Below are 144,179 nucleotides of genomic sequence, written 5' to 3'. Positions count from 1 at the left end.
TGACTGTTCTTCTCTGGGTCCCTCTGCCCCCCGGGGTCTCTTCCTTCCGGGATTCCTCTGACGCTGACGCTGACCCCCCTGACTCTTCTCCCTCCTTTCGGCGGGCTTTAGGACCTGGCTCCCTTTCCGGGCTGCCTACTGCGCCACCTTCCTGTGCATTTGAACTTGGCACGCGCGCCCAACCTTCCACCTTCCGTCTGACCGTTTCTTCGCTCCCCGATGGAGGTGTGGCCACTCCTGACTCGTGCCCTCCCCCCTGTTGTGAGCTGCCAGCGCTTGATCCCTGGCGCCCTTCCTCTTCCCTGCTCTCTGGCGGCGACGCTGGTCCTGATTTCCAACTGCTCCCCTCTGAGTCCCCTCTGGCTCTATCTTCCTGGGGTGTCCCCCTAGGCTCCCCCCTTGCCCTGGCCACTGGTGCTCCTTTCTGTGAATCTTCTGATTCACTGGAAAGACTCGGAGATCTCGGGTCGTCGTCATCACTCATCTTTTCTTCTGCCTCCTCTCCCTCGCTCTCTGTTTCCTCCCTTGCCCTTGCCTCTGCTCCTGAACCCCTGACATCCATCCCCCCCTCGAAGCCCCCTCTTCCCCCCTCCCCTCCTTCCGGTGCGGGATCTGGGTGCTGCCGTGTCAGGGGGACGAATGTCGGATACAGTTCGCTTCCCGTGGCGGGCCGCCATCCGAAGTCTTCCGGTTCTTCCTCCCTGCTCTCGTTGACGACGGTCACCTCCGCTTCCATCTCTGTGCCGCCGTGCTCGAAACCCGGGTCGTCCCCGAAAACGTCCATGTCCGTCTCTCCCTCGTTGCCTTCTGGAGACGTTGCTCGTCCTGGACCCTCCAGCCACCTTCTGCGGAACTGCTCCTCTGGTCGATCATCCCACCAATACGAGGGTTCTGAAGCAGATCCCGAGGGTGACCCCTCCGGGGAACGGGCGTCTCGTGTCGGTTCCTCGTCCGAGTCGAACCCCCGGAACGTGCTGGCTGAAAGCGTGGGCGTGAAAAGCCAGTCGTCGAAAAAGTCTGCTGGCATTGGCCTATGTGGGAAGAGGGCATGAAACTCTTCTTTGAGCAGAGGTTCGTCTAAAGCGTAGCCCGGCACCCAGCTGTTGGCACTGGCCGGGGTGCCCTCCTTGGCGAGAAGGTATTCTACCCCCTCTTCCCCCCATCTGGAGTCCAAAATCTCCGTGACTTCGTTGATGCGCTCCTCCTGTGCCACTCCCCCTTGCCCGGTTCTCTCTCGGAGCGGACCCGGTGCCGTTCCTGGTTCCTGAAACCTGTGAGGTGCCTTGTAGGGAGTGAGCACCGATCTGTGGAACACCGGATGCATTCTGGAACCCTCCGGAAGAGCCAGCCTGAAAGCCACCGGGTTGACCTGTTCGTCGACTTGGTAGGGCCCCAGTTGTTTATGCCCTAGTTTCTTCTTCGCCAACGACCTGGCCGGCACTGCGTGGGCTGCTAACCAGACCCAGTCTCCCACATGGATCTCTTCGCCAACCCTTCTGTGTTTGTCCGCTTGTACCTTGTATGCGTGTTTAGCCAGCTCCAGGTGCCGCCGCAGCTGATCGTGGACCTCCTGCAACTCCGACGCGAACGCATCTGCTGTCTGCGGCTCCCCCTCCCCCATTCTTTCCAGTCCCGGGAAGGTTCTAGGGTGCCTCCCGTTGTTGGCGAAGAACGGCGTGACCCCCGTGGACACGTGCTTCGTGTTGTTGTAGGCGAACTCGGCGAGAGGCAGGTAATCCACCCACGTCGCAGGCTGTTGATTCGCATAACATCTCAGGTACTGCTGCATGATGGCATTGACCCGCTCCGCTTGCCCGTTGGTCTGCGGGTGTCTAGCCGACGCCAGGTTGATCTTGACGTTCAGGAAGCCCATCAGCCTCTGCCAGAAGTTTGAGATGAACTGTCGCCCTCGGTCGGACAGAATAGACCGCGGCAGACCGTGAACCTTGAACACGTGGTCTATGAACAGTTTGGCGGTTTGTTCCGCCGTGGCCACCTTCGCACACGGAATGAAATGTGCCATCTTGGAGAACAAATCCACCACCACCAGCACAGCCGTCTTGCCCCTCGAGCTGGGCAGATCCGTGACAAAGTCCAGGGCCACTCTCTCCCATGGCTCGAACGGAGTTTGCAGCGGTTCCAGCAGTCCGGCCGGCGGTCTGTGCACTGGTTTGGACCTCTGGCAGGTGTCACACCTCGCCACGTAGTCCGCGACTTCCCCTCTCATTCCGGGCCACCAGAAGTCTCTGGCTACTAATTCCACCGTCTTCTCCTTGCCAAAGTGCCCGGCAGTGGGCGCGTCGTGCAGCTGCTGCAGTACCTTGGCGCGAAGTTCGTCTCCCGGCACGTAGATGGCCCCTTTACGGATGAGCAAACCATCTCGCAGCTGGAACTCGTCGGTCGCTGCCGTGCCCCTGTGCACCTCTGCCATCTTTGCTTGCGCGAAGGAGTCATCCTGCAACGCTCGTCGCACCGCATCCAGGTCAACTGTCGCCGCCGCGCACGCCCACACTGTCGGTGCGAAGATGTGCATGGCGGCCGCTGGCGTTGCCTCCTCCAGATACTGTGGCTTACGGGAGAGAGCATCCGCCATGATGTTGGTGTCCCCCGGGACATACTCTATTCGGAAGTCGAAATTCGCAAAGAACTCAGCCCAACGTATCTGCCTCTGGTTCAGGAACTGTGCCGTGCGCCAGTGCTCTAGATTCTTGTGGTCCGTGCAGACCTGCACCGTGTGCTTGGCGCCGATCAGGAAGTGCCTCCACGCTTTGAACGCTGCATGAATGGCCAGCAACTCCCTGTCCCAGATGGTGTAGTTCTGTTCGGACTTGCTGAGCTTCCTTGAGTAAAACGCTCCCGGCCTCCAAACCCCCTGCGGGTCTTTCTGCAGCAGGACTGCTCCCACGGCTCTGTCCGAAGCGTCTGTCTCCACCCTCATCGGCCTGCTGGGGTTGACATGAAGCAGCTGCTCTTCCGACGCGAAGAGACGCTTGAGTGCCTGAAAGGACTGCTCCGCCTGCTCTGTCCAGATGAACTTCTTTTTCTTGGAGCTGAGCGTGTCCGTGATGGCCGCTGTCTGCATCGCAAAGCCTTTGATAAACTTGCGATAGAAGTTCGCGAAGCCGACAAACCGTTGGACCTCCTTCCGGTTGCGTGGGCTTTTCCAATCCAACACTGCTCGGACCTTGGCGCTGTCCATGGCGAGCCCTTTATCAGACAACTTGTAGCCCAGGAAATCCACCTCGGTCACGTCGAATTGGCACTTCTCCAGCTTGGCGTAAAGCCTATGTTGCTGTAGCCTGCTCAGCACTTCCTTGACGTGTCTGTCATGCTCCTGCTGCGATTCCGAAAAGATCAGGATGTCATCCAAGAAACAGACGCACGTCTTGTAGAGGAGCCCCGCCAACACGTGATGCATGAAAGCTTGAAAAACGTGGGAGCCATTTTGCAATCCAAAAGGCATAACTCTATATTCGTAGGTGCCCAGGGGCGTGAACATGGCTGTCTTCCACTCATCTCCCTCCCGCATGCGAATGAGGTTGTATGCCCCTCGCAGGTCCAACTTGGTGAACACTCTGCCCTTCCGTACCTTTGCGAGGAGGTCGTCGATTCGGGGCATGGGGAAGTCCGATGGCTTGGTCACACTGTTCAAGATGCGAAAGTCCACTACAAGTCTTTTTTGGGGCGTGTCCCGCTTCTTAACAAAGAATACCGGACTGCCCCCCGCTGCCTTGGACTCTCGGATGAAACCGCGCTCCAAATTATGATCTATGAACTCTTTGAGTTCCTGCAGTTCGTCCTCAGACATGGAATACAGCTTCCCTTTGGGCAGCGCCGCCCCCGGCAGCAGGTCAATTTTGCAGTCATATGGTCTGTGGGGGGGTAGCCTGTCTGCCTCCTTCTCGCAGAAAACCTCCAAAAATTCTGCGTACTTGTGGGGAACCGCTTGCAGCGTGCCTAGCTGCAGCTGTGACTCCTCTTCCCCTCCTTCCTGCCTGGGCACGATGCAGTGTTCAGCGCAAAAGGAAGAGCCGAAGGTCAGCTGCCTCTGGTACCAAGCCAGCGTCGGGCTGTGCTTGTCCAGCCAACTCATGCCCAATACAATGGGCGTGTCCGATAGTTGAGTGACATTGAAGCTGATGATTTCCCTGTGATTCCCAAGTCGCATCACCATTGGTGGCGTCTGCTTCACCACTTGCCCCCCTAGCAGCTCCCTGCCATCCACCGTGACAACCTGCAGGGGCAGCGTGGCAGGCAGCAACTGTATAGCGTGCCGGTCGACAAAGTCCTGCCCTATAAAGTCCGCATTGCTTCCGGAGTCAATGGTGATTGGCACGTCCATGGTGATTCCATTGGGCAGCTGGAGCGACGCGGTGAGCCTCACTACCGGTTTGGGCGGGAGGGGGTCCATGGGCTGTAAAATCTCTGGGGACTGCTTCACTGACACGTCTGGCTGGGCCCCAGTGCCTCTTCCTCCAACCAGACTCCGTCGTTTCCCTGCTGTGGTTGTCCTTGCTGCGTTGCTGCAGTTACCATTGCTGAGGCTGCAGTGTGCTTGTGGAGCCTCTGGGGACACTCTTTCGCCATATGCTGTGGATCATCGCAGATGTAACACTTCCTGTTCCCTCTAGGAGGCTTCGCTTTCACTGCTGCCGGTGCTAGGGCTCTGGCTGCTGACTGAGCCCTTGCACCTCCAACCTCCATAGGTTCCGCTCCTCCTCCTGGCGGAGGCGTGGATTGCGCACGCGCTGCTTCTCTGGGAAGGAAGGAGGAGCCCCTGGCTGGTTCGCGCCCTCCACGCCCTTCGTCCCTGCTCCACGGACGTCCTTCCAGCCGCACCCCCACCGCCAGCGCCCTCTGAACGATCTCCTGCGTGGTCCGGGGTCTCTCCCCCCTCGCAATTTCATCTTTAACCGAGCCGTGCAATCCCTCCCAAAACAGGTCTCTTACAGGAGCCGAATCTCTGTCCCATTCCAGGGCACTGACCAAAGCGAAAAAGCGGGCATGGTACTGCCTTACGCTGGCCCTCCCTTGCTTCAGTCCATGTATCTGCTGCCGAGCAAGATCCACGTCAATGCTTGATAAAAAGCACCCATCCATCGCTTTAATAAAGGCATCCGCATTTTGGAGCGCCGGATCCTTATCTCTCCACAAATTGCGCAGCCATGCTTTAGCATCTCCATGCAAATGGGACATGATGAATCCCACCTTCTCTTGCTCATCTCTAAAGTCTTTGTTCAGCAGTTGCAGTGCACACATTACATCTGCTCTAAAGTTGGGGTACTGTTGCAAATTCCCATCGAAGTGAGAGACCAGACCGCCTGTTCGTCTCCCCAACCCAATCCCCTCCGGTTTGGGTGTCAGTTGCCCTTGCTTCGTAAGCACTTCCAACCTGACCTGGAGATCCCTGTAGGCGGCAGCTGCGTCCTCCTCTCTCTTCCTGGATGCAAGAGCCTCGGCATTCAGTCGTGTCACTGCTTCTCTGAGTTCCACTATCTGCTGTTCGGCCGTCATGTTGTCTGCCGTTCGTGAGCTCGCTAGTAGGCACCCGCTTTCTCTCCTCTCCGCGAGGACGTAGATGCCCACAATCTAGGGATGGAGCTTACTGTCAGAGCTGCTTCCAGATCCTAGCTCACAGAGGATCACGCTAGCCAGCGATCATTAAATAAAAGTCTTTATTGAGTTACAGTTTCCATTCTCAAGCTGCTGCGTGCAACTCTACGTCTCATGGTTAGATCGGCGAAGCTCCATCTGAGTCTCCGCCCCTTGTACACCAACTTAATATCCTAGCCTTGCTCCACCTTTTCCGCCTGACTGTTCTTCTCTGGGTCCCTCTGCCCCCCGGGGTCTCTTCCTTCCGGGATTCCTCTGACGCTGACGCTGACCCCCCTGACTCTTCTCCCTCCTTTCGGCGGGCTTTAGGACCTGGCTCCCTTTCCGGGCTGCCTACTGCGCCACCTTCCTGTGCATTTGAACTTGGCACGCGCGCCCAACCTTCCACCTTCCGTCTGACCGTTTCTTCGCTCCCCGATGGAGGTGTGGCCACTCCTGACTCGTGCCCTCCCCCCTGTTGTGAGCTGCCAGCGCTTGATCCCTGGCGCCCTTCCTCTTCCCTGCTCTCTGGCGGCGACGCTGGTCCTGATTTCCAACTGCTCCCCTCTGAGTCCCCTCTGGCTCTATCTTCCTGGGGTGTCCCCCTAGGCTCCCCCCTTGCCCTGGCCACTGGTGCTCCTTTCTGTGAATCTTCTGATTCACTGGAAAGACTCGGAGATCTCGGGTCGTCGTCATCACTCATCTTTTCTTCTGCCTCCTCTCCCTCGCTCTCTGTTTCCTCCCTTGCCCTTGCCTCTGCTCCTGAACCCCTGACAGTGCCCCAACTGTTCTTTCAGTGACGTCACTACATCTAGCCCTGGAAACGATAAATCAGTGGCTAAGCACAGTGGATAATTTCATTTGCATGGATAGCAGGCAGAAAAAAATTCACGCTGCAGATGTGTATGTTGAGCCTTGACTGTTGAATTCAGACTCCACACAGGTGTTTGCAACTTGATTTATTTACAAGGTTGTATGCAACTCCTTGGCAGGCTCCGAAGTTATCCTTGCACATGTTTTCGTCTAGCGAGAGCCTGGAGGCTGGGGTCTGCTTAAGAGGGCAGAGCACAATTCAATCACTTTGCTGGAACAACATGGCATAGATATTGTTGTTGTTGTTTAGTCATTTAGTCGTGTCTGACACTTCGTGACGCCATGGACCAGAGCACGCCAGGCACTCCTGTCTTCCACTGCCTCCCGCAATTTGGTCAAACTCATGCTGGTAGCTTCGAGAACACTGTCCAACCATCTTGTCCTCTGTCGTCCCCTTCTCCTTGTGCCCTCCATCTTTCCCAACATCAGGGTTTTTTCCAGGGAGTCTTCTCTTCTCATGAGGTGGCCAAAGTATTGGAGTCTCAGCTTCAGGATCTGTCCTTCCAGTGAGCACTCAGGGCTGATTTCCTTAAGAATGGAGAGGTTTGATCTTCTTGCAGTCCATGGGACTCTCAAGAGTCTCCTCCAGCACCATAATTCAAAAGCATCAATTCTTTGGCGATCAGCCTTCTTTATGGTCCAGCTCTCACTTCCATACATCACTACTGGGAAAACCATGGCTTTAACTATACGGACCTTTGTTGGCAAGGCGATGTCTCTGCTTTTTAAGATGCTGTCTAGGTTTGTCATTGCTTTTCTCCCAAGGAGCAAGCGTCTTTTAATTTCGTGGCTGCTGTCACCATCTGCAGTGATCATGGAGCCCAAGAAAGTAAAATCTCTCACTGCCTCCATTTCTTCCCCTTCTATTTGCCAGGAGGTGATGGGACCAGTGGCCATGATCTTCCTTTCTTTGATGTTGAGCTTCAAACCATATTTAGATCTTACAAAGGGCTAAAAAAAGGGAGCGGGGAGTTCAGGAACACAAGCTCTGTAGGTTATTATTTCCATATAGCCCAGCTACAATTTATATTTTACTGTCTTGTTAGCAAGCCCGTGGACTAGAGGAGCACAGAGCTTTCAGAATGGTCTGTCCACCTCCTTAGCTCAGGACCTTCAGGTTTCCTGTGGAACCCTCTTACCACAAACACACACAGCGTTTAGAAACAATTTAGTCACCTGCCTCTTGCTTATTACGCAGTTTGTATCCCTTTTACCCTTGGGGAAGAACGTCAAGCTTCCAAAACGTGGAACGGCTTAGGCAGAGATATGGATTCTACCATACGCAAACAATGCATTTCACGGATAGGCTTATCAGGAAGGCATAAGAGTGTAAAATGGCCTCTCCACCAAAGCCTGCAGGCCAGGCTTTGCGGAATATAAGAGAGAACGTGGGGCAGAAAAGCTCGCTGCCTTCAAGAGCTCTTTGGGATCAGAGATGGGAGAGCCCAAAGGGGCTGCATTCAGCTCTTGGCAGGCTTATAGCTGAGGAGAGTCAGAACTCCAAGCTGAGCTGGAAAGAGAAACGTAAATGAAGAAATATTTGGGAAGGGCACCAGATTTGGAGTCAAAAACTCTGTCAGCACCATAATAAACAAACAAAGATGGTCCACCAGCAGCTGCAAGTGGAACTTCTGCAAAACAAGAATGTGGGGAGCAATATATGTGGGGTACCTGTGGACCTTTAGCTGTTCTAGAAAGCTGTCAGACCCTTGATCCCCACAGCTCAGCATTGTTGTCTGCCCACAACTCCCATCATCCCTGATCATTGGGCATGCTGGCAGGGGGCCAACAGTATCCAGATAGCACCATGTCAGCTATTCTTGTGACCATGTGGCCTAATGGATAAGGAATTAGGATCAGAAGATTGGGGGTTCAAGACCCTTCATGGTCAATATGTTTTGTATAAGTTGGGTAGCTCACTTGGTTAGAGCGTGGTGCTGGTAATGAGAAGGTTGCAGGTTCAATCCCTGTATAGGACAGTTGCATATTCCTGCATTGCAAAGGTTGGACTAGATGATCCTCAGAGTCCCTTCCGACTCTACAATTCCAGGATTCTATGCACTGACTGGCAACAGCTCTCCAGTGTTTCAGACAAGCACTGGCACCTGCAATAGCACTAGGGATCTTTGGCACGCAAAGATACAGTCATGTGGGAAATGTACAGTGGTACCTCAGGTTACAGACGCTTCAGGTTACATACACTTCAGGTTACAGACTCCGCTAACCCAGAAATAGTACCTCGGGTTAATAACTTTGCTTCAGGATGAGAACAGGAATTGTGCTCCGGCGGCGTGGCGGCAGCAGGAGGCCCCATTAGCTAAAGTGGTGCTTCAGGTTAAGAACAGTTTCAGGTTAAGAACGGACCTCCAGAACGAATTAAGTTCTTAACCCAAGGTACCACTGTATGGAGAAGTTTAGTGGCAACAGCCACAATAGGCTTTGCTCTGTGCTGTGCTGACAACCATGCAGTGAGAAAAAGACAGCCTGGGACAGGGCATTTTGGGAAGAACTAACGGCACAGGTTCAAAGTACCTGAAGGAAATAAATGTATGTCCTGCTGCTTCCTTTTTATTGTGTATTGTGTACACCCACAAACTTGCTGCACACGCAAACTTTTATGTGCTGCAGTCAACAAATATCAGAGCTTGCAGGGCAGCAGTTGAAGAAGGAGAAAAAAGGGTTTTCTTGTGTGTGTGTGTGTTTCTTTGTGGCTGATCAGCTGCTCTCTCTGTGCAAAGGTCAGAGGGGGCAGGGTTTCTGTTTGATCCATCTTTTAGATTTAGGGGAGCTAGTCTCAAACGTTTGTTGGGGGAGACCTAGGTTTTTTTGTGGGGGGAGTTATTTGTCCTGTCTTCACACTTTTTATGATGGAGGACCACTTTAGCCACCCCCAACGACACGTTCTCAAGATGGAGGGGGAGGGAACAGCTGCAGTCGCCTGCGGTTCCTGCGCAGTGTTTGCCATCTTGCCAAAGGTTGCAGGCAGCTTTACCTGCAGCAATTGCATGTTGATTGCCCTCTTAAAAGACAAAGTCCAGCAACTGGAGGAACGTGTAGCTACGCTCCAAAGAATTAGAGAGCTGGAGCTCTTCTTGGAAGCAGCAGAGCACACCGTCTCCACCAAGGAGGAGACAGGGGACTCCCCTGAGAAGGAGGCTAGTTCACCAACACAGGAGCCAGATATATGGAGAAACGAGACTCAAAGTAGTAGGAGGCCCAGGGTTCGCTCTGATTGTTTAGAAATACACAATCGCTTTGAGGTCCTCTCCCCTAGCATGGAAGACGAAGAGCAGACTCCATTTGAGGATCTCTCCCTCATTACAGTCGATCAGGTATATGAAGACGAGCAGCAAAGTCAGTCCTCAGGGAATGTGCAGGCGACCTTGGAACGGACAGCTCACGGAAGAACCCCGACCAAACCTAAGAGGAGGCGTGTAGTGGTGATAGGGGATTCCCTACTGAGGGGAACAGAAGCAGTGACCTGTGGGCCTGACAAGATGTCTCAGGAAGTGTGCTGTCTCCCCGGGGCTAAGATCCAAGATGTAACTGAACGACTGCAAGGAATCATAAAACCCACTGACAAATACCCCTTCCTCTTGGTTCATGTGGGAACCAATGACACTGCAAGCAATAGCCTCCAGAAGATCAAAAGAGACTATGAGGCTCTGGGCAGGAAATTGAAGCAATTAAATGCACAAATTGTCATCTCATCTGTCCTCCCAGTTGAACGACGTGGCCCAGGGAGAGAGGGAAAAATAGTGGAAGTGAACAGCTGGCTTCGCAAATGGTGTAAACAGGAACGGTTTGGATTCTTAGATCACGGACTGCAGTTTCTTGAAGATGGACTTCTGGCAAGCGATGGGCTGCACCTCACAATGGTTGGGAGAAATGTTTTTGCCAAAAATCTCAGAAACCTCATCAGGAGGGCTTTAAACTGACTAATGTGGGGGGAGGGAGACAGTGCTCCTGAAGGTAGGAGTCTATCAATTGATGAAGATGATCATCCAAATGTCATAGACCAAATGGAGCAAACAGCACGCAGATCTAGTGGTGGGAGGAAAAAATCCTTAAATAAGAGACACGGGGGAATGATTAATGGACTTCAATGTCTGTACACTAATGCACAAAGCATGGGAAATAAACAAGATGAGCTTGAGCTCTTGGTACAGCAAACTAAATATGACATAATAGGCATCACTGAAACTTGGTGGGATAAGTCCCATGATTGGAATGTAATAATGGGGGGATACAATCTATTTCAGAGAAACAGACCAGACAAGAAAGGAGGAGGAGTGGCGTTATATGTCAGGGATGTGTATACCTGTGAAGAGATCCAAGATTTAGAACCTCAAAGCCAAAGTGAGAGCATTTGGGTCAAAATTAAGGGAGAGAAGAATAACAGTGACCTCATTGTGGGAGTTTACTATAGATCCCCAAGCCAAACGGAGGACATAGATGATGCCTTCCTGGAACAGATGGCCAAGCATGCAAAAGGAAGGAAGATAGTAGTAATGGGGGACTTCAATTACCCGGATATTTGTTGGATGTCAAACTCAGCCAAGAGCATAAGGTCAAGCAGATTCCTCACTGGCCTTGCAGACAACTTCATTGTCCAGAAAGTGGGAGAAGCAACAAGAGGAACAGCCATTTTAGATCTGGTCCTAACCAATGTTGATGACCTGGTTAGTGGGGTAGAAGTGGAAGGATCATTAGGCACGAGTGATCATGCTCTTCTGAAGTTTACTATACAGCGGAAAGGAGCAGCCAAGCATACTAGGACTCAATTTCTTGACTTTAAGAAAGCCGACTTCATAAAACTTAGGGAAGTGCTGGGTGAGATCCCATGGACAGTAATACTAAAAGGAAAGGGAGTTCATGATGGCTGGGAGTTTGTTAAGAGGGAGATAGTAAAAGCACAACGTCAGGCAATACCAATGAGACGGAAACATGGAAGGTGCCTAAAGAAGCCAGGGTGGCTATCTAAAGAACTTTTAACTGAGTTAAGATTAAAAAAGGATGTGTACAAAAAATGGAAAAGGGGGGAAACCACCAAAGAGGAATTCAAACAAATAGCCAGCACGTGTAGACACAAAGTCAGAAAAGCTAAAGCACAGAATGAACTCAGGCTTGCTAGAGAGGTTAAAAGCAAGAAAAAGGCTTTTATGGGTATGTTCGTAGCAAAAGGAAGAACAAAGAAACAGTGGGGTCACTCAGAGGAGAAGATGGTGAAATGCAAACAGGGGACACAGAAAGGGCTGAACTCCTCAATGCCTTCTTTGCCTCAGTCTTCTCCGATAAAGAAAACAATGCCCGACCTGAAGAATTTGAAGCAAATGATTCAGCAAAGGAAACACAGCCCAGAATAACTAAGGAGATAGTACAAGAATACTTGGCTAGTTTAGATGTATTCAAGTCTCCAGGGCCAGATGAACTGCATCCAAGAGTATTAAAAGAACTGGCAGATGTGATCTCAGAACCACTGGCAGTCATCTTTGAGAATTCCTGGAGAACAGGCGAAGTCCCGGCAGACTGGAGGAGGGCAAATGTTGTCCCTATTTTCAAAAAGGGGAAAAGAGAGGACCCAAATAATTACCACCCAGTCAGTCTGACATCAATACCAGGGAAGATTCTGGAGCAGATCATTAAGCAAACAGTCTGTGAGCACCTAGAAAGGAATGCTGTGATCACCAATAGTCAGCATGAATTTCTGAAAAATAAGTCATGTCAGAATAACCTGATCTCGTTTTTTGACAGAATTACAAGCCTGGTAGATGAAGGGAATGCAGTGGATGTAGCCTACCTTGATTTCAGCAAGGCATTTGACAAGGTGCCCCATGATATTCTTGTAAAGAAGCTGGTAAAATGCGGTCTTGACTATGCTACCACTCAGTGGATTTGTAACTGGCTGACTGACCGAACCCAAAGGGTGCTCATCAATGGTTCCTCTTCATCCTGGAGAAGAGTGACTAGTGGGGTGCCACAGGGTTCTGTCTTGGGCCCGGTCTTATTCAACATCTTTATCAACGACTTGGATGATGGACTCAAGGGCATCCTGATCAAATTTGCAGATGACACCAAACTGGGAGGGGTGGCTAACACCCCAGAGGACAGGATCACACTTCAAAATGACCTTGACAGATTAGAGAACTGGGCCAAAACAAACAAGATGAATTTTAACAGGGAGAAATGTAAAGTATTGCACTTGGGCAAAAAAAATGAGAGGCACAAATACAAGATGGGGGACACCTGGCTTGAGAGCAGTACATGTGAAAAGGATCTAGGAGTCTTGGTTGACCACAAACTTGACATGAGCCAACAGTGTGACACGGCAGCTAAAAAAGCCAATGCAATTCTGGGCTGCATCAATAGGAGTATAGCATCTAGATCAAGGGAAGTAATAGTGCCACTGTATTCTGCTCTGGTCAGACCTCACCTGGAGTACTGTGTCCAGTCCTGGGCACCACAGTTCAAGAAGGACACTGACAAACTGGAACGTGTCCAGAGGAGGGCAACCAAAATGGTCAAAGGCCTGGAAACGATGCCTTATGAGGAACGGCTAAGGGAGCTGGGCATGTTTAGCCTGGAGAAGAGGAGGTTAAGGGGTGGTATGATAGCCATGTTCCAATATATAAAAGGATGTCACATAGAGGAGGGAGAAAGGTTGTTTTCTGCTGCTCCAGAGAAGCGGACACGGAGCAATGGATCCAAACTACAAGAAAGAAGATTCCACCTAAACATTAGGAAGAACTTCCTGACAGTAAGAGCTGTTCGACAGTGGAATTTGCTGCCAAGGAGTGTGGTGGAGTCTCCTTCTTTGGAGGTCTTTAAGCAGAGGCTTGACAACCATATGTCAGGAGTGCTCTGATGGTGTTTCCTGCTTGGCAGGGGGTTGGACTCGATGGCCCTTGTGGTCTCTTCCAACTCTATGATTCTATGAAATACTCCCACACCCATTAGAAAATGTGATCATTAGTTGTAGCAGATGGGTAGTTTGGGGGAAGAGGAAGGGCAAGAGGAATATCTGACAAAAAAGAAGCATGTGGTTTCAGGGATGGTGGGAAAAGTGCTGAGCACCATTACACCTACACATGTTGACCCTTAGGGTAGTGCTCTCTTTAGACAGAGTCAGGTGGCCACCTCAGGCAGCTGATTGTGGGTGTTGTCAAAGGGTAGCAGGTGGTTAGATTTTTTTTATTCATTTTTCATTTTTCACTGTTGCATTTTAACTGCCCTGAAAAGACACTTGGGCATTTTCTGCCTCAGATGCCAAATAACTTGGTCTGCTTCGGATAGGATGCACTGTGACTCAGTTGTGGTGGATGGGTATCATTTGCTGTTCTGCCTCAGGCAGCAAAATGCCTTGGCCTGGCCCTGTCTCAGAATTAAGGCAACCCGTTTTATAACTTTCTAATGTATAGTGTAAGATGTACCTTTATTATGTCCCACACTCAGGTTTTCTTTGCCCATTAGTGTTTCCAGCATATTTTTTGGAACACCCATTGTGTGGCCTAGTTTCACAATAACCGCCACTTCTGAGGGTGTGTGGGAAATAATGTACTTCCTGCCCCATCTCTCTTCCACTCCCAGGCCGGACATCAGCTTGCTACACTACTGTACTGGAAAACCTCCTTGAGTTCTGGTGGCTGGGTGGAAACGGCCTAGGGGTGGTTTTTTTTGCTCCCACATGCTGTGGGGCACATCCCTGCCCAGCCAATCAACAGGAAGCAGAGTTTCCAGACATGTTTGGAGAAGTGAGAAGATGGCAGGACCTGTGGAAACAAGATGTTTGGATAACTAATGGGTCAAGGCTAGAAATGTAATCTTTGGTCTCACAGCTCCTGCATCCAGAGGAAGAGCATGTTATAAACAAGGAGGAACGGCTCTGCCGGGGAATTTGGATTTGCTCGGGTGTGCCCGGATAGAAACAGAGGAAAAAGTCTGCAAGCTCATGCACATTACTTCCTCTGGCATTGTGGCCGATAAAGCAGAAAGGTTTATTTACTTACCCATTTACTCAACAGATCTTTATCCTGCTCTTGGATACCAGCATTCCCAAGGCAGCTGAGGGTCACAATTACAGTAATAAAATACAGTACAATAATATAAAATAAACAAGTACAATACATGGTAGTTCACACGGGGAAAAGTAAGGGTATGGTGATATTATTAAGAATATAAGCCCTGCAGGATGAGGCCCATCTCGTTCAGCATCCTGTTTTCACAGTGGCCAACCAGATGCCTGTGGGAAGCTTGCGACTGAATCTGTGTATTGTGGGACTTCACCGTGATTCAGCCGCTCAGCCACACACAAACAAGCACCAGAGAGCACAAACAGCACACACAAATAAGGAAGAAAAGATGGCAGGGCATACGAGACAGGCATGCCTTTAAAATGTTCGTGCCAAGCAATAGGAGTGTTAACAGAAAAATGATGAAAAGACAGACTCGCAGAAGAGACGGCCTTCTGTTTGGTTCAAAAGAAAAAGAGAGAGAGAAGCAGACTTCGAGATGGTGACATTTCACTATATATAAATCGTATGTATTTATTTGAAAGAGGAAGCATGATCTAGTGGCAAGAGAACAGTTTGAGGAGCGAAGGCTGTGTAGTTGAATTAGGAACGAGGAAATGCCTGTTGTTAGCCGTTGTGAGTCATGAGAGCTAAATGGAACCATTCAAGAGGCAGGATATCTCTGGACATCGGATTCTGAGGTCAGAACATGGCTTAGGGAGAGATCCATTCATTTACCAGTCCATGTTGCATGTGCTCATTCATAAATCTGCTCTCTCCAATTTTGGCATTAATCTGAGATTCTTTTTATTTTTATTTTTTTGACCTTTTGGTGCATTTTTAAAGCGAGAAATGTATAACAAAATTCAGAGGACTGTGAAATCCAAAGGGTCCTTATGCTAAATCTGTGTCTTAGTCCAGGAATCAGGTCGGTTCACTAAAAATGTGGAGCAAACAAAATTCTCCCACATGGCCTTCAAGTCCTGCCTGAGAGCATCTAATATTATGGATGCACAGGTGTTCCTGTGCTTGACTGAAAGGGGCTCCTGCTTTCATGTACAGTGGTACCTCAGATTAAGTACTTAATTCATTCCGGAGGTCCGTTCTTAACCTGAAACTGTTCTTAACTTGAAGCACCACTTTAGCTAATGGGGCCTCCTGCTGCTGCCGCGCCGCATGAGCACGATTTCTGTTCTCATCCAGAAGCAAAGTTATTAACTCGAGGTACTATTTCTGGGTTAGCGGAGTCTGTAACCTGTATAAATCAGCTACATTTGCCAACTACATTTTCCTACTTCTCCCATCTGCAACGTTTGAGGTTTGACAGTAACTGAACGTTTTGGATTGACTTGGAAAGAAACAAATAAATACCTGAATAGCTCAGCCGGTAGAGATTGAGAATCTTATTCTCTGGGTTGTGGGTTCAAGCCCCACATTTGATTAAATATTCCACATTTGATTAAAGATTAAAGACTGCAGGGGGCTGGACTAGATGACTCTCACGGTCCCTTTCAACTCTACAATTCTATGAAACAGGCTAAAGCTTCGGAGTAGTGACAATGACACATATGTGACAAAGGAGTCATAGTCTCTGTGAGGCAGACAAATGTCACACCAGAGTAATTCATCTCCAAACCCCCCTCTCCTCTTCTCCCACCAAGTCTAAACTCTTTTTGCTTTTTCAAAATGCAAGCTGTGGTCGTTAAACTTGACTCCAGCGCATTCACTGTTACACAGATTCTTAAACCTTAATTCTATGAAGCAAAACGGCCCGAACTCAAGAAGATATTTCCTGTTTGTGTGCACGACACATTTCCTTGCTCAGAGAGAATGGGGGATCATGACACGTCCTTCGGAACCACTACCACACAGCCTCTGGCACAGATAAGGTGACAAGAACGCTGCACCTCACAACTATTCACACAAATGAAAAACCAGAACAAACCCAGGAATGCAACACCTCGTGGTCCCTCTCTTAACAGAAGCATGTCTTCCAGACAACCAGTCAAGAATGAAAGCTGACTTCTAAACCAAAGTGGAATAACATTACTGTCATCCTTATATTATGAATTCTTCTTCCCAACCTAAGGAAGAGAGCATTTGGACTACGTGGTATACTCAAGTCCCTTCCATGTCCCTAATTCCCAAGAAGCAACAAGCTGAAGTTCTGCAGCAGTGACCCTGAGCACTGGCACTTGGATCAGCATCATTTCCTTTGAGGTCTTGTGGCTGAGGCCCTTTAGCACAAAACCAAGCAGTCTTCCTGCTGCCCCTCTGCTATCTCACCAGCCCCAGAAAGACCCTTATCGCCCTCGCCATTGTTATCAGCCATTCACACCACCCAGGCAGGGGAGGAAGGGGGTGCTCCCTGGCCCCCGACTTCCTCACCGCCCTCACCCAGTTGTTTCCTCCAAGATAAAGAGTTTGCAAGTGTCAGGAGAATGTAATGGAAATTTGCTTTGTGAAGCAAGCAGGCTGGGTTTCTTCTAAGATTTGCGGTTAACCCCGCAGTCCATGGGGAAGTGTCTGGGCTAAGCTGGTCCGCCAAAATTATTCAAGATAGCGCAGAGCTTTCCATCTCTCGGTTTAAAGGAGGAGAAGCACAGAGCAGAGCCTGGTGGTAGGAAGCTCAGCTTTTGGAGCCAAAGGCTAGATTATTACCTCTTCCCAGAGGATCAAGAAAAGCTGTGTTTCATTAGCATATGCTAATCATCACAGCCAATGATTGATGCTTCTGTTTCTATTTTATTATGCATTGGCTTTAATGCTATCAACTGTTGCTTTGAAATAGGGATATGCTGATTTATTGTTGGTTTGGGATATATCAGAGCGTATTTGGTTTTTAGCATACTGCTTTGGATTAGGGCTATGAAAATCCAGGTAAAGAAATCAAAATAATTTCATACGTATGTGAATTTAATTCTTGACGGTGTTACAATGTCAAGCCCAAATCCTCATGCTGCAGAAATTCAGGGGTGTGGGCCTGCCCAGCAGATGGAAATTAATGCAAAGCCACTAAAAGTCTCACCAAAATCAAGAAAGAAAGCAGGCCTTCAGCAACTCCTGATTTCGAAAGGGACTTGGCCGAGCTCAGTTCTCTTTTCTCTGGCTTATTTTCTCCAGAATTGGAGGGAGCTACATTTCCACCTGCACAAGCGGCCCCAGTAGGGCAATACAAAGAAAACAGGTTGTGTGATAATGAAAAGACACGATGTAAGACATTTGGTAGCAATAAGCAGGCCACCTGCATTTAACAGCGTTGGGATTCACATACCCAGACAGAACTTGGAAAACACAAAATAAAAACACACCCACCAAATTAGCAGCCGGCTGGTTTACGAGAACCAAGTGTGGGTGGTCTAATGTCTAGGGAAAAGGTCAGACGAATGCTTGTTCACACTGCATTGCTCATGAGGGTCCCCATGCATTTTTATTTTATTTTTACATATACTCTATATTATTCATTAATATATAAATGCTTCAAGATGTGAACACCACAGTTCTAACTTCAACATTATTTTCCGCAACTGTGCTGTAGGTTGTAGTTAGATTGCAGTGGAGTCCCAAATCCCAAAACAGAGTTCACTTAGTTGGTCTGTTAGGAAGATATAACGTCTAAAGATCTGCATCTCTTCAGTATGACTTTTGCTTTCCTTCTGAAAAGTTTTCATACCACTCGGTGGCTAGGGGTAGTAATGAATGACCGGCTCCTGTTTCCTCTCACAGGAGTCGTTTACCTGAACCATCGGTGTAACGCATGAGAAGGGAGCTTCATTAACACAGAGATTTTAACTGCTAAAAGCACAGAGAGGGGGGTGACACATAGCTCCATGCGCTGTTTGAAGAAGGTCTCAGGTTCAATCCTCAGCATCTATAGTGAAAAGCAGCTCCTGGAGTAAAGCTGAGAAAGACCCTCTCGCTTACATCCTAGGAGTATGACCACCACTCAGAGCAGAAAATACAGTGCTAATAATAATAATAATAATAATAATAATAATTCATTATTTATACCCCGCCCATCTGGCTGGGTTTCCCCAGCCACTCTGTGCGGCTTCCAACAGATCACTAAAATACAATAACCTATTAAACATTAAAAGCTTAGAAGACTTCAGATGTCTTCTAAAAGTTTGGTAGTTATTTTTCTCTTTGACATCTGGTGGGAGGGCGTTCCAAAGGGCAGGTGCCACTACTGAGAAGGCCCTCTGCCTGGTTCCCTGTAACTTGGCTTCTCGTAGCGATGGAACCGCCAGAAGGCCCTCGGTGCTGGACCTCAGAGTCCAGGCAGAATAATGGAGGTGGAGACGCTCCTTCAGATGTATCCATCCCAGACATTCTCTATGTGCTTCTCTTTCTAATCCTGAGCTAGTCAATCTTTTATCAACAAAATGAGCTCCGCTGTGACTATAGGTTGCACAGTAGGCGGGTAGTCAGGTAGGATTGCTTAGTGATAACTGTTGAGCTTCTAATGTATAAACAGCTATGTAAAATATACTGTGCTGGAGATGTTGCAATAAACTGGTTTATCTGAACTCTCTTGACTTCTTATGTAACTGAACTGGCTGTTTGCTTTTTGAGCTTAAAACTTTATTCTAACAAGACTCCCACCCTGGGCCTCAGGCAAGCTCTGCAGGGGCCTGACTACAACTCTAACTAGACCACCCTCCTTCTGTTTTTGTACTTCCTACACGATTCCCTTCTAAACAACCCCATGTTAAAAATATGTTAGTCTGTACAGGATGTTAAGAACTCTGGCCTCTGTTTTCAAGCAACATAGATTACATGTACCGAGACCGCTGGCTTTCCCAGGGGCCAGGGCAGGAAGCACCTCACTCTGCACAAACACCTTTGGCCCATGAAAGAAGAGATGAAAAGCTGGTCCTTGGGACAAGAATAACTATGACTCAATGGGAAGGAAGTGGTGGAAACTGACTTGACTGAATACACACACACACACACACACACACACACACACACAGTGGAAGGAGGGTCTGCCCATTGTCTTCAGATGAGTTCTAAACTATGAAAAGGATTATTAAAAACATGTAAATGATTGCTTGTGGGTTTGGTTTTAACTGCTGACTAAGGTGGACGGTGGAGCTCTTGCCTAAGAGAAGTCCGTGTATGCCTTTTGAACTAGCAACATATTTTGCATTGCTGTTTAGTATGCTTTTAAAAAAGAAGATCTACAGTGGTACCTCAGGTTAAGTACTTAATTCGTTCTGGAGGTCCGTTCTTAACCTGAAACTGGTCTTAACCTGAAGCACCACTTTAGCTAATGGGGCTTCCCACTGCTACCGCGCCGCCAGAGCCTGATTTCTGTTCTCATCCTGAAGCAAAGTTCTTAACCCGAGGTACGATTTCTGGGTTAACAGAGTCTGTAACCTGAAGCATATGTAACCCGAGGTACCACTGTATATCCCACTTTTTTGATCCTCAAAGCTGCTTACAACAGATTTCAATAATGCAATGAAGCAATAATCCCCACCCCGCACAACAGGCCTTGGTCCTCTGGATGACAGTGGGAGATGTTCAAATGCTCTTCCTTCCAGTTCTGGAGTCCAAGGACGTTGGAGCAAAATAGAGCCACTGCTCCAAGTCCAGAAGAGGAACAAGCAGCTCCTCACAGATACTCCTCTGCTTGAGACAGGGGAGTTTCCCTTGCTTGTATCGTCTTGGTGAGAGACAGGGAGTGCAAATACTCAGCAAACCTGAGTTGGGAAACTTTGGCTCTCCAGATGTTACTAAATCACAACCCCAATCAGCTTTGGTCATTGGCCTTGCTGCTGGAGCGGAAGGTTCCCAACACTTGCTCTAGCCAAGGGAAGAGGCCAGAGGATGCTCTCCTTCTGCTTTGCATTCCCAGGGCAACCATAGCATTAAGTATACTTCTTTTGGGTCATTGCTCATTTAGCTTGTTTATTGTGTTTACATTTTATTCCACCTTTGCTCCAAGGAATTCAAGATGGCATATGCTGTTCTCCCCCTGCCCAGTTAACCTTGCAGCCCTGTGAAGTAGATTGGGCTGACAGTGAATGCTTGTCAGGGGGCAGCAAATGAAAATCTGATGAATTTCCACGTGGGTTTCTTCCCCCCTCTCCCCCCCCCCCGTGTGTGTGCAAATTCCTTCAACATTTTGAAGAACTGAATTTCGGATGGAAAGAATGAGAACTTGAGCAAAACTGAAACCTGCTGATTCACTCCTCACTCCTGATCCATTTCTTGGGGAGATACTCTGCAAAAGGTTTTCCTGACTCATCAGCAGCTGTGGGGAGTGGCATGTTGCAGAGGTGGCATGTAGTTTCAGGAGAAAGGGGAAATGTGTCAAAGTTATGAACTCCTTATGGAATCATAGACTGGCAGAGTTGGAAGGGACCACAAGGATCATCTAGTCCAACCCCCTAAAATGTGGGTCTCAGACCATGACCCTGAGATTAAGAGTCTCAGGGCCTCTACCAACTGAGCTTCTCTTATCACACTGGTGTAATATCAAAAGACATTTGCTGCTAAATCTGAGATACTGGGACAATGAGTTTTCATGACCACTAGGTGTCAGCCAAAGCTCACGTTTGAACAGCAACAGAAAAGGAAGATCAGGCTGCACAGAGCACTAAAATGGGATTTTCTTGATAGGCAAACTGGGATTGATTGCAAAGTTAAAGTCTGATAAAGGTTTGCAGATACAAGAACTAAAACACAGGCCAAAATATAATGAGATCATAGTTAAAAGCAATAATAATCACCTAGTCCACCTATTCCTAAAAGCTACTGGGAGGCCTCCTGGGGCAGGTGGTTTTCATCATTTCTGATGGACAAAGAGAGAAGATGCTGATGGACACTCATCTTCCTTAACCAGCCTATCAAGGCTGGAGGAGGAAACAGGAAGTGACCCAAGTAAGAGCAAAAAGACACTGTTGATCCTTGCAGCTTGGACTCAGCATCAGCTGAACGAGAAGTTGGGGCAGAAGGACACCAAATTTTACAGATATGAACAACACCCCGCCCTCACTTTGAATCTTGGGGTTAGGCTCACAGTGAATTCCAACCCTTCCCAAATTTACCAGAATGGGGTCAGTGCAAATAGCACTCGGCAGCCATTAGCCTTAAGACCAAGGCATGGATTACAGCACCCAGGGGCACGGGGAACTTTCCTGCCACCAACAGATGTTGTGGCACATGCTCATAGCAGCACCCAGAGCCTCAGGCTTGAACCTGTGGCTGCCACAAATGCTTCACCCTCCCCTGGAACACTTAACATTACAATGCAGCGAACATCTTATAGAGATTCTGCTTCAACTAGAGGGCCTTGATCTCATACTCTCCAATGCTTTGAAGCCCAAATCCAGGATGCCACCTTCCCAGGTGCCATCTTCCCGTTTTGTTTTGTTTTAATCACGACAGCACGGTGGCCATTTTAGTTGCCCTGAATTTGCGTCGTCCGCCAAAAAAAGCACTGGGGGGTGCATCTCACTGCAATATTGTGCAAGATCACAGCAACCAAAATAGCCACCATTCTCTCACAATAAAAAACGTTTTTTTCCCAGGGCACTTGCGGGATATGTGATTTCAGAGCAGGCCCAAGATCTTTTGCTGCCTGAGGTGGAAGAGAAGAAGGCACCTCTCCATGATCCACATACGGAAGCACTGGCGTTTGAAGCTTAATACAATGCTGGTGATGGGATAGCATCTAAATGTTATGCTACCAGATTACCATAAGGCCCACCTACATTGCATGGCCCTGCCCATACTCTTTAAGATCTGCATCTGAAATCCGGCTTGCATGCCTATCAATGATTTGGTGACTGCACAAGGCAAGGTCTTCTTGGTGGTGATTCACCAGTTTACATGCATTTGACCCTTCAGGTCTGGCATATAAGGTGCCCTTAAACCAGAGCTTTCCAAACTGTGTGTCGTGACACATTAGTGTGTCAGCTGCAGTGTGCAAGTGTGTCGTGCAAATGCGCCCCACGCTCCTCCCGGGGCTGGAACGGGTTAGTTTAACCTTTGGTTTGCTAGTAAGACTGAATTACAGTGTCACGAAATGATGCATGTCCAAAAAGTGTGTCGCCAACTTGAAAAGTCTGGAAAGCTCTGTCTTAAACACATACCTTTTTACTACTGCCATTCCTCAAGATAATTTCGTTGATGTACTTCAGTTACTCTCATTGCATCTACTTCTCTGTCTCTTTTCACTCAGTGCATCACACTCTGAGGTTCTACTGTTTTTATATCTGAACAAAAACGAATTAAGTTATCTAACTCAGACAACGGTAAACAAATCTTTAATTATTAACAGTGGAGGATGGTCTGTTAGGATGAATGGAACATTGCCCCACCATTCTGCTTGCTCCCAGCCAGCCCCTGAATGCCTTCCTTACAACCAATCCAGGGATGGCATCCTGAAAGCTTCCTCTTCCTTTGTCTCAGTGTTGTCCTTGTAGAATTCAACAGGGAAGATGATGGGGACAAACTAGAATTAGCTTACTCTTGTCTGTAATCTATGGCTCCACCTACTGTTAGCCTCCTGCCGTAAGTCCCAATGGACACCACCCACCATTTTTGAGGAATGGAGGAGGAAGCGTTCGCAGCAGGGACATAGGCAGCACCTGAGGGATCTTAACTCTCAACAAGTATCCCTCCCTGTGTGTTTTGGGAAATGTTTTGTCCATTTGTCCTCTCTTATGTTCAGACGACTCTCAAGATAGCATTGCTAAACTTAGCACGAGGGTTCCTTGTGGAGCGTGGCAGTTTTTGTCAATGTTCAAATGCTGGCTGCCATTTTGAATCAAGTTGGTGGACTGAAGTGTGACTTGGGCATGACTTCCCATGATTTTCAGCACAATGGGTCCAAACTTTGCTGAGCTCACCCAGCAACTTCATAACTTGATGGTATCAAAAGCCAATGAGAGATCCAGGAGAACCAATGGACCACACACTTCTGTCTGTCTCCCAGAGAAGGTTATCTATCATTCAGGGCAACAAAGGCCATTTTGGTCCCACACCAGAGTCTCAAACCTCTGTGTAAATATTTGCTACTAAGTTCATTTCTGCAAACAGAAGGAACTGCTGAAATAAGATCACAGCAGAATAGATCAGTCCGCCACTAGGTGGTGTGCCAGACCAACAATTAAGAGTACAGAAGATTAAGAGGAATAAAAATAAGAGTGCCTACCCAGAAGGCTTGTCTGGGAAGATGCTCTTTAGGAGCTGTAACTTCCCAGTGTTTTAAGGTGCATGTAATGCTTATATATGTATATGTGTGCACGCACACACACACACACACACACATCATGGGCCAAGCCTAAAGAAGGGCAACACAATTCCTCAAACATCTTTAGTTTGTCACAATTTCAAAATTTCAAAATGTAGATTTTTATTTCACATAGATTAAGACCTGTTTTTCAGAATATAATGGGCATTATGTTTTATTTTTAAAAATAAAAACGGATTTTACACCCACCCCACAGGGCTCAAACATCCAGCCAGGCACATTTTGTAAATATCTTCCAGGTTTTTTTTATAACTTAAGTGGTGTATAAAGGTAAAGGTAAAGGTACCCTTGACCGTTAGGTCCAGTCACGAATGACTCTGGAGTTGCGGTGCTCATCTTGCTTTATTGGCCGAGGGAGCCGGTGTACGGCTTCTGGGTCATGTGGCCAGCATGACTAAGGCTTCTGGCAATCCAGAGCAGTGCACAGAAAGACCATTTACCTTCCCGATGGAACGGTACCCATTTATCGACTTGCACTTGACAAGCTTTCAAACTGCTAGGTGGGCAGGAGCTGGGACCGAACAACGGGAGCTCACCCCGTTGCGGGGATTAGAACCACCAACCTTCTGATCAGCAAGCCCTAGGCTCTGTGATTTAACCCACAGCGCCACCCGCGTCCCTCTAAGTGGTGTATACATTTTATGAAATAAATGAAATGAGATAGCCTGTGAAACTGGGTCCTATCTGGCTGACCAGGGGTGGTGTGTCCCATTTCGCAGCTTGAGGCAAAGTGGCACCCTGCCCTGCCACTGTTCCCGCCATCATCTGGTTATCCAAGAGGATACAAGAGCAAGAAAATACTTTGAAAATTATGTTTAAGTGGCAGTAGACCCAGCTGCAGTTTCCCCATATGAATCATAAGCTTTTCCCAAGTTGCTGGAGAGGGTGCAATGTTCTGGGATACCTGATCCATATGTGGTGGGGCTGTGTCCTGATGCAATCATTTTGCCAAAACATGCTTTCTCTGCAATTCCTATTATAACCAATCACAATTTGATTTTGAATCCTAAATTAGCACTTCTTGTCACTTGAGAGCAGCTCTTAACTGTGAGGTTCCATCTCACATGTCTCTTTTCTCTTAGCTACAGCCAGGATGGAGAGAAAGGTAAATGGTCTATCTAGGTACCTTGCCAGAGGAAAGAAGACAAATGTGGCAGGTCCTGAAGTATGCCAAATCTAGGATGGAAAAGGCTGTCAGATCAGCCAGTGTTGCACAGATCTTGTGTGATAAACATAGACGGTAGCAGCCACTGTATTGGCAAGTCTTCCCTAGATAAAATCCCCCTGTGACATGTACATCCTTTCCTTCTTCCAAGTAGATTTCAGCCTTAAAATTACCCTGAGAGATAGTGTAGGCTGACATCGGGTTGCCTGAGTTAACCCGCGGTCCTCTTGAAGCTCCTCTGTGGGCAAGGAGACTTGTTGCTGAATCCCTGAGATGCAGCCGATCACCACCATCTTAGGATTCCCCCAACCATCTTAAGGCACAAAGTCTGAGCTGAACGAATGCAGCTTTGAGTTCTTTCCCTCCAAGTCGCGATCATGTGATCGCTTCATTGCCTACCCAGCCCTCCAAGGTCTATTGCAAAGAGTCAGTGTTGGAAAGGGCTGTGTGTAGACAACCACACTGGGAAACTTTGTACCACTTATCCTTTATCAGTCCGGGGGTGGGTGGGTGTGTTTCCCAACTGTGCTCTGGAGCATTTGTGTGGCCACAGGAATTTTGGGTATGCACATAGCACAGCAGATGGCCGCCAACAGGGCTTCATGTGACTGGAGTGTGCAACTTAAAAAAAAAATCACTTGGCAAATGATGTGAAGAAGTTTATTGGAAGACAGATGGATGTGGTTAGGGTTCCTGGAAGGTGGAAAGTTTGAAACCCGCTGCTGGGGCAGCACAGAACACATTGCTTTGTATACAGTAGGTCTCAGCTCGAATTTCCGGTATCTCCATTGACAGGTTTTTTAAGACCACTGCTTAAGACTTTGGAGAGCCTCTGTCAGTCGGAGCAGACAGTACTAAACTAGATGGACCAATTTTGACTTGCTAGACAGCAGCCTCGTATGTGGTCAAAGGACTTGATAACATAAGCACATGGCCAAAGGAAAAGGCCACACAAACTTTGACAAAAATCAACTTTTTGCCATGCTACTTTGGCTGCTCCCTCCCCCATTTCCAGGTTGGATATTCCTTTCCCTCACAGGACCAAAACAGCGGTTGATAGCTTGAATATCGTCACACCATTGCGTTGGTTCCCTGCCCAACCCCTCCCTAGACAACACTGGTCACACAGCACTTAATATCTGAGGTCTTTATTTAATTTTATATACAGTGTAAGCCACAGAGAAGCCTGTGACGATCAGACAAGACAAATGTCAATCCCTCTCAACAATTAGCAGCTTAAAATACCTATAAACTACAGTGTTACGTTCACAAGTGTCATTTCTGTAACTCTTCCTCCTGTGCAAGTGAGTTTTTAGTTTTATACTTCTTAAAAAACCACACTTACAGCTATGTCAGTTGCCTACTGATGCACGGTACCACCTGGCATACACAATACAGACACACAGACCTCTTTTAGCCACATTCAGAATTCTCTTAGAAACTGGCAAGCAATCCAGCGAGGGCAAAACACCCGCCTCCCTCCCTCCGTCAGGAGCTGGCTTCTTGGTTTCTACTGCTTGCAGCTTTCATTTCTTACAAGTCCTACCCCCACCCCATGTAGAAGAAAGATCATGACCCAGCTGGCCAATGCACAAACCTACAGACCTCCTCAACGACATCAGGTTTTTAGGTGTCCACAAAGTTGGAATAAACTAATAAAGTAATCACTGTGAACACAATGTTATCACTTGAGGATACACTCAGAACATATGAGGCATCATATGCAATGGTGGGAGGTATGAAAGAAAATCAAAACATGGTTAACTTTTCACTTTAGTAAAAAAAAAAAAAAAAGGCAAATAGGGTTCTTTCCAACCATGTTGTACTCAGAGCAGAGCCACAGAAATTTACAGGCATGGTTAATTTATGCCCATGAATTTCAGTGGATCTACTCTTGAGTAGGACCGAAAATGTTTCATGAAGCATGGTAAGCATGTTAAAATATCACTTATCTTTCCTTCAAGGCAGTCTGCTACATTTATTCCTTTTTGTGATCAGCTGATATGTGATTAATATATTAAACACTTCACCCTTTCCAAATAAGAAATTATATGGAAAAATAATTCCATAACACAAGGAGGTCCACAGCAGTAAAAAGAGCAATAGTAAGAGTAATGTTACACACACACACACACACACACACACACACTCATTCACTGGCAGACACTGCCTTTAAACAAGTCATCCAGGAATGCTTCACCTTCAAGAAAAAGAACACAGCACTTGCAAATGGGATGGGAGTTTTAAAGCTAGTTCACATTTCTGAAATAACTAACATCTCTTAAACAATTTGATGCAGCCACAGCCCTTCAGACCAACAGTAGGGAGAAAATGTATGATCTGCTAACCAAAAAATAAAAATAAAAAAAATACAAATGGCAAAATGACAAGACAGGAGTCAGGTTAGGAGAGTTGACAGATAGGATTCAACAACACAAAGCACTTTTGGCAATCTTTCAGAAATATGATGGTATTGAGAATCACTTATAACTGTAAGCCAAAAGACCTTCATAGAACAGTCCTGGAGATAAGGGGGTCTCTCAATCATTTTCCTTCTGGTAAACAGGACAGTTTGTTTATGGTACACTCAGAATACAGAAACCGTAAACGCATTTTTACAGGGGATGGAATTAAGCGCCACCCCCTCCTTTTAGACTTTAATGAGTAATGAGTAACAAAGTGCTCATTCATCATCCACTTTGTATTGGTTTGTATCCTGGGCTAAACAAATCTCCAGTGAATTCAGAGTACCATCAAAAATCTGAAGGAGATGCCAGGATACGAGTTCCTGGAAGAGGCTCATTTTAAGCACTTCAGAATGCAGACCAAAGCCTGCCCTTGTTGCTTCCTTTAGTATTTTTTTTTTTATGAAATACGGTGAAAATTGAGAAAGGGTGGAGAGTCGGATGCTATATCAAGTAAAGTGGGCATAAACATATGATTCTTGTCATGGCAGATCAGGATAAACGGGAATGGGAATACTAACATATTCATTCTGTATCTGCAAGTCTAGGGAAACAGGAATGTTTGTTTATTTATTTTTTGGCTTGAGTGTGTTGAAACTGGCAATTCCTTAGAAGAACAAGCAGATATTTGCTCAGTGACAATGAGGCGTAATGTTATTAGATTGAGGAACCTGAGTATATAAAGAGCCGTGAATCTGAAAAGTGATATGCTGAATCTCTTGAACCATGACTAGGGCAGAGGGAAGGTTTCTTGCTGCTGGAAGATAGCAATCAGAAATCAAGTCCCATTCAGGAAAGCAAGGGAAATGGTTACGCAGTTCTAGAGGATAAAGCCCTAACAACAAGAGTTCCTGGACTTCCTATTCCACATTATTTTAGGTCACTTGGGCATTGTTAATTTCTTAAGATGCAATACTGACCAAGGGTACGTTACAATAAATTATTGAATTCCAACGATGTAAAACAGACTTTTAAAAAACAACGAACTTGTTTCACAATGAGTACAGTGAGCCAGAATTAAGAATGAATCTGAATTCCAGAAATATAAACCCTATTGGCCAGTGTAAAAAAGAAAAAGGCTCCTGAAAGAAACATGTCACAGTCTTGTTCCAGTCCCAGGACCAGTTCATATGTTTCCAAAAAGGAAAGCAGAGGAACAAGCGGTCATTTCTTATGACACTTCTCCCCTAACTGCATGTCTTGCCCAGGACAACATTCTCTCTCTCTCTCTCTCTCTCTCTCTCTCTCTCTGTCTGTCTCTCTCTCTCTCCGTTTGGGGCATCATCTTGACAGTCAATATAAATGTGGGTGGAGAATGAACCAGCACAAGCCATTGGCAGTTACACTCCCCCCCCCCCATTTCTTGGTAATGTACAACCATCAGTCAGTAAAACAGTACAAAATGTTATTACTTATAGAGGGAAGGAGACTCTTTCCATCACATATGAGAACAAGATGCACAGAAGGGCTCTAAACACAAAAATCCCCCACCAACAGCGAACACTGCCAGCTTGCTAACAGGATAACTTTGGTTTCCATTATCAGGGGTTTATTTGAACAGTAAATTAAATCTGGGAATATCTAAGGGATTGGCCTTTTGATCCGATGTTTCCTTAAGCGTTCACCCTTCCCTTAAAGATACAGGGCAACTTTCAGAACAGACCTGAAGTTGACTGGATGTAGGCTATTCAGCCACAAGCCTAGCTTTGGTATGCAAGAATCTAAACTGAAAATATAAAACCTATGGACTATCAGTGAGATTACGACTTCCAAGTGCCAATTTTATTTTCAGAGCAGAACTTCAGCTCACTCACTTGGCCGTTTCAAAAGTTAGTTTTCATCTCTCCTTACGTCAGACAAGGATTTCTTTACTCTCTGGAAAGTATTCAGTTCTCTATATGTAACAGACCTGCCCGCCACACCTTTAAAAGAAAAAGACACTATGTGAAGACTAAGAGGAGGAGAAAGAGCTCTCTTTGTGATGCTGCGTCGGCAAGTTAGGGAGAATACAAATCACACCTGAATAGGTCTGCACTCAAGATGCACTCGAAGCTGTTTTCTGCCTTCTCCAAAACTGTTTCAGTATCAGACAGCTCACACTTATTCACACATTTCTTCATTTCAGAACATCACTTCTTTATTTTAAAGGAAAACAAAAAGAGAGAGAGATGATGACCCTGCCCACCACTAAGTTCAAAAACAACCCCCAATAAGAATAATAAAAAATCCTATTAGAAACAATAAGGAAGCACTGAGAGTTTGAGTATTACACTCTTCAAGTATGCCATTCGGATTTTTAAATCTGTGACTATACATATATTAAAAAACCGTAAAAGTGCGACCAAGGGCATTTGCTTAAAGTATTTAAAGGGCTACTTCAAAATACTGTAGTACAACTGTGCAGTAACTATGTCTGGCATAACTTGTCCACTTCATATAGCTAGCCAAAAAGTTTAATAGGCCTTGCAGAAAGAGGGTGGTTAGCGGAAGAGGCCAACCCAGCAACGGATCCAGGGACTTCCATGCATTGCTCTGGTCTTCCATTAGAGAAAGCCACCCTGAAGCTATACATTCGGACATGGAATGTGGTCAGGTTTCACAGTAGCATTATGGGATCGTCACGGTGTCACTGTGCACTAGATTAATCTTTATTACGCTTTATGTAACTGTCTTCTCCTCTCCCCCAGCAGGTTTAGTACAGTAGTTCGCCATAATTTAAATTGCCCATTGGTGTGCTCCAAATTGGTGTTTTATTTTTGTACATTTAAGGAAACTTAAAGATTTGCATCCAAAGAGAACCATGCTACATAAAAAGTATCCAGGATTTTTTTTTGCCAAAAAGAGCTCTTGAATAAAATCTAAAAAATACTATTGCCAATGTGTCTCATAGAGAGAAAATGTTATTTTAACTGTAAACAAATTCACACTCTGACACTTTAAAACTTCAGCAGAGGAAGGAGTGGCTGATTAAGCTTTGCCATGCTCACTTGCCAGAGCAAACCAGAGCGGGTAGGGCAACAGCCAGCTCTTCTCGACATCATCTAGGGGGAGAAAAGAACCGTTCCAAGTAGCCAGTGATGGCGTCCCAGTGCTTCCACAAAAAGGCAATGAAGACCACTATAAATAAAGTGCTGAACGTCCTGCTGCGAGTTTTCATGAGGGGGACAACACAGTTGGCCACAGTGGAGACAAAGACCAACAGAACGGCCATGACAGCCAAGAGGATGTTAATTAGTTTGCCCAGGAGGTTTCTGGCAGTGGCATTTTCAAGACCTTCCAACTGGACAACTTGCTGCTGTTGCTGCTGCAGTTCCATCTTTGAGATTCTGGTTTGACATGCCTCCAGTGCCTCCTGTTGAGAGTAAGAGAATGGATCAGTAACTGCACAACACCTTAACTCATGCATATACATGTTGGTTTCATCCAAAAATGGGGAAGGGAGAGAGGCTGGCCTTGTTCTGTATTGCTTCCTACTCAAATGGGTCAAAAACTGCAGTGGGTTCCTGGATACATTTGGTTGGAATCACGCCAGTCTGCTGACAGTGGGATCAGGTGCCAAGGACACGGACGAAGAACTGGTTTTGCATATCCTGAGTCTAAATAAAGTTTGGGAGTTCAATACCTCAGGCATTCCTGCAGCCTTACTCACACTGCACAGGATATGAGTAACACTTGTTGGATTCATGTCCTGTAGCAAAAATTCCCTTCGTGGTGCAGAGCGCATACAGGCAATTCGCAATGCAAACAAGCAGATCCAATGACAATGCAAGTTGCTTATTGCATTTACAACAGTACTTTCACAAGCCTTGGTGGCATGATAGATTCAGCCTCAGTAATAGTAGAGGACAGTGGATCCTACCTGTTTTCCATTTCATGCTTTCATATCACAGGCCACTGTTATAAACAGTGCAACTTTGGGATTGAATGAAGAGAAACAGCTCTTCAGGAAAGGTAGACTAAGGCTAGTTCCCAGCTCAATTTCAGCTACCTGCCTGAACACCACCCCACACATCCCAGCATGAATACTTGTCTCATACCCCTGACCAACAATGGTGGCAGTTTATAATATAAGTGCTCCAGACACTGATGTTTAATTTATGCTGAAGTAGCAACAGTACAGCTGGTGAAAATTGTTTATGATGATGATTATTATTACTACCATTTTTATTGCTATTATAATTACCATTGAACCAGAAGGGGTTGAATGCTCCTCTCTAATTTAAAATCAACACCCTAAACCTACACAGACAGAGGGCCTTCTCGGTAGTGGCACCTGTCCTATGGAACGCCCTCCCACCAGATGTCAAAGAGAAAAACAACTACCAGACTTTTAGAAGACATCTGAAGGCAGCCCTGTTTAGGGAAGCTTTTAATGTTTAATAGATTATTGTATTTTAATATTCTGTTGGAAGCTGCCCAGAGTGGCTGGGGAAACCCAGCCAGATGGGTGGGGTATAAATTATTATTATTATTATTATTACTACTACTACTACTACTACTACTACTACTACTACACACCTGGACAGTTTATGTGGCAGAATTTTGAACACTGTTTCCCCCAGCTGGAATAATAACAACAACCCTGTAAGGGATTACTTTGGCTTTATAACTTGGGTGAATGTGAAACAAGTAAGAAAGTATTTCACTGTGGTCAGGCACTTGTACTTGGGTACTTGTTCTTGGTGTTTATTTTGCAGCTGCAACTCTCCAAGTTCAACTTTTCAGACTTCTGAATTTCAAATACTTGACATACCCAGACCAAAAACTTCCCCCTCCAAACACATCCTTATTTGGGAAAGAAAAAAATGGAATAGGTTGCTTCCTGAAAGGCCTGAGGGGATATACAAAGCCAGCTACTGTTTTTAATTCAACATTTGTACAGATAGGATTCAAATTAGTGACAGACACATCCTGCCATCAGCTAACTGGGGAAAATACTATAAAAAAACTCTTATGCTTCACAGTACTGCATTTTGGCCCAAACACACATGGAAAAGCTTTATTATAGCTTCCCTCAAATATAGAGGCAAACTCTCATTTGGACTCTTGAGAAGGAGAAAGTCTTATTATATGATGGCTGGGAAACTCATTTTTACCAGAAATTTGTTAAGAGTACTGTAGATGGTTAACTGGCTCCTGTTAACAAAGACTCCTGCAGTAAAAACAATGAGATAAATGTAATTCAGAATACTGGGCACAAAATCTGATTCCACTATTAATGGAAATTAAAGCGGAAACTGATATAATCAGTTGACCACTTCCAATTTGCTTGTCACTTTCACCAACCTGGATGTCTCTGGCTCGTTCATAAGACTGATAAGCTATTTTTTCCTCCATGCTGGCCAATTCCTGCTTTAAATTAAGGATCTCATTCTGGTGGAGCTCCGTCAGGTCATTCAGCTGCTCTTCTAGCCGTTCACATCTAGAACAGAGAAATATGGCCGTCAAACATATTTTAAAAGTATCTACTTTGCATTTCTTTGCAAACTCAGGCTGAAAGAGATGACCAACCATTTTGAAAACCAGAGTTGGTGGCAGTGCTGGATTTAGGGGGGTGTGGGCGGTTAACCCAAACAGGGCACTGAGCTGAGGGGATGCAAAATTTTGGCCTCACTCAGGGGGGCCCCATATTGCCAAAGACTGGTGGATTCAATGTGATGGCAGGAAACTCAATACATATTCCCACACCCGTGTAGGTCTTAAAGTGCTCTAAGACAGTAAAACTGAGATTTTCACTGGTAAGCAGCTAAATCTACCTCATTTGAAAGTCCTGTAGATTCTGCATGTTTTATGGACTTTTTAAAATGCAGCTTTAAATTTACAAAGAAAAGCAGGGTTTAAATTTCAAAACAAATTAAATATAGGAAAGTGTATCCTGGAATTCAAGGGTTTCGATTTTCTTTGTGTAGTTTCACATCAGGCTTTAAATTTACTGCTGTTCACATGCACATGCTGTTCATTATGCACGTGAGCATAATGTCATGTGGGAAAAACATAAGTAGGTAACCTTGCACAACTATAATAATATACGTTCAAAAGGAACCCTGGGTTGCCTCATCAACTGTATTCTTGCTCTGACAGGGCTATTCAACATTCTTAAACTCTAATCAGATTCTAAAGAAGTCTGCCCTTCGTGACTGTTTTGAGGCTGCTGCAGCAGCTGGTACAAAACATTATGGATGGCTTCTGGGCCAGGAATCACTTCACACCAACAGCACATATCATGGGCTTTCTATAGCCTTCTAAGCATAAATTTAAAGGCACCCAGTATAATGAACTCAAATAAGGGCATCTCAATTTGTAGGAAGTGCCAAAGAGGTGTCCAAACATGTTCGCATGACAAGGGCCTTTTCTTATTTCTAGGGCTAGTTTCCTTTTCATGACAGCACACTGTTACTGTTATGCAGCCTCTTTAAGAGACAGCATCACTTGCTGCCTCCCCTCTATGCAAATACAGTGGTACCTTGGGTTAAGTACTTAATTCGTTCTGGAGGTCCGTTCTTAACCTGAAACTGTTCTTAACCTGAAGCACCACTTTAGCTAATGGGGCCTCCTGCTGCCGCCGCTGCACAATTTCTGTTCTCATCTTGAAGCAAAGTTCTTAACCCGAGGTAATATTTCTGGGTTAGCGGAGTCTGTAACCTGAAGCGTATGTAACCCGAGGTACCACTGTATAAGCTGCCTAGGTATGTATACTAAAATGGAGGAAAAAAGACATGTCCTGAATTAGCAACTGGTGTGATATTCTTATATTTGCAATTATAAAGGGGGTTGGGGGAGGGAATAGTACTTAAAAGGTAGCATTAGTTGACAAGTGGATCCCAAAACGTTGAGTAGGTTTATATGCAGTTTTCACTGGAGAACATATGGAAACCACTGGCTTACAAGGGAACACTTTGCCACATTGCCTTGGCAATGGAGAAAGGTTGATTCTGTTCAACATCCTTGAAATATTCAGAGGGTCCAGGGGCAGAATTTGGCTTGGGTGAAGCATACCAAAGAAAACACTCTTTCCAAGCCAAGTATTTCCTCCCACCTATGAGTGATAGCTTCATGACAAAGGAAGGATGATTTTGCTCAACATCTCTGCATCACAGGTGCTTTCACAGAGCGAGTGAGTATAAAGGATAGAAGGAAAAATCTGGCTCAGACAAACTGACACTAAAAAGCAAAATTTGGCACAGAGTCCATCTTCCCACCATAGTGTGTAAGAGAACCTTGTAATCTCTGGATGTGGCAGAGCCTCCTTAGCCTTTTCCTGCCCAGAAATGTATTCTGTTCACTGGACAGAAACTAGCTATGTTTGCCTGCCTTTTGCCAATTAAACCACGTTGTTACCTTCTCCTACCAGTGATATTCTTCAACAGCAGAGGAATGGACACATGTACAATCTTCATTAGGGAGGTTTGGGGAGGGATTTGCAGAAAAGGCAGGGGTTAGTCCAACCTGTCAGTATTTTTCTGTAAAGGCAGCAAGCCTCTACCTTGAGTAGAAACCCTCAATGACCCTACAGCACCCTCAGCGCATGCAGGCACTGAAGCTTACTAACATATAGTGGTATTTTGGGTTTATTGTGTCCTATATTGTGAGATTATTGTGTTTTTGGAAACACTGCAGTCTGAGTACCAAGGGGATCAGCTATAAATACCAATATAACATCTTTTTTAAAAAAAATTCCTGCAATTTTTGGCTCTCTCCAAGGCCTTGTATCAGAGGGCAAAGAATAATACCAAATATGTACCATGTTACCATGTTATCAAAACATTCCTTTATTTATGGTGCCTCACTCAGGGAATTTTCTTCCCAAGAGGCTTGCCTGGGGCCTGCATTAATGTCTTTTTGGTGCCAGGTACAGTCCATTTTATTTTCCCATGCTTTGAATTTGATGAGATACTTTAATCCTTCTCTTGTATTGATTGTTTTATAACGTATTTGTTTTTTCTGCCTTGGATATACCCGTTGAAGGGCAATATCAATTCATTAAATGAACTGAAGGTATATGGGCTGAGCACTGTGATGTTATTCAGAGCTGCAATCCCACACACATTTAAGTTCCTTTGAGCTCAGTGGGGCTTACTGCTGAGTAGGTAATGCATGTGCTGCAACTCCCTTAACATTCTGAATTTTAACTGACATTTTTGCAGTACTCTGGGCGCTTACTGCCTCGGTTCCGCAGCATACGTAGATATTTGCCCATGATCTAATAGTTGGGGGCAATTTTAATTTGCTGCAGTGCAAAGAAGACTTGCTGCCTCTGAAGGGGTGCCCAATTTTCTCTTTAATGATGAAACATTCAATGCTCCCGTTAGATGTCACAGCACTGCACCACCGATTTAACATCTATAGGACACCCAAGACGTAAATTGATTGGAACATGCCATAATGATTTTTTAAAGCTGGTTGTTTTGATCTAGCAGTAAGAGGTATCAAACCCAGCATTTCACCTGAATCGTAGAAGTGGAGTTGGAAGGGACCATGAGGGTCATCTAGTCCAACCCCCTGTAAAACAGGAATCATTTTGCCCAACTTGAGGCTCGAACCCATGACCCGGAGATTAAGAGTCTCATGCTCTTACTGACTGAGCTAGACATCTTCTGTTCTGACGTAGCAAATGCACACCTTTGTATACAAAATAAAAATAAAAATCGTCTGTGTGGTACAGGATGTGCCTGTATATTTTGTGGTTGGCATAAGTACCCACTGTTCTAAAGCGCCACATAATATGCATCACTTTTTACATCATGATTTCAAATTGAGACTATAAGAGAAGTCTCCAAAACAAAGTTCTGCATATCACAAGCCAGCAAAGCACTAAATGACTGGTCTTAAGGCTATCTTGGTAGACTAGAATTAAACAGCAACAGAATGGAGATCAAAGGGATTAAACTTGTAAAAACTGAAATACAAATGCAGCACAACACACTAATTGAGCTTCTAAGATGATCCCATGAAGACTGGCAGTCTGTGAGTGAACCGAGTGCATCTAAGCTATCTATTTTTCGCTCTGTAAAGAAAGCTTCAGGCATAAATTGTAACAAGAGAGACTCAGTAGAAACTGTTGACAGCACATAAAGTCCTGTTTTATCAAGTAAACATCAGCTATATTCTCAAAGCTATTAAGCAACAGGCTATTTTGGAGTTTGGTCTCACTGATAAAGGATCGATTGCAAAAAGAACAACATGCAGATAGAGCTGGATTACCAAAGGGGGATGTAAAAGGAGTGGCTAATCAGTCTGGACTATGAGGCCACATCAACTGCCCAATGGACAGGAGGCACAGCTTCTGCCAAGGCTTCTAATAACTTCTGACACTACAGCACAGGGCAGAAGTGACTTGCGGAAATCATACTGTCATCAAAAAATGCTGGCCGGGTGGAATGGGAGGGGGGAATCAGAAGATGAGACAGCTCTAGCAGCACCAAGTCTCAGCGAACAAAGGCAACTACAATGCCATCAGCAAGAAGGCAGGCTGCAGACAAACAGGGAATGATAAACAAACTACATAGAGCAGGAATCGCTAACACAGTGTCCCCTAACAATCACAGGACTCTAATTCCCATCAGCCCTAGCTAGCATGACCAACGGACAGGAAACTGAGGTTGAACCATCTATGAAGGTTACCACACTGGCTACCACTGCATTGGAGAAATAAAAATTTGAACAGGAAACGGCACCCTTTGGTATAACCCCTTGACTTTCATACTGGGGTCATTTTTAAACACAAGAATGGAGAAATGCCTGCCTTGAACTCCCATACCGGTTCTACCTATGGCCGTCAGCAAACTACCATATGCTTTCTTGGCATCAGTTATCACTTCATCAAGGCCAAGGGAGAGCCCTATCTTTTGGGTGTCTTAAAGTGGATTTTACTAATCCCTCAGCAAGGAACCTTACACAGTAAAAACGGCAATGAGAGTTAACGAAAAAATCTTTTGACGCAATGCTCTTTGTTTTATCTTCAATGCTATAATGGCAGTAACAGCTACAAAAGCTGCCAGAAAGGGAACTTCCACACTACTGAGGGGAAGGAGGGAGAGGGAAGACAGCATGAACCTCCTTTCTGTTAGGAAACATAACTATTTATATAAGCAACTTTTCCTTATAAACAAAGTAGAGGATGGCGGCCAGGTATCTGCCAAAACTGTGTCTAGCTATAGAATCTTCCTGACAGAGGGGCTCTGCAAACACACATAGAACTCAGACGTGTGACTGACATAGGAAGTTGCCTTATACAGATTCAGACTATCTAGCTCAGTATTGATTGGCAGTGGGTCAGACTGGGGTCTCTCCCAGTCATATCCTGAGGTGCTGGGGGCTGAAACTGGGACCTTCTGCATGTAAAAGAGGTGCTCTACCACTAAGCCTAGGCCCTTCTTACCATTTTATGGTGCATAGGAGATAAGATATATTTGACAACAAGTGTACTTTTTCCCCTCCTTGCAGTTTAATGCTACAGATATCAACTATAAACTGAACTAGTTTAACACATAGAAACATAAAGAATAGCAGAGACTGGCATGCAGGAAACTGTGGCTTTAATTACTAGCATTACTAGTTAAAATTACCTTAAGTAGCAGGATTAGGAAAGACTTGAGAGCCTATGAGCCACTTCTGGGAACAGGTAACAATGGCCTAATGAGTGTATACCAAGATGTCTAAAAGCTAGTTTCATGTGATACAGAATGGTGATGAGGAAGAACTCTTGGGATAATGTTGTTATTTTGCAATCAGTTAAATATCTCTATCTTGATTGCTTAAGGGTAATGATATTTTAACACTATCTTTAAACCCAATGAAGCAGATATAACCTCAAAGTTACAAATACAACAAAGGGAATAAAAAAATTACACTCTGTGCTTCAATGTCTGCAAATGGCAAAAAAAGCCGTCAAAACCAATTAGTGCTGCCTAAAGGTATATCGTATCCTAAGACCCATATGCCAAATGATACAGTGAGTTATTTTATTCAATAATAAAACACGGCCCACTCATGCTTGCTCTAAGGCTGAACAAATACTATCAGCATAATGTTGTATAATTAGGGCCCTCCCAATTTCAATATGGAGTCATGGGCCAACAAGTCCAAATATCTGACTTATTGGTTTTTTTAATATGTAACTCAAGGTACAACTTTTTGGAGGCAACAAAAGAACAGCAACTACCAATATCATAATAATAGACAGGGTGAAGCATTCTCCAAGATTTGGTGGCCCTGAAGGTATCACATACCTTTAGAGAAGCATAGCACTGAAGCCTGCAAAGTGCATTTTGTTAAGTGTTGGGTGACTACAAGACCAGTATTACAACTACTGCACTGGCTCACAGCTTCCAGAGTAAAGTCCTAGCTTTGGCCTTTAATTTTTTTTGCAGCCATAGAACATTCTTGCTCCTAGAACCCTCTGCCTTCCACCCTCTCCCTCTATGTAGATCATCGGAAAAGGTTGGGCTCAAAAAATCCCTCATCCAACAGGATGAGGATTTTGGGATGGGCAGGGAACTGTAGCGCAGGGCTACTTTGGTTTCCAAAACTGGGACAGACACCCAGAATGCATGTGCTGTGAAAAGTAGCAAGCTGAAAGAGGTGAAGGTCTGGAAGAAGAAACCTGCACATGTAGAAGGGGACAATTGTGTATGTGTATATATATTACGGATGCTGCCTGATACCTGTGAGATTGTTAGCGCTGAATGAATGCATGCATAAAAGGGACGCGGGTGGCGCTGTGGGTTAAACTACAGAGCCTAGGACCTGCCGATCAGAAGGTCGGCAGTTCGAATCCCCGCGACGGGGTGAGCTCCCATTGCTCGGTCCCTGCTCCTGCCAACCTAGCAGTTCGAAAGCACGTCAAAGTGCAAGTAGATAAATAGGTACTGCTCAGGCGGGAAGGTAAACGGCGTTTCTGTGCGCTGCTCTGGTTCGCCAGAAGCGGCTTTGTCATGCTGGCCACATGACCCGGAAGCTGTACGCCAGCTCCCTCGGCCAATAAAGCGAGATAAGTGCCGCAACTCCAGAGTCGGTCACGACTGGACCTAATGGTCAGGGGTCCCTTTACCTTTATATATATTATGGATGCTGCCTGATACCTGTGAGATTGTTAGTGCTGAATGAATGCATGCATCTAGGTGTGCTTTAACATCAGTAGTATCAGTGAAAAGTTAGACTGAAATTCTCACCGGTATCTTTCTTCCTGCAGAGCCTGCATTATCAAGGAATAATCCCTCTGATAGTGAACCTTAAGGTTCTCAAAAGATTCCTCCAGCCGTCCTTGCATCTCTCTGATCTCTTGAATCTCATGCAGTATTGCATCAAACCCTGAGCTCTGCATATCCAGAGTGTTCGTTTTGGAGCTTGGTGCTCCCACAGGGATCCCTGTGGTGCTGTTGGCCCCCACAGAGCCTGATGTGGCACTGGAGCAATCGTCCTCGCTGCCATATTTGGGGCTTGACTGAAAATTATGAACACCTAGAGTTTTCCCCCCAGTCCCATCTTCTTGACCTTCTTCCAAGGAGTCCTTCAGATTAGCAATATTGTCTGCACTCCCAAACCTGTTCCTAATGAGTGAGGCAATCTCCCGGGGTTTGGAGACGACAGCTCCTGCTGCCGAATGGGTTGCTTGGGAGAAACTAGAAAGTCCACCCTTAACACTGTCTACCACTCCTTCGCTGAAGCCAGTGACCTTTGCTCCCACATCTTTCAGCCCCTGGTGCATATCCCTCAATACATCTTTGGGCTGTCGAGGGATACCATTCTGTTCGATCTCTCGCAGCTTCCGATGGTAGTGCTCTAGCTTCTTCTGCAACTGGAGGATTGTCTGGGCTGACTTCTGGTTCTTCTTCTCAAATACCTGCTTGATGCGGGCACTCTGTTGCTTGTCCGCATTATTGGCTAGTTTTAGGTATTCTGCCACATTGTCATCCCGAGCTGTTTGCTCTATTTTGATCTGCTCAGTCAACTTCAGTATTTTTTGTTGCAGGTGGGTGATGGCCACTTTTGTGCGCTGAGGATCTGGCGTTCCATCAATGGAATCTGCGTTGATGCTGCACTCTGTGCTTGAGGCCACTGCACTGGATGTTTGTGCTAGACTGCTTACATCTAATCGCTCAATCTGGGGAAAGAATAAGAAAGTGAACATTACAAACTGCTTTAATACCATGCAGCCTCCACTCAAAATGCACTTTGCTTCATTTAGGAAGCAAAAATATACTTATTCTTCTTATTATTATTATCTTGTTTCTTTAGGTATTGTTCTTCAATATTCAGGTGAAACCTCTAAATCAGTGAGAAGAATACCAGCAAGCCTCTCCAGTTTTTGGAGAACTTAAAAGGATGAGGGTCAAGAAATTTCATCCAGATGCTAGCTTCGTGAAGAGCAAAGGAGTTAACTGTCCTGGGTCATATGTATTATCCTGTACAACAGAGAGAGTAATGTGATACTTCCAAAAGCTCTATATTTCCAGCACACATAGCAAGCACAGTAATAGTATATATAGCAAATAAACCTTTTAAGTAAATTCAGTCTCTTATTGTGTGACTGTGTGTTCATGCTTCCTTTCCACATACAATCCTGGGCCAGCACGGATCCCAATCTGTTGTAAACCACTTTGTGAAACTTTGTTTGAAAAGCAGCCTATAATGTTTTAAAAAATAAAAAAATATAGTTGGAATGTGGGGGCCACATCCCCCAGAACAGGAGTATGCTTGTACAAATGGCTGAATAGGTGAGCATCCAAAGTAAGGTTCATTCAACACTATGAGGTATCAATATCATGACTGTATCTAAACTTCCAGGATGATTCACCTTCGTTCTCATGTACCCACCCAAGTCTGAAATGTACATCAATTTACTGAGCACAAAAATTCCATAGCAGCCAGAGATGCTGAAACTCTCCCAAACAAAATATACTGGTATGTAGCCAAGCCTTAAAAATGTCTACAATGGGAAAAGTCACATGGAAATGAAATTAGCATTTAACTTTCTCAACATATTGACTACTCTTAATAAGTAAACCCTTAATAAAAACTTAACTACAATTGTTTTTTTCTTTTTAACGGGAAAGAAAGGATCCCCCTTTCTCTCACCTACCTTGGCTTTTCTGAGCCGCAATAGCTGTTCCCAGTGCATGACTTGAACAAAGGAGCAACATGCCTACAATAGCTCTGCTGAAAGCTATTCTACACTCACTCGCTGCATGCAGTAAAATGAAGTCTTAAGGAAGGTGGCTTAATACAGAAACCAATGAATCATTTAATTACTCAGCAGCTCCTCCCCAAACAGGGAAGGCATTAGTTCATGAAAAATAACAGCATGACATCATGTGAGCTGTGGACTCTTAACACACAGGCGCTCTCTCTCTCTCTCTCTCTTTTTCTTTAAAAGCGGTCCAGAGAAAACAAAGGAAGCTGTAAAGACTTGCCAGCAGATGAAACATGATTCCGCCCTACCTATCACACATAGTTGAGAACCCATGCAAAGGGTGAGTTGGAGCCAAAAGGTGTCATCTGAGGTGGAAGGCACCCAAGGAGGAAGGGGCAATCTTTAAACCACACCAACCTTCACAGTGTGTTCTGCCAATGGAGCAAGTTAAGCTATTTAAACAAAATGAAGTATAGAATGGTTTAAGAGTGACTTGACCCAGTATTAAATTCAAGTGGTGTAGACATTAAAAGCACTACAGGATTTTCTTTGGTGGGAGGAGTATTAGTAATCCCCTCCTTTAAAAATGGAAGGAAGTTAAATATGTACACATTTATGTTCCACAACTCTGAGGGGTCACAACCCTTAACTACTGACCGCATGTCCCATTAGCAGCAATCACCAGGGGGTGATGTAGGTAGGAAAAATAAACTGCACTATGCCTACTATAGATAAAGGCTGTCCAAGTGCTATAAAAGGTAAAGGGACCCCTGACCATTAGGTCCAGTTGTGGCCGACTCTGGGGTTGTGGTGCTCATCTCGCTTTATTGGCCAAGGGAGCCGGCGTACAGCTTCCAGGTCATGTGGCTAGCATGACTAAAGCTGCTTCTGGTGAACCAGAGTAGCACATGGAAATGCCATTTACCTTCCCACCAGAGCGGTACCTATTTATCTACTTGCACTTTTGACGTGCTTTCGAACTGCTAGGTCGGCAGGAGCAGGGACCGAGCAACGGGAACTCAACCCATCGCGGGGATTCGAACCGCCGACCTTCTGATCGGCAAGTCCTAGGCTCTGTGGTTTAACCCACAACGCCACCCGCGTCCCCCAAGTGCTGTAGATAAGGTTTAAATTAAGATGTAACAAAATATAGTTTATAATGAAAACTGAAATGGAAGTAGTTAAAGGCACTCTCTTGGGCAAGGCTCATCTACAAACACACACACAAACCTACTGCAGAGAGTACTTGCTCCTGGACCTTGAGTTTTCTTTGCCGTTTGCAGACTTGACATAGCTAGCAAATTTCATTTTACATGTAGCTTCTGTGTGTGCTATCAGACTTTCCTCTTTTTAATGCCCTCTTCTGTTAAATCTTTGGCTGTGAAGCTGAAATCATTTTTTTAAAAACTTTAGACCAGGTGATACTAGGAACCTTAGTTAGCCCTTTAACTGAAACTCTCAGCTAGTGGGTAAATATTAATCCTACTTTTTGACAAAACTGAATTGCTTCCTGAAAGTGGAGCTCTTCAAGTGTAAACAGTTTTATTGCTCAGGATAAGCAATGAATGATCTCAGTTCCTCAACTGAGCGCATGGCACAATAGACACTAGGCACACTTACAAGGGTTACACATACAGTGAGGGGGAAAGTATTTGATCCCCTGCTAAATTTGCCCGTTTGCCCTCTGATGAAGAAATGACCAGTCCATAATTTTAATGGTAGGTTTACAGGAGCTGTGAGAGACAGAATAACAACAGGAAAACCCCCAGAAACCCAGAAGACAAAAGTCAGAGACTGATGTGCATGCAAAGAATAAAGCTGGTTTTAAAAGGGTTTTAGATAGCCATTGATAGTCTTGTCCTCGATAACTATTGTCATGCTACAATGGCCATGTATCAGAGGTGGTACCCCACTCAATTTCAGTTGCCAGGGAGCACGTGGGGAATGTTCCGTTGTGTTCATGTTCCTGCATGCATCTGGTTCCCATAGGCCAAAGGTTTTCAACCTTTTTAGGTTCACGGCTCCCTTGACCAACTACGTTCTTTCTTCGGCACCCCTGTGAGGCTCAGGAGCCTGGTTATGTCACCCCTTGCCTGCAGAGCTGGCAGCCCCTCACCCCTTTTTGACCACCCTCCCTTGTGGAGTGTTCCCTCAGCCTCCTCTCTTCTACCCTCTCCTTGGGAGTCCTTTGGGCAGCAGCAGCTTCCACCACTGGTCTCTGAGCTGCCCCCCCCACCCCAAAGAGAGGTACCTCCTCACACTGCCACACAGAGGCCTGGGAAGCACCCCCCGGCCAGTCCCAGAGGCACCATTTGCCTGGGGAGCTTGTAGCCAGAGCTGCTGCCACAAACATCTGTGCAAGCCTTTGGGAGGCAGAGACGCAATAGGGCATCAGAGGGAGGGAGGGAAGGAAGGAAAGAGGGACAGAGGCCAGTGTTGTCCATGGCACCCCTGACTATGATTCAGGGTACCCCAGAATGCCACAGCACACTGGTTGAAAACCACTGCCACAGGCATCTGGTTGGCCACTATGGCTTCAGGATACGGGAATAATAGAATGGTGGCTTTTTGTCTGAATCACTTATTTCTGAAGGTGTGTTCGAAATTTCTCATGAGAAGTAGCAATCGACACTATAATTAGTCTGACCATGTGATACTCCTTACAGTTTCGTTTTTTTCAGAAACTGTGCACAGAATGGCAAACAAGAAAATGAAGTTTCTCTATGCATGTGCACCTGTTGACCCATCTATACAAATAGCAAGTGCTTTTGGATATAAGAAAACTGGGTCAAGAGCAGTGCTGTGTCTTTATCCAGGGAGTAACTGCCTTGGATTGATGTCATAGTGTATGGCTATATAGTAAGTTGCATTGCCAAATTTGGCTCTTAACCACTAGCTAATAACTATTTACGTTGAACTTACCACTTGTATTTCATTTTACAGCTTTGATAATTGTAAGTTCATTCAAATAACCCTTATTTCAACTATAGGGCAGGTTTCAGAGACAAGTAAGGGAAGGTGATGGAGGTATTCTAACTGTTGAACTCCAAAAAGGTGTTATCTGGCATGTGATAAGCTTTGACTTTTAAAGCAGGGCTCCGAAAAAAGACATGCACATTCCAAATCTAGTTGAATGAGTTTACTAATCATTAAAGGGGAGGCCCTACTTCTTCCAGTCACTGTGATTTTCTCTCTGGAATTTTGAGGACAGCCCTGCTTGAAGATCTTAATAGTAGCCGCATCACACATGGAGGGAGGAGTCGTCTTTGAACCATGCAGGTATGTAGGGCTTTAGTAGTCAATAAGCACCTTGAATTGGGCTTGGACACAAACTGACAGTCAGTGTAAACACTGTAATGTAGGTTGTAGATGGGCGTACACACATAGCCTTATCAGTTACATTCTGCATCACTTGAATTTTCTGGACCATTTTCTAGGGCAGCCCTTGAGGAACACAGCTTTGAACATGTCTTACCATGGAACAGTGGCAAACCAAGTTTAAGAAATCTCTCGCCCACGTGCCTAGTTAGACCCATAAGGCCTCACCATTTTGCCTCACAAGGCATTTTGGCCAAGCCACCTCCACCTGCCCTACACCTGACATCAGAAATAGGCAGGCAAAGACCTGGCTCAAGCCAATAGGGAGTTTGCAGGCACACCTACAAAGCCCCAATGATCATCTGATTAGTGCTGATCACTGATACTTTGCCTGCATAGTTTGATTTCACGTGGGCAAAATAGGGTCACCTCACATCATTGTGACATCAGGTGAATGACAGGCTCTACCAACCTGCCAAACATGGTTCACAGGGCTTGGAGAAAATAATAATCTGGATTACCGACCAGAAACAATACAGACTAAAAGGCATCCCTGATTAACTGAGCAGCACACTTTTAAAAAATGTTTATTATTATAGTAACTGCAGACTGGAGGCACCATTTATTCAAAGCAGGTTTCTTAAATCCTAGCAGATAAGAGAAAGCTGTTAACATTATTGGCTGTGCGTTTCTTGGTGGGTTTAGCTACTAGCTGCACCCAGAGTGTGTGAGGGATGGGGCGCACAGAGGGTGATGTTCACCCTTGCGAGTCCAGCCCGGCTACTGAGCGCTTGCCCAGCAGGGCGGGGGAATGGGGACTGACAGTGGGGTGTGGCAACATCCTCAATATTGGGGGGGCTGAGTCCTTTGCCCCAAAATATTGAAGTTGGCTGAAGCTCCCTCTGCCCCATATACTTGGTGCTGTTGTGTTGGAAGAACAAGAAGCATATGTATTTGGGCCCAGAGAAGAGCAGTGATGAGTTTGCCCTGTACCCAGACAGAGCAGGAGTAAGGTGATGCCTTCATACAGCAGCAAGAGTAACCAACCTTCACCAAGGCCTGAAGATTCCCTTTGAAATCCCATGTAAATACAAGTCCTGCAGATGACCTAGATGTTCTCTGGTCCATATATAATGGGTGCAATTGTTGTACAGCTGGTTTTTAAACACATAAATTATAAAAGAATGTTTCTCATAGGATGTAGTGGTCACTTTAAAAGAGGGACAGTTCTATGGAATCCTTTTGTATAATAAAAGGCGAAGGGCCTTCTTGGTGCTCGCCCCCGCTTTGTGGAACACCCTCCCGTCAGATGAAAAGGAAATAAAGAACTATCTGACTTTTAGAAGACATCTGAAGGCAGCCCTGTTCAGAGAAGTTTTTAATGTTTGATGTCATATTGTGTTTAAATTTGTATGAAGCCACCAAGAGTGGCTGGAGGAACTCAGTGAGATGGGATACATATACATATACATATACATATACATATACGTATACGTATACGTATACGTATACGTATACATATACATATACATATACATATTATTATTATTTCTGCAGACCGGTTTCTGAAGATTATTTCAGTTGTGATGGGAAAAGAGCTCTAATTCCCACAAAGCTTATATTCTGGTGAGGTTAGACTATGGAAAACTTGATAAGCAATCTTAATTACCAAAACTTGCATGACAGATTTAAAGGAAAAAATCCATTTCCCTAATTATGGGTAAATTACATTTCTTCTGGCTCTGTTAAAACAAAAAATATGTAGTGTTGCTGAGTTGTAGTTTAAAATTTTGTTGCTTTTTGTTGATTGCAAGGATGATTACTTGCCCAGAAAAGCACCCTAAACATATTTTTGATAAATAAGTAAATAATAAAACAAACTGGGATATTTTTTCTGCACCAGATAGTTTATAACCCAGTGCTGCTTTGAGGCACATTCCACCTTGAGTTATCATGTTTATAGTCTGCTTGTTAGAAGAAAGCTCCACAGTTATTATCCATTAGTATGTCTGGAAATGAAACAGAAATTGGATGGCTTTCTGTCATGGGTTATTTAGTTGTGTTTCCTACATCGCAGGAGGTTGAACCACATGACCCTTTGGATCCCTTCCAATTCTATGATTCTATGAATTCTGCACTTTCACAACTGTAATTTAACTACATGTTGTCCATCCAGTGTTTAGAGAGACCCAAAATCCAAGCCCTGTATAAGAACTTACATGATTCATGATGAGTACACAGAGTTGAGTGTACTTTGCAAATCTGCATGTCAGTAAAGCAAATGTCCTAACTTGACATGCAGCCGAGAGAAATCACTAAAAACTATGACTGACTGCATCAGGTCCTTAAAAGACACCTGAATGAGCTAGCCAACAGCTATTCTGCACCATGTGGATTATTGTTCAGTATCTCCACCGGAAATTATTGGTGCCCTGCTACGATGCATACATATAATTCCGCTGACAACTCCTCTCATCTGACATCATCCTTAACATAACACTGTTTACTCAGCATGCTGGCAAGTTCATATCACTGTTTTGGTATTGATTACTCTAGATAGCAAGCTGGCATTTCTATTAGCAGAAGTCTTATCTGAACATTTAAAACTGCTGTTAAAGTTATTTTTAAAACAGCACCTGCACATTAATGCTAAGGTTCATAGAAGCACAATACAGTAACCACAACTTAAATGACTGACCTCTTACATCGAACTACAAGTATTGGTCAAGACTGCTTGAATGCAAGGAAGGCTCTATGTGGGGAACCAAGCAGTGTGTGTGTGTGTGTGTGTGTGTGCGCGCGCGCGCGCCAAACTCTCCTGAAAATGCCCCTAACTCTCCCTGTTGGTGGCTTATTTTCAGTATTTTGAGCTCAGCTGGGAGGAAAATGGGTTTATAATGACCTGAGAGGATAATAGCAGGAAGCAACAGATCAGTGGCAGCTCATATGCTTTACATCAGGGGTGAGGAGCCTCTGTCAGCCTGAGGGCCACATTCCCTTCTGGCCAACCTTTCAAGGGCCACAGGCAAGAGTGGGGCAACATTGAATGTTAATTCTAACTCTGTACAGTAGGCTAGTTTCTACACACACACTCATCAGTGTTAGAAACTCAAAATATATAAGGTAATCGCCAAATAGCACCTTAAACCTTGGTTAGAGGTTGGAATGTCTAATCACCATTGTTATTACTATTACCATTATTATTATTCATTTCATTTCTATACCACTTTATATTTTAAAGAAAAAAAATCTCAATGTGGTTTACACTGGGAATGGACAGACAAGTCCCAGGCCCCTGTGGGACGGTGTGAGAAGGCATCTCTCTTTGGGGCAGGGGGGTGCAGCTCAGAGATCAGGAGTGGCAGCAGCGGCTGCCCAGAGGACTCCCAAGCAGATGGGAGAAGAGAGGAGGCTGAGGGAATACTCCACAAAGGAGGGTGTTCAAGAAAAGGTGAGAGGTTGCCAGCTCTGCAGGCAAGGGGTGACATAATTGGAAAGAGTGTAGTTGGCCAAGGGACCTGTGGATTCGAAAAGGTTGAAAGCCTCTGTTCCAGGGCATTCCTTTCTCTCAGGACAGTCATATCTCATTAATGTGAATGGGATCACCGGATTACCTAGCTGCACCACTAACTATAACCTTATAACCCTTGTGACTGGACCAGCCTTTTGCACAGGGCTAAGCCTCTTTTCCTCAGCTGGGATAGTCTGGCCTCAGTTGTCCATGCACCTTGGAACTTGCATGTTGAGGCCTTGTTGGTTGTTCCACTACTGGTGACAGACTCATTAGTGTTGACTCATGACAGGGCCTTCTCAGTGGTGGTTCTCCCTTTGTGGAAAGCCCTCCCTGGTGAGATACATCTTTCATTGGCTTGCAGGAGGAATATCAAAACATTATTGTTTACCCCAGGCACCTGATGCTTGATACTGTCACTGGTAACTCTGAAATCATTGGCTGAGAATGTCACTTATTTTAGAATGCTTTAATGATATGCTGTTGACTGCCCTAGTCACCTTTAGAGGGATATAGATTGAAGAAATAATAATAGCAGCAATAGTAGTAATACCAAAGTTTCTTCATTCCAGCAATTTTCACAGGTGGCTAAACTAAAAGCTGTCTGTGATCCAAACATAACTGATTTTATAAGCCTACGTCATATGACACAAAATGAGAAACACTAGCAAAGCTTAATGTTTTGTTTAAACAATTCTCTTACTAGCTTGCTGTTAAACGCAAGAAGCATTTTAAGATGCAACTGGTGTGCAAGAGGATTCATGCTCTGGTAGAAACATGTAGTTCAAAAATTCTACAATAAAATTCTATAAAAGACACAGATAAATCAAGGCAGATGGGTAACTAGCTGTGTAATAATCCTGTTAAGAATGCTCTAATTAAAGGAACAGTGACATATCATGACTCATCACACAGTCCAACTGCAAGAGCCTAACCCACTGGGAATCCAGAGTTAAAACATGATGCACATGGACAGTGTGGCTTGTATAAGGAACTCCAGTTTTGAATTACTAAATCTGCTGCTTAGAGACTATTAGCACCACTTCTGTCATCTTTTAATGAAGTGGATCTGGGCAGCTTAATGCTGAAAATATTGTTATATGCCACCCTATCTTTGAGCGGTGTGAGATTCCAGAGGTACCAGGCACACTTTAACCCAGGGGGACACAGACTCTGGTGTCTTTATGATGTATGGTTTATTTACACACATATATAATCTGAAGCCTACAGTGGAAGGGCCCCCAGCCTTCCTCCCCCGCAAGTTTCTGTCTCTCTCATAGACACAGCAGCATCCTTGCCTTTTTCAGAGAATGGTCATATCCCACATGTTCTAACCCAAGACCAGGTCTTTTGTAACACAGAGAGAGGCCCCACTATCTGCATTCTCACACTTAGTTCTTTGATGATTTGTTCTACTAATGGCTCACTACTCCCAGGCTATTACCTCAAACAAGCTTTTACAGGGGTTGATTGCCTAGGATTAAAGGGGGTGCCAGAAACACAATTTGGGAAGTTTTCCGAGGTTCATTAACTCTTCACACGCTAATTGCAGGGGCTTTGAAGTGGGTCATACATGCTCATACAGACCTATCTGAAGACAGAAGGATCTGTCATCCTGTTTTAACATACCAGTTCTAAAGTCTAACACTGATTAAACCCAGGCATTAAGCCTCCCACCAAGAGACCTGGTCTAGGGTTAGCAAGGTTATTAATATTAAGATACCGGCAGTTAAATGTTTATTTCTATTGGTAGAGACTGGTAAAAATATGCAAGTATTTAAAAATGCAGCTGATACAATACAGCAATAAATTATTTGATTCATTCCTCCTGCTCCCATCCTTTCACTTCAGTAGACAATGAGTAGACGCTACCTCACCTTTAAAGTTAAGATTATTTCCTGTTATTATTGTAGGCCAGCTCAAACATGTTATGAAATTTGCAAACGAACAGTGACTAAATAAATATTAATAGGATGACAAAGTTTACGACGCCAGACACACATACACTCACATGTGTGGTACAAACTTCCTGCAGATTTAATAGATTCTAACTGACATCTCCACAAACAGCAAAGATTAAAAAAGGAGGGCCTACAGTGATATCCACCTAATTCTCTAGCACTTTATCGCTTCACTTAATCAGTAAATATGGAAGAAGCAGAAGTATATGTGTGTGAGGTGTTAAGGGAGGTGTTAAGAGATTGTTTCCCCTGCAGGTGCAGTGAGGAATGTTACTTCTGCTGCCACAAGGCCTTAACCTCAGAGAACAAAGACTGGCCCCTCAGTCTAACTGCTCCACATTCACTTTGTGGTGACAAGGGGTCCCAACAAAAGCAGGGGCTCTGCATAGGGCAGATCAACCTCTTTTCCAGGATTATAGAGAGCAATAAAGTTCCTGGCAGATCCTCAAGAGTAAAGATCCTCATCTCCCCTTTTTCTAGTTCACAGAAAGGACAATTGATCTTGTTTAATAGAAGATACTCTCTACCCAAAATATAAACAAACTGAGCCAACAGAATGGTGCTTTTTCCTGCTTGAATATTCTGCAGCCATTTCTACCATGTATTTATTGTAACCAAATGCTCTGGCTCATATTACTAGAGTGCCCGTTCCACATATGAATAAGAATGAAGAGGGAATTTCTTGGATCAACTATCTTTTAACATGAAGCTATCAAAATGTAATGTAAACATTTTATCTACTCTCCTCTGCATACCAAACTTGAGGGATAACAGAGGTATTAATAACCTAATAAGCAGGGGCCTCTCATATTTCCACCATTTACTGAAATGCAGATGCATAGAAAACCTGGGATTTTCCACATTTGTTTCTATTCATGTTGGAATATGATGCTTGATGTGGCAGCTTATAAAAACCTAAAAAGATGGCAAGTTTATTTCTGAAGGTCACTGGTTTAATGATAAGGGCATGTGCCCATACAGGCTGCTTTTTCCAACACCAAGGATGATTCTGCAATATGTTCAGGCTTCCCATGAAATGCACATTGTACAACTGAAAACCAAAGCAAGCATTTGCATCAAAATATGTGGCTGACCTAGGCAGCTATGTGACACATCAATTTTACTAATATTACTCCTCATAAAGAATGTGTCATTTATATTCAAGATTAACACTCACTCAGACGGGAGCTCTTACGCTTCCAAGCTTCTTAACTGCAGATGTTAAAAATGACTCAAGGATTATAAAAAGCCAAGCCAGCAAGGGAGGGGGGAGGAGCATATCTAAGAATATTGCTTATTAATGAGCCACTGGAGTTGTAAACAGAGCAGCCAAATCAGACGCAGCAATGCTTTTCTGCAGGATCTCACCTTGCCAGGTTCACTGAAATGATTTTCACAGCATACACAGGTACAGCAACACCACATAAACATTGCTGCATGGCCCATCTGCAACGCCCTGCTCAGTGCTAGGTACTGCTAGGACTGTCGCCCAGACCAACTACTCTGCTCCCTACATCTGTGAGACTGAAAGAGCTCTGGGCACTTGCTGTATAAACAGACCATTTGCCAAAACAAGCAGCCCTGTGTGCTCCACTATCACTGATGCAAATGAATAGTTACACTGAGCTCACGCATGGTATATGCTTTTCCTTCAGCAGAGAACATTTTAAAAAATGCAAGCTCACCGTCACTTAAATTTAAAGCTACAGAGCACACAACTGCTATGCCCATTACAGCTCCAGGTCAATTACAATTCACTTTCCTTATATATGCTTCTCTGCCCCTGGGTGTTGGAAGTAACTTATGCTAGCTACCCAGGCCTTTGGCTCCTCCTCCCACCCCAAGTTTACAAGCTCTGCAATGCCTTGGAGCCAGGGTGAATAGGTGTGTGGACCTGGATGCAAGGACAGTTAGAGGGAAAATCTTTCAAGTGGTTTTGAGTCAGATAACAACTTTGCCGTAGGAAAAGCAAAACAGAAACACCAGAAAAACCAAAGGTTCAGACAACTTTAAGTCACCCACAGCATAACAAACTTTATCAAGGCTGGCATTAATTAGAATGAGGAACTACGTGGGTATATATTTCAACTCATCAATGCAGAACTTTCAAGGGGCATCAAAGATGTTTGTTCCCAACTAATCAGTGAGATCTCAGGAGAAATTCATCCACATGACCCAGTCAACTAATTTAATGTAGCCCTGCTCCCCTGCAGTGGTAAACTGGATCTTTGCACCTGACTAAGGGCAAGAGTGGAATGAAAATAGAGGACACTGTTGTTGGTACAAGTGGTAGAGAAGTTCTAAATGCAGAAACGCAACTCAAGAGTTTTACAACTTGCTCATTGTTCCTTCATTGGAAACATCTCATCATATTGTGACATGTGATTGAGGTTTCCCAATACAGATGCCAGATTAAGACCCTGTCCCAATACAATGCATGATGTTCAGTTGTGAAATCAGTAGATTGTAGTTTTATGATTTTGTGTTATTTTTTTCATGGAATTTATTGTTAGCCACCCTGATATCATTGAGGAAGGACAGAATATGAATTATTTTTAAAAATAAAAAGCTAACTAAGGTAACTTGGGTAGAGACTCCAACTTTCCAGAACATCTGACATTGCCACTGTAGAAAAACCAACTTTCCATTATGAACACTGCTGCCGTTAAACAGTTTGGACATGAGCTGGATCTAGATTTACCAATCTAGAGATGGGAAGGAGATTTCCTATTGTTCTCTCTCCCCCCTACAGACCCCAGTACCACCTTCTACATCATCCAGGACAGTTTCCCCTCCTTCTGAAGCAGATTTTCAGGAGAACAGGCAAAAAACACCTCCTCTCTGCCCCTTCCATCAGGAGATCCAACCTTGCACCTGTGTAGTCATGCTCCTGATATCTTTAACCTGGCAGAGACTTATCTCAAAACATTGGAAATGAACTCAACATGCTCATTTTATAGGATAACTCATATAGTAGGCAACGGCAACCTGGAAGAAGTTCATTCCTGTTCTAATGAGATTCATTGTCTGATACACAGTGACCCACGAAGACTCTCAAAGAGATACTGTAACTGTCTACATTGCACACTGGGACAAATGAGACATCACAATAAAGCATGGTTTATCATTATGGGAGGGAGCCATCAGGAATCTAAGGCTTGCATGTGCTCCCTCACATACACACTCCTGCAAAGCTATAAAGAGGAGACTGGAAGTTTTGGCTTCCAGTTTTGATTAACTGCAGCTTGTTGTTTCATCCAAACCTGACAAACTGGTTACTCTTAGCCATGTTTTGTTGAAACAAACCAGCTCCATAACCCACAGACTACACTACAATAATTAAGGTCAACCAGTTTATCAGGTTTGGATGAAACAACAAGCTGCAGTTAATAATAATAATAATAATAATAATAATAATAATAACTAGAGCAAAAGCTTCCAATCTCCTTCTCTTAGATAAGCTGGAAACCTGTTAAGCTCAAAACTTGTTGGATGCTCATAACACCTGCAGTTAACCAAGGCTCCTTTCCAAGTCTGTTTGGAACCAAGAAGTTTAGACAAATGAGGAAGGAGCAGTGTAATGTCCTTGCCAAAACAATGCTAGCAGAATAAGTACTCTAAGATTTAAAGTTAATAGACGCTCTCAGAGCAGACATGGTGAACATTTCTATGGGTTTCTCTCCAGGGATGCATTGGGATTGGTTTAGCATGACACAAGTATAACATTTGTGTGTGTGTGTGTGTGTGTGTGTGTGTGTGTAGGCCAGCTAAAGAAAATACTGCATTCCAAAGCACTGGCAGAATAATTCAGAGATGGAAGAATAGATTTGTCAATGAATTTGGTGAGCTAAGGATTCTTTCTCATGTACAGGACAGTAAGTCAACTCAGTGCCTGTTAATGTCACATGTAGAGCTTCCTCAAGCTTGATGGGGACAGATTCTGTTGCTTATTCCTCTCAATTGGGTGCAAGGTGGGGGGGGGGAGAAGAGTGTGGAAATTGTTATATTGGAACTCAAAACCTTAATCCAGCAAATTCATATATATGATTATCCATGTACTTATAAACCACATTTATCTATAACAAAGAATAAAAATATTTCAGTGGTACATGAAAGTACACTGGCAGTCTAAAAACTGATCATATTTCTATACATTGAAGACTGCATATTAATCTCAACATAAGTTCTGGGCTAAATTGGTTTCGCCTGTTTTCAACACAGCCCCCGCTGCCAACAAACAAGAACCCCTCTTATAAAACCTATTTCAATTGAGACCATAGCTGGATGGTGGAAGGGGGGAGGAATAGCATGCATACCTATGGCCAACAATGCAGCCTTCAGGTCACTAAAAGAATATTTGTAAAAACAACAACAACAACAACAACAAAACAACCCTCTTAGTTATTATCCTTAAATAGTTCAGTTATTGTAGTTTGGTTTCCAATATATTAGAGAATGTTACTCCAAATGAAAGGATTTCTCTGTATAAGCCAGTTTTCATGCAGTGCACTTGTGTGCATACATAAAAGTGTATAACTATTTGTGGAATGCATGGCCCTTCAAAAGGCAGCTTGTTATGTAACTGGGGAAAAGCACTATGAATGGAAGAAAACAGCAGTACGGGTAGGGGGAACGATATGCATGACTGCTTCTTTATATATTGTTGCAAGGAACAAACACCCAGAAGAGGAGAGAAAAAGGGGATACTAAATTTCAAAATGTGAACAACATGCAGAAGACAGAAAAGTCAGCTAAAATAATTTTATAAGTTCATTTTATGCAAAACATTGATTCCAGGGGTAGCCCTCCAGATGGTGTTGGATTACAATTTTCAAGCTAGTATGGCTGAAAGCCAGGTATGGTACATACTGTAGCGTAATAGTATTTGGAGGGAACCACACTGGCTACCTCTGATTTGTCTATAATAAAGACAAGTTAAGATCAAGGGAATATAACTGAAGGATGAGATTATATGTAATATTCAGAATCAGACAGAAGAATATCCCTATAGAGGGTAACCATATTTTACTGCGCTGGCAGATAAAACAGACCTGTCTCCCAAACGCCTTCCAATGCATGTGCAGATGGGGGTTCACCCATCACCATTTGCCACTGGACCAGGCCCTCCCAGAGGTCCAGAGAGGCCCATGCAACTTCCAGCTTTTGAGGCCCCTAGCCATAATAAAAATAAAAAAGCGACAACACATGAAAACCATATAAGGCACCTAAAAAGCATGGAACATAATTTGATTTAAAAAAATAAAATAAGAAATGTTTTTATAGTCTTTTTCTTTGCAAAAACACTAATCATTGAGAAAAAATTAGCTTACATACACTGTCACAGTCTACATTAAACATTGCAACTTTTCTCTAAACTAAGAGGTCCCAAATGCTGGATTTTTTTCTCATAGGGAAGTTGCTCCATCTCCTTAATTATCTGAGTTGCCTTTTTATTTAAGAGCAATTGTATGTTCCAGCAGCCTTAAGGGTTTTCAACGCAAAATCCATTTCCCAACTCCTTTATGCTGCAAATGTCTGGCACAATGGGGACCTGCCTAAGCTAGACGGCTTTCAGGCAAAAAATTTACGATCTCTGCTACAGGTCCCTAACTGCGTCCCCAACTCCATACATCCTTGTGTTAGAATCTGGTGAATGCCCAATCTCAACTAAAGCATGGTGGGCTGCCCTAAAACATTGGCTCAGGATTTCAGTGTTTGATCTAGGGAAGAGTTTGTATCAACATCTGACCAAAGAGGAGTTTGTCAGCAAATGGCAGAAAACCATGGCTAGAAAAGCCACCTCTAATGGTCTGTCACTTCCACCCCCATCTTTTTTACCTGGGTTATGAAGGCGTCCTAAAAACACTAAAGCAAAGATTATGGGATAATACACATAGTGAGTGACTTGTGATCTTGATCACACGCAGTCTGTAGTCCATTGGCTGTAGGAGTACAATATGGGCACCTTACATTAGAAACTTTACAGTACCAAATTATCGAAGGTTATTCACCAAAGCCAGACTAAACGTCTTTCCTTCTGCAGTGTTGGATGGCAGGTTGAGAGGAGTTCCCTACCAGGACAGACTTTGCTCGTGTGCCCACAACATCAATTCTATAAAACATATTTTGCTGCACTGTGCGAAATACGAGCAAGCCAGGGTTGAACTGATATTGCCCTTGCTGGTACCTTTCCCGGGAAAATCAGAGGCTCACTATGTGAGGTTCCTATTGGAAGACCAGACAAACGCTAGAAAATTAGAAGTGGCGAAGTTTTTATCGGTGGTTGCAAGAACCAATGATACCTATCTCTAACTCTGAACAAAATACTAAATTTTATCACCACAGGTGAGAGCTGAGTGCAGCGTGGGGACCAAAGGTGGACAAAGTACCCCAAAGGAGCACAACATGTCCCCCACCAATGTTAGTACTCCTTCCCTAACACCCTATACACCCCAAACAAGGAGCAGATATCATGATAACAGGAAACTTAGAACCAACCATAGTAATTTCTCAGACAAAAGTAGTCACATCTCTTCTTGAAATTTCATCACCATGACAATTACATTATTTGATTTGCTTGCCACTCTCTATGAGCAGGAGATGAACTCAACCTGCATAATACAAGTTGCTTATTAACCAAATCGGTTTCTTACAGTTCCAGGGAGAATACCAGAATCTTGAGACACCCGAAAGAACAGCAGATTTATTGCAATGAAAGCTTGTATCTAAGTCTGGTATCTTTACAATGTCACTGGTGGTTTTTTGTTTTTTGTTTCCTTTTTACCATAGACTAGCATGTATATAAGGGACACGGGTGGTGCTGTGGGTTAAACCACAGAGCCTAGGGCTTGCCGATCAGAAGGTCAGCGGTTCAAATCCCCGCAACGGGGTGAGCTCCCGTTGTTCGGTCCCTGCTCCTGTCAACCTAGTAGTTCAAAAGCACATAAAAGTGCAAGTAGATAAATAGGTTCCGCTCCAGCAGGAAGGTAAATGGTGTTTCCGTGCACTGCTCTGGTTCGCCAGAAGCAGCTTAGTCATGCTGGCCACATGACCTGGAAGCGGTACGCCGGCTCCCTCGGCCAATAAAGCGAGATGAACACCGCAACCCCAGAGTCGGCCACGACTGGACCTAATGGTCAGGGGTCCCTTTACCTTTAGCATGTAAATACCTTTGGAATCTTTCATTGTGAAAAGTTCCAGGAAATACACCTTGAAGTCTTCAGGCTTTTCTTACCTGGGACCTCTCTTTAGGCGAAACACACATTTGTGGGCATATTTCTTAATATTATACCATATGTTTGAATGGTCATATTGTTCATCCATGACAGATGGCCATCCAACCTCTGCTTAAAAACCACCAATGAAGGAGAGTCCACCACCTTCCAAGGGAGTCCATTCTACAATCAAACTGCTTTTACCGTCAAGCTGGGGCCCAACCCAAAATTTGGATACAGGACCATTGAATGTGTGGACTAGGTGTCATGGTTTACATGAGAAAAGAACCAAGGATATCTGTGGGAGGCAAGGCTCTTCAGCTGAGATACCATGTTATCGAAAATCAAGTATTTTTTATAACCTTAATGTAATTATCTGTTTTAAACACTTATTGCCTTCAGGGGTTCAAAAGTGTAGATAATAGAGATCTGCTTCGCAGCAAGCATGCTAACAACTTTTTTTTCATTTATTAGTCACAGTTCATCACATGAACTCTGAATACAATTAAGACATCTAGCATAATAAAAAATATACACTTGGTTAAGTACTTCTACTTCTGTCACATGTTCTGGAAACAAAGGCAACAGTTTGTATATTTCCTTAGCCAAGAAGATATGTCAGTAGTTTCTACAGCATGTTGAATACACACACACACACACACACACACACACACACGACAAAAGCAATATTTAAACTGAACCTTAATTTCCCACAAGATTACAAGATAAAATGGGATTTATGGAGCCCCAAGTTCACCTCTGAATGGCAAATACATCTATGCCAATTTACAAAACATGCCTGTTTTGCACAACTATACATTCAATATGATCAGTTGTGGATTAATTTTTGCTTATCTTTTACAAACAAAAATTAGCTTACAATATAAAAAGGTAGTAATTAGGATGAATTACTTTCAAGTAAATCATTGGCAGATTTACTATTTCTAGCTATACAGCTAGAGTTGACAGCTATGAAACTACATAGAGAAAGAAAAGACTTCTAACATAGGAGAATTTCATTTCTGGTTCAGGGAACTCTGTCAATGGTTCAGCTGGGTTTCTTCACTCAAGTCCTCACCAGTTTACCTACAAACAGGAAGCTTGCCTCATTATCAAGTACACTGTTATATTGATTTATTCAGAATGTGAAATGCTTACTTACCGTCTATATTTGCTAATCGGCTTGCAACCCAGGCTAGACCACTTACACCTAGAGTCTTAGAATCTTAGAATCTTAGAATCATAGAATCATAGAGTTGGAAGAGACCACAAGGGCCATCGAGTCCAACCCCCTGCCAAGCAGGAAACACCATCAGAGCACTCCTGACATATGGTTGTCAGGAGTGCTTGATGCTTAAACCCTGGTATCACTTAGGCTGAAAGAGAACTTAAGAAAACAGGACTCTTGCCACAACAGACTAGTCTAGCCTACTATACTACAGAGCGTGTAAACCCGTAGCAATGGAGGCAAGGTTAATGGCAGGACCTCTGATGAGCTTCACATGAACTTATTTAAATAAGCTAATAACTGAGAGATAATTTTTTAAAAATTCCAACTGCTCCCCAGCACCTGAAGTCTTTAATGATACCAAACACTGGTTAAGTGCTGTTTAATTGTGGTGTGTGGTTTGCCACCCTCATAGCAGTAGAGATGTCTACTAATCAGAAGGATCTCTATTTGACCACAGAACCACTCAAACAAAGTCTGTTTCAGCACGTATACTAGCAAAAGCTAGAGAACACACTGGGTAACACATATATTTTAATCCATATTTAATTTATTCCAGTTTGGTAACCTAACATTCCTAGCCCAGTCTGCATGCATATCAGGGTTTATTACAGACACTAGACTTTGTCCAATGGATATATATTTGCATTAGTACTGTTCCTGCTAGAGAACTGAAACAAAGGAGATATTTTAGTGTGATGGATTGTAGGACTGGGAGTTCTTGCCCCCCAATTCTATCTACTTTCTTTGCTCCATTTAAAATGGCTTATAATTGTCCCCACATTTGGGGAATGCACTCCTAGCATTCCACCTCCCCCTTGTATAGTATCCAAAATATGCATTTAAGAAGTTCAAATATGCATTAGCTCAAATTACAATGCATATAAACTTGGCCAAACTAGATATTTGGTGAAAAGCAGCCTTGAGAAGTTGCAACTGGAACAATAGCATGGGAAAGAGATGGATCCTTTTGTCCTCATCAGATATTATAATGCTCAAAATAGCCCCCACCCAAGCTTCTTTTCCCCTTTAAGGGTACAAAACACACTTTACCAATCAATACACTGAATAAATCAAGCTTGCTTTACATATCCTGTTTGGCTATAGTTTAGCCTGCAGAGGGCACTCCAGGTGAAGATAAAACATTGCATTTGTGAAATCTGTATTCATAGATGGATTGTGAATTTTTAGATCAATCTCGTATCTTAGATTGCCACAAACACAAATGTTAATACACACTTATTTATATTATGAATATTTACATGATTAGAAATGTGTGGATCAAATAGATTTTACATGAATTAATTTATAGGTAATTTTAAACATATGCTGGAAACATTTTAAAGATGTTCATACTTGCAGTATTAACAAAAATTATGTTTATAGTTGTGAAAACAGTTTTTGCTCTGGAATGAAAAGGGGGGAGGGAAGTGACATGATGCTAGAAAAAGCAAACATCCATTTAAAGAAAGCCCCTAGTGTACACAGCAATTGTTATTTATTTTAAGGATATACACCACATTTCTCCACTTCCAAAATGAAAGCACTCAGATGCTTATGCAACACCAAATTAAAAAAATTCTATAAAATACAAAAAGTAGCACTTAAAAACACTGCCATTCTTTATATGCAATATACATTTTGGGGGGGAAATGCATGTCATTTCAGAACGCTATATGACCCACTCTAATAACAGCAAATATATAAATCCCTCTCCACTAACACCAAATGTAACCTAAATCTTTACATGTGTAGCATTTATGAGCTAAAGCAATAATTCAGCAAGAGAAATATGTCTATTCAGATTCCAGTTCACCCAGGGGTTTAGCTCAATCTTCATGTTGCACTGTGATTTTTGGGTGAAGTGCAGTATACAAACTGAGTAAATAATAAATAATTATAATTATAAAGCCAGGCCCTAAACAAATCCTACTGCTTGTTGCTAACCACCTCATCTGGAGAGAAGAATTGTAGATACTTGCAGCTGTAGAAATGAATAATGAATATGGTGTTGTTAGGATAAGCAACTGTACCACTGATTTCAGGGTCAGCCCTAACATTACGTGGGATGAGGCAGCTACCTCAGGCTGTGTATGCTGGAGGGCAGGAAGCAACAGTGAGGTGCTGGAGGATGGAGCAGTGGCCTGCCTTGAGCCCCTAAGCTAGCCGCCCATCCTCAAGTGCAGTGATGGATGCTGTCCCTTCAGTACGTGAAATCCAACTGCCAGGTTGGGTGGTTTTTATACATGAAGCAGAGCATTCGCAAAAAGCAGCAAAACAATTTGACAGATATGAATATAAGAGATGAAGTATATGCCCTACATAAATTGGGCTGATGGCAAAATCAACTTCTAAAAAAATGCCAGGGTGTGTGGCCAGTATATTGTAGGGACCACAAGGGGAAAAGAGGCGCAACATGCCTGTGTGGTGGGTGCTTTCTTCTCAGGTCCAGAAATTTAGACAACTGCAGTACAGTACTTTGTTTCTACACAACCAGTATTGCCTCACCACTACCTGGCCCTTAAGATTCCTCACAATGGAGGCTACAAGCATTAAGAACAGGCCTTGCTCCCACAACACTGGAGTCCCACTGGATCAGACAAAGGTCCACCATTCTGCTTTACCTAGTGGCCAACCAGGTGCCTCGAGAAACCACAACAATGCACCTAAGCACAATACTTAGGAGAGGAAGTTATAGCCACTTATATGGGTGGAAATGCAACCAATATACTCAAGAACATCACTGAACCAGCTGAACTGCTTCCCGGCAGGACAGGACGAAAGAACAGGTTGTGCCACTTCCAACAAACTTGCCAACTGTAACCTGCTCACTTTATTCTACAGAACTTAGTGGGAACCACTGAGAATCAAATGTATTCCTGTCTGCCAAGTTTTAATTATTATTCTTTATTTACTGCATTTATATCCCACTTTTACCTCCAAGAAGCTCAAAGTGGTATAATTCATTCCCCCCCAATCTCTATCAATCCCCATAAGAACCCTTGTGACTGAGAGGTGGTGACTGGCATCACTTTATGATCATGCTAGAAAGCAAATGTCAGCAAATCAGTGTGGTCTTATGAATAAATAAGAGTGTTGAGCTTTGACAAGGGAGACTTGGGTTAAAATCCCACAGGACCACAAAATTCACTGGTCTTGAGCAAGTCACTAATAATCAGACTAATCTGCTTTGGAGATGTTTGTTGTATTTCAGTTACCTTCTTCCAATTTAATCTCTTACTACCCATCTTTAATTTGCAACGATTATGCATTGTATTTTAACTACGTATCACTCATTCCACAGCAAATGAAAGGAACTTTAAATGCTCTCTATTTTCACTGTTTAAGCCCCAACAAAGCAGCTCTGTTCTGGGAACAAGAGCACAGAGAACAAATACAGTATGTCATTCTCTTATTTTCATTCCTATGTATTTCTTATTTGAAACTACTCCTCTACCCCCCCCCCATTTTTTGCATCTCCTGATACAACTGGTAGCTGACTTTAAAGCTGCACAATGCCACAAGCCACTGAACTTTTATAACCTCTGAGCAAACAAACTGTGATTCAGCCATACTGACAAAAAATAATCAAATAAACCAAAACTTTCTGCAAACTCAAACAACAAGGAAAGAGTAACCATAGGACAAAGGAAATAAATTCTTACTGGAGTCATGGGGGTGAGAGGATTTCTTAAGTTCATTCTAATGGCTGTGTTAAGGAATATTACCAGATCTAACATAAGCTGATTAGGAAACCAACTTTTACTATATTAAGAGCAGTGAGGACCAAACATTCCAATTTCATAATCAAAGTACCTCATTCCATATTTGCCTGTTAATACTGCCAATAAATGCACGATCTAGATAGACAGAAGAGAGGCAAACTCTGTTTTAACTAAAATATAAATGCTACTCAATGACAAACCTATGTTTTACCCTTCTGAAATTCTAACATGTTCATGCAGATTGAATTTCAGTTTGTTGCTAAAGCAAAGACTGACCTCAAAGCCCTAAGGGGGGGAAATCACTTTGCATAACTACAAACAGCTCTAATGAGGATGAAAAGGGACAAGAACCTTTTGTATTATGATTTATTTCATAGAAAAGGGCAGCTTTATGATGCCCAATTATTCTTCCATCATAAAAGCAAGCAAAAAAATGTGCACAAACACACCATTTATTACTGGCACTATTTATATGACACAAATGGTACAAAAACCACCACCATAAAACCATTTCAAGTCCATCTCATTACAGTTCCAAAACAGACCAAGCAGGCATGCACAACAGAAAAGGTATGGCTAAAGTCATTCATCCAAGCCTCCCACTTTCGAATCCTTCTACATGATGAATATGGTTTATGCCTGCTATATATTTCTGACATATTTCATGCTCTCGATCAGCCTGGATAACCAGGACTTTAGTGTAAGTCTACGACAGAATGAAAAGGAAAAAAAAAAAAAGCAGACAGCAGCTATTTCAGAAATGAATGGAGCATCTTTTGAAGGAATGCTTCATTGCATGTATTCAATGCCTATCTGCATGTTGAGCTTTCTCTCACTAGAACTTTAGCAAAAGCACCACTAAAGAAGGGAGGGTAACAAAACATACTGTATCAGAAGAGGATGTCGAGGTTTCCATGCTGGCTCTGAAACAAGCAAAAGAACGTGCAGTAAAGCCGAAGGCTTCTCCCTAGCTTGAACATGCTGTCCTAGAGAGTAAGGTTAAGCAGAATGTTGCTCTAGCCTTGTTAGACTGAATTCTGTCCTGCCAATGCAGTATGAATAGAATATGAAGCAGGGGCACCCTAGGCATGTTGGCAGAGCTCTGAGTGGATGTTCCAGAAAGAGAGGGCGACTCCTAACAAGCAAACTGCTCTGTGTGTCACATGAACAATCTTCAGCTGTGTCACGAAGCCCACTAAAAATATTCCCAGCCTCTGACAGAGAAAAACAAAGCTGGAGTTCCTTTTTTTTTTTTTTTTTTTTGTAACAGAACTGCAAGCAAGGATGATTTCTTCCTTACAGATATAGGAAGAACACCACCACGTTTGTTTTTTACCCAGAGGGAAGGCAAAAAAGCTACACTACAGACTACATTTTAGCTTTAATAGTGATGACTTGGAAACAGCTCCCCCCATCCCATATGAACATACCTGCTTCCATCAACACCCACACTTGGTTTCTGTGTCTCCGTCTTCTAAAGGATGTTAAATGGTAATTTGGGGCAGTGGCATCAAAACTATGCAACTCTCTCCATAGGGAAACTTACTTTACTTGTCCTCTGATGGCCTCATGATAGCAGGCTACCTTATCTTCTTTTTAAGAGAGTCTTTGAACTTGCCTGAGTGATCTTTCATGATAATTTGACTGCTGGATTTATTATTAACCCTCCATGTTGCTGCTACTAACTGCCCCTCAATACACACTGACTGTGTTAGCACATCATGTTAAATGCTGGGTCATAGCCCCTTTTGGCCCATAGGCACACCTGCAAACTGGATAAACTGTCATGGGCACCCCCGCCACGCTGCAACTAATTGCATACTGAAACCCAGTCTATTGGCTAAAACAGACTGCTTCTTTCAAGCCTAATTTCATGGGTGGGAGGGGTGTGGTGGGGAAGTGGCTCTGTGGGCACAATGGAAGGCCTCTCTGGACACACATGCTGGTACCATGCTGGTAACCCCTGCAGTAAACCATAGTTAACATTTGACTATGGTTTAGTGTGAAGGAGTAGTACATTGGGGCATGCTGCTCAAAGGTGTCTGCTTTGGCCTTCCCTGGGCCCCAAGGAACAAACCAGAAAGTTTGGCTTCCATGCAAACAAACCATGAGTGGTAGCCAAAGTTTTTTTAGAGAAAACTACCTGGAGTTTAGATGACACAACATGCCAAGGTTTGCTGCTCCTGAGATGGCAATGGATTTTGTGATGTATCTACCAGCAAGCAGCACATTCACATTAACTATAATAACTCACAGGACCTCGGTTTATGAGAGCTTTTTGCCTCTGCAGCTAGTGACAATGAATCAAGCTTGCTAAATTCGACCACTTCAAGATCAGAGCAGCTTCCATCTCCTTCTAGAACAATATTTTTAACCAGTTTCTATTCTTGTTAGACCAGAAAACCATGGTGAGAATTGATGAACCTGCTTCTCCACCCCATACCCAAATAAGAGTAAGGCTTACTGCCAAGTCTTCAGGGCCAAATTTAAAGGCACAAGTGTTTAGTTTACTTTTATCCCACTTTAAAAAATAATAATAATTAACACAGTTTACAAAATTAAATATGCTGCAACAGAACAGGCACAAGAAAATAAATACCAACAATCCAGAATATAAAATTAGCGCCAACCAAATTCTTGGTACTGTTCTCTATATTCGTAGTGTTCTCTCTTGAAGATTTCTAATTTAAAATTTGTCATGTGTTTTAGCACACATACCTATGTTTTCAACTCAACTGGTCATTCAATTTCATCATGATTTCACAGAATGACAAAGGACTCCTTTGGAGCCCATAAATCAGGACCACCTTATCAATGTTCCAAAAAAGAGCCGCCAACAGGTTTACCACACCTATCAGTCAATCACCTATTCCCACCACCCTTCTGAGTAATACCCCTCCCCACCCTCTCACTATATATAAGGGTCTGGTAACTTCTGTTTCAATGGATCTGAAGAAGTGTGCATGCACACGAAAGCTCATACCAATAACAAACTTAGTTGGTCTCTAAGGTGCTACTGGAAGGAATTTTTTTATTTTCTTTCGACTACGGCAGACCAACATGGCTACCTACCTGTAACTAAAAAACATGACTTTTTAAAAAGACCACTGAATTTAGAAGAGATGTTTTGAATTCAAGTATAGTAACACATATCATGCAAGCACTCATTCAGTTCTGCTGCTAAATTATGAACTCTAAATACTGAAACAATATTAGAAACATCCACACTTGAACAAATCAGGAAAAAACCTTAAAAACAGCCTCCTCAAGTTAAAGAAGGCTTCCTTAAGTTGTCTGAAGCAGAACTAATTCTACATCAGCAGATGGAGCTCTAGTCTAAGGGTGGGATTCAATGCTGCACTAAGGAGCTCATTCAGGCATTGCAAGCATTTCTGCTAGCCAGATGGAACAATCTCCCCCCTCCTCACACTGTGTGCTGTTCTGAGATTTCTCCCAACCCTCCCAAACAGATTTCAGGAGGGGCAGGAGGACTCCTGTTAGAGGACTCACTGTGCTGGCTTCTCCTAGTGCAACAACTTAGTTGCATTCAACCCCCACTATTCACTGCCTCCACCTATGTAATTGTTCCTTTGCGTAATTGTTAAATCTCAGTGTAATTTATTGTCCCTTTTGTTAATGTAATGTGCACATATATGGCTCAATACCCAGTAACAATACTAATGGGAAGAAAAGGCGCACATCATTTCAGAATTTGCATAAGAGGCCTTACTGAAAGGCTCTAAGGCTCCCAAAAGAAATAAGATTATTATTAATCATGCAAGAAGCCTTTAAAATAGGTGTGGCTTAATAAAAATAAAAATAATCTTTTCAACAAGCAAAAAGCAAGGTGTACAAGTTCTATACTATCAAGCTTATTCTTGTTCTGTAGCTAAAAAATACTTTGTCTATTACAGATCAAATACAACCCAGGAACACATGATCCAACCAAAGTAAAACTTGCAGTTCCTTGATCACAGAGTTAAAGAACATACAAGTCTTCCATTAAAATCAATCAAATCTAAAAATGTTCAGCGAACTATAATACATCCAATGCACCTATGACAATGTAAACATAGAAACAAAGAACATAGACTTGTAGAAAAGACTGAGGATCATCTAGTCCAACCCCCTGCAATGCAGGAATATGCAGTCATCCCATACAGCAGGCATGTCCAAAGTCTGTTTTGGGAGCCTAATCTGGCCTGCCAGTCAATTTAATCTGGCCCCTGTGGCAGTATATGTCCTGGGATAAAATCCAAAAAAAAAAAAAAGCTCAACAGCTTTGGTCGCCCCCCCCCCCCCAAGTGTTCACTTTATCAAATCTGGCCCTCTCTGGAAAAAGTTTGGGCACCCCTTGCATACAGGGATCGAACCAGCAACCTTGGGCATTATCAGCATCACACTCTAACCAACTGAGCTATTTAAGCTCTTCATCACAGACTGAGTTTGAGGGGGAAAACCCTTAAAATTAGTTCAAATGACTAGCTAAATACCGGCCACACATTTTAAAAACAATTTATTGGAATTAATCCTGCAATAGGTTAGATACATATTACACACTGGTTTTATTTATGACAACTAGTTTGCCAGAACACACAATTTAAATTTGGCATGAACAGGTAGACAAATTCTAGCCATCTGTATTAACCAAATCATTACTGGAGCCTTTGTTTTTGCAGCAGTGTGGCAAAATACAAAATACACTTTAACATAATACAGTGGTGCCTCGCAAGACGAAATTAATCCGTTCCGCGAGTCTCTTCGTCTTGCGGTTTTTTCGTCTTGCGAAGCACGGCTATTAGCGGCTTAGCGGCTATTAGCGGCTTAGCGGCTATTAACGGCTTAGCGGCTTTAAGAAAAAGGAAACAAACTCGCAAGAACTCGCAAGACGTTTCGTCTTGCAAAGCAAGCCCATAGGGAAATTCGTCTTGCGGAACGACTCAAAAAACGGAAAATTCTTTCGTCTAGCGAGTTTTTCGTCTTGCGAGGTATTCGTCTTGCGGGGCACCACTGTATAGCCTTCTACTTCTGGCTTTGCCTCCATGTTAAGGAAGTAGATATGAAATAATAAAGAAAAGTGTATTTCAACCAATAAGCTACCCTACACTGGATGCCTTCCAGGACTGATCGACACGAGTTCCCACCAAGCATGAACCCAGACACCTATTCCCTTCAAAATTAATCACTGCACCCCGCTTCACAATAATTTTATTTTGAGTCTTTTAAAGTTGATTGCTTATGAAGATCCTATCACAACTTTAACTGATACTCTGTATTTGACTATCACATCATTTTCACTACCAAAAGGTACTGAGGAAGCAGGAACCCTTTCTCAAAAAGCCTTGTCTCCAAACTACGGTATCAGATACAAGCCTCCTCAAGTTACTATACTATTAGTTAAAAAATTCCATCTGGTTAATTAGGGCTGTTAGACTGGAGGGATGGAACAGCTTGCAGCAGAGCTGCACAGAGCTACAGTAAAAGTTTTTGCACCAGATCACATACTAAATAATTTGTGGTGAATTTTGAGCCATTTGTAAAGTCATCATTACAGCTCTTCGATAAAAAAACATATATTCTATAGGGAACCTCCTTTTGGCTGTTCTAGAGAGAGAGTTGGGAACAATGTACGTTAACAGATGCTTACTTATGGACAATAGTTTTTTTTTTCCTGCTGGCACATACACTATTTTCTTGCTTTCACCAACAGTGAATAGCAGTTAGAGGGGAGGGACTAAACATCCCCATTCACCTGTGCTGTCCACAGCCTCTCATATAAATTAAGCAGGCATTTATATAACAGAACTAGTAAGAAATCTTGCATTGACAGTCAGTGATGGCTGGAGTTACAGATAGGTAGCCGTGTTGGTCTGCCATAGTCAAAATAAAAAAAATCCTTCCAGTAGCACCTTTAAGACCAACTAAGTTAGTTCTTGGTATGAGCTTTCGTGTGCAGATCTGCCAATCTCCCATTCCTACCACCCTTCTGAGTAATACCCCTCCCCACCTTCTCACTATATAGAAGGATCTGGCAACTTCTGTTTCAGTGTATCTGAAGAAGTGTGCTTGCACACGAAAGCTCATACCAAGAACTAACTTAGTTGGTCTTAAAGGTGCTACTGGAAGGATTTTTTTTATTAGTGATGGCTGGAGTAGAACTTACATGATTATTCAAATATCAATTAAGAAACATAAGCGGAAACTTATGAAATATATATCAATAAAGATGAATGGTTCACGTAAGGCAGAATTTGGAAAACAAGATGTCATTTGAAACACATTTGCCAAGATATTCATTTGCAGCTAGAGCTTTCTGGCTAAATGTTAAGCTAACTTTATTCCCAAGCGCAGCACAGCCCCCAAGGGAAAGATGAATTGAAACAAACAGCAGAGTATGAAACAGTAAGAGAGAGGTGGAAATAATACACATTAGAAAGGCCAAATTTGACACATTTAAAAAAATGTGTATCTGAAGAAGTGTGCATGCACACGAAAGCTTATACCAAGAACTAACTTAGTTGGTCTTTAAGGTGCTACAGGAAGGAATTTTTTTATTACATTTAAAAAAAGTTATTAGAATCTGTAGTTTCTAGTGACAGCTTTATTAAAATATATACTTATGCAGCTACAGCAGACCCCCTTCCACATTCCATTTATGAGGCATATGACTAATGTTGCCAACTTTTCAGGCAAAGCTCCTGTATCTTTAACAATTGCCTCACATACAAAAATACTGGAAGAGAAATTGTCCCACAGAGAAAAGTGATGCAATCCTTAGTGGGCGAGGCTTGGGACTGCAGTCTGCAGCTGAGCTTTCCTGATACATTCTGCATATTGGATCTCTGTTAAAAAGGCATAGGAGCCATTCCAAAAGTGTAATTTGGGCTAGCATATTGGAGACTCTGCTTGAGTGCCTGAGCTCTGGAATGAGCTCACTTTGCAATTTAGCATTTATTAACTGGACTTTTATTTTCATGGACAACAGAGGCAACAAATGCAAATGAACTGGCTACCCAGTTCTTCAACTGCCCAAATTTTGCTGAGACAATCACAAATTTAAAACTCCTTTCTCAGGGAAACGCCCCCCCCCATCTCCAATAGTCCTCATTTGCCTATGATAGCTACTGCTGACGCCCAGAGTAGAAACACAAAGAGGTTTCCTACTAGAGTTGTATTCTTGATATTATTTATTTACATCAGTTTACTATATAGGATTACAGGTGGAGCTGTAAACTTAGTGACAGGGCACATGCTTTGCATACAGAAAGTTTTGGGTTTAATCCAGAGCAGGTAGGGCTCACATCCTACGCTCTCCCCTTCCAGTGTGGCTGCAGATGAGTTTGGAAGCGTTTACTTCCACTTCAGATGAACCACACAGCTTGCTGCGTCACCTGAACCCGAACTGCAGTTAAGACTAACTGGTAAGTGGAAAACTAATCAACCATAATTTACAAAGCTGATTTCTTTCCACTAATCAGTTTAAAACTAACAACAATTTAGAGTTTGGACAACATACTACATTGTGGTTAATCTAAACTTCCAATCTCTGTTTTGTGGCTGTGCTGGAGGCAGAGAGGGCCATTATGTCTTAAACATACATACATACATACATAATTTTATTTATTTCCCACCTTTCCATAGTTCAAACATGCTCAAGGCAGATTACAACATGGAAAAATATGTAATGATAACATAACAAAAGTAGTCATAAACAATAAATAAAACATGAAAAATACACAACCAAACTGAAAAAAATTCACATAAATCACAATAATATATGTAATAAAGATCCAAAAAAGAGCATTAACAACACCAACACCCCCCACAGCCAAAATCCCTCAAACAACAACCCAGCCCAAGAGTCAATTCAGCAGCCTCAGCTACATATTTGTAGCTGGAGTCAGTTAGGGCCCCATGCCCCCATGCGAGGTGGAAAAGGCCTACAAGGCAGAGAACAAGTTTTCCAGGACTCACAGGCAAGTTATCTTATCCTTGTAACACTAAACCATGACTTAGTGCTACATGCAGGCTTGTGTGCCATCTGGAGCCAACTGCTTGCCTGCACTTTTAGTTTCCATTTTCAGCTTGTGGCCCATTTGAATCTAGACCAGGCTTCCTCAAACTCGGCCCTCCAGATGTTTTTGGCCTACAACTCCCATGATCCCTAGCTAGCAGGACCAGTGGTCAGGGATGATGGGAATTCTAGTCTCAAAAACATCTGGAGGGCCGAGTTTGAGGAAGCCTAATCTAGACTGTGTTGCCCACATCACACCAGAAGGTTGAGCTGCCCCACTCACCCACCAATGCATAGTCCTCGTGTTTAAATATGTTTGTTCATGTTGCTGTCTCATCAGCAAATTGTAGGAGGGTATGTCCATGTAGGGTTTGTGGAGAACATCTATAAATAATATGGTTTCTAGTTTGGAATTCCAATGGATTTTGTTAGTATTATTATCATTTAGATAGTTGTGACTTGACAGAGGGTAAAGGAAGAAGTGGTAGGAAACAGGCAAAGATGGCACAGCAAATAGCACTAGCTCTTAAGTAAGGCATAAAACAAGATGGAAGGGTAAGGGAAAACACCTGGCATTTTTAAATAAGACAGTTCCAACTCACCTCTCTTTTTGAAGGGTTGGTCTGCATGGCTTTTAAATGCAGCCTCCTTCTGTTCCTCCAGTCCTCTTCTTGGCATAATTATGCTTGCATCTACATTGCTGTATTAAAATTCCCAGCCCATGTTTCAAAGCACATCCTTGCTCTGCACTACAGAAGTAGCTGAATTGTTCAAGAAGAACATATAGCTATAGTGATCAGTCTCTAGAGCAAGGTTGCCAGACATCCCTAGTCCTGAAGGGTTTGACTCTCTTGTCACTCTCTCACTGTTACATATATCACCACTCTGAAAATCATAAAAGCTTTAGCCGTTGCTTTTGTTGAAAAAAGACAGAAAGAAAAATGATACAAATATATGTACCAGGGGCTGTGTGCTATCCATTTCAGATTCTGAGCTTAAGAACCTTTAATTCGGAACTCCTCTTTTCAGCAACTGTTTTTGTTTTGTTCCTTTGTTTGGATTGTTTTTAATAAAAATGGATCAAGGATGGTGGAATTAATGGGAAGGTGGTTTTAAGTGGGGCGGAAGATGAACGGAAACTAAGGCAGGGAGTGGAGAGAAACAAACAGCTGAACAGGATATGGAAGACTTGATTTATTGGTTAGTGAAAGTCACGACTTGTCTTCCTTTCCCTCTAACTTCTTACTTGTCAAGATATAACATTAGCAGACCTCCAGTATTTTCTCCATAATCGAAGTCTAAATACATTTTGGAAAAACTCAGGATGCCAAATTATGTGCTGAATATGAGATTCTGAAGAGTGGAGCCACAATCTCACACTTACCAAGTTACATATATGGCCCTCTAAATTTTGACTGTGATTTATAGAATAAAAGTCTTTTTGAGTTTACTTCTCTTTTACAGTATTAGTATTCCACCAAAAGAAACGTCATTAGAAGTTAAGAAATCAACTGCTTCTGAAAGACCTGCCCTTCAAAGACAGAGCTTCACTGGCCAATTCAACTTAACAAATGAAAGCAGGGGCTCTTTACAAGCCACCAAAATATAAATCAACTTGTCTCCTTAGGATATACAAGAGTAAACCTATCACTTACTGAAAAGGAAAAGCAAGGGAGAGAGCTCTTAAGTGTAATTAGGCATAAAACATGTTTAAGAACTCAAGCCAGCAGCCTAAACAGTAGCAACCTAGGTCCATGGAGGCTTTGAAAGAAGCAGAATGGCATCTCCCAAGAGGTGGATTATGCATAAAAGGAGAACAGCAGTTTGAACATACACAAGTTGTTTCAGGCAATTAGACAGCAGATTGGAAAGGAGTGATATGTGATATTGGCAGAGCTGCAGTGAATACGAGTGAATGATGATAAAGTACAGCCTGATACTTCATGTGTGCAAAGGGCACACCTGTGCTGCAATCTCATTAAGAACTATCTTGTCTGTTCTCAAAGCACCCCAAAGCTAACATGGAGCAGGATGAGCTTGTTAGAGGTTTGAGTCAGCTTCTAGCTGTTTGGCATCCATCTGTCTTGGGAGACAATGGAGCAGTGCACCTTTGGGGGTAAAGTGATAAGGGTACCAAGTAGGCAAATGTGGTACAGTTATCAGAGAGCTGGACTAGAATGAGGGAGACTCAGGTTGAAAATCTCACTCCACCATTAAGTTCACTGGGTGACCTTGCACAATTTTCTCTCACAGCCTAACCTGCTCCACAGGGTTGATTTGAGGATAAGATTGGGGGAAACTATATATACTACCTTGAAGGAAAAGTGAGATATAAATGTATATGCCTACTGGATTCCAGCTTCCAAACAGATGGGAAGCTCTCATTTATAGTTCATGTGGTCACTCTATTAGAGGCAGCTGTAATCCTGTTGAGGCTTTCTCTATGAAAATGGCTTGGAGTTACTTTCATTGGTTCTGCTCAAACAGTAGCTTGTGTGTTTGTGTTTGCACACGTTTGCACACGTTTGTATTTGTAGTGGGTGTGAAGACTGGTGCAACAAGAAAGTCATTTTAAATTGTGAGGGCAAAGGGAGAAAACACTTATTTGAAGCTATGCCTTTACATTAATATATCTTTCCGATTTCTGTTATAAAATTTACCTCAGACATATGCCAAAAGACACTAACCCACTTGAAGGATGAACTAATGAAAGCAACAAAAGATGATTGTGCATAGTATATACTTTATGTTGATTATAAGGCAATTTCTTGTTTTTTAAAAAGCCAGTATCAAATTACAATCTATTCAACTTCTGATTTTTTAAAAATAGTCTTTTAAATCTCCCATGTTATAAACAGAAGAAATAATCAGTACAGTGGAACCTTGGGTTGTGAACGTGATCCGTGTGCGATGCACGTTCACAACCTGCAGCATTCGCAACCCGCAGCACCGCGTCTGCGCACATGCGGGTTGCGATTTGGTGTTGCTGACCAAGCGCCGAAACCCAAAAATAACCAGTTCCAGTACTTCCAGGTTTGGCACAGTGCGCAACCAAAATCGTGTAACCTGAAGTGTCTGTAACCCGAGGTACCACTGTATCTTGCTTTAAATAACTTCTCAAAGGCAAGTACAAAGAAAGCCAATCTGAAGCCTTTGCATACAGATTATCTCAGGTGCAGCTTGTAACTGAATTTTCAACTGCAGAAAGACATTCTTTACCAAGCCTTCCAGTCAAAACAAAGTGGGTATTTGGTTTCCACAGTGCTCAACAACCCTGTTCTACACAACAATGCAACTAATAATGTAGTTGACATATACTGGACATTCATATCATGTCACTCAACCAAGGTTTTACATTAAGATTAATGGCAAAAATATTCAACTGAGGCCAATGGATCTGCCTTTTAATAGTGACAATTAGGGCTTTACTAAATTTCCAACATAATTACTACCCATTATATATAAACAACATTTCTTCCAGCTTGCAATTGAATTGCAGGGATCTTGTATTTTCCCAGCCCTGGGGTTTTGTTCCTAGGAAGAAGTGACTTTCTCCAAGCTGCATATCCTTTGCTTCTCCAATTCTGTGCGGGCATGTTACATTGGCACTTGTCATTAATGACATCACAGCAATACCCAGGGAATAACAGCCACCTCTCCCTCCAGCAAGCTTACATCATTTTATGAACTTTTTGAAAAGTTTACATACTTGTTGGCTATGAATTGCTACACTGGGTTAACACAGCACTTCCCAGAGTTAGTTTAAAACAAAGCTTCAACTAGGTCATCATTTCAAAAATACTTAGAGGAGTAAAAGTTTTTGAAATGTTGTTAAGAATGTAGGAGCAGCAGCCCAAAAGCCCAACGTCCTGTTCTCACAGAGTCCAGACAGATGCCTATGGTAAGTCTCAAAGCAGGAACTGAGAGCACCAGCACTCTCCCCATTTGTGATTCTCAGCACATGAGAGGCATACTTCCTCCAACAATGGAGGTAAAACAGGCATTGTGGCTAGTAGCTATTGATAACCTTCTCCTCCCTGGAATAGTTGAATCCTCTTATAAAGCCATCCAAGTGGTGTCTGTGCATTCATTCTATTTCATATAAAAATACTAGTCTTCCCACATTATGAGGGAACGTGGTGCTGTGTTAATCAGAGCTAAAATACACCACAAAGGATATAAGACCAACTTGGGCCCCACATCTATTTATTGTGGAGGAATGCCTTATTATGTAGTGGACAGTTTATCCACCATGTGGTCCTCTGAAGGCCCATGTCCAAAACCGATTCCCATTTTGGAGGGCTGTTCTAGTTTGCAATGAGACTTTTGCCATTTGCCCTTCCAACATTATTAGTGCCCCTCTGTGAACAGCCATGGAATTATCTTAAGTCTGTTGAAGCTCCCTCACACTTTAAACAACAGTTATGTCTGCTGCAGGAAATACCACCTCTGATACAGCAGGACAAACAGAAAGAAGCCAAAATAAAAAAATCCTTCCAGTAGCACCTTTAAGACCAACTAAGTTTAACTTAGTTGGTCTTAAAGGTGCTACTGGAAGGATTTTTTTATTTCGACTATGGCAGACCAACACGGCTACCTATCTGTAGAAAGAAGCCAGACATTCTCTCTCAGCCTAATCTACCTAACAGTTGTTGTGAGGATAAAAGGGTGAGGGTCCATGCACTCGCTTGGAAGTTCTTGGAGAATAGGCAGGAAATAAACATGATAAATGAAATGTACTGGAATGTACCTACCATTAAAAATCTACACGTCTGATGTAGAAAAGGCTGGTGTAGTTCGGACAAATGCTACTGTTCTATGAAATGCCCCTTAGGCTCTCAGTATTGGTAGGCACATTTGCTCATCTATGCCCATCACTATAAGCTCTCACTAAATCTACTTGCAAAAGTTGTACTATTGAACCTGTATTGTGATGTTAGTCTACCACTACAGCACACAAGGAAAACAGTAATTTGAAGAGGCTATGAAAGCAGCTGTGATTGCAGCACCCTATGTTTAATGCATGATTTCTGTCTGTGCATATTTTGTTTTCTTGTGATATAATTTGTTCCTCTCTTCCATTTGGAAGGGCTTTAAGAGATAGCTTGAGGCTACACCACTTCTTAGAGATGTCATAAGCAATTATTTATATCTAATACTCAGCCACAAAAGTGTAATCAAGTCTCAATAAAGATGCATTACTGGCACACTATGTGCGATCCCTGTGCATGAGAATGTTTAGAGTGTATTTTTAGCAGAACTATGGTTAACTCTGCATAATACCACATTTTCTCATTCGATTAAATGGTATTATGAAATGAAGACATGCAATAGAATCCATCAATCCTCTTGGATTTTCAGGGTAAAGAAGACCTGGTGCTCAAATAATTTCCAAGGGGTGGTTGTGTTTGTCTGTTGCAGTAAAACTAAGAGTCCAGCGGCATCGGACGAAGTGGACTATAGTCCATGCAAAGTTACATCATAATAAATCTTAAGCCTTTAAGATGCAACAAGGTTCATTCTGTTCAAATGTATTTCCCAGTTTAAGTCTTCACTTTTGGGGGGGTGGGGTGGGGGGGCTGAACTCCATGATATCTCCTGGAGAGCAACTAAAAAGCACCAGATGTTGTAAACTTTCCCTACAATAGGGCTGCCATACATCCGGATATTCCCAGACATCACCAAGATTTCAAAGGCAGAGTTGACATCCGGGGGGGGGGGGGGATTTCCGAAATGTGGCGCTTTGCCCTGGATCTTAGGCAAGCCAAGAGAAAAATTCTGGTCAACAATTGTTGGGGTGTCCTGGTTTTTACTTTTTCAAATATGGCAACCCTACCTTACAGGGGAGTTTCTCCAGCTTTTTGCTCATTTTGGTTGCCTTCTCTTCCAGCTCTACAATATCCTTTTTAGGTGCAGCAACAAGAACTGTATACAGCATTCCTAGTGTAGTAGCAACCATATTATTTTTTTAAAGGTATTATTATATTCAATGTTTTATTTGCAATCCCTTTCCTAATTACCCCTAACATGGAATTTGCCTTTCTCACAGCTGTTGCACTTGATGGAATATAACTCTCAAGCTGAAAAGGCTTTCCACCTTTTCATACCTGTCCTACTCAATTTATGTGCCATCTGAACGCAAGGATTTTGGCCCCCACCTCATCTAGAGGACTTTTGTTCATAGCTATATGTGACTAGCTATTTAGAACACAACAATTTATTGTTGATTTTTATGTTATTATGTTTCAAGGAGTTTTGAATTTTGGGGAAAACAGTTTTTAAAGGCTATATTTTGTTTCAAAGTACCAGAAATTCATTCCTTTTGAATATAATTCCTTTTGTACCATGGTGGTTAATACGGGTTGCAAAAGTGTTTGTACATAGTTAAGTCTTCAGATATGTTTGAAGGGTGGTGGGAGCTACTGCTACTAAATTATGGAGTGCAAATTAGAACACAGTATCTATTCTGGTTATTTCTTTTACACATTAAGTTGCTTAAAAGGAAACATTCTAAAACTAAAACCAGTCATAGTTTCAAAGAATAAACTGGCTGCATGCTACAAAGTATCTGTGCTGAGTATCAGAAGAAATAGGCTTTGCTTGGAAAGTAAGACAATTTGCAAAAAGCAATCCAGAAAAATAAAATATACCGTATTTTTCGCACCATAGGACGCACTTTTTCCCTCCCAAAAAGCAGGGGGAAATGTGTGTGCGTCCTATGGAGCGAATGCAGGGGGGAGGCAGGCGGGAAAAGCCCTCAAGAGCCGCACACAAGCTTCGTGCGCTCTTTTCTCCAGGAGGGAGAAGGGACTGACTGGCCGCATCAGTCCCTTCTCCCTCCTGGGGGAAAAGCCTCCAAGAGCGGCGCCCTCTTTAAAGGCTGTGCGGCTCCTGCAGGCTTTTCTACGAGGTGGGGGAATCCCAGAAAAGCCAGGAGAAGCCGCGCAGCCCCTTTAAAGAGCGCACGGCTTCTGCGGGAGGTGGGGGAAGCTGCAGCAGATTCCCTCCTCCCGGGCTCCCTTTGAAGTGGCAATGTGGGAGGGGAGCAGCTTACACTCGTGTAAGCAGCTCCTCTCCCACTTTCCTCCTTCAAAGCAACTACGGAGGAGGGAAGGAAGGGGACCATGGATCCTCCGCTGCTAGAGGCTGCAGCGGATTCCCTCCTCCGTGATTGCTTTGAAGCGGCAATGTGGGAGGGGAGCAGCTTACATTCGTGTAAGCAGCTCCTCTCCCACTTTCCTCCTTCAAAGCAACTACGGAGGAGGGAAGGAAGGGGACCATGGATCCTCCGCTGCTAGAGGCTGCAGCGGATTCCCTCCTCCGTGATTGCTTTGAAGCGGCAATGTGGGAGGGGAGCAGCTTACACTCGTGTAAGCAGCTCCTCTCCCACTTTCCTCCTTCAAAGCAACTACGGAGGAGGGAAGGAAGGGGACCATGGATCCTCCACTGCTTGCGGCTGCAGCAGATTCCCTCCTCCTGGGCTCCCTTTGAAGCAGCAAAGCGGGAGGGGAGCAGCTTACACTCATGTAAGCAGCTCCTCTCCCACTTTCCTGCTTCAAAGTGGAGGGAATCCACTGCAGTTGCGAGCAGAGGATCCATGGCTCCGCTTCCTTCCCTCGAAGCAGGGTGCGGGGGTGCAGGGGGGAAAGAGGGCAGGAAATAGATGCCGGGCAGGAAGACATAACCACACTTTGACCACTGAAAGTCCACCCCAGCCTCCCCAGATTTCCACTGAGACGGCCAGGCTCATCTCGATGGCCATAAGTCAGGCTTAGCATTATTAACTGGACTTAGATAAGCCATGGTTCCCCTTCCTACCCTCCTCTGAGGCTCAGTTTAAAGCAGCAAAGCGGACAGGAGCCGCCCGCTTTGCTGCTTTAAATAGTTTAGTGCAACATTTGATTCAGAATATTTTTTTCCGTATTTTCCTCCTCTAAAAACTAGGTGCGCCCTATGGTCAGGTGCGCCCTATGGAGCGAAAAATACGGTAGTAACCTAAAATTGTGCACACTGCAAATTATGCCAAGCAAGCCACATACACCATGGACATCATATGTAATTACATTCTAAACTGCAATCTTTCCAAACACCTAACAAAAGTACTATTCGTGTAATTTCAGAAGAAGAGGTTGTGAAGAAAAAGCCTGGTATCTGGCCACTCCATTTCCATCTACCAGAAGGTATCCACAGTGAGTCACAGATACAACAAAAATGGGCCTTCAGCAAGAGTAAGGATACGTATTTAGCAATCTGGGTTGCAATAGCAACCTGTAATAGCAACCTAATCTCCATGCAGCCTGATCTAAGATTGTGTGATCAACAATATTTGTAATATTATTTGAAAGCACTGGCAGTTAGTAGTGGATATTCTGGGTGAAAAGTTTGCTGATTGCACATAAAAGAACAAGCGATCTTAAAAGATTTGTTGATCCACAAGTGCAAGACTCTGTGGATATCATCTGTCTGGATACCACACTTATTACAAATATCAGTAAATGGTAGATGTTTATGAATAGAGTAGATAGCAAATCTTACATCATTCAACACTTTTGAAACCTTTGCACATGTAGCAGCACACATGAGGTGTATGTTATCAAGATCCCTTGCAAATATTTTTTTACGTAAGTCAAACTCAAAGGATCACTCAAGAAACATATAGGTAAGCATCTGAGTAGCACACATAATTTTTAAAATAGTGAATCATTTTGTGCAATAAGATCACTGTGCTGGAACATTTTCATTGTTTTGTGGGGAGATGGCCAAGGACAGAAAGAAAATTTGATGACAAAAAGTTGCAAGGAACATTATCTGAGCAGCAGGTATTCAATGTCTTCATTTAGACCATTAGCAGAAACTAACTATATGTTTTGCATACAGTTTGTTTCCACTAATGGTCTAAATGAGGACCCTGAGTATCTGTCACTTTTTAAATTTCCTCTATGACAATTTTCATAAAGTGAACTTAGACCATAGCATTTCTGGGCAGCTACAGTCAGACACAGAACTTCAGTTATTAACAGCCTACTATACATCAGTTTCATGATGTGTAGAATAAAATGCAATCAAGCATTTTTTGAAAAAGAGCTTCATCCCATGATCGAATCCATAATTCCCGTGTTTTTCACCAACTTATTTATTTATTATATTTATATCTCACCTTTCCTCCAAGAAGAAAGTGAATCTTAGATAGGTAATCAGACAGGGATGTTTTTAGAAAGCAAAATCACTCCCAGTTGCTACATTGTCACTGGTTATGACACGGTATTTCTTCTTTTAAGTCTTTTGTGCTTAAACGCAAAAGAGATTCAGATTGCTTAACTCAGGGGTAGGCAACCTAAGGCCCGTGGGCCAGATGCAGCCCAATTGCCTTCTCAATCCAGCCCGTGGACGGTCTGGGAATCAGTGTGTTTTTACATGAGTAGAATGTGTGCTTTTATTTAAAATGCATCTCTGGGTTATTTGTGGGGCATAGGAATTCGTTCATTTTTCCCCCTTCAAAATATAGTCCAGCCCACCACATGGTCTGAGGGACGGTGGACTGGCCCACAGCTGAAAAAGGTTGCTGACCCCTGGCTTAACTTCTATTTAGGGTTAATTACAGGAAAACAGAAAACCAGTTTGCGGACAACCCATAAGGCAGGAAATAAGGTGAGAGGTGGATAATGGAAAAGCATGAGCTAGGAAAAAAACCAGCTGTCACAAAAGAGAATTCCAGTCTTGATTGCATTTAGATAAAAAACCTGCAACAGAATTAAGTATTGTCAAAATTTTCCAGTATGTGAACTGAAATGAAGAATTGGATTTCAAACAATCAAATCTCAAACAATTCGATGTGGCCTCTACTCCCTTGTCTGTGTCAATTACTCTTTGTAATTCAGAGAATACTGAACAATGAACAAGCCCAGGAAAGGACTGAATATGCACTTTGTATAGAAATAATAGCTTCATAATGTAAACATTTACTACTATTTATAGTAGCACAAAATGCAATTATACTAACTTCCCTCTTCTGGAAAGAAAGATGCAATTCAATAGCCTCCAAAAGAGTTTTGGAGAAGAAAAGACAAACTTCATGTTCACAACACAATCCTAAAAAGCTATAACCATCACAGATAAAAGTACATTTCTTTACGCTATCATTCAAATGGCACCTCAAAGAACAGTCATTCAAAGGTCTTTATAAGCATTCCTTGATGATGATGATGATGCTGATGCTTGTAAGCCATATGTAAAACTGTCATTCTAGTTAACAGAATATTTACTTTTCATGAAACAAATGCTGTTTTAGCAGCTTTGTATATATGCCACAGTATATGTAAAGCACAGAGATTGCAACTGTGCTTATTACACTTGAATCAATTTTACAAAGACAAAGCAGATGAGGAACGGTTCTATTTGCTGAAGTATTAACCTCAGTTAATTATCAACCTACTAAATCATTACAAAGTGCCAATGGAAAAATCTCACTGGAAAAAACCTGTACTTCTTAGGATACAAGGAGAGAGGGGGAGTGTGAAGTATATAAGTAGGTATTAGTGTGCAGTCCAAATGCGAAACAATTAAAAGAGCACTAAATCCAAAAATACAAGGAAATAAATGTGCAGTTACCTCAATTCAGAGCAACCATCCATTTCCTTTACTGCACTTAAAAGTATGAAAGCTATTTACATACAACTACAATCATTTCAATAAATTGAAGAATTTGAATTTAATATAAATTGAAGAATAAATCAGTTGCTCCCACTGATTAATCTGACACTAAGAGAGGTATTAATATGCAACTGAAAAGATATAAATGTTACTACGACAACAACAACCTCCAAGTCCATTTGCTATACATACACCTATAGCATTCTACCAGGTAAGGAATACTAGGTTTACTGCAAACAAAAAGCTTAAAAAAATTGTCTGCCTCCTTTCCATAGTTCAAACCTTGCTCAAGGAGGTTTACAACATAAAAAATACATAATTACAAACATAACAAAAATAGTCGTAAACAATAAACAAACATCAAAAAGTGCATGACCAAACTGAGCAATTTCCACATAAATAATAAGATGTAAGATAAATATACGAAAATGTGGTGGTAGGGTGGCAATGGGTAAGGCTGGGCAAGCCACAGCTACTTGTTGCTGCCGCCAGTGATAGTCCCATTGGCAGCCTGGGCCTGAGTCTGCAAGGTGCAGGGTACAATCCACCCCAACACCTAGTGGATGTTGATGAAGGTCACAGGGCCCATCGACAGCATTGGCCCAGCTCTGCAAGGCACGAGGTGACATCCTAGCCGAGCAGGGTCATTTGGTGCTGCTGACTTGCATCTACTAAATAATGAAGTGTCTGCTCAGAAGAAAGCCACACTGTGTTCAGTGGGCCTTACTCCCAGGTAAGCGAGTGTAGGGCTATGGTGCTTTATATAGGCATCCAAGGCTCCTCCGGATGACAAAAGCCTGCCCCCCCCAACAAAAATCCTGGCTACACCCATGTGCGTTTAACAATATATCGCTGCACGATGCTGGGTAAAAATCGTTATCGTGGTGTGATTTCAAAACCGATTTTTGCCATTATATTGAAAATTTGCATAGCGGTAAAACAGATAATAAAATTTGTGATGTTATCATGCAAAAATGACGAAAAATAGTTGGGAAGAGGCAAAGGATGGGGCCGTGGACCCCTAGAGGTCCCCATTGGTCTTACGTGAACAGTTCCATACAAGCTAGAATTGACATTCAAGAAATAGCTGTGTCTCATCTCAACAGAACAAAATTCCATATGCAGTGATTCTTTATGCTGCGCAAGTGGCCTAGAAGTTTGAAGCTGCCAGCTAAAAATATTTTCTTAAACTCTGTATGGAAGTATCACAAGATTCCTGAGCTGATAAGAGGTACTGAATGCCACTGATGAAATCACTCCTATTTAAAAAAAGGAATTGTTGAGGACAAGAGCATCAGACACATTCTAGAACCTTTATGCCCCTGGTGTTTGACAAAAAGAGAACCAGTGTGGCATAATGGTTAGTGTTGGACTAGGACCTGGGAAAGCAGGGTTCAAAACCCCACTCAGCCATGAAGCTCACTGAGTGACCTTAGGCCAGACACCATCTCTTAGCCTAATCTACTTCACAATGTTTTTGTGAGGATGAACCTTGAAATCCTTGGAAGATAAAGGTTGTATATAAATGTAATAAATAAATAATAATAATAATAATAATAATAATAATTAATAATAATAAAAAACCAACAGGCATTTCTCATGTTTATTATTCTGAAGGAACAGAGCAGGAAATGCCACACAATGTCTACGATCAAGAATAGTTGAAGTAAGTCCCTGAATGCCAAATTGTATTTGGGAGCCGGATGTATGAAGCCTGCTGTTTTCCCAAAATGAGGGTGAATTATGCTGTAACCACCAGTTCTCCCACAAATGGCCTTAAATACATCAGAACCAAGAAAGATGTCAAGGAGACAGCTGAACTGGAAGTGATCTAGCCAGCTGGCCCCTCCCTGCATCTTGCTCATAGTTTTTAATCATAGTTTTAGCGTAATATGTTAAAATTTCCAAGTAAAAGTTATTCCTTGTCTTTAATACTACTACTATCCTACATAGTGTATACCTCCAGTGGGAAAGGAAAAACAACAGATCATATACCCCAGGTAGACAGGGAGTGCACTTTAACATCTGCTGCCTGCCTGTAACTCTGTATGACAAATTAATAACACTGTGTATATATTTCATACATTGCCCTGGAAAGAGACATGATTTGTGAACTTTCTAGTCTCTCCAAGGATTTAGTTCTGCTTTCTTTTACAATTTAAAATTCACATCCAGGGATGGCTCAAAGGGAAAAACTGGTGGTATCCAATTGGTGACCTTCAGTGAGGGAGACAATTTTTGATCATTCTTCTACCCCTGCCCCTACCCCATTCCCTTCCCCACCCCTGCAAAAAAAAAAAAAGAGAGCCTGCTCTGGAAGGTCTGGAAAGAGATGAAGCATCTCAAAAATTTCCCTCCCTCCCTGTTCTGCCTTCCTTCAGCAGAGGGATATCTACCATATATTATCGTTTGTGTTTCTTCTCTTTTGGAGATCACTTGGAGCTGACTAAGATTGTCTTCCATGAATGTGGTATTAACGGTGTGTCTGTAAGTGACTGTGAAGGCTGATTCTATGTTTAGGACAACCTCTGCCAACCAAACGCCTCCAGAATGATGTTTTGTATTACAACTCCCATCACTCCCAGCCAGAACAGTTAGTGAAGGCTGGTTTGGGGAAACACTGGATCTTGGTAATACACTTAACAGTATCTGAGATTTCCGCATCTAAGTTGACCCACTTTTATGCAAGAGCCGAATTGTTACATTCTTCCTTCTTTTGGCAGCCCTTGGCAGCGCTTGATACCCACTGCCCTAGGGCTGTGAGGGGGGCGTAAAATTTTGGCCTCCCTCCTCCCCTCCCATGGAACAAGGCAGAGTGCGGCCCATGGGTTCCATGTCCAAGTACTCTTGTGGCCCACCTTGTGGCTGGTATAAAAGTTGGACCACCCTGCTTTAAGAGAATGAAGAATACATAACAACTATGTATTTTAAAGTACTTGTTGCTGGGCCTGTTTGTAGAAATTGCCTCAAGCAAACACCTAATAAACCTCAAAAAATTCAGCTGTCTCAAGAGTACAGAAATGAAGCACCCCTGTGTATCGCTAAAGGTCAATCCAATTACTACGGGGACTTACAGGAAAGCATCCCACAGAGCTAAATAAGCTCATTGTCCCCAGAAGAATGGCTGGAACATCCCAAATCTAGATTCATATTCTTAGTACTGCGTATAAACTTTTGGGGACAAGTATTCACTCAGGAGAATAGCTCGTAAAGCTCTCTTTTATAGATAACTCACTTTTCATTCTAATTAAATGAACCAAAAGTTATGCCTCTGTGTTGTACTACAGTAACTCCTCTCTACACCCTCCCTCCTCCAAATAAAAACCCACAACTGGCAATCAGCTTATGAGGATGAACTGGTAGGCCAGGGCACACCATTCTGTCTACAGAAACTAGAAGCTGTTAGCTTGTGTTATTTTATTATACCTCATAGAAGTGATTACTTTGGGAGTGTATATGAACCATGATCTCACCCATCCTTATTATAAGATCCATTTGTCATTATACACCATTACTCAAAGCAACTTAAATTACTAAGTGTGATCTAATGTTACAAAAGGAGTAATAGGAGAATATCTTAAAGGACAAAGAATGAAGGAGTTTTTCCAGGAAAAATATTGAAGTGCTTCCCTAATCAGCTTAGCATTCATGACATACGCATTGCCAAGAAACATGTCCAAAAGACTGGTCATCTGACACTAACAAAGAAAAGGTCTATGTTCTTTAAGTCAGGGATACTTTAGAAAATACAAAAGCTACCGGGAGGCTGCTCTATGCAGTAAATCAGAGTAGGAACTGGCATTACATGCTGTTTGGTCACTTCTGCATGGTCTATAATGCTGTAGCAGCAAGCCATGTAGCATGAGCAACTTTGCAAGGAAAACAGTTCACTGCATGGAACAGATGTCATGGACAGGTGGTTTCAACTGACCTGCACATGGCAGCAGCTGTCAGACTAACAGCTGCAACTACTTCCCTAGTTAGGAAAGCCATCTACCATTTCATTTGTTAATATTTCATTAAGCTGGCAAAAACAATTACAATACTGCAAATGCTTGTCAGCAATTTTTTCTTCAAGGAGACAGGTGTTGCGTTACTGCATACACTGCAGTCTAGCCTATTTTTTAGCTCAACTCCCAAGGTAGAATTCATATGTCTAGTTCATTTGCCCATATGATTTCCATTTAAGGAGATAGTAGGGAGGAAACTTTTAAGACAAACATCAAATCAAATATTTGGTTTTTTAAGGGTTTTTCAGAAAAAGCTGTTTCCAGATCAGGGCATCTACCTAAAGTTTATTAGATCTGCACTACAACTAAGCATTCCATATACACACCATATACACAGTCTGGGTCCCCTACATGCTCCCAATGGATTAGCATAAAGGTAACCAAAGAAGCGCTTGCCTACAAAGTGGAAGGGTTTGCATTACAAGGACTAAGCATAGGTGTGCTTCCTCTTCCTTTTCTGACACACCCGCAAGGACATGATCAGAAACTTTCACTTCTGTTTTAGACTACCAACAGTTTGATGCAACAAAGTTTGCCACAATTTTGTGTAACTACAAGTACTTTTTGCTGAACCTTCTCAAATCATGGTTTGAAGCTAGTGGTTTCAATCAACTATTAGATATTAACAACCACAGTTTGTCAGGTTTGGATGACCTGGCAAACTGTGTTAATCTAACAGAAGTGAAAGTTTCCAAATTCCTCCTTGCGGCTACACTGGAGGAAGAGAGAACATGTGAATTGGAGACACACCTATACTTAGTTTCATAAGTGTTTACGGTTTAGTACAATTTTGTTCCAGAATGGAAGGAAGGGGAAAGGAAGTGTCAACTATGTGGGTTGTTGAGTCTTACCTCCCTGACATTTCTGATAAGACGACACATATATTAAGAAGAAATAAATAAATAAAATCCATTGTGTTGTGGCATGACTGATGATCCCTTGCTTCCCAAAATGAGTTGCCTATTGTGATATTCACTCAGATGTTCCAAATTATCCTACCTATATAGTTCAGGCAGGTTATGAAATAAACTATTTTTACCCTTAGCTATTCAGATGATAATGCCTTCTCAGGATTCTAGTTCAGCCAAAATCAGGAGAGGGACTTGGGTTTGTCCACTCCCTTCCTGTGCCCCACCCAGCTAGGGGAAAGCACTGAGCTGAGATATAACTTTTTCCCATAGCAAAGAGGGGAGGGGAGTCCAATGCCAGCAACACATTAAATGAAATGCTTAAGACAACTAATATTGAATACACTACAACTGCTATATAAAATAGGTGGTCAGATGTTCTGCTAAATGAACTGTTCTAGTTATAAAAGCAATTTCCATGAGCTCTCTAAGGCCATTTTAAACTTTAGACTGACCCCCCATCCCACCTTCACCCAAAGTTTGAGATTATTTTTCTGGACAGCTTTCAGTAGCCCTTGAGTAACTTCATTTTTTTTAAACTCTGTTATAAAAATAATTGACTGTTTTGTATAAAAATGCTGAATCATATTAATATACTAAGGAATATACCTGACTTCCCGGGAGCTTAAGCACAGTTAAGCAATTTGGAGCATTACTTCTGTAGTCCAACTTGTTTTCATGATATAAAAGTAGTAAGAACAAATTGGGGGGAGGGGCGATATCACCAATCAGAAGTTAAGCAAATTTAATTTATACTCATATTGCAAATTCATTACTCCCATCTCCACTTTTCTGAATTTGTCTGTGACTGGAAGTACAGTGGTACCTCGGGTTACAGACGCTTCAGGTTACAGACTCCACTAACCCAGAAATAGTACCTTGGGTTAAGAACTTTGCTTTGGGATGAGAACAGAAATCGGGCTCCGGTGGCACGGCAGCAGCAGGAGGCCCCATTAGCTAAAGTGGTACCTCAGGTTAAGAACAGTTTCATGTTAAGAATGGACCTCCTGAACGAATTAAGTTCTTAACCCAAGGTTAGTAACTGTAGTAAGCTCTAGCATTTTTGACTAAACGACTAAACAACAACAAACTGTGATTAAACTGTTAACTTAAGACTAATGGGAGGTAAGGCAAAAAGAGTGCTACACTAGAAAGGCCATACATGTAGCCATATCCTATTAGTAGTATTTTTCCTACTGCAAAATATTCCTTGGCTACCAGGAGTGTTGCTGTTGAAAGTGTTAATAACTATGCTCAAATTACTGACGCTGGTATAGTTGATGGTATGCTATAAGGGATAATTAGGTGCAACTGATTGTGTACATTCCTATGATCAGAGAACCTTTGAGCACTGAGATGTTCTCCCAGGCACTCTTGCATTAGGTTGGAACTGCTGCATTACCACATTATTGGCATTATTAGCAGCAAAGTCTTGCCCTGACACAGACTCAGGAAGGCAATATGATCTACTCCATACTGTATCATATGAACAGGGCACAAGGCTCTTGTACCTTGCAGTAACTGCAGACTGTAGATTCAATGTACATGTGAAATTCATTCACAGGGAAAATGCATTCCAAATTTGAAGAATCCTCAAACACTACCACTTACAAATCAGAAGGAGCAACCCTCAGATACCATCCAACTCACCACCCACCCATAGAAGCCCAAATTGTTTATGCACCAAAATCTGTGAGGGGGGGATCCATGGAGAGTGATAATGGGTATAGAATACATGACAGAAATGCATGTGTTCTGTACCCATTGAGAAATGCAGTTTAGATTGTTTTAAAAAGCAAATTTTTAGCCCTTATGACTGCACAGTATGGGGAACCATAATATTGGGATCAAATTATATAGAACCTTAAGGCCACAAACTGGCCTCCCTTGACTTAATGTAAGATTCAGAAGTCAGTGAGAATAGGTTTCTTTTGTGGAAGAACATAGCTACAGAAACCATGTGAAGTCGTTGCATGCCATTTTTTTTATTTAACAACAGTAGAGTCTTCATACAACTATTTGAACACACCCACTTCACATTCCCAATAATGCTCAAACAATGATCATCAGATTTTACAGCTTATTTCAGATGAGTGAGTGGACCTAGGCATAAAGCAATTTTAACTATTTCAATGATACTGCTTATTTCCCTTTGTAACAACACTAGGAAGAAAGGTTCGGTACTGATATGATCTATATGCTCAGATCCTCAGCATACTTTCTGGGATTACTTGCAAGTAAATAATTTAGCACTGGGGAAATAAAGTCACTGTGTGTGTGTGTGTGTGTGGACACATGCAAGGGGAGGGAGAAAAATAGGTCTGTTTCCAGTTGCCAAATCCCAATTTTTATATTGATATTTGATATGCTCATCGCTTTGCTATTTCAAAAATGCTGATGAACTCTGAAAAGGGTCATATGGAATGCCAGTTCATTGCAACACCCTAAAGCTTCCCAATAGACTGTCTGCAGGGAGTGCATTTTGACCTAAATGGAGCATTCAGCTGCTGATCACTGCATTTAACACAAAAAAGAAAGCCTTTACAGGCATTTTAGTGAAAGAGGTACAGAATAAGGGTTTGTTTCATTTTTTTCAATAAATCCAAACTGGGTATAAAGCTTGAGGCCCAAGACCCTATAATTCAGATGATGTCCACAGTATTTGATTCATAACTAAATTCTGTCTTATCCAAAAGGTATTTAAGGCCCTCATTTTATTCAGCTTTTAACCTTTTCTGATTTTTTTTAAAAGAGAAAGCAACTAAAGGATAGGTTTACAGAATAAACTTAACTACATGTCCAAATTTGGAAAAATATCCATTTTTCAAAAAGCCATCTTAACACACAAAAGAGATGGAAAATATTAAGCAGCAGAATTTCTTTAGAACAATTCCTTTGTTCTTCCTGACTAATACTTTTGAATAGGCAGCAGCAGCTTCCCTCTGTTTTGCTAGGTGGTTATCAGTCAAATACTATCCTATGCAGAAAGTCCATGTGTTCCATTCCACCTTGCTTTTTCCATTGAGCTCATATTGTGGTATATTAATATGAGTCTTGTTTCTTCTGTATCACACAAGTATGCTAGATATTAAAGCCAAAAGAGCAGCAGGCTCACCCGAGTCCATAGCTCTGGATTTGCAGAAAGGGGGGAAAACCCTGTCTGCCAGTGGACAATTTGCTCTAAAAAACCTTTGTGTCTGTTAGAGGGAAGAACAAAAGGCAGAGCTGCTTCCTCTCAATACACCAGACCCCCGCCCACCTCCTCCGTACAAGCAGAGATTTCTCTTCTACGAGAGAAATGTGATAATGATGACAGTCCCACAGATCTTGATGGCAGAAGTCACCTACCTTTGATAGCTGCCTCCTGAGGCTGAAGCGCTGGACCATGGTCACCTTTTTTCTCCAGACAAAGCAATCCACCAGGGGAACGGGAAGGGAAAAGCAAAGAGCAAAGAAGACAGACTGACAGCTGTCTAAAACTGTGTCAAGCAACACATCCTGCAGCCTACTAGACGGGCGAACTCCAAGGGGAACCCTCCCAGTCTTAAAACTTCAAATCAGTTCATTGTTCTTCCAAAAAACGAGCTTGTGAAACATGCAGGCAAAGACAGCGAGGGAATGAGAGGAGGGGCAGAATCCTGGAGCTGATCACCCTTGTGCCAAGCTTTTTTAACACTTCCTGTGAGTCAGCTGTGAAGGGTCCTGACAGATGGACCACCCCCCTCTCTAGATTCATTAGCTAAATGTTGCCGCGGAACCACCTGAGCCTTGGACGGGACTGACTCGCTGCTCTAGTTAATTCAGGGTGCGGTTAGCAGGCATGTGCCTGAAGTACCGGTAAGAGGGTAAACAGCCAAAACAATCCTCACTAAGATTTAAGCAGCCTCCCTCTTGTGGGTGTCAGCTTTATAAAAACACATGCAAGATCTACTCTTCTGCCCTTGTTGCAAAATGCAGCCTAGCTTGCTCAAGCCTCAGAGGGTAGGTGGGGGTGGGGAGATAGATGGTTAACAATGGCTCAGAGGAAGCAAGACTCTCTCCTACTCTGGGCTCAGCAGCTGCAGGGCTGTGCCTAGTACTACTGGCTACACATTTCCTCTTATTCACATGCTGAGGTCTCACCTCTTTGAGCGATCATCAGGTACAACCACACATACTACAGCAATGACATCAACTTTGCTCAACTCCAAAGCAAATTAGAGGTGTTTGCTTTGCTTCAAGGGGCTAAAAAAAGCAGCAAATGATTAACAAGAAACTGAGGTCTGTTGCAGCACTCACAAGAGCCCAGACAGCATCATGCCAGAGAAAATATTTAAAGAGGAGAATATTTTACCACCAGCTTAAATCTTTTCACTCTGTTGCTTCAAATTATACCTAACAAAAATCTCACTTGGAAAACTGAATTCAAGAACTGGAACTTTTGACTGATGTCTGTGCCCCAAAACTCTGTCTGCCCTTGAGGAAGTAAGAATACTGTGGCATTCACACCACTTGCAAGTGCCAAATTGCTAGACCAGAGACTGCAGACAGAACAGCAGAATGAGGTGCAGGTTACATTTCCAACTACTACACATGTGCATGTGCACGTCATCCAGAATTATTACAGCCTTTTTGGTTTTGCATGCACAGAGCACCCACATATAGTTCTGCTGCACTAGTTCAAGCAGGGTCATTTACTATGTGTTTGCTTAATAAGCCATCACACAATGGGGCCCAACCTAGTCTAGGCTTTAGGCACTGATGCAATACAAATAAAGGGTTTTCAAAGCTGGAAAGGATGACATTCTTAACTCATTCCCTGCCACCTCCAACATGTGTAGCTCAGAAGCTATGTTAAGAAACTCTGAATGGGTATGGAAGCTTATTACATGTGGTCTAAGAATTTGAAATCATTTAACTGAAACACATTGCATGTTCTAGAAATCTAGAATGAAAACAGCAAGGACAAATCTTAAAATATGGCTGAACTGCGTAGCCATTGTGACCATGCTAACCATACTTATTGCAAAGCATACCAAAGATCAAATATTAACTCTTCCAGAGTACAGTGGTACCTTAGGTTAAGAACTTAATTTGTTCTGGAGGTCCGTTCTTAACCTGAAACTGTTCTTAACCTGAAGCACCACTTTAGCTAACGGGGCCTCCTGCTGCTGCCGCGCCGCTGCAGCATGATTTCTGTTCTTATCCTGAAGCAAAGTTCTTAACCCGAGGTACTATTTCTGGGTTAGCAAAGTCTGTAACCTGAAGCGCCTGTAACCCGAGGTACCACTGTAATTTAACATCCCTGATGTTAAACACATGGAAACATTTTTACATGCATTTTCTATGGTCCCGTCCCCCCGCCCCAATGCTGTCTTTCCATTTGTGGAAGATTTTGTTTTAGTAAAGGGGTTTCTCCCCCCCCCCCCAAGTTTCCTCTTTCTCCTAAAGCTTCCTGTGTCACCTACCAGGCTGTTCAAAGGTCCCACATACTTCCTGGGTCAGATTTTGAAGTGTACAGGGGGATATAGAGGAGAAAGGGAATCAGAAAGAAAATACTCCCGTTAGAAAACAGCAACACTGAAGACAACCCTATATCTATTCACTCTTTTTCCATCAAACACCTTACTGTATCAGCCATGGAAGCTAACTTTGTTTTCATTCCTGACATTCTTGCATAAAAATTGAGTTCATCATTAAGGTGGTTTCAAAGATATACTGGTGATAGCTTCTTACGCCATGTTAGATTTTGATACAATCCAAGTACATACAGTATAACTTGGTTTTTCTAAAAATCTTCACCATTGTTGATTGACTAGTTTCTTGCATTCATGATGCATCTGATCAGCTGAGTCACAGACAAGTCTGGCTCAAGCTTTATCACCATTGGAGGCATCAAGGACTGCCATCCATTCATCTCCATCCACAACAGGAGAGCATCTAAGCTACTCTTACTTGGTGTAGAGAGCATAAGAGAAAGTTGCACTTTCTGGAAGCTTTGTGTGATGTAGGAATATCAAGCACCAACTCAAAACCTCTGCACACAGAAGAACTGAGGAGCACACACAATTTGCACAAGTTGACTGGGAAAGTAGCAGTTCTTTCACTTGTTTGAGATGCCTAGCATGAAGGGAAACATCAGACCCAGTCTGTCACACAAAGTACTTTTCTGCCTTGTATATCTGAAAAGAGGTAACTTCGCCTCCCTTTCATTCAAGTACCACACAGCCAGCAAGGGGATTGATAGCTGTCTACAAGAAGCAGAAGAAGAAGAAGAAGAGTTTGGATTTGATATCCCGCTTTATCACTACCCGAAGGAGTCTCAAAGCAGCTAACATTCTCCTTTCCCTTCCTCCCCCACAACAAACACTCTGTGAGGTGAGTGGGGCTGAGAGACTTCAGAGAAGTGTGACTAGCCCAAGGTCACCCAGCAGCTGCATGTGGAGGAGCAGAGACGCGAACCCGGTTCCCCAGATTACGAGACTACCACTCTTAACCACTACACCACACTGGCTCCCAGTGGAGAAGTTTGACATTCTCCATTCTGCCCACTGTTGTGGGGACTTCATACCATGTCATGGTCAGGTTAGCACTGGACACGGAGGTCTTCACTTTCTCAAATTACCAGAGTAACAAAACAGCACATAAAGTTGCCATCACTTCAGCTTTATATACTGTTATAAGAATTCTAAGGTCTCAAATATATAATAAATATTCATAAACACACACATGTCTAAATATATAAACCATGTGTCTGAAATAGTAGAGGAGAGCAATCCTTAAGCCATTTTGATGCTCCCAATTACCTCAAATATTCCTCTGCAGTAAGGGAGGGAAATGGGAAAATCCTTCCCCATAGTCTTTTCACTTACAAATCCTGTCTTAAGGGTGTATTTGTGTATGAATAGGGTGAGCCTGTGACCTAGATTCAGGAACTAAAGTATTCACCATCATGAAAGAATGGCCAGGCTGTCCAGGTAATGCAATCAGTGACCATTATCAGGTATCCTGGCAGACAGGATTTCTGCTGTAGACTGCCTCCTATGATGTATGTATGATGATTTTGGGGTGGTCTTTGACTAAGGGGGTTGGGCAATGTCAAAAGTCTTTAAAGGTTCCTGCAAACTTTTGGTCAGGGGCTCTCCCTCCTTGGAAGGAGGGGAGGGAACTCTGTTGCAACAGAAAAATAAATATCTGCCATGCTTTCCACTGAATCCTGCCTTCATCCAGTTTTCTCTGACCGATTATGGAGTTGGGGGACTCAGCATCCCATGGAGAGTTGGGCAGCAAAAGTCAAACCCCTATTTTTAACTTCAATTCATTTACAGTGGTGCCCCGCAAGACGAATGCCTCGCAAGACGGAAAACTCGCTAGACGAAAGGGTTTTCCGTTTTTTGAGCTGCTTTGCAAGACGAATTTCCCTATGGGCTTGCTTCGCAAGACGAAAACGTCTTGCAAGTTTGTTTCCTTTTTCTTAACACCGTTAATACAGTTGCGACTTGACTTCGAGGAGCAACTCATAGAACGCAGTGTACATAGTAGCCTTTTTTGAGGTTTTTAAAGACTTTGGTGATTTTTGAAGCTTTTCCAAAACTTCTTTTGCAGCCATTTGGTAAGTTAAGCTTTTAAAACTTTTTGGGGGGGGGGTTGGATTTTGGGTTGGGATGTTTGGAATTCAAGGACTTGGTGTTGGGGAGGGGTTTGCAAGAATCTGGAAGCTTGTGTGTTTTTTTTTCTGCATTTTTATGATTTTCTGTGACCATTGGGCCACTCTGCTTTTTTTAAAAAAAAATTCTGGATTTGAATTTCTGTGTGCTGGGTGGCTGGGGGAACAGTTGGGGAGGGGTTTGCAAGAATCTGGAAGCTTGTGTGTGTTTTTCTGCATTTTTATGATTTTCTGTGACCATTGGGCCACTCTGCTGTTTTTTTAAAAAAATTCTGGATTTGAATTTCTGTGTGCTGGGTGGCTGGGGGAACAGCTGGGGAGGGGTTTGCAAGAATCTGGAAGCTTGTGTGTTTTTTTCTGCATTTTTATGATTTTCTGTGACCATTGGGCAACTCTGCTGTTTTTTAAAAAAAATTCTGGGTTTGAATTTTGAAATGCTCTTTACAGTATGTGTGACTTTAAAGAGCACTTAATAAACTCTTGTTGTACCAAATTTGGCTTTGTTTGGACTTTTTTTGACCATAGGAACACATTAATTGATTTTCAATGCATTCCTATGGGATTTCGTGCTTCGCAAGACAAAAAATTCGCTAGACGAAAAAATTCGCGGAACGAATTAATTTCGTCTTGCGAGGCACCACTGTATTTAGCAATGTCAAGAACACAAGTATTCTATGCTTTATTACATGAAGTTGAATTACAATTTACTACTAACCCATTTCGGGTGTAATTCTCTTGCCTAACACTACATGGGGTTAACAGCTGCTGGAACAAGCAACTGTCTCCGCATTAACCTTTGAAGCGACACAGAAGTAGTAAGTCCAGTATAACCTGTTTAACAATTTTTCAACTATAGCTTGGGAAAGGACTGAATACAAATGGTTGATAATTAGGTTTCACATTGTACTTGCTTGCATCATACATCCAATCTTACCTCTGCGTATTTCATGATCCAAAGTAGAACTAAAGAAAAAATTCCAGAACTTTTCCCTTCTAACCTTTTTTTACATTTGAACCCCCATGAAACCCAGGTCTATGCATATTTGTGTGGAGGCACATCTCACCGTGTTCAGTGGAGCTTACTCCTGCACAGGATTACAGGCTTCAATCCACAGCCCGATTTACTTTTGAGAACTCTTACTTGCATACCTTATTTTCTTTTTTAAAAGACAGCTATAATATCATGAGAATGTTGCAAACATGAGCATTTAAACTATTTTTAAGTTCTAAATAATCATATTTTTTACCAAATAAAAAAGGTTGGGGGTTTTTACCAATTTTTTTTTTTAACCAAAAAATTAAGTTTAAAATTGGGGCTTGTCTTATACACGGGTAGTGCTGAGGGGTGTTTTCTTAAATTGGAGTTCCCCCAAATAGGGGGCGTCTTATACATGGAAAAATATGGTATGTACTTTAGGTTAGTGCATATATCTACTGTACAAATTAAGCTGCATTCTAACTGCTCCTGGACAAAGGGTTGTGTGGCACAAACTGAGATGGCGGCAGTGTAAATCTTCCGTTTTCTGCCCTTCCATCAACTCCCATGGGATGGATGTAATTCTGTCTGCATTTCTGGTGGTGTAAATTACTGCAGGCTCTGTGGACAGGACCAGGGAATGAAGGTAGTTCATTGCAGAGTTCCCTATTTGGTGACTCTTGCCTCAGGCAGGCCTTATGGCAGAGGTGAAGCCAGCCATGTCCACCTATTACTTACCTGACATTGTATGTGCATTCTGTGCCTTCTTTGCAGCGAGGCTTACATTCAGCACTGTTTAATCACAGGCCAAAGTGGAGCTGATCCCAGCTGGAAGTGCAGCTTGTACTTTGTGCTAAATATAAAGAACACCAATGGAAGCCCACTGCATTCCAGCAGACATGTGTCTATCTGGTGGATACACGTCAGTGACTGCAAGGTGGACACCTATAAAAACTGAGCTATGGAGGATAGTCAGTATTGGATCTTTACAGCTCTTTCAGACTATGCCAGCCACTACAACTGATGGCAAATATGACTGGATTCCTCTGGTTCAATGGAACTGTCTTTGCTGAACCACTGAGATGGAAGATCTTCCACATATTTTGTCCTATGTACTTTAAATCATGTTTTAAGTGTCTGGGTATTATTTTATTTGGATTTATTGGGATTACCCTCAAAAACCATCACCCCAAATAAGTCTTATCTATTGTCAGATACTGACTTTGACTTATAAGGTGTCTTTTTGCACTGGCTGCTAAAAAGGATGAATGGAAAGGTGCTTTCAGGGGTAGCTATAAATTATCATGGTGATACAGCAATTTGATTATAATTTGATTATTCATTTTATAGCTTTCTTATCCTTTGTTTTATTGCTTGTTCTTTATCCTTTATTCTGGCTTTGCAATGTTTGTATTTGCAAAGTTGATTTGTTGCGGGCCTTGAGCCTGTTTGAATTTTTGCAATGGCCTTTGACCACAGGTAATAAAAATGTCACCTGACTGACCAGGTTGCCACTGATTACATACAAGTATTCTGGACAAGAAAAACACCTGTACTTTTTCTAGTTTTACTCACTGTAAAAGATATTTCATCACTGTAATATAGTCAAGTGTCTCCTTAGAAATATGAAAAGCATGGAATATGCCAAACACCCACTTGATTTTAATTTGGGTTGACAGGATTTTGCTTTTGCTTGCTTAATATAAAAATCACATCAAAACTAAGCACCATACAAAGAAAGAAATGCTATCCAGGTACAACTGAAAGGATGCAGAACAGCCATCACTAGATGTGCAAAATTTCCAGAAATTGTGAAGCCTTTTCCTGTACCCCCTCCTCCCCGGCAAATAAAATGGAAATTTTGGGGTAAACTGGAAAGTAAGCAATACCTTTTGGCACCCTTTACAAGCCGAAAGCCAATTTGCTTCTTTAGGAATATAAAATCTATTATGGTGATTTTGTAGTGAGCACACTAGTTGAGCAAACACCCAAATAATGCTAGCCTTTGAAGCAGCATTAGCTCGACAAGAAGAAAACATGCCTTTGGAAACCTAGCCCCAGTTCCTTATCAGCCACCTAGATGCAAAGCCCCAGGCTTCTGTCATCTTCTAGCCATCGGTGCCCATTACAGAAAACAATGTTATTTCATTTCACAGTAAATAAACTGGAGCAGGGGTAGCCAACAAGGTACCCTTCAGATGTTTTGGACTACAGCTCCCATAATTCTTGACCAATGGTTCTGCTTGAATGAACTAGTTACTCATAACTTGGCTTGAACCTTGTTCTGTTCAACACTAAAGTTTGTTTACTTCTGTCTTCCAATTACATACACATCCTACTTATTCAGGATTACTATATACAGTGGTGCCTCGCAAGACGAAATTAATCCGTTCTGCGAGTATCTTCGTCTAGCGGTCTTTTCGTCTTGCGAAGCAACCCTATTAGCGGCTTAGCGGATTAGCGCTATTAGCGGTTTAGCGGCTATTAAAGGCTTAGCGGCTTAGCTGCTAAAAGGCTATTAAAGGCTTAGCGGCTTAGAAAAAGGGGGGGGGAAAGCGAAAAAAAAATCTCAAGACTCGCAAGACATTTTCGTCTTGCGAAGCAAGCCCATAGGGAAATTCGTCCTGCGAAGCGCATTGAAAACGGAAAACCCTTTCGTCTAGCGGGTTTTCCGTCTTGCGAGGCATTCGTCTTGCGGGGCACCACTGTACCACCACTGTACAGCAATTAACAGGCCCACACTATACATATATAGGGAATATATGAGAAATGTATTCACAGGGAGTGGAAACGTGAAGGAGAAGAATCACAATATGAAATCAACTGGGGGGGGGGGGTGTCACTTCAAAGTATGGATCAAGAAGGCCAGATCGGCATCAACTATTAATGGATCAATCCTAACAGAAAAAGACTACAAACTCCATTTGTCATCTACCACTTTATGCCAAAACATTTTCAGGACAACAACCTATAGTCCCTTCTGAAGTATTATTTCTTTTTCTTCCAGGTCCTGAGTGGTAGGCCTATTCTTGCTTACAGATATCACCTATATCCAAATCAGATCATCAATGGCAGCAGGCCACATAATGGAGATACAAATCCAGAAACTGTCCCTTCCAAAAAGCAGAGTGGCCACTCTGTTTTCCTATCTACTTTTGCTCGTTCACCTGCAAAATCTTGCTCTTTCCTTCAATGTTGGGTTCATATTATTATTATTATTAATCACATATATTTGCATACACATGACCAGTTCATGCATCTGATAGTGGACTAGGGCAAAAGATTAAGATACCATGCTCTTTTTTATCCTTTACAGATTTACCCTTTTCAGAAACAGGGATCTCAGCCTTTCTTCTTCTAAAATCAGGGTACATATTAAACTTCAATTATCAAGATCCACTATATTACATATTTCTAAACTAGTTAGCTAGACATTACCATTACAGGTTTACAGAGAGGCACAGAGAGTATTTAAAAGGTTAATAGTTCAAGCTTCAGATAAAGAAATGATACTTTTTAATAGGGCATTTAAGCCCTCATCAGCAGCCTGAGAAGGAAGAAGAGGAGCTAGACCAAGGAAATTGTGTTATTTGACAAGCACCTACCTAAATGCAGTGGGATGAGTTCAATATTGCATTGAGGGGATTGTTCTATCAGTGCAAGCATTTCTTCTGGATAGATGGAACTATCTCCCTTCACCGCCACAAGCTGCTCAGGGGGTTTTCCAGACTCTCCCAAACAAATTTGAGGAGGGTGTGGGGATGGACAGCTGATGGAACTCCTGATGAGCTAGCAGGACTTATTGCGATGGCTTCCACTAGGACAACTACTGGGTTGAATCTGGCCCAGGGTGCACTGCTTTCAAATTAAGTGAAGATTCCAAAAGACTGATACAGTGGTACCTCTGGTTGCAAACGGGATCCGTTCCGGAGGCCCATTCACAACATGAAAAGAACACAACCCGCAGTGGCGCGTCTGCACATGCGCGGGTTGTGATTCACCACTTCTGCGCATGCATGTGACGTCATTTTGCACTTATGCGTGAGCGGCGAAACCCGGAAGTAACCCTTTCCGGTACTTCCGGGTCGCCGCCGGACGTAACCTGAAAGAACGTAACATGAAGCGGATGTAACATGAGGTATGACTGTACAATGCTACAAAACCCATTAGGCTACTTTCACTAGACTACCATAGATTTAATACCACAACACCCTCACAGTTATTCCTGAAACAGATTCCAAGTATTTTGATCCAGAAAGTCTTATTGGGTGTAAAATGAGCACACTTTATAAATAAAGCATTCACAGAGCATCAGCACACCATTTCTTAGCTCCATTTCTTTGAGTTCTTGACAACGAAATGCAGCAAGGCATTATTTTGAAACATGCTTTAGGCAGAATAACAAACCCACAACAGATTTCAGTGACTCAGGCAATCAACATTCATGAAGCCTAAGGAGAGTGATAAAGACAGTAATGAGGCTTCTAATAATACCAGCAGCCTAAGGAAGACATATGCAACCAATATTTACAGACAGTCCATCTGAAGGTGCTTCCAGATAGTCTTCATGTTGCAAACAGGTTATTCAGATCCTCCCCACCCCCAAAATGGGGTGACAGAGTAGAAATTAAGTCTAGAACAGTTGCACTCATACACTATTGCAAAGGAGAGCAGAAGCAATGCAACACATTGAACAGTCTGAAGTTGGCTGCTGCTGCCTTCTGCTGTCCCCACTATCTTCTGCCACCCCTCCTCCTTAACCTGCAGGCGCTGTTTGGAGAGCCATCCATGCCACACTCTAAGGAAAGGGTCCCAGAAACAGTCTGGGCCTCTGTCCTTGCCAGAAAGTTAAACTTTCAATAGGATTTGCCAGTTGTCAGAAAGTAGAGGTGGCACGGATGATGTCTGAGCCCACCTCATCTACAATACCTTGCTCTTCCCTCAAAAGTTGCATTGAGTCCAGAGGCCTGTTAGGAGTGTCACTAACTGCTTGCCTCTTGCAGCAACAACACTCTTGTGGTGGCAGATACATAAGAGAAGCTCTGCTACATTAGAGCAAACACCTATCTACTTCAGGTGATTCCCGTTTCCCTCAGTGTCCTATGGGAAGTCCACAGGAAAACAACAACCCTCTATTACCGCTTTCCCCCAGCAATTGGTATTCAGAGTCATGCTGCCTCTGATTCTTAAGGAAACAGCCATCGTGACAAGTAATCACATATACCATTAATATGTGAATTTGTTGAAACCCCTTCTAAAGTCATTTAATCAACTGGTAATTCCATATTGACCTATGAAATGTATGTATTCCTTTTTTCTGTCCTGAATCTCCCACCAACTCTACATCTTAGATGACTCTTGGTTTTCTATCAAGAAAAAGTTCGTTTTCTAATGATTCCTAACATGCAGTACAGTGGAACCTCAGTTTTTGAACATAATCCGTTCTGGACGTCTGTTCGACTTCTGAAATGTTCGAAAACCGAGGATCAAAGGGCTGCCAGTAATTCAATGAGGAAAATTGAGAAACACGCTTCGGAAGCTGTTCGACTTCCGAGGCGAGTTCAAAAACGGAACCATTCACTTCCGGGTTTTCAGCGTTCAGTTTTCGAAACGTTTGGCAGCCTAAGACGTTTAAAAACCCAGGTTTGACTATACGTACACCTTTTTCAAAGGCACAACACACTAAGTTGATGTTTTAACTAAGATATCCATCAGGACTACAAGATCTAATTCCTGGTTAGCTGCTGTCAGATCCCACTCGGATCCCAAGGTTTTTGCTACCGGAGGTGCCTGTTCTGCATATGCGCGTGGCACAGTAGAGCGCTTTTGGGCATGCGGCGAAACCTGAAAAAATACTTCTTGGTTTACCGCGTTCATATCCTGAAGTTTACGTAATGTGAGGTACTACTTTATATATGTGAATTTAAGTTTTTTGCACCAATGCTCATCACCTTACACTTCCTTACATTGAACTGTATTTGCCTGTTCACTCATTTTGGAGAAATCCTTTTGGAGCTCTTCATAAGCCATTTTTTATTTTTATCATCCTAAATTTGGTATCTTATGCAAATAAGTAAGTTAAAAAGTGACCACCCAAATACAGTGGAACCTCGACATACGCCTCGTCTCGCGGATGTTCCAAGTTGAGTTCGCGGAAAAACCCGGAAGTAGACACCAGGTTTGCTGCAATTCGCACATGTGTAGAAGCGGCTTCTGCCATCTGCGCACGCGCAGAAACGCGCTACCACCGAATGCGCACGCACACAAGACACCTCTTCTAGCATCCCGTTTCAACCAGCAGACATACCTCCGGAACGGATTATGTCTGTAAGTAGAGGTTCCACTGTACAGATTCCTTGGCAATCTAACTTCTTCCTTCTGTTGTGAGAACTAATCACTGACTTCTACTCAGACTCTGCATACTATAGTTTAACCAGTTACTAATCCATAAAGGACTCATTGTCTTATTCCACTGCTAGTAAGTTGACTCAGGAACCCTTGCAAAGGCTTTTGTCAAGGGCTTTTCTGGAAGTCCAAGTACACAAAGTCTACAGCTCCAAACACCCCACTCACATGTTTGCTGACTCTTTTAAAAGTACTTCAAAAGTTGGTGGTAAGACCAACACTGCCTAGGTAGTGGAGGGTGGGCAAACAGATGAGAAAACAATCCCTGTCTTACAGAGCGTGACAGAATGCCAGCTTCCAATACACTTACAGTCTCGTGGTCCAAGTGGCAATCCAAATTGGCCATCTTTAGGACACAGGATGCTGTTAAATCACTAGTCTGAAGTGAACATGTATTATATAGACCTTGAATGTCTAATTTTTCTACATCCTGAATACAGAGTACACACAGATGCACACACTACAGTTAAGACAACTGAAATGTGGAGATAAACACACAACTGCCACCTTTTCTGCAGTGGCTCGCCATCTGTGGAATGTTCTCCCCAGGGAGGCTTGGCACCCTTAGGAGCCAGGAGAAAATGTGACTGACACCCTATATACTCTTTTAACTGTGTTTGTGACAGGTGGTGGTAGGGAGTGGGGGTTATTGGTTTGTTTCTGTTCTTGCTTTTATAATGCCTTTTGTGTTTTTTTTACCTTGTATTTTTAGGCTCTGAACCACCCTGAGATCTACAGATGAAGGGCAGTATACAAATTTTGTTGTTGTTAAGTCGTTTAGTCATGTCCGACTCTTCGTGACGCCATGGACCAGAGCACACCAGGCACTCCTGTCTTCCACTGCCTCCCGCAGTTTGGTCAAACTCATGTTAGTAGCTTTGAGAGCACTGTCCAACCATCTCATCCTCTGTCATCCCCTTCTCCTTGTGCCCTCAATCTTTCCCAATATCAGGGTCATTTCCAGGGAGTCTTCTTTTCTCATGAGGTGGCCAAAGTACAGTGGTGCCTCGCAAGACGAAATTCGTTTCACGAGTTTTGTCGTCTTGCGATTTTTTTCGTCTTGCGAAGCACGGCGTTGGGAAAGTTTTGGAAAAGCTTCAAAAATCACCAAAGTCTTTAAAAACCTCAAAAAAGGCTACCACACCGCATTCTATGAGTTGCTCCTCGAAGTCAAGTCGCAACTGTATTAACGGTGTTAAGAAAAAGGAAACAAACTTGCAAGACGTTTCCGTCTTGCGAAGCAAGCCCATAGCGAAAATCATCTTGCGAAGCAGCTCAAAAAACAAAAAACCCTTTCGTCCAGCGAGTTTTTTGTCTTGCGAGGCATTCGTCTTGCGAGGTACCACTGTATTGGAGTCTCAGCTTCCGGATCTGTCCTTCCAGTGAGCACTCAGGGCTCATTTCCTTAAGAATGGGTAGGTTTGATCTTCTTGCAGTCCATAGGACTCTCAAGAGTCTCCTCCAGTACCATAATTCAAAAGCATCAATTCTTCGGCGATCAGCCTTCTTTATGGTCCAGCTCTTACTTCCATACATCACTACTGGGAAAACCATAGCTTTAACTATACGGACCTTTGTCGGCAAGGTGATGTCTCTGCTTTTTAAGATGCTGTCTAGGTTTATAATAATTGTCCATTTTATTATCATTTATAAAAAGCAACAGAAGTCCTTGTTAAATGTTATAAATTAATACTGAGCAATACTAATTAATAAGAAAGCTGAGCAATTACGTTACAGAAGTGGAAAACGCTCTACTTCTAAAATTTCAAAAACTACAAGAATCTTGAAAGAAGAGGAACGTAGGGTAACCACTGTCAACAAATACTGTGCAAAATGAACTCAGTCCGTGTTATGGGAGGTGCATTACATGATTCCAATTAATTCACTGCAAGCGGATTAAGGGCACACAGGATTGCAGCCTAAATCAAATTAGCATACTATAACTGAGACTTGAGTGAGACATCACAGGCTATACTGCAAGCTTGTTAAAGTATTTATGTGTGTTGCATAAATTAATAAATCCAAGGAGTTACTGAATTAGTGTAAACGAAAATTCATTCAACGTTGATACTGCAAGAGTATTCCAGGTGGGTAAAAGGTAAAGGCACAACGTAACACCATGATGGAAGCCAGAATGCACGGAAACACCATTTACCTTCCCGCCACAGCAGTACCTATTTATCTACTTGCACAGGTGCACTTTCGAACTGCTAGGTTGGTAGGTGGACAGAATATGAAAGCTGGGTTCTAGGTTTCATAGCAAAACTGAAAATAATAATTTTGGCCAGAGATTGCACACTGAGGGATCGTGTTAATGAGTCTTCGGAAAGCAATTTGAACTTTGAAGGAAAGGGATTGGTTCCGTTTCAACAGCATTTCCAATAGCTGGCCAGAGCAGGAGAACAGCTTCAGAGGCTAACTTACTATGCTTCTACCCTGTGTTCCCAGAGAGGAAAGAAGAGCAGAAAGAATCAACATACTGCCTCCGCTGCCCAATAAATCTTCCTCAGCTGTTGTTGTTGTTATTATTGTTATTTTATATTTATTTATATCCCGACTTTTTCCCTGACAGGGACTTGAAGTTACTGCTTTTCAAAGAAGTGATCTGCCATTTACTCCAGCAAAAGCCTCTTTTATCTAATCTCAATGTAAGACTTGATTATGTGAAGCACTCTGAACACTTGAAATGTTCTATATAAAAGTTAAGTATTATTACTCACAAGGATATGCATTAACTATATATGAGCTCTAACTGATATTTTAGGCAATGCAGCAGTTGATATTATGAGTACTCTTTAAAATGCACAGATCTATATGATGTTTGGGTGGATATTTTCAGTCTGAGTCTGGCTTACCCAAAGTGTTGTGGGGCATGGTCTATGTAATATATACAGGCTTGGTTTAATGACTTACCTCCAAAAAAATGGAAAACTGACTACAGCTTTCAAATAACGTAAGAGAAATGCATAGGCATATTTACATTCTGCCTTTATGTGAGTTGGCAAATAATTACTTCTCCTCCCCAAAATTTTTGAGTTGTTATCAAACCAAATATTGGAAGTCATGATTTAGCTATATTACTATTCTACATTAGCTATAACATTAGTCTTTTGAAATAGAGAGATCAAAAGGTCCACAGCACCCTCTATTGGCAAAATGGTAAAGTTTGAGAAGTCTCTCCGATTCATTTTTCTTCTGTGAAAACAGCAGTCACTTAAGAGAAATGTTCTGAGGCTAGGAAATGGAATTCAGGTCAACTGCCTCATGGCTTTAAGTAAATAATATTTCACATCCAAGTTGCGGTAGTAAATTCTGCACAGCAAAATATTCAGTTTACCATGCAGAAACTGCTGTTTCAAGGGGTGAGAAATATCTTTAAACACGCTTCCCCGTTGTTTTGCTATTTATAGCCATTGTTCCTCTGATCCAATACTGTCTTAACAAAAGCCACAGCTTTCAAATATTTTTCAAAATAGACATCTAAGTCACAAACTTTAAGAAAAAGTATACATAATAAAAGTAAATGATTGGGTATACTTGCTGAAACAGAAGTGTTTTAGTTTGTGTTGAAAACAAATGTTGTATATGCACAGCTGCATGACTTCTCCCACTTCTCTCTCTGCCCCCTCCACAAACACTATAGCTAAGAACTGAAATTGGTTCTGCAGCCAAGTTCCGGTACAAGTTGAGGTCTAGCCTAGTTTTGTTTTGTAAACGATTTTCCAACTGTACAAATTCCTCACCAGTCACTCCACACTTTGAAGAAGAAGAAGAAGAAGAAGAAGAAGAAGAAGAAGAAGAAGAGAAAAGAGGCTGAACATGCTTTACTTCTTGCTTACACTCTGCATCAGTGGCAGTTTCTCCGCAGGAGTCCGTAGTTCCTATCTACAATACAGTGATGATTCATTTATCAATCTGCCTTAGTTCAGCAACTTAGCAGGCACAAAAAAGAATACAAGGATACAAATACAGCAAAGCATACTGGTAATCTTCCCAGAGACGAATGTACAGAAAAGGAAATACCAGCCCAAAAGAAGGAGGTGTTTCAATATGGTTGGACAGTTTAAGTATGGATACTGAGCACAATCCACCTTTATATAATTTGCGTACATGCTGCCCCTGATTTTGCCTGTAATTTAAGTGCTTTATAAACACATATGCCTAATGTGTCTAACCACCCCCCCCCCTTTTCCAGCCGCACATTATCAGCTTTCCAACTGCACAATTTTCCCCCCAAATGCACATTTTGTTTCCAACTGCACACTAATAAAAACCTTGGCCTCACCAGCACATCAGAGAACATTATACCTCGGTGTGCATTTGTCATGTGTGCAGGCATTTACCTTTTGACCATGGAGCTACACTTGAATTCTTAACTGGCTAAATAGCTCAGAGTCTGAAATATTTCCTACTGTGGGCCTATTTGTTTATTGGCAAGAAAGAATATGGAAAGTCTACCCACACACACCTCAACTATTGCATGTTGTTCCTAATAGCCCATACTCTTACGTCCTATATTCACTGATCCAGTAATAGTGCCTAGTATAGACAAGGTCTCTTTGCACAATGCAAAGACAGAGATTTATGTCAGCTTGTAATGCAATCTTGCAGTTCTGAGACTGCCTTATCAATATGCAATTAGCCCACTTACTGCCATCTAAACATTTCTTATCTTGCTCCAACACACAACAATGCAATCCTATCTCTGTACAAGGCAACAACACTTCATTTGGGCATTTTAAATAAAATGAACTCTTATAAACCAAGATATCTACTCCAAATTCTGATTTGAAAAATCTGAAGCTTTGTACTGCCCACATTCACTATTACAGGGATATATCCAGTGCTTTTTTTCTGGGGGGACCCAGGGGTACGCATACCCCTAAACATTTTGTGAATCTAAGTTTGGCCTCATTGAGGGGCAGTATTTCAATATGAGCAGGAAAATGAGAGTACCCCTAAACATTTTTTTTTAAGGAAAAAAGCACTGCATATATTTATTGTACACATACGTATACACAGAGAGAGACACACAGTGCTATGTTTTTTGGGTTTTTTTTACAGAACTGTATGAAATTTGCGGGCATGGTAGCCACTCAAGAGCAGATAATGTGAGTCAAACACCAGATAGGCTCAGGTAATTTGTGATGGACACCTTTGAAGCTTGAAAGAAACAAAGAAAGAAAGAAAGAAAGAAAGAAAGAAAGAAAGAAAGAAAGAAAGAAGCACTTTAACACAGAAATTTTTAAATATTCACTTAACTTACATCACCCTCTGATTCTTGGCTATCCCGATCTTCTTCCATGACTCTTCTGTTAGTTTCATTAGTGTTTCAATTCATCACTATACCAACAGAGATTGGCCATTTAAACTTTTCACAGACTCATGCTCTAGTCTTCGCTTCTTCTCTAGTCTACAGGCAATAAGGAAGTCTAGTAAACCTCTAAGGAGCAGGGATAAGAAATAGCACGCACTCATTGTTTTGGGGTTCAATTGACCAAACAGGCCTGTTCTGCAGCCAGTGTCCTTTCAAGAACTAGTAAAATCCATCATGCAAGTTTTAATAATTAAGATTGCTTATCAAGCTTTCCGTAGTTTAACCTCACCAGAATACAAGTAATTTGGAAGTTAGAGCTCTCTTTTTTCCCCATCACAACTGAAAGAATCTCCAGAAACTGGTCTGCAGAATTCTTATTCTACAAAAGAATTCCATATAACTGTCCCTCTTTTAAAGTGACCACCATCTCCTATGAGGAGCATCATTTTATAATTTTTGTGTTTAAAAACCACATGTACAACAAATACATCCATTAAACTTGGACAAGACAACATCTAGGTCATGGGTAGGCAAACTAAGGCCCGGGGGCCGGATCCAGCCTAATCACCTTCTAAATCTGGCCCGCAGATGGTCCAGGAATCAGCGTGTTTTTACGCGAGTAGAATGTGTGCTTTTATTTAAAACACATCTCTGGATTATTTGTGACTGGTTATGCCAGTTTTGGCACGGTATTCCGTCTTTTAAGTCCTTTGTGCTTAAAAGCAAAAGAGATTCAGATTGCTTAACTCAGGGGTAGGCAACCTAAGGCCTGTGGGCCACATGCAGCCCAATTGCCTTCTAAAACCGGCCCGTGGACGATCCGGGAATCAGCATGTTTTTACATGAGTAGAATGTGTGCTTTTATTTAAAACGCATCTCTGGATTATTTGTGGGGCATAGGAATTTGTTCATTCCCCCCCCCAAAAAAATACAGTCCAGCCCCCCACAAGGTCTGAGGGACAGTGGACTGGCCCCCTGCTAAAAAAGTTTGCTGACCCCTGATCTAGGTCAACAAGCTCCATAAAATCAAGCACAAAAGTTTGGGCTTATGGATCCCAATCAAGAACTTGTCAAAGTCTCAGAACACTTCTGGCTTATTCAAGGATCCTGTAAACAGTAAACTGAAGTATGTAACAGAAAATAAAAGTATTAAGAAGGGCTCACTAAGGGTGGGGGGAGCAAGCAAGTGCCCTCTCCCACTTTGTGGAGCCCATTTGACCCTCCCGGTATACTCCAGAGCTTAGGGTGAGGAAACAAGCTGGGAGATGGCTTGAACTCAAGTGGAGGAAAGATCTGAATGAATGCAACTGAATGAATGTAAGGGCTCATTATCGAGCCTACCCAGTGGCAGTGAAAGCAGTAAAGAAGGCATACTTTGCTGCCTCCATTGCATCATCATCATGGCGTCTGGCAGCACTTTTCCAGGTTGTACAGGATGGCCCAGAGGAGGTGATAGAACCAACAGTAGCTTGCTGTGATTTGTTTGCAAAGCATTTTGAGGATAAAATCGCTTGCATCCACTAAGACCTTGACTCTGCTGTTATAGCAGATGAATCTCATGGGGTGTCCAGAGCACAGTCTAGTCCTGTGTTGGATGAGTTTCAGTTGGTAAGACTCAAAGATGTGGACAAGGTGCTCAGATTAGTCAGGGTGACCACTTGCGCTCTAGACCCTTGCCCTTCTTGGCTGATAAAAACCAGCAAGAAGGGAACAGTTGGCTGGGCCAGGGAGGTGATCAGTGCCCCTTTAAACCTCCAGGTATAGGGTGGTATATTATTAATTTTTATTATTATTATTATTAATGGTGGTGTCATTTTAGGTGTTACATAAACAAAGAACAGAATATAGGGGAGTTTTATATTAATTTATACTACACACATATACAGGGAACAGACATGCTATAAGCACTAATGCATCTTTTTAGATTACCAAAGGAATCACTCTTGCACTTGTAGGACAACCACCACCAGATCAAGGCCCTTCCATTGTTCCCATGAGAAAACCTGCCACAAGGTTTTTCCTTTGCCACTATACCGTTTAACAGCCAGCCACACCAGACACGATGGAAAGGAGACAGCAAGTTCTCTTTCATTAATGTGCCTTGACCAGCTGTTGTCAGATATAAGCTTCCTAAAGATGACATTCCAGTAGAACCAGCAGAAGGGTAAGCAGAGAGAGTATAGCTCCTTCCTGTAGACTGCTAGCACCAATTATGTGCAACACTACTTGGATGAGTCACTTTGGCACTTCTTGTATGAGTCACTTTGGCTTTATTTCTTTAAAATGATACTGTCTTTTCAAATGTTAAATGCTACAGATAACAGCCAACATTAACCATACTCCGAATACATAGAGATCAATAAGTCCACTGATTTCAAGGGTCTGCTCCAAGTATGACTACAGCTTGGCATCACCCTATGGTTGCAACCCAATATAAATATATTGGGTTGTAAGTTCCATTCAACTCAACAGGATTTACATTTGAGTAGTTGTGCAGGATTGTGCTGCAAATCAGTTTACCACTGCAGAAAGCTTTGTAAGCAAAAGTGGATTATAACAATTAGGGTAAAAGTTTAACTCTCTGGTGCTTATCAAGCTTTAATTAGTACAAATCAGTTAAATTTACATGGCCACAGGACTCTTGCTGCTGCTGGAATAGAATGCAGTTAATCTGCTGAAATCCGTCTCAAATCCAGGTTAGTTTAAAGGTAACTGATCAAACTTTCCGGAACTGGTGTTGTTTGCTCAGAGTCAACGGTTCATGGTCTTCAAGTTCCACTGTATAACTGTACCGAGCATCAATAATGAACATTGGTTTCATATGTATACTAGTGCATAAAACAGAAAACACAATGAACAGCAAAGAAAGTATCTCATATTTTCCATAAAACATTAAAGATAGTGTGAGAACAGCCACCTACAATTTGATATGTACTTTTGATAAGAATAAGTTTTATCTGAAATTCAAATGAATTTCAAACACTTCAAGCTCAGTTGGTACAGCAGGATACTCTTAACTTCAGGGTTGTGGATTTGAGCCCCACACTGAGCGAAAGATTCCTGTATTGCAGGTGGTTGGACTAGCAGGTTTCCTCAAACTCGGCCCTCCAGATGTTTTTGGCTTACAACTCTCATGAGCCCTACCTTGCAGGACCAGTGGTCAGGAATAATGGGAATTGTAGTCTCAAAACAACTGGAGGTCCGAGTTTGAGGAAGCCTGGACTAGATGCTCCTTGTGGTCCCTTCCAACTTTATAATTCTGTGATTCTATGAATACTGCTCAGTTCTAAGCTTATACCACAATTGTTTAGAACTCTTTACTGTGCTTAATTAAGATTGCATGACATAGTTATGTCACTGTCAATAAAGAAAGAATGCAAAATGTCTTTTTCTATTCTTTGTATTATTATTATTTTAAAAGGCTACCAAGATGGGTTCTGTCTAAAGCTTGCAAAATTATCTTTGTTCAATATTGTTGTGTGTGTTTTGATTTATTTATTTTTTAAAAAGTATTTCTGTGTTAGCACACTAAGTTTTATGGAGCTGCATTTTGAGGGGGAGGGGACAGATTTTAATATGAAGCATTTCTTTACTTACACAATATACAGTGAGGAATGTCTCACTTGGCCAAAATCCACTCAACACTCTGCTACTACCCAGTTTGCCATAATGTCTTTGGAAGGACAGAATCAACTTTTGTCTTGGACAATACAAGACTACACCTAGCTCTTCATGAATTTGATGATGCCACTACAGTTCATATAATATAACAAGACACATAGGAACAAAGTTTCCTATAGACTCTGATTTGTTTCTCAGAAGACAAAACTAAAACTAAGAATTACAAGATTAGATGAGATACCTTAAGAGCATATTCTGCTTTAGACATACAGTTGTACCATGGTTCTCAAACGGAATTTGTTCCGGAAGTCCATTCGCCTTTCGAAAACGTTTGAAAACCAAGGGGCAGCTTCCAACTGGCTGCAGGAGCTGCCTGCACTCAATCGGAAGCCGCTGAAGATGTGTTGGACGTTCGGCTTCCAAAAAACGTTTGCAAACCGGAACACTCACCAAAACATTCGAGTCATAAGGCGTTCGAAAACCAAGGTATGACTGTACTGTAACAGTGCTATAAAAGACAGTGATCCCATTACCACTGGCTACACATGGGCAGAGAAGCTGATGGGGATCCCAATAATAATAATAATAATAATAATAATAATAATAATAATGCAGCTTCTTCCCTGGGGCTGCTCCTAGAGATGTTTGAGTCACATATTAATTTGCCTTTTTATATAGGTGTTTTCATGTTAGTTAGGGATCAATGGAAGTTCTTCACTTAGTACAAGTGGAGCCCCCACCCCAAAAGATGTAGCTCAATCTGTTATGTTCCTTATCATTCATATACAATATAATGTATCACATTTGGATACATTCTGTTCTTGTATCATAGCATTAGGCAAGAACCATGAAGAGCCTTCCCAACCAATCAGAAGAAAGCATTTCAATCTGAGCCAACCAGTTGCATGTTACTTGATGCTCTTTTCTGAGGCTGAGGTACTTTTTCTTCCATTTGCAAGCACAAGATTAAAGCAGCCACAAGCACAAGCCTTTCTTCTTTTCTATGTCTAGCCAGCCAGCCTACCAGTCTTTGTAATCAGCAATGTATCTATGTGAGTTCATTGTTTAATTTCTACATTCATCATTGCCACACACATGCACACCCAAACACACATTTCAATGAGAGTGGTGGCAAACTATCCCAAAAACACGTTTGACTGGTGGGAAGGAGCACAGGAAACCTAGTTTATTCATGGGCAAGACTGGGCCCTTTTTTATTCTTAGGGAGAACGGGAGGGGAAAGAGTTTCCTGGTGGCATGTTTGGCTGACATCATAAGCATGGAGTGGGGGAAGAAAATCTGGTTTCCTTCATTGGCTGAACCAGGCCTTTTTATTTATATTCTCTTCACAATCAAAACCAACCACCTTTACAAAATGTTAACAGTTAAAGTCTTGTTTTGCTACTAAAAAGTGGTGAGGAGGGGTGCCTACTTTTGGGTTGTAGATATGCTTAAAAATAAGACTTTGTTTCAGTCCTCTCCACTCCACAAGAGCAACTCAAGGAAATGCTAATGTCCATACTTTCATGATTGATAAAAAGGTGTGCAAAACACAGAGCAGAGTATCTTTACCTTGCCAAGCAAGGCTGATGTTCATAATTACTGTCTCACAGTGACCTTTTTTATTGAAGAGATGTGTTCCATCTCATCTATGCATGCATAAAGAAAACCTCCACACACACGTTAACTTGGAATTGGTACACTTCCATATAATACACACAACAGATCAACAACTATGAGTCCATGCTTTAAGAGTCTGTTCCACTCCAACCTGTCCTTGTCCCAACTGCAACACACTTGCTTCTTCTCTCCTAAATTCATTAGCTTAATTTCCTGTTTATTCAGTTCTGCTTCCTCCACCTATGTTGAAGAGTACTGATGATCCCCATATCACTGCACCCTACCCCAGAGGCTTCCATGCCTCATCACCTCACTCAGTCTGCTGTTTTACCTGCACAATGTCTCCTGCTGTGATAGCTACTGCGATGTTACAAGTTTCCACCATATCCTTTTGTAACTTTTCATTAGATATCTGAACAGGAAGCACTGTTCATTAACTAAACCAAATGGAATTAATTGGGAAACATAGAGATGACTGCACTGACTTTGGGGCTAACAGTTCCATTCCTCAATTTCAGCAAGACATAGAACCACCACTCCCTGCCCTCTCCCCTCAAAAAAGAACTGTCACATAGATCTTTCTGCATACCTTCTATTCTGCAGACCAAAATATTTCATACCCAGAACCAAGTTTATCTAATGAAACAGTAAGCTTCAATATGGCTCAATACATTTTTTTTCAATCAAATGTTATTCAACGTTTTCAACATAAAATACAATAAAAAGCACACTATAAAGAACACTATACTCAGCAGCAAATTGCACAGTTGGAATTGCATACTACCATTTACCTCTTGGCCATATAGATCCTTACATCTTAAATTTAATCCAATGCTGGACTTACTGGAGAAAAAAATCAATTATTATGTGCAAAGCAGTCTGCTTGGGAGATTCTGCTACTTCCACAAGCTAAACAACTTCCAAAAATAAAAAAAGTAAGTCAGCATCTACTGTTCTTTATTGCCAACAAGCTGTTGCATCTTCTCTTATTACCAGTGCAGCAAGAACATTATACTATGTTCTTCTTTACTCAGGTACATGGCTTTCAAGGAAATATACATATAGACACACACACACATATTTATTGCCCTTGCTACTATATTCAATGCTCAGATTTTTTTCAAAGAAATGCTTCAGCATCCAGCAAGAAAATACACTTTGCTATAAACAGAACTCACCCGATCTGCTGATGCAACCTCTTCACCAGCTAGACAGATAGGAGAGGCCATCTCCAGCACAGACATATTAGTAGGGGCATCAGTAGTTGATGAGGATCTGGGCCGGCCTGAATGAATATCCTGGAGCGACTTCCTGTTGATTTGGGGGCTTCCCTTTGGAGGCTCTGCCTTGCCCCGTCTGCTATGCAAGCTTGTTCCTCTCTTCATTTTAGGTGGCACTCTGATTTGTTGGAGAACTCTGTTCAGAGCTGTGGGGTGGGTAGAGACACCATCAATTTCAGCACATGTGCTTTGATTTTCCAATTCCGTTTCAAGCTCCAAATCAACCTGAGCTTGCTGAACATCATGGGGAGACACTGAGGACCTCCTACGTTGATGCTGGAAGAGATGCTTCAACCCTTGACCAATCACATTAATATTCTCCAAGGCATTGTGGGTAATTTTGGATAGCTTTTGCTCCGATTCATGTTGCCTTTTGGTCTCTGGATCTTGAGACTTTCCTCCAAGGTCAGGATCATCATAGAGTTGTTCACTACCAGAAGGCTCCATCAGATGACACCAAGCAAGTTTATTTGACAAGTCAGACACAGATGTTCTGTGCCCTTAAAATTTGTTTTTGCTGAAAAATGCCAAGATTGTCAGCCAATAAAGTGTGCAATTGCTTCAAGAGTGAATACACATGCAGCTGTGCCACGGTGGTCTCATGCTTATCTACTGTTAAAACAAAAAAACTAGGGTTACACATCATGCACAGATTAAGGTTATTCACATTGAAAAAACATGCAGCTAGTTTACTCTCTTCTCAATCCTAAACTTTTCAAGCATTTTTTTTTACCATGGGGATTAAGTGCATTTCCACTGCAGGTGGAACACAAAGCTTATGAAAAAATATTCCAAAACCAAACTGCAAACCAAATGCTATATTACATATAGAAACTATACCTCCCTACCAGCAGAGCTGGTATACTGGAAGGCAAGGAAGATTTTGTCAGAGCCGTAACAAGCATACCCCAATTTTAATATGCGTTGTGCTACATGAGGCTGGATTTGGCAGCTTATCACCATGGTATTAAGGAAAGGCAATGTAACTCAACACATTGCTCTATATTTCTAATAAATTTTATGTTATTACAAACTAAAAATATGGAAAAAAGCAAAATATGTTCTTTCAGGCAAGGACCAGAAGCAGGGACCAGATTCCACATTGCCAGCGTTAAAATATTTTGTAGGTACCAAAAGCCATTAGCAAAGGCTCTCTCAGGAATCTCAAATGTCTAAAATGACTGGTTCTTGTAGACGTGGGCAGCAGAATGGCAGCAGCATTAAAAGTGGGTCTTGTTCAGACTCACAGGAACACATAATAATAATTTATTATTTATACCCCGCCCATCTGGCTGGGTTTCCCCAGCCACTCTGGGCAGCTTCCGACAAAATATTAAATAACACAACCTGCTCCTTCAGGTATATTGCTTTGGGTAAGTGGAAAAGGCAAACAGCTATAATTATGTCACACTACAGGCAGGTAGCTGAGGAAGTAAGCAAGTGAACTCAAAGCAACTTGAATATTAAGAAAGGGAGCATTAATAAAGTTAACAATAACTGAACAGCCTTGTAATACGCTTGTTGTGATTAAGTGCGAATCACATGCATAAGCTGTGTAAGATGATAAAATGGACCATACAAATGAAGCTCAGTCTTGGCAGATCCTGCATGAATTTTGAAAGAAGTTGATAGAGATATATGATGTTTAGACTGGAGAAAACATCCAAGAGAACATATTAAGAGCCATTATGATGATCAGGACACATCTTGGATCCGGTTTGGAAGTCTGTTTTGCCAGTTCTAATACTTGAACCCATGACCCTGGGATTAAGAGTTTAATGCTCTACCAATTGAGATATCCTGCAAAAGCAAGCAAATATTGTCTTTACAAAAACTCTAGCACCTTTGCTACCCTTCTCAGACACTGCACAATATAGTTACCTACTGGAAATAAAGCCATCCCAAATTCTACCATTGTGATGTAACATGTTGCAAGTTCTGTTAATAGACTGAAAATTGGGCTACCACTATTTTACCCAACAAAAAATAAGCAGGGGCATCGTACACATTTGAAAACTTAAAGATACAACAAATGCCTCCAATATTAATTCCCACCATTAGTTTATATAAATATATACTATCCTATTGATGTGTAGTAGTATATTTCTGTGACGTATATAGCTAGGAATAAGGCAGCAGTTCTTATGGCCTGCTTTATATGCTTTTCTATGGTAACAGTTTAAATCACAATAATCTTATTTCTCCACGGACAAAAGACAAATTATGGCATAATAAGAAGTTATGCACAAGTGTCAGGAATCCACATGCAACAGCACCACTCCTCCTTTCAGGTGAGTAAGCAAACAGGCCAGAAAGTATTTAATGGGACGTCCAAACTGGAAAATATGGGTACTGGCATCCAAACAAGTCAGGATATGAAACCATAGTTTGAAGTCGGCTTTTGCATCCTGGCTTGTTTGGCATTAACCATTATTTGCTTCCAGTATATTTCCTGACCCAATTTAAAGTTCCCGTTTTAACCTGCAAAGTCCTAAGAACAGGTTACTTGAAAAGATCACGTCCTCCTTTGTATGCCTACCTGCACCTTAAAATTCTCTTCAGAAACCCTTCCCTAGGTGCCTCCACCAATGAAATGAGGCAGAGGGCAACTAAGGAGATGTGGTTTTTTAGTAGTGGCATATCAGCTATGAAACAGACTTCACAGAGAGCCACGCCTGACACCTTCTTTATCTTTTTTCAGTGCATTTTAAATTGAGGCTGTACAGTAAATTATTCTCTGCCTCTGCGCAATGAAGCTTTCTGCAGTATTATTATTGGATATTACCTATTACTGTAAATTGTGTTTGATGTTTTTATTTATTTATAAAAACATTTATATACAACTGTGTCATGAAAATATATCACAGTGGTTTACAACATTATAAAAACATAAAACGACACAATAAAATCATAAAAAGTTAAAAACCAACATCAACAGACCATTGTGGGGGATGTACTCTTAATTGCCTGCATAGGCCTAGTGGAATAGAAAAGTTTTAAGCATGTGTTTAAAAGTTGGCACAGAAGGAGCCCACTGTACCTCTCTATTGACAGGGTGTTCCACAGGTGCATGCACACAAAATCTCATACCAATAACAAACTTAGTTGGTCTCTAAGGTGCTACTGGAAGAAATTTTTTTATTTTGTTTCGACTATGGCAGACCAACATGGCTACCTACCTGTAACTAGAATATAAGGGTTCAGGGTGATCCTTGGGGTATCCTGGAACCAAATTGTTGAAAGCCACCATGGGAATATTTACTGACGGGCTGTTATATAAATCTAATAAACAACTAGTTCTCATATACAACATACAACAGGATGTCATGGTTAGCTGCAGCTTCCTGACTTGTTTCGCTGCTTATCCAAAGGGAGGAGCAAAGCAGCTGTGAGTGAAGCTCATGCATATCTTGCCTTATAAAGCCAATATTTGATAATCTGAATGTGACCACAGTCATGTGATACAGAGAAAGAAAAATGATTCCAGATACAGAATTTCATTCCATTTATTTGGATAGAAATGACCTCCAATTCTTAAAAGGAAGATTTTCTATAAAATTCACAACTCCAAGCTAGATACGCCTAGTACCCCCGCAAGCCCCCAATCCAGTATAAGGTGGATACAATAGGATGAATAACAGCACAGAAACTCAGATTTGTTGCAATTAAAGTGGATCACACACATGCATTAAGGTTAAACTATATCATACACCTGAAACATTCAAAGAATGGGATTACAGACCTATTCCTATGGCATACCATCGTAAACACTCTCTACAGGCTCACTCCAATTTGTGGAATTAGCCATCAAGCTACCCAGGGGAACTGCATTATCTATGGAGAATGCCAGAGGTAGAATTTTTAGTAATAACAAAAAAAAGTTCAAAACCCTGTTGAGTCAGATTACTTCAGGCTGAACAGACTCCTCAAAATCTCATTTTTTAAAAACAGGTAGATTTTGTCCCCCATGATTCTGGGGAAATGTTTTAATCTGATAAACATTTGCTAATGAGAATGGACTACAGATAGGCCAAAGATAACCTAGATGAATATTCTATTGACTTGGTGGTAATCATATATGCATGGTGTGACTGACTGTTATACTGTAGCTAAAGACCTCCCTGTAGTACCACAGATTAGAGTTTTGTGAAATTCCATCCTGCTAGAGAAGACTGCATAGATTCTACAGCTAATCCAACAGCCCTTGTCATTCAATGCTTTGCCTATGGGGATCTCACTATGCAGCTATTTCAAGAGTCACTACATGTTGTCAGAAAATATAATGCATTTGTGGTTAATGAACCAAGTGGCAACTAAAGCCAATTTTTTTCCTATTTCTTTCTACTGTGTGTGGTCAGAACTTTTCTCATGCTCCCAAACATTTGCTGGTTTGCCCCTTACCCTTGAAATTTTCCATAAAAAATATTTCTGTATGTTCACTAAATTGCTTTGAAATATTCTACTATGGCAATGGCCAAGTCTCCAAGTTTATTACATGGACAACTGTCACTGGAACTCATGTACTACCGGTTTTAGGGGGAAAAACAGCAAAAGTGCTACCTAATGCAGAAGATGAAACAAGCTGCAAAACACCATATATACAGTCAGTGGACATACGTATTTGCAAACATTACAGAACTATTCTAGCATCCTCTCAGGTGAGACTTAACATAGCTATTGCAACTCAGATGCCAAGACACTACTTAAATATAGGGAGGAAAAGGTACTTACCTCCACCACTTATCCTTAAACATGACTGGCTGGTGGGGCTCCTCTGTCAAACAGCAGCTTGGGGGAGAAAAAGACAAAACTTAGAAAAGAAACATACACATCAAGAGAATGTGACTTACTGAGATTATTTTAAGTCCAACACTGTAATAATATGCCCCTAGTTATGGTTGGTCTCAGCATTACTAATAGGCAACAAAGAAGGAGTAGAAAAATGTGGTGACTTCTGTGCACCTGCACATTCTGCTAAACTTCAGCTTACACAGCCATGCCCCTATTCTGTCTCTGCAGACAAAGAACTTGCTGGGAATTTGCCACAGTCAGTGAAAACTCTTGAATATTTGCAAGCTGAACTTTCCACATGCTCAAAGCTATTCAGGGATAGGTTTGCAACAGTGGATTAAGCTTCACTGAAAGGCTTTTCTGCCAAAAATAAATAAGATACCTTTCATTCTTTAATTATTATTTTTTCAATTTTCAGTTTTTACAAAAAAAAACCAAGGTTACATGAGAAGACTGCTTCTAAAGCAGTAGGACTTCCCCTTCTCCTACCTAAATCAGCTGCTGTGGGTCCCTCAGAGCAGATTTTATAGGCACATGGGGGGAGACTGGAGAGGAAGCAGGCCCCATTATGTGAGCACTTCTGCACAGACTTCATTGGAGTCCACACTATAATTATTTTTAGCATTAACAAATACTAGAGCAGGAAAAGAGAATTCAAATCGCAGAAGGGTTAAACTTCAAAAATGTTTCATAAAAGCATCAAAAATTGGAAGGCACACAACTATCCCATATACAAATTTTGATCAGCAAGAAGTAATTGAAGCAGCATATGGCAAAGCACCTCTTACACAGGGATCTCTAATTCAGATTCTTGCATTTTGGCTTGAATCCTAATTTTCCTCCCATGAATGAAACAAAGTCCACATACATGGAACAAGGATTTCCCATCTTCTGCAGCTCCCTACCACCACCTGAAAATGAAAGATTGCTCCTGTTTAGGAGACCCTTGGGAATGGTGCAGAATATGATGTAGGGGGCCTGGAGATGGAAGAATTGGCAGGAATCACTTTTTCCTTTACGTGAATGAACAACTTAGAATCAAACTCTTTCCAACATCAAAACTTCTGGATGTTTCCATGTATATAAATATTGGGAGATGGGGGAGATTTTACAGGCAGATATTGATTTCCAGTGCAAACATACCATGTTGGTGCTTTATTCCCATATTTTGCTCACTGCCATATTTGTGTTGACGATAAACATTTAACTAACTACTGTGGACAGAGTAAGTTGCCATTCAGATGATCTGCATAGGAAAACTCTTACCTACTAGAACCAAAATATCAAAATAAGGGTGTGTTGAGGCCAGTGTCCTTGCTGAATTTCAATTTAGTCTTGTCACTAGCTGCTCTGATAACTAATGTTCATTATATCTTGTACACTGTGCATTCTCCTTCCAGATTTGTGGGATCCTTAATGTAACACTGGCACACACCACATGCAATTGATATGTTGGGGAGGAGGGAGAGACACAGATGTAGCCAGAAGTTAAGTAACCAGAAGTTAGCAAGCTACAGTACTTCTTAAGTGGTGAATGAACATATGAGTACAACAGAACAAAGTGAGCATTTAACATTTATTTTGATAGAATCATAGAACTGTAGAGTTGGAAGGGACCACGAGGATCATTCTAGCCCAACTTGCTGCAGTGCAGGAATCTTTCACCCTATGTGGGGCTCGAACCCACGACCCTGGGAATAAGAGTCTCATATTCTACTGAGCGAGCTATCCCTCAGTTTGAGTAGAGACCAAGGTAGAAAGGAAAGCATCAAACTGCACATACAGTATAGATTTATAATTTGGCCTATTCTAGTTCTCTGTGCCATGCATTGAATTACTCACAACTGGACAAGTTTCTAAACTGCTTAAATTTTAAAATGTCCAAATCCCAGCTCCTTAATATGACATTCTAATTGTTGCAGTTAAAATTATTCCAAGAGGAGGATACAAGGACGAACAAAGCAATTTGACATATTATGCCATGTTGGTCCCACAGAATACAAATCATATTGATCATCCATACAGTAGATACACAGCTGCCCTAAACAACATCTGAGAAAACAACTGATAGGCAGCTTGGATTTATTTCTATCATATGAGGTAGAATAGTGCAGTTTGTGAACTACACCTGGGTAGCAGCCCAGCCAAGAAGATGGTTCACCACTGTTATCACTATTTTTTCGATTTGGGTCTATATTTTATTTTATTTTATTTATAAATGGAGAAATGGGGGCGCAGAAGAACAGACAAGATAGGAAAGGAGAAAATGGAATATATATTGTGAAATATTGAGTGGCTCTGAAATTGCATGCTGGAAAAGCTATTACCATTTTCAATAAGGAAGGAAAGGCAGCACCCTGCAGAGCAGATAAGTTATTTTAGAATGCAAGTAGCACACAAAGAAGCTGTACTGTATTTCCTACAACGCACATCCTTATCCCAAGCTAGTCATAGCCTCTTCAAAATGTAACCAAATATGATGTCCAGTAGGTGAAACACAGCTTGTGGGTGGTAAAATGCTTTTTCCCAAAACACAAAGTGGAAATGTAGGCTGCTGTGAGAATGTCAAAGACACTTGTGGCTTTGGAACGATCTTGAAAATCCTAATGCTGAGATTAGCAGAATAATGCCTTATAACTTTTCAAAATAAAGTTACCACAGAAGAATTACAGGCAAGCTGCCTATACGATTTTCCCACCTGCACCCCCATTCCTCCAACTGGCTAATGCCACTGAACCCTGCAGAGAGGGGGAAAAGAGGAACCCTGCATACTTATGCAACTCCTGGAAAACAGATTCCTCTGGTTGTGTCACTCAGGTGCTGCCACTTTGGTATTCTGGCCAGAGGCAGCGAGAACGTCAGCAAGAATTGTAAAATTCAAAAGCTAGAAGCTACACTTATTTCAGTCAGTGTTCAAATACTTGGTCAAGTTCATTTATCATTTTTCTGTTCTTTCTCCCCTCTGTGCGTGCATGCATGCACGCACGCACCCACCCACACAGAAAACTATGTCTGAAAAGATATAGAGATACATGCAAATGAAGTTGATGCCTAGGAGATACGTACTGGTTTATAAAAATAATGAAGATAGCATATAGGCAGGCTAACTACTTGTTTCAGAGTAATGCTGTTCTGTTCATGTGTTCCCTTGAGAATAGTTGGCTCCAATCTTCTTATAAAAAAAAACGTTGATCAATACTCTATTTTAGAGCAATTTCCTACCTGTGATGTGGAAGAAAGATAGCATTGACATACGCAGCCATGAGGCAGTTAGCAAACCATTTCAACCATAACTCAAAAGCAGAAATGTGGTCTGATTAATTTTACTGTATATAGATGAGAGACAACAGTTTTTGCATCCAGCAGTACAAAACAGGTGACGGCTAAAGAAACTATGCCAACTACAGGACCCTGGCTTTTTCATCACAGTAAGGCATTTGGAAGTCACAAGAACTTGCAACTGGTAAAGAAAGAATCAATAAATCTGATGTCCACCTTTCATAACCAGTACCTAGCATAGGAATCTTAACAACAGCCTTTCTGAAGAAAACTTTTATTCCATTCAGAATTACAGTTGGCACACATAAAAAAATTAATCTAAGTTTACTCAGCAGATTTTATGTCACTTAAAGAACTGGAGCAAGCACTATTTGAAGTTTAAGGAACGTGTAAAAAACAAAATATCTGCCCCCAAAATAAGTTTCTCAGTAAGGTATGTACTCCTTTTTCATACTTCTGATATACCATCCTATATCAGGCTATGATAAATATTGTTTAAATATACCTTTTTAGTTGAACCAAGTGCATTGTTAAGGTAAGATGACAAACATTCAAGTTATACAGGACACACACATGCTGTATAAGTGTACATATACTGCAAGTCGCTTATCACTGTTTCAGATCTGGTTTAGGTATCAATCCTGATTAACAGTAAGTCAGCTAAGGAACAGGAAGTATATACCTGTACCAAACTTAAGAGTTCTTAAGCAGTTTTCAAATTCTTATAACACATCCTTATGTTTAGATCTGCTTTAAAGCAAGCCTACCAGTAAAATTAGAGGATAACTCATGTATACAGCTCCAATAAGTTATGAGCTGCATAAGGAAGACTTAAAAAAAAAATGCTCCTCACCATGCCAATGGGTCTGGTAGGTTTTGGCTAATCAGACAATCCTAGGAGTGTCTTCCTAACACTGGAACTTCAGAGGGGGAGTGCAATCTATGTCCCGTCCTCAAACACTGATATATGGTTGTCTCTGCACCAACCAGGCAGTTGGTCTCCCAACCTCCTAGGATGGTGTTTTACAAATTGCATCATTATTACCAGCTGAATTTTGCTTCCTTCCATTCTTAATGCATTTGATGCATCACTCCTTCTAATGCAGAACTTACTGTGCATTACTCCATCCAATAGCAAACGGAGGTGGCAAGTGCCAAAAGAACTGGATCGAAGATGGGGACATTGAAAAATAAGAGGTTCTCAGTGTGCTTGGGAGAACCCAGAGATTTACAAAACTACCTTGCTTTAGCAGAACTGATAGTTATAGGGGACCAGCAGGCTCATGGAAGAAGGATGGATTGCTCTGCCCCTCCTCCACCATTCTCTTACCTTCCATGCAGAGGAAGGAAAGCTTACCAACACATAATCTCTGTAACAGAAGTACAAATTAATCAAGGGTTTTTTTTGGGGGGGGGGGTCAGTCATTTTTAGAAACAATCCAAATGCTGTTCTTCACCTCCCCCTTGAACCACCAGCATAGCAGAGTAAGCAAAATATCAAGTATCCAGGTCAGTTAGCCAAGAAATATCCTGAGTTCATATTCTTTGTGTACTTCCAAATATATTCGATAAGGTCAAGTGGGCAACAGTAGATGTATCACTGCACTAATCTTCCATGCAGCTTTCAAATGGTTTTGACACCAAAGAGTATGCCTACTGAACATTTTAAGTTCAAAATGTCAGTAGAGTGGACCTGATGGCAATTATTACTTTTTGTGACAGCTTCATGTTAAAAAGTGAGCTGACTATCTTCCCAGTTTCTAGGTAGTCAAGTCATCCCAAAAAATGTCTCCAAGCTCCTATCATGTTGCTATCTCATATCACTTTGCATAGCCCTACAAATAAGCAGAGGTTTAATTCCCCACCCACCTTAAAGCAGTATCTTCTAACATTTTAGAAAGGAACTCTGCCTCAAATTTAGGGCCATAATCCAAGCAGCAAAAACCAATTTTACCAAAGCTCAATCTCTGCTTAAGTACAGTGGTACCTCGGTTTACAAACAGTCCTGTTTACGAAATATTTGGTTTACAAACTCCACAAAACCATAAGTAGTGTTCCGGTTTGCGAACTTTACCTTGGTCTACAAACGGAAGCAGGGCACCAGCGGTGGGAAAGCACACCTTGGTTTAAGAACGGATTTCAGGAACGCATTACAGTATTTTTTCGTGTATAAGATTAGGGTTTTTTCCTAAATGTCAAAATGTCAAAAATTAGGGGGTGTCTTATACTCTGGGCCATCTCCCCCCATTTTCTTAAATCTGAGACCCCAAAAATAGGGGCGTCTTATACATGGGAGCGTCTTATAGCCAGAAAAATACAGCAAGTTCACAAACCAAGGTACCACTGTAGGTCATGTTGTTGTTGTTGCTCTTCAGGAAGATGTTGCAACTTTTTAAAAGTTACCTTGCATATTTAAAATCTTGATAGACTAACAGGTTTAAGTTCTAAAAGGGTATTTAAGATTCTGTGGGATAAATTGCTTTCAACATCCTCCTGCACTTCTGGTTTCCACAGGTCAACAAATTTGGGGTGACAATGAGTGCCAAGTAAAAAGGTCTGCTGTCACCAGGACCTGCCAGTTCTCCAAAAGGTAGGGTCTTCTCCCCAACCCCATGCTCCATCTTTAAAAAAAAACTGAGGTTGGAGACAATACAATTTTCTTCAGCTCACAGCTACCAAGAGGCTGTGTGCCATCTTCTGCTGCCTCTTTGCCTGCCAGGTGGTTGAAAGCAAGCTTTCACTCATGTTTAGAGAAGCCGAATGATCAGGGATCATCCTTCTCCAGTATCATGTGCCCAATAATCTTGGTCACCGGGGCCTAACTGGCTCTTGCCATGGCAGGGTGAGAAGAGAAGTAAGATCATCTAAATCCTGCTCTTTATGTTTTTAGTTTGCAGTCAACTATTTATAACACAATGCTCAGCAACTAAAGTTACTCTTACATAGTGAAAAGTCAGCCCTGCACAGATAAGAAAACAGACCAACTGAGATCTGTCAAAGCAAGAGATTTATAGTGTAAGGATTGTCAAATGTCATAGGGGGCACACACATATTAATTTCAGCGTTCTTAGCATACTTCAAGATATGGTACAAAAAAGGGAGGTGTGAGGAGGTCAAGGAAATAAGTAAATGAAAGGTAAGTTATGGGAGGATTCATTGTATTTTTTTTCTTTTTTCTTTTTTATTATTGTGATGTGATGTTTTGTATTTCTTTAATATGCTGTTTTTTAATTTTTTCTTTTTGTAACTCTTTAAAATTCAATAAATATTATTTTTTTTTTAAAAAAAAACACAAGATATGGTAGAACAAGGTAAAACAACTCATAGAAATCACTTTGGGCGTGGCATTCTTCCAAAGAATCTTAGCCTGAACCTTGCAGATCTGTGCTGCTATCTAGCTGTGGACAAGTTAGCTCTGTACTGAGCTTTCAAAAGTAGTTCATGTAGTGCTCCAAGAATTATCTCTTCTGTGCACTGCATGCTCAACAGTAATTGTAGACTGGTACCACATGCATGATTCAAGCTGCAGCGCAGATGCTGTAGTGCTGTGACTTGGACCTCTTTCCACGTTTTCTACATGCATACATTGCATGTCCATCTTAAAATACGGTGTAATTTCACATTAATGTTAACTGCTTGCTCTTAAACATCTGCTCTCATACATTTTTGGTGTATGTTCTGATTGATTGACTGTCAGATTCATTCCATAACCCTATATCAGGAAACTTTTAATGTCTAATGTTTTACAATTTTTTATGTGCTGTAAGCTGCCCAAAGTGGCTGGGGAAACCCAGCCAGATGGGTGGGGTATAAATTATTATTATTATTATTATTATTAGGCATCTATCTGGCTTTGCATGTATCTGAATACAGATCTCACACTTACAGAATCTCTAAATATACCAACGCAGAGAATAACATTTCTGGGTATTTAATTCATACTACTAAGCATCATGGGCAAGATATACGAAAGACTACAGGCAAGAATTTCAATGCCATCACTTCTCCTAACACACAGCCATATATCATGGCATAGAAAATGTTCTGTACAAATAAAGATTCTGATTCTTGATTTTACACCTCTCATCATTACAATGGATAGCTTCATTTTTTAAAATCTATTTACTTAAACAAAAGTACATTGTGCAGCACCATTGTGCTTTCAGATTTGGCAGAGGGTTAGAAATAATGTCATTATAAAAGCTTTCTTCTTCACTGCAACCAGTAGCTTATTTTAGTTGGGGACAGTGTTGTAGACTGGTGATGTGTGGAGGTTCAGATTCTGAGGTTTTGGGTTTTTCTAAAATTAGATCTAGCCACCTTCAGAACAAAAAGTTACAAAGCAAAATGGGCAGAAAGCATTCCAAACAACTGTGTTCTAAGGTTCAGCCTGCTCCCAACTTTCAGTGTTCTTATTCAGTGACTAAACACAGAGAGGTAACTGGCAAATACTAATGAGAAATTTAGATAATTATACATGGTAAAAAACTGAAAAATGGTTTCAAAGTGACTCATGAGTGCCCTCTCCATTCAACAGGGAAGGGCTTCATTTTGAAGCATTTTTTGTCTTCCTTGGCACATGTGTCACTCTAGAATTTTTTCTCTCTAAAATTCAGACAATGGAAAAGGGCAGACCTGGTGCATTTTAAGGGACTGCCCAATTCACTCGAAAGCTGCTTTTTTGTCTTCACTGGCAGGAAAAAAATTGTTGCCCCCCAAAATTAACAGGAGAGATCCAGGAGCATAGTGTAGCTGTGACTGGGCTGTAGGATGCCCACTCAAAAGCACAAGTCATGATCTTTGTGACACAGGGTTAATTTTATGCAAAAGATATTTTAACCCGGTAATACAAATACAAATAAAACCCATCATTAACCTATCCATATTCTAAGGGCAAGTGGGGATGCATTGTGATTGAGAAAGTGTGGGTTACATCAGCCCTGAAAAGTAGCCCACTGCTGCTGTACTAACTTTGGGGGACAGAGCTGAGAGTGATCGGCAATACAATGTCTGCTCTTGCCCTCAATGCAGTATTGTTAGCCTATGTTTAACTGACAAAAGTTCAGCAGGAGGTGTGAACACATGTGGCCCGATCCTCCAGATGTTGCTAAATTACAATTCTCATCATCCCTAACCACTGGCCTCTCTTGCTGGGGCTGATGGGAGTTGTAGTTCAGCGGCATCTGGAAGGCCAAAGATTCCCCATCCCTGATCTAGAGTAACATAACCGGAAGTGTGAGTTCTTTCCAAGGTTTAGCGTGCTAGAGCAGTGCAGAAAATCATACTGTTAAGCTTTTTCTATGGAAATAAAATTATGAGGAAAGCTTCACCTGCTGACACTTATTACTACTTTGTAAGTAGTAGTAATACACATCTTATTATCACTTGTGTGTAGCTCCAGGTTTATTTCTGGATCCTTGGACTCACCTGCAGAAGAGGATACAAATGTGCATTTGCTCATTCGCATTCTCCTTTGCCTGTTGCATGGTGGGGCCAATCCACACACAGTGTACTAGGCCCACCTCTGGTGTTAAACGTATCTCATACCCTCAAACCTAAGTTCATCTAACTGTTAAAATAAAGGTAGGACAGAAAATACCTACCAAATGAACTTCAAATGATACCCTCAGCCTTAAGATATAGATCCTACTATCATTCAGCCAAATGATACAGAACCTGAAATAAGTATTCATTAAGGGTTGTAGTCAGGTGATCAAGTAATGCAGCTTATGCGAGAACATTCATTTCCCTACTATATTACACTTGCTGCAACAAATCTTTCATTTGAAGACACGGTTAAAAATAAGTTGCTTCACAAATATAAGCAGACATCACCATTACAGCTGCAGAGCCATTCCAGATAGATTTAAAAAACATATCTTTAAATATGATTTCACCTACATTCAGCCACAATAAAGCAGTTGTACAAACAGGCATCAAAAGAACCAAAGTAAAAGAAATGAAGGTCTGAAGAGTATATTATTCTGAGAAAACTCAACAGGTAGTGTCAATATTTTAAGGCCTGAAGGCACATTAAAGGAAACTCAGAACAAAATCTACCATCTTACAAACATATATGTTTTCCAGAAGGCATTTTACCTGCTGAGATTATAGATTCTCTCTAGAAAATGGAAATTTATCTGCTGGATCTTTAGACCAGAAGATGGATAGAAAAGTGGTACTTCTGGCATCAGTGCCACAGCCTACCCAGTGCTATTTTGATTCATCATTATCATCAGGGAGTAAACATAAGGGGAGAGAAGAAGAAAGATGTTATAGGAGGGGGAAGTTAATATAAAAGAAGCAGGAATCAAGGATAAGGTAACAAGTTGAGTGTGAAAGAATAGTAAGAAAAGCAATTGACAGGTAAAAATACTTTTGAAAGGCCTGTTGGGGTAGGGAGTAAAAAATGTAAAAGGAAAATTCTGTGACTGACTCTGTCCTTGAACCACTATTTTGTGACTGGTGGGCCTCAGTGATTTTCAGCTATCTCAAGTGAGCCCTGCACATAGAACATTTGACAATCTATCTTATAATTGTCAGAGAGGCATATGGGAATCACAGGGTTAAATAGCTGGTGGTGACTTGTGGATTCCAATGAATACTTCCCTATTCATGAAGAATCACCATAGCTCTGCAGTGACCTTGGTTCACAGTTGGGGAATAACTGGGTTTTGTGGCAGCTGATGATGATGATAATTTTTATAATTTGTACCCAGTCCATCTGACTGGGTTGGCCCAACCACACTGGGCAGCTCCCAACAAATATAAAAGCATAATAAAACATCAAACATTAAAAATGTCCCTATACTGTACAGGTCTGTCTTCAGATGTCTTCTGAAAGTTGCATAGTTATTTATCTCCTTGACATCTGATGGGAGGGCATTCCACAGGGTGGGTGCCACTACTGAGAAGGTCCTCTGCCTTGTTCCCTGTAACTTCATTCTCACAGTGAATGAACTTTTTGCTGATACAGTGGTACCTCGGGTTAAGTACTTAATTCGTTCCAGAGGTCTGTTCTTAACCTGAAACTGTTCTTAACCTGAAGCACCACTTTAGCTAATGGGGCATCCCGTTGCTGCTGTGCCGCCAGAGCATGATTTCTGTTCTCATCCTGAAGCAAAGTTCTTAACCCGAGGTATTATTTCTGGGTTAGCGAAGTCTGTAACCTGAAGCGTATGTAACTTGAAGCGTCTGTAACCTGAGGTACCACTGTATTTTGATGGCTAAAGTGTAAGTCAGGGATGGATAACCACTGTAATTCCATAGTAGGGATAGGATCAGGCATTACTCAGTCACCCCTAACATGCTTTTGTCTGCAGAAAATACTTATCTACTGTGCTTCAGAATCTCAAGCTCTAAACAGGCAATACACCACCACCTGCCATGCAAGAAAAGCAGTTGTAAGAATCTATATGTACAGAAAGCCAGAGTTCTTTTAAAAATCTTTTATAAACGTCTAGCCCAGTTCAAGTGAGGTCAGTTATGCAAGCACCAGAATATCAGAATTGCAATGCTTCAGTGCACATGTGCATATTCAACTAATTTCATCTCCAATGTTCTTTACATTTTAGCTATTTGTTTTTAGCTATTTGTATTTAGATGCAACCATGTGTCATTAAGGGCTTTTGGCACTCCTTCGGAGGAAAGAAATGTTGTCAGATTACATTCAATTTACACACCATTTTTTCCCTTCACTGTCCTAGTCTCTGTTCTGCCAGAGAAAAGCAAAACCTAGGCAGGAAAAGAAAGCATTTTTATATATAACGCTTTCATTATCCAAGTGTTCTGGGCTCTTTAACCAACAGTTGCAGCAACAGCACTACTTTAACCTAGTGTTTAAGTCAAGTGTTACTATTTTAGATATCAGCAAAGAGCACATTTGGTAAACTATGAGATCTGATCACAAGCATTAAAAAATATTTGCTAAAACACTGTCAGTTGCTTCCTTGCTGTAATGGGATTTCCAAAATTAAAGCTTTGTTTTTAAATATAGAGGGTGAAATCCAATGTCACTTGAGTGGCATTCCACTCACACAACTGGACTGCCCCTTTCTCCCAGTGCCCCACACACCTCCATCAGCTAAAGGGAAGAGGATGCAATTGGGTAATAAGAGGTCATAAGAACAACCTGGGTATGGGTGATTCCCCGTTTCTTATAAAGATGTGGATCCATCTCAAAGTCAGTCTTAAAGTGTTTCCTTGCACAGGAGTAAGTGCTTGTGCTATGATCAACATCACAAACGCATGCTTAGTCAAGTGAAAACAGAATCTGATGCAGAGGGTGAGGATTACCAGTTACATGACCACTGAGCTTTTGAATTAATTAGTCTACTGTCTCACACAGAAACACATACACACAATCTCACAAAATGTATATACTGCTTGATTGTAAAAAAACAAAACACCTTTAAGCGGTTTACTAAAAACAAAAACAAACCTTAAGATTATCAATAAAAGACTGTTAAAAACAGCTATTTAAAAACATTCAAAAGATAATAAAATCAACTAGGGCCACAGGGAGGATATATAGCACTATTACTTACAATCCAAATCCATCCAGTTTTGTATGATTAACAAAATAGGAGGAACAGCTAAAATGATTAAGGCCTTGTGTTTATCTTGACACTAATTACATAATCATAAGTTCCACAATACTAGTACCAAGAGAAACTTCCTCCCCAGCAAGGGTGCCAACTTGAATAAAATATTGTGGGGGCCCAGTTAAACCCCGCCCCACATAATTGAACACATGATGCAGTGCACACACACCATGTGAATGGGAATGCCCATCAACTTTGTGGAGGCCCGGCACCCTCAAATATTTTATTGTGGGAGCTGAAGCCCCCACAATCCCTTAGGAGATGGCTCCTATGCTTCCCATGACAAACAACAGATGAGGGGAGCAATTTCATCGTTGTTAAGGCCACACCCATACATTTTGGGTTGTTTAAATACCCTGGTGTATCATTTTTCTCTTTGATCTAGTATATAAAAAAACTGGAAATTAAAAAAGTAACAATAAAACTGTGCATGCATGCACAGATAAAATACCTTTGTGCACACACAGAGCAACAACCCATATACACAGTAAAGTCCTAGTGTGGATGCAGCCTAACACAAGGTTGCTTTACTCAGTGCAAACTATTTCCTTCTAAAGCAGGGGTGGCCAACTCCCAAGAGACTGCGATCTACTAACAGTTAAAAACTGACAGTGATCTACCCCCTTTTTTGGGGTTCAGATCAAAGTTGTTGAGTTTTTTCAGGGAGGAGGCAAAAAGGTTGAGCTTTTTTTAGGGGAGCCACAGTTGTTCAGCTTCTTTGGGGGGAGCCAATGATCAACCAGTGATCTACCGCAGATGTCCAGTGATCTACTGGTAGATCACAATCTACCTGTTGGACATGCCTGTTCTAAAGCAACCAACTCAGTACATCAAATCCAAATCACTGAATGCCACATCACTTTTTCAAAGCTGTCTCCCATGGTAACATTTTCTGTTCCAATTCTTTTAATAGCTTCCCATGCTAGAGACCTATTAAACTTCTAATTCTGCTTGGAAATATTATTACATTTATTTTAAAAGGGGAAAGGTTTGCTTAGGGAGCAAAAAACCAGGAAGCATTAGGGTAACCAATTTAACAGAAGTCACTTTACTCTGGAGCAGCACTTGACGAGGATCTTCTGCTCTCCCCTAGCATGATCACTGGAATCAAAACAAGGGTTTTAAGTATTTACACATCAATGGTACACCTAATGGATTACAAACGCAAGGAAAGGTGTAGGCTGTTGGTTAGCAAACTATCAAAAGACACTGACAACTGTAGAAGAATCACTCCCACTCAAGTTTTTCCAATATCTGCAACTGTTCCATAATACATCCCATGATACAAACAGTCTTTCCTTCCACTCAGATGCAATGTGAAATTCTGTTCCTAAGAACACATAAAAAAACCTGCAAGATCGGGCCAATGACCCAGCTAGACTGGCATCCTTTTCTCAGTGCGAAAATCCACATGCAGGACTCAGATTTCCAGCAACTGGTATTCAGAGGCATACTGCCTCTGATAGCGGAGGCAGAGCATAGCCTTGTTCTTAATGAATTTGTCTAAACTCCTTTGAAAGTCATATTAGTTGGTGACCATCACTGCCTCCTGCAGGAGCGAGTTCTATAATTTAACTACACACACTGCATGAAGTACATTATTTTATCTGTCCTGAATCTTCCAACATTCAACTTCATGGGATGCCCATGAATTCTAGTGTTATGAGAGAAGGACAAAACATTTCTCTATCCAATTTCTTGGTCCTTGCAGTACCTTTCCTGATCTGCAGTACAGACCCAAGTTGAGCATCTAATATTGCATTTTTAAACACGTTCCAAGCATTTTGGAATGAAATGACCCCCTTGACTTTTCAATTTCCTTTTTTCCAACCCCCTCATCTTGTGTTTCCAACAGTAATCATGTTGAATTTTCTTGGCAGCCGGCCATTTACAAGTATGTTTAGTTTAATAGCACTATGGTCACTGCTCCCAACAGCTCTGACTACACTTACACCAGGTCCTGGTCCCATAATCCTAATAATTCTTTAATAATTCACAACAAACCAGAATACAGCTGTGCCAGTATCTTAGTTTTTTGAGTTAACCACTACCCCACTCCTTGGCAACGCTACAGAGAAAAAGCACCTTCAAATGGTGTTGGAGGCCCTCTTTCCCACACTATTCTACTTAAAGCAACAACAGCAACGAAAAACCAGACCAGCAACTGAAAAATAAACCGGCCCCTGCACAGATGCAATCTCAACCCCGGCCGCCTAAATCTGTTTACTTTTGCGATGGTGGCATGCTGCAAAGCAGAATCTGAAGGCACGGGAGAGGTGGTGGTGGGAGAGGGGAGGAAATCAAAAGGGCCCGTTTAAAACACAATGCACCGCTTTAGCGTGTGTACACATATACAGTATACCCACAACCTTAAAGCAGCAACCAACATCACCAAGAACGAGATCTAACTTTGAGACTACTGATCACCCCCCATGACTTTCCCCAACCCTGTCTGTCTCTTCCTCCACCCATAGATGCGATTAATCTCGGGGCAGAGGGGATCACTCAGAGAAGGGCGCTTTGGAAGGGGGGGGGAAGAGAAGAGGAGGAGGAACAAACAAGCCCCCTCCCCCCGCAAAGAGTTCTGAGGGAACGAGAAGGGGCAGCAGCGGTTAGGGAGGAGGAGGAGGGAGCACGAGAACCGGCCCCAACTGAGGAGAAAGCGGCCTCCGTGGGGGTTGGGGGGTGCATTAAGACCCTCCTCGCCCGCGACCCCGTCCCTGAGGGTGGGCGCTGAGAAGGGGGAGCGCAGCTGGGCCCTGGCCGAGGAGGCGGCAAGAGAGGAAAAGCGGAGGGTCGGGAAAAGGAAGACGCTGCTGCTGCTGCTGCTGCTGCTGCTGGTGGAGGGTCGCTTACCGGCTGTGGGAGTCGCGGGAGGCGACGCCCCAACGACTCCTGTGCTGCTCCTGCTGCTGCTGCTGCTGGTGGTGGCGGCGGCTGGTCCTCCATCCCAGCCGGGCTCCCAGCGCCGCCGCCGCCGCCAACTCTTCTCCCCCCCCCTCCTCCCGCCTCCTCACGGCAAAGACAACGACGCCGCGTTATTGCGCAAGCGGGGAAGGAGGAGGAGGAGGCGGGCGCGAGCCACAGAAGCACATAACTCTCGCTCGCTCTCTGACGTCACGCGCGCAGCTCGAGGGGCGGCGCGAGGAGCCGTTCGAGCGGCTAGCCCCGCCCCCTCCCTCCTCCTGCTGACATTGGAGGAGGAGGGCGGAGGGTTGGAAGGCTGGGGATGCGGTGGAGGGTTGGCGGGGAGGGGGGAAGGGGGCGGGGCTTCCTCGCGCCTCTGCGGCGGGTTCGGCCTCTGTGGTTGAAAGCGCGGATGGCGCTTCCTCTTTCCCACGGTTGCCAGGGAGCAGACACACGCTTGGCTGCGCGCCAGAGCCACGTGCTCGGTCCGAAAGAGGGTTTTTTTTTCGGGCGGGGGTGTGTGAGATGGTAAGCAGCTTCAGAGGCGCACGCGTTGTTTTTCTTTGCTCTGACATAGAGGCTAAATTGCACGTTCGTTGCCACCTCCTCTCCGTTTATTATTATTTTTTAGGCCATCCATCGCTTAATTTTCATTTTATAACTCAGTGCGCCTTATTTCTGAAAAGGCGTGCATAGTATTGCACTGAAGGCACGCTTAAAAATAATAATCCCGTATTTCATCTCAGAAGCTGAAGGTGACTTACATGGTACTCCCCATTTTATCATCGCAACAAGATCGTGACTGATCCAACATCACACCGTTGACTGTGGAGTTGAATTCGGTTCTTACTAGTCCTATTCGGATACTGCCATGTTACTGTTGATCTGAAGACAAGGAATCAAAGTTTTGCCTTAAGTCTCTGCTATTGCAATGAACTCTATTGCAATGTATACCCAAAAGCCGTGACAAGCCAATTTAAACACTTTAAGTCCTAGCTTTTACAGAAGGTATTAGATATCTCTCGAGATTCTACACACCAAAGCTAAAAATGGTGGCTTCCATTCATGAATCAGTGCACCTATCAAGTTTGTTGAGTTAATGTGAAGGGATTCAAGATTCGTTGAGGAAAGTAGACCAGAGGAGGCAGGCCTTTGACCAAAAATATCTCACCCCAAATGCACACACAGGAGCTCATAATACGTTGAATAACATTTTGACATTTTCAAAAGATTGTACGAGTGCATAAAAATCAGCTTGGTATTGCATGCACTTAGGTAACCGGATTTTAAATCAGCCCCATATATTGAAGCTTAGTTGGCTTTAGAACTGTTGTGGTCAAGGAGAAGGGAAGGGGGATATTCCATTCCACAAGCAAAAGAAGCCTCTTGCTGAAGCTTGTCAGATCAGAAAAGTAATCAAGTATCAGAAAAGGAGGGAGACAAATGAACATCGCAGCATGAAGCAAATCTGTCATTCAGCCACAAGAGTCTATGAACCTAATGTTTAGTTAGTCTAAAATTTGGACAACAAGCAACAGTAAATGGAGCACACTGGCCAATTTGTGTGTGTTTAAAGCTCAGAAGAGCTAATACTTCCTAACCATGATCTCTGCAACCAAAAGGTGCATACCTCTTTTGCCCCACATACCTAATTCTCAGTCCCCACCCTGCTCATTTTGTTAGCTACCAAAAGAGACCCTTTCAACTTGTTCACTATCCTGGAAAGCACTGAAAATTAAAGCTTTTTCCCATTGCCAGGGAAAGGGGCAGGCTTTCCCTGGTTCTCATTTGATAACCTCTTCCTAGGGTGGGTAGAAATCCCATCCTCTATTTGGTCCATTTGAAATATACAAACCGTAAGACAAAAAGACAGGGACCTTTAAATTGACCATCAGCTGTGAGCATCAGGACAGCACACTCAACAGCCACACCCTGGTCAAAGCCTTCCTCAAGATGGCCAGATTGCTGTTATTTTGAATTTTGTATCTATTGACATATGCAAATCTGTGCCCTCCTTTAATTACATGTAAGCAGTCCTATCTGTTCCTCAAGTTTCCTTTCACAGTTTGGTCATGGACAAAGGAAGGATGAGGGGGAGAGAGAGAGAGAGAGAGAGAGAGAGAGAGAAAACACACACTGGGGTGTTTTTGCCTTCAGTGTATAGATTCTACATTTCTTGCAATGCTGTTAGTACAACTTACTGTACCTGACATGGGTGTGGTGGGAGTGTGGAAAGTATTAATTGGTACAATTGCACAATATTTCAACTTGTTTCAAGACTATTAAGAAAGCCTAAGCCAGTCTTCTGCTGAGCCTATGATATTTATCCAAAGTGACTGGTCTTGTGTATTTTTAGAATGCTGCACCCCTTTGAGTGGAAACTGATTTGATATGGGGAAAAGAGTGCCCTTGATCCATTTGTCTCATACAATTAGTTTATCAGAAGTGGGGGAGGGAGGGATTCTCTCAGATAAAAGTTGAAGCCATGCTTCTGATGCTGACTCAGTTCATTTGTCCATGTAAATCACAGCTCTGTTCATACCTTATTAATTTTTCCCAAATAGTTACACAATACAGAAACACAAAGCTACTTGACTTCAAGTAACCTTTCAGAAAAAGGAATTGACCTTTTATTTTTAAGCAAAATGCCGAGTCCAATGCATGCAGAACAAGACCAGTGTGGTCCATCTAAACGAGCATCCTGCTTTCTTCCCAAAGACGACAGCTAGATGCCTACAGGAGACCCATGAGCAGGACATGAAAGCAACAGCCCTCCGCTGCTGTTGCTTCCCAGCAGCTGATCTCCAGAGGCATTTCAACATGTTTGCCATTAGCATCTTATAATTTGCATCTGAAGCCATGCATGAACATGACCAACCTGGAAACTTGCCAATAGTTTCCCCCCCTTTTCTATTTTTGTCCAATAGCAATAGCTTCCTATTTAAGAATATAAGAACCACCCCACTGGATCAGTCCAGCATCCTGTCCTCACAGTGGCCAACCATAGGCCTCTCAGACGGCCTTCTGGGTCATGTGGCCAGCATGAATAAACTGCTTCTGGCACAACTGAACACTGTGACAGAAGCCATAGCGCACGGAAATACCTTCCCACCGCAGTGGCACCTATTTATCTACTTGCACTGGCGTGCTTTCGAACTGCTAGGTTGGCAAGAGCTGGGACAAAACAACAGGAGCTCATCCCGTCATGGAGATTTGAACCACCAACCTTCCAATCAGCAAGCCCAAGAGGCTCAGTGGTTTAGACCACAGCGCCACCTGCTCCCCATAATTCTATACACCTCTGTTATGTCCTCTCTTACTCCTTCCTCCCTAAACTAAAAAGCCCCAATAGGGGAGTTGCTCCAGCCCATTAATAACTTCCATTGCACCATTCTGGATTTTTCAAGCTTTTGGGAGTGTGGAAACCAGAACTGGACACCGTATTCCAAAAGCAGTCACATATATAATGGCATTATGATATTTGCAAGTTTTATTTTCCACTCCTTAACCAATTATTCCTAACATGGAATTTGCCATTTTCCACAGCTGCTGCACACTGGATCAACATCCACAGCAAGCTATCTGCCATGACCCCAGTACAGTATCTCTTTCCTGGTCAGCCATTGCCAGTTCATATGGGGTTAGGATTTTGTTTTATTATATTTATTTTCCCCCGATGCACATCAGCTGCTTTAAGTTGAATTGCATATGCCATTTTAATTCCTGTTCACCAAGTTTGGTGAGATCCTCACAAGCCCTTTTTGTCTGAACCATACAGAATCTTTTGGTGCTGTCAACAACCTTGGTCTGCTCACCGCGGTTCTCAACCTGTGGGTCCCCAGATGTTGTTGAACTACAACTCCCATCATCCCTCAGCTCTGGCCTTGCTAGCTAGGGGTGATGGGAGTAGTAGTTCAAAAACATCTGGGGGCCCACAGGTTGAGAAAGGCTGCTAGATCATCATGATGAGGCTGCTACATCTTTTCCCATACATTCCTGGTTCTCTCCAACTTCCCATAACTAGCAGGACTCCCACTTATTTTGACCAACAGGAAGGGAAAGGAGCCGAGACATACACACTAGAGAAGGAGAAGCTTACGTTATGCTTCCTCTGTAATTCTAAAGCTACAACATGAGTAGTTGCCATCTGTTTTAAACTGCCCCCTGCTTCTATACCTGTAATAGTAGCTTAATAAACAGATATTAAGGAAGTGAAACTGTTTCCTAGCATGGAGAGAAGTAGCAGAGAAGGCTTCATCTAGAATGATTCTTGATGGCTTAGCAGGGGCAGACTTTGGTCTTTCAAATTTCATCGGCGGCCTGTCTGAGGTTGATCCTCCTCTGCCCACTTGTGGCCGTATGTGGCGATCACACGGGGTCCCTGGACGTTTGCCGGTCTATTGATCCCTGTGCCATCACTGTGATTGCTTCCCCGCTGCCACCAACCCGTTTTGGGTACACACAGAGTCCAGACAGTTGTTAACATTAAATCAAATAAGCGAGTTTATTTTATAAGCATTAACAAGGTTATGGTTTCAGATAATTTTTCTTGTCAGTTTCTTAATCTTAGTTTCTTTACTGACCTATACCTTCCTAATAACTCCTAACTGATTATCCCAACTGTCTATCTGACTCCTAACAGCTTCTCTCACTCTCTCACAACAAAGCTTGACCAACCCACAGACTTATCCTCCCTCTTCCTTCTCCAACTCCCAACTCTCAACTAACTTCCCAACAACTCCAACTCCAACTCTAACTCCTCCCCTTGGGTTCCCACTGGCCAATCACTTCACACTCATTTAGGAGGGCAAACGCCACATCCTCCTCTTCTCCAGAGGCTTGGGGGGGAAGGGTTAAATTCACAGGATCCCTCCCAGTTTTTTTACTGGAATTGCAGTTGTCTCCTCAATTACTAAGTTGAAGTTAATTGCATCCATTGCCTCTGAGGGATGAGGCCGAGCAGGGTAACACGTTACAAGATCCTAAGGGCCACTTTTTCTAAGGACTCACAGTTTTAGGAGGAGAGACTAAGGTACAGAGGGAGGAGAGGTATTTAACCCCTCCCCACCCTCTTTTTCCAGTGCAACCATGGCATAATACAGAAAGCTTTAAGTTTTGTAGCAATAAGTCTGGCCTTTTGTTTATATAATAAAGGCGGCTAAAGAACAGAATGCTACCATATATATTATGCCAGAATGTAGCAGGTTATGTAATCCCAAAGACTTGAATTTGAGAAATTTTCCAAACAAGGCACTAAAGATAGCAATAATGAGTCATGCTTATCACCTAATTACATGGAGATCAGCTCATAAAACATGCAATATGTTAACTGGCATGCACCAAGTCATCTTAAGCATACCATGTTTTGTGGATTTGCAGATTCCAAGCGAGATTGCAAAAAGAGACTTTCATTTTGTTCCAGATCAAGTCAGAAGTCGGATGCAACAACTGTTATCGTAAGCTTACTCAGAAGACAATCATGCTGGCCACAAGAAAAAAATTAAGAACGCACATTTTAGATTTCCTTCTAAATTGTTTGGCCAGGTTCATTGTTGCAAATAGCTTTGCCTTTTTTCTAACACGGATTCTGATCTTCAAGAGCCAGATAGGTGGGGTATGTATGTATGTATGTATAAATAAATAAATAAATAGTATTAAAAAGATACACTTGCTCAGCACTATTTGGCATCTGTCTGTTTTGGGAGACAATGGTGGAATGTGCCTTTGGGGGTGAAGTCAAACTGTTGGACGGTTGCAGCACCTGCTGTCTGGAAAGCTATATGAAATTGAACTTTGACTATCTTTCAGCCATTTAATGGCACAAAATCTCTGCCTCTGTGCTTTTCCTCTAGAAATAAAGGGTGCTGGTACTGTGTACGCTTGAGAACCCACAGAAAATAAGCACTGCTCTGTGTTCAGTTACAGCAAGCCTAGAAAAATGTAAAATTGCGGGTGCCTTGTCATAAACAGAGGTCTCTTAATGTTTAACCAAAATTAGGAGAAAGCCATGTTCCTAAGGACTCCAGTGGATGAACTACCGTTGGCATTTGTCATGACAAGGATTCCAATACGGGGCTACATGTTTTTTATTTTAAAATGGTGCGTTTTAAGAGGAAATGCTTTAACCAAGCTGTACCGTTTAATGGGAAGAGAAGAAATCCAAGGGACACTTAGCAGCCTCGTTACCGTTAGATCAACTTACTGATACTTTTGCAGGAAATGTATAATTGACATCAAGAGCTCAGGAAGTCAAGCAAGTTATTTAGTTTCCACAGAAAGCAGGCATGACAACTGAAGAACAGTCCTACTAATGAGCCAGTTCAGAAGTACTCTGTCATAGATTTAAGTATTATAACCCCAGCATGTTCCCCAGTATAACAGCACTGCAATATGAAAGGTTCAAACTAACCTTACAATTCGAGCAGCCACACCCAGCCACACAATGCAGCTACAGTATTGGGAGCGGTCTCCATTTGAGGCTCAGTCTTAATTATATAGCTTTCCCCATTCAGCATTCTTCCCAGCAAACCAATTAGCTTTCACTAACCTCTTCTAAAGGCTCTTTCTAGAAAAATACTTGCAACCGCCCTCCTTTCTCTAAAATGTTCTCTACTTGTACCACAAAATTACTATAGAAGAAATAAAAAGCCAGATTATCTCTGGAGTTAATTATTATACGCAAAAGGTAAGCTAAGGGTTTAAGGAAATGAGTATAATATTAATGCAGCCTAAAAAAAAAACAACCTTCCCACATATTTCTGCATAATTAGTTGTACAGAAAGAACTTGTTAACTGCAGCTTTTTGGTATTTATTAATTCACCGCTAGGTACGTGGTTTTGAAATCTTTTATATGGACCAGTCCAATGGCCTTCTGCGGAAAGGCCTTTAAACTGTCATGTACACTTACGGCTTTGTTTGGACAAATACATCCTCAAAGTGCACACCTGAGCATGGATTTGTGTAAAAGGTTCCTGTTTCATGTGAGATCTTAGTAATCTTAGTAATCTTAGTAATAAAGAACAATTGCCCCACTCTGCATCCCACTGGAAAATTACATTTAAGCAAACCAGCCTTCTTCCCTGGTCTTTAATCACTATAGAAACCATCACTGGGTAACAGCTGGGATATGAATTCAAAGCTTCCAAGCAGCATCATCTGTACAGCTGAAAGTGGTGACTCAGATACCGTTTGCTTCATGGGGTATCTGAGCAGAGCTGGTGTACAGTGCAAAAAAGGAGGAGTTGTTCTCATTGCACCACGGTTGGCAATTCTAAACATGACATTCAAAGCACGAGCTACTTCCAACCACAGGTATATTCTATTCAGTGCCATTTTTAGCTGCTTGAGATGCACGTACAGTGGTGCCTTGGTTCTCAAACTTAATCCGTCCCGGAAGTCCGTTCAAAAACCAAAGCGTTCAAAAACCAAGGCACACCTTCCCATAGAAAGTAATGCAAAATGGATTAATCTGTTCCAGACTTTTAAAAACTACCCCTAAAACAGCAATTTAACATGAATTTCACTATCTAACGAGACCATTGGTCCATAAAACGATAGCAATAAACAATGTACCGCAGTCACACAGTCAGTAGCTGAACTGGGTTCTACACAGTCACAAAAACAAATTAACCGAAAAAGCCTCAAAAACAAAAATGCAAAATAAATAGCAGAAACAAAAGCCCCAAACGTAATCCATTTTGGATGTCTGTTTGACTTCCGAAATGTTCAAAAACCAAGGCGCAGCTTCTGATTGGTGCAGGCGCCCCAGAAACAATAGCCGACAGCTTCTCCAGATGTTTGGTTTCTGAAAAACATTCGAAAACTGGAACACTTACTTCCGGGTTTTCAGCATTTGGGAACCAAGGTGTTTGAGTATCAAGGTGTTTGAGAACCAAGGTACCACTGTATTTGGGAAATGTGGGTGGCATTCAGCAAAGGCCATGTTCATACCATATATTTAGAGCAGTATCTTGCTGCTTTAAAAAGTCATGACTTTGCCTAAGGAATTATCGGGACTGTTAAGAGGACGGCGAGTTGTTAGGAGACCCCTATTCCCTGCCTAGATGTACTGGAGAGGTTTAACAATCCATCCGTCTTCACAGATGACTCCATTGGGGTCTCCAGAAGTTCCCTGTGAAGAGGGCGAAGTCAATATTTTTAAAAGTGATTAGAAAAAACATCTCCTCTCAGCACAGAAGCTCTTCCTCTACTTTCTTGTACTTGAACTGTTACCAAGATGCGCATGGTAAGCAACTGCGCTGGCGTGACCAAAAAATCACACTAGGTTTCTTCAAAGGTGTGGATTTCATGCAAGTATGTTTAGGCAGAAATATGCTCTTTACATTCACGTTGGGAAGCAAGGGGAATTATCAGTGCTTTTTTTCTTCTAAAAAAATGTTTAGGGGTACTCTCATTTTGATTTGAGAAAATCGCCATTTTATAGTTCAAATAGGGAAAAATAGAGACAGTAAATGGACAAAAGTACAAAGATTCGCAAAATGTTTAGGGGTATGCGTACCCCTGTGTACCCGCAGGCAAAAAAGCACTGGGAGTTATGATGTTAACTCTTCATTCTTTCATATATATTTTTCATCTGGCAAATCTGTATGCGAATTTATTTGTTTAAGGAAATGCTTACTTGCATCAAAAATATTGTAATTGCTTTGTCTTCTCCTTCTGGATCTTAGGTTATTACTACTACCATACCCTCCAACATTTCTCCAATGAAAACAGAGACATTCTCTTCCACAATAAAATAAATAAATAATTCCGTACTTTTCCGTGTATAAGACTTATGTTTCCTCCCCTTAGAAATCAAGCTAAAAACATGGGGTCATCTTATACATGGGTAGTGCATAGGGTGGACGTTAGATTGGTTGCTGCCGTGGCTGTCAACGGCTATTATGCGTGTCATGGGTTGCTGCATCAATGGGTGGTGTTGATTGGCTGACACTGCGGCAATTGGGCGGGCGACTGGCATCCCCCTCCTAAAAAAACTCAACAACACTCGGTAACCCCCTAAAAAAAGCTGAACAACTCCGTGCAATCCTCTGCAAAAAACGCTCAACAACTTTATACCATCTCCCCCCCCATTTTCTTAAATTTCAGTCCCCCAAAATAGGGGACATTTATACATGGGGGCATCTTATAGACGGAAAAATACGGTATATTAGATATCTTCCCTCACCACAGACAACTGTAAGTGTCTTTACAAAAAGAAAACATACTAGAAAGCACATGGTTGACCCTATGCACAATATTTTGTTACTCTCACAGTATGGAGTATTAGGAATCATACATTTGGTGGACACATATTGGGGTTTCTACGGACGCATGTAACAGTGCCCCTCCCTCAGGTAGGAGGCAAGCTGTCCTTTGAAATGCAATTTTACTTTTCTTGTCATGTAACCGTGCTTCAAGGCTGAGAAAAGCGATGCTGGAATTCTGCCTTCTGCACAGCTATTATAGGTGAGGAGCCCCCACGGTTATTTATTTCCATTTAGTCATCCTGGGAAGCAAAGTAAAGTGATGTCTCTCTCAAGATTAATGGCAAGTTGCTTTGTGAAGTGCTTGCAAAGGCACAATCTGTCCACCTTCGAGGTATTAAGAACACGTCATCACCACTGAGAGTGTGTCGCAACAACAAGTCCCCAGTAGGGTTTTAGTAGAAGCTGTAATTTCATTTGCTAACTCCTGTGAATAAATTGAAGCAGATATCTATTTGTGGTTCAGATAGCCTAGTAAACCAGCAATGAAATTATAGCCTGTAATGCCTGGAAGGGTTCATTTTACTCTGCAGGTAATGCTGTTAGATTCTGCAAATGTGGTCCCTTCTGTGAGCGCATTAGTGCTGCCATTAATGCTACTAAAATAAAACACACAGTCTCCAGCGCAGGAAAATATCTATTCCCAACAGAATATGAAGTGCCTAATTTGATATTCCACGAAGGAAGCTACTGAGTAAACACAGGATCACATCCTTTTTCGAATGCAATACAACCGGAACCTGCGTTACTTCAGCAGCTCTCTTGTTTGATCTTTGGATTAGTTTTGCCCAAACACAGGAGAAAATTCCACCTCTAGTTAGGATGGAGTTAAAACACAGCTCATCAGTGATAACTTTGTGGGATGGGCAAGGCTGGATTTAGGTTTGATGAGGCCCTAAACTACTGAAGGTAATGGGGCCCTTTTTATGTCCAGCTGTCCTATGTCAACAACAATTGTCGCTGGTTTTATGTAGAATATATGGTAATTTATGGACCTAATAGGTATCTAAAGCCATTTGCACATAACAAAATATGTATTTTATCAAAGTAATTGTTGAACTGAAATACAGGAAGTATATGAATAGTGAAATACAATTAAGAAGTATATGAATAGTGCAAACACATTGGCATTTGGCAATAACAAAAGTTCCTTTAGAAACACAATTTACAAAGACTCATAACCTAGTCTCTAGAAACTTGCTATAACATGAAATAATAATAGCAAACTAGTGATATTTTAGGGAGCAGGCTAGCATGCAGGGCCCATTACTTACATCACAGGAGTCCTACCCAAGACAAAACACTGTTGCTGTATGTTGGTTTCATTTTATTTGTTTTTTATCTTATATTTTGGAAATGTAAATCCAGGTTTTTCTTTCCTTTAATTTTTTGGGGGGGCCCCAAGAGAGTGGGGCCCTAAACTATAGCTTGTTTAGCTTATGGGTAAATCTGGCACTGGGGGTGGGGACTAAAATATCGAAAGGGCGTGAGTGCTTGTATATTTTGCCTTCTGTCTCAGGTTCTACAAATGCTAGAAACCTTTTTTTTTTTTTTTAATGAAAGCTTGGAATCTGGGGATCATGATTCCTCTGTTGATTGCCCTTTCCCAGCCTTTGGCTGTGCCTACCTTTCCTGAAATTAAAAGATTTCCTTAGGCAGTCCCCCCATCCTCAAAATTCAGACTATACACCTGGGTGATTATTCCTGTCACTTAAAATCATGTTATACAGCTGCAGTGTACGTCAATGAACAACAGACTGGGTAGTTTTTCTTTTTTAAAAAACAGCAACAACCCACAGTTTGTTTCCACCTGTGTCACTGAAAGTCTGAAACACTAATTACCTTGGAATAAAAGCCCACTGAATGCAGTGGGGACTTCCTTCTTCTTTTTAAATAACTTTATTGGGTTTAAGGACCATACAAATACAGTGGTACCTCGGGTTATGAACTTCATTCGTTCTGGAGGTCCATTCTTAACCCGAAACCGTTCTTATCCTGAGGCACCACTTTAGCTAATGGGGTCTCCTGCTGCCGCCGTGCCGCCAGAGCATGTTTTCCATTCTCATCCTGGGGCAAAGTTCTCAACCTGAGGTACTACTTCCGGGTTAGCGGAGTTTGTAACCTGAAGTGTTTGTAATCCGAAGTGTTTGTAACCTGAAGTGTTTGTAACCTGAAGCGTTTGTAACCCGAGGTACCACTGTAGTAAATGTTACAAATAAATAGACCAAGTCTTCTCATGTCATGTGTATATCACAAAATAGCACCACACACTTGCAGTAATATCTACACCATACAGTTCATTATTAGTAGCCACTGTAAAAGTTCTTAGTTCATAAATTGGTAGAGTTTAAGCAGTCATCTTCTTTCTTTCATGGCCATGCTCCTCCAGAGGCACTTTCTTCTGGGCAAATATGCACAGGCTTGCA

The 144,179-nt window shown here is 42.3% G+C and overlaps 1 protein-coding gene and 1 long non-coding RNA gene across 7 annotated transcripts; one reads left to right on the top strand and one right to left on the bottom strand.

Moving 5' to 3' along the window:
- Positions 1–26,039: 26,039 nt before the first annotated feature.
- TMCC1 (transmembrane and coiled-coil domain family 1) lies at positions 26,040–132,653 on the bottom strand. 6 transcript variants are annotated; one of them, XM_080995525.1, is made up of 6 exons: positions 132,436–132,653; positions 117,638–117,694; positions 112,805–113,518; positions 39,543–40,474; positions 32,659–32,794; positions 26,040–30,724 (listed from the first exon to the last, which is right to left on the bottom strand). In XM_080995525.1, the coding sequence occupies exons 3-6, from the start codon at positions 113,351–113,353 to the stop codon at positions 30,410–30,412; spliced, it is 1,932 nt and encodes a 643-aa protein (XP_080851651.1). In that variant the 5' UTR covers positions 113,354–113,518; positions 117,638–117,694; positions 132,436–132,653; the 3' UTR covers positions 26,040–30,409. The 6 variants fall into 6 exon arrangements, with proteins under 6 accessions (XP_080851651.1, XP_080851652.1, XP_080851655.1 ...); XM_080995526.1 differs by having other exon boundaries at positions 112,805–113,052; positions 132,436–132,645; XM_080995529.1 differs by lacking the exons at positions 112,805–113,518; positions 117,638–117,694; positions 132,436–132,653 and adding an exon at positions 106,335–106,666.
- LOC308471512 lies at positions 41,718–59,246 on the top strand. Its single transcript, XR_013982988.1, has 3 exons — positions 41,718–41,843; positions 57,622–58,722; positions 58,852–59,246. It is a non-coding gene; the product is annotated as an uncharacterized lncRNA (long non-coding RNA).
- Positions 132,654–144,179: the final 11,526 nt, after the last annotated feature.

The sequence above is a fragment of the Podarcis pityusensis genome, assembly GCF_964106645.2.
Source record: "Podarcis pityusensis genome assembly, chromosome: 2".
NCBI classification, from domain to species: Eukaryota; Metazoa; Chordata; class Lepidosauria; order Squamata; family Lacertidae; genus Podarcis; species Podarcis pityusensis.
This window is presented reverse-complemented; position numbering and strand designations above follow the sequence as displayed.

What these genes read in the sequence shown, in the direction of transcription:
- TMCC1 (XM_080995525.1), bottom strand. Translation starts at nt 113,353, where the DNA reads ATGGAGCCTTCTGGTAGTGAACAACTCTATGATGATCCTGACCTTGGA. An exon ending in CTGCAGGAAGAAAGATACCG is followed by an intron (nt 32,795 to 39,542) that starts GTGAGAATTTCA and finishes TCTCTGTTCTAG; the next exon opens with ATGTGAACGGCTAGAAGAGC. An exon ending in AACGAGCCAGAGACATCCAG is followed by an intron (nt 30,725 to 32,658) that starts GTTGGTGAAAGT and finishes TACTCTCAACAG; the next exon opens with GAGGCACTGGAGGCATGTCA.